Raw genomic sequence first — 144,179 nt, 5'->3', positions numbered from 1 at the left:
TCAATGTGCAGAATTTTACGGATACTGAACAGTTAGCAGTAGGGTAACAGCTGCATTGAGGGTGCTATTTTCAGATAGGTGGTAAGTCTCATTTTCACAAGCCAATTTGCAAAGAGTAACATTTAGAAGAATAATTTTTCCCCACTCAAAAACTACCTTGGCTACATGTACTGAAAAATAATTAAGAGTGAAATTGTCTTTATACAAACCTGTCACTGAAGGGGCCATATGGGCTTCAATTCCAGAACTTTCTACCTATTGGTGCCCATCTATACTGTTTGGAAGGGTCTTGCTTATTCCAAAACAATATCCTTGGTTAAGAGTGAGGAGTCTGGTCCCAGATGAGCCATGTGGCTGGAACACTGATGAGATGCACACCTTCATGAATTTAGACTAAGCTATAGGTGCACATCCAACAACTATATCATTTTCCTATGGAAGCATTAATCTGAGTCAGGTGGAAAAACTGATTATTTTCCTATCCCCCCACCCCCAGTTGAACTTTAAGAAGATTAGAAAGAACAAGATAAATCTGAGAGGAATGTAGTTTAGTCTTAGTTGTCTATTCACGAGTCTATTCTAATTGAGATGACTATTATAGTGGATTAAACCCAATGATTTTACAGTGGTTTCTTTTTTCAAAATGTAATTTCTCCAGAACTTGGTAGTTTGCATTCTTAAAGTACAAGTAAATATGACCAAAACATTAAAAATGTTCACATCAAGATGAACTTGGCCTACTCACATTCCATTACACGTACATTTATTTGACCTGTACCTCTGTGTATTTCTTCAAGAATGCATTTTCTCATGATTGGTTTCAAACAAATGTAAAGCTTTAAAAGAGTTAGGTTAGTCTGAAAATATGTGAGTCCTTTATCAGCATCTTAGGGAGCACACAGTATCTCTTTCAGATCCTGGATTCCAAGAAGTGATAAGAGTCCTTGTCTTGACAGGTTGATTTCTTTGCCTAGGCTCAACCGATAATGATAATAGTAGAGGCACTATGCATGTACTATGTTTCATTGGCAGAATTATTACGTTAACGTAAGACTTGAAGGTTTGTACACTAGTACAAGAACTTTCTTGCATGGGGTGTGTCTATGTTTTGCATACTAAATGCTAATGGTGTGTGAATTGCCAGGAAATCCTAACATGGTCCAGCCAACCAAATATCCAATAGGGTTTTTTGTTGGTTTTCCTGTTTGTTGTGACCCTCATTTTCATAATGGCAAAAGGTAAGGTTTTAAAATACTTAAACTTTGTGGTGTGTGAGTGGCTCAGTTGGTTGAGTATCTGACTCTTGATTTCAGCTCAGGTCATGATCCCAGGCTTGTGGGATTGAGCTGCACTTTGGGTTCCATGCTGAGTGTGGAGCCTGCTTAAGATTCTCTCTTTCCCTCTGCCCCTCTCCCCCACTTATACACACACTCTCTCTCTAAAAAAATAAAATTTTTAAAAATACTTAAATTTTATGTTGTTCAAGATTTTAATCAATTGATTTGTGTAAACTCCCCTTTATCTTCCATCTGCTCCTGCATTTTGGGTAGTAACAAGGACCAGACCAGAGTTATTGTTGTGTGTCAAATAATTTACTGATTTATTTTATAACAAGACCTATGACATGGGCCCCTCTGTTACAGGCAATGAAAACAGGCAATCCCCACTGGAAAGAAATCATTCAGAAGTTTCTCTGTAACTAAATGCAATCAGCTTTCCTCCAAAAATAGTCTTCACTTCATCTGGACATTTACACATTTATGCAAAACCCGTAGCCATTTTTATCTTTGTTCTCTCTTTTGACTCCATCCAGGTTTCCAATGAGATAGTCCCCAATTCAGTGTGGAAATTAGGTTTTTTATATGCACTCCATTCTATACACGTGACATTGTAATAAAAAAAAAAGTGGTTTGTTGTCCTTAATAATCTCATTTGGCTCTAGCACACTTCTTTGAGATAATTCTCTTGCTGGCTGGTTGTATTCTAAAAGTGTGCAAACCATATTATGCTTCTCTAATCTAAAGTATGCAGACCTTTACTTTCTACTCTATTTCATAGATTCTAGTTTTCATTAAATTGACATAAATATATCATCCTTAAACTTTTGATTTTGTTTTTAGTTTAAATTTCTTTCTTTTCAGATTTTATAGTCTGCTTCTTCCTAAAACATTATTTGAAATTGAATGTATTAATACATTCTATGGCAATTTTTCCCCATACTATTTTATTCTTTACTTTCTAATATCCTCTCATTATTTATTATACTTTATTTTTAAACTTCATTTTCACATAGTCAGTGGATTTAGCCATAGAGTTACATATTAAGGACTGGGAAGTTTTTAAATTTTTTTTTAATGTTTATTTATTTCTGAGACAGAGAAAGACAGAGCATGAGTGGGGGAGGGGCAGAGAGAGATGGGGGACACAGAATCCAAAGCAGGCTCCAGGCTCTGAGCTGTCAGCACAGAGCCCGATGCAGGGTTTGAACTCACAGACTGTGAGCTCATGACCTGAGCCAAAGCCAGACGCTCAACCGACTGAGCCACACAGGCGCCCCAACGGACTGGGAAGTTTTTAATCACTAAATGTTTTCTAACGGGTTTAATGACTATTCAGACCAATCTATATTTTAGTCATTCACAGCAGAATGTCAAACCAAAGAGTTGTGGGACATATCATTGATACAAGTTACACAACAGAATACTGGGAATCCATTAGATATTAGTAAATTAATTAGACCTTCTTAAATTAATTAGTTCAAAACTACCACCCTTTCAGAACCATGGACAGCTATATCAACCTCTTGTGCTGATCTCAAAAATTGGGATTGTATAATGAAAAATCTAAAGGCTCTTAATTATGTAGCCTTGCTTAATGCTTAGAAGTTTTAAACATCTTAGTTATCCTTAGGAAAATTATGCAGGGCATTGGGGTCTGAGCTAACCTTCAGAAAGCTTACCTAGGGACATAAAGTTGGAGTCCACTAACATCAGTAAACTGGCCAAGCACACTATTATAGCCCTCATAGCTGAGGAGACTCATCTGTGGAGGCTTTATATATTTGTGTCTCTCTCAAAGAGACTAATATCCTAGGAAAGTTTAGTGGCCCTTGGCTTTGACCTAATGGTAGTAAATTTTGAGGCTAGGTAACGTGGCCTAATAGAATGTTATAATTCTATACAATTATGTGTGAGTACATTAGAAAAAGTTAAAGAGAGGAGACGATAGAAGTGGGAAATGTAGAAAATGTGTAAATAATCTTGAAGAGGTATTTAGAGATTTGTGGTCGGTTTGATCTAGAATATCATGGGAACCAGTGGAAGCAAAGAAGAAAAAAGAAAAATGTAGTCATTGCAATATGCCAAGAAAGGTTATTTTACCTCTATCACTAGACATATGAGTATTTCACTGTTAGATAAAAATCATCCTATACAGTACTTATTAGGTTATTCCATGGGTTTCTGATAAACTTTTATCACCCAAGATAAAATGTGAGCATAAGGGACCTGGATTATATTCTTAGCATATTTCACTCAATTTTTATGGTGGATTTATATTATCTACCCTCTTTCTCCTCTGTCCAACTTCCCCACTGTCATTATATTCTTGTGTATTTTTTTTTATTGGGAATGTTCCCTTTCATGTGAAAATGTAGCTGGTGTCTCTTTGGAAAGGAAACAAGACTAATTGTCTACTTTGGCAATCACTTAGTCCTGAGTCTAGCAGGAAGGGCTGGGTTTTGGCAGGAAAGAGAATTAAATGTTCAAATTCCCAAGCTGTCAGCTAGCAGATGTATGTTTGAATAGGAGAACAAAGAACCTTCTGGAACAAAGTTGAGGGCCTTGAGTGTGTTGTCACTTGGAAGGGGAATCTGTTTCAGCTCAGAAACAAATGCTCAACTCCATGTGTTCTGACTTTCTGTACCAGTCCCCTCATCTCACCTCTGTAACCCTGTGCCTCCAGCCTGCTGAGAAAATATCCCCCTAGAGGGGACACATATGGCTACAAATTCAAATTTTCACCCTTGTCACATGCCTGTGCATCTTTATTATTGAGCTAATTACATTAGGCAGCATCAGGTGCTTTCCACCTGTCCTTTCTTTGTGGCTGTGTCACAATCCTATCTCCCTGCTTCCAACTTGGCCAAGTTTGGGAAGGCCACTGACTGTCTTCTGGCTTCAGTCAATAGCAAGAGACCAGTATTCCCTACACAAAGAGCCAACAACCTGTTTCCTGGCATTTGGCTTCTGCTAGAAGAACCCCTCTTTTCATTCTCTTTTGTCTTTGTGGTGTTAAGGGAAAACATAAAAAACTGGTATGGCTTGAAAGTTCTTTAGGTATTATTGATACCATGTTATTTTTAGCAAACCTATAAACTGTTTATAAACTTTTTCTACTTAGTAAACCTAGTATAGCTTCAAATCTTATCCACACTCAGACCACTTCTCACCGCCCCCGCCCCCATTTGTCTCTCCCTTAGTCTAAATCACCATCAGATCTTACCTGTAATATCTTTGTCTCCCAAGTAGCCTTTGGAATTTACCTTTGTTCCACGTCAGTCAAATCTCAACCCAGCAGCCAGGGGGATTTCGCCACATCACACTACATCTCTGTTAGAGCCCAACACTGGCTTCCCAGCACACGCAGATGAAAAGTGAAGTCCTTACAGTTATTCATAATGCTCTGCAGAGCCTGGTCCACCAACTCTCTGGCCTCATCTCCTAATTTTTTTTCCTTATGGCCACTCAACTACAGCCATGCTGTCCTCATTGATGTCTACTACACATGCTCCTACTGCAAGGTCTTTGCATTGTTCTTCCCTGAGAGAGTCCCAAAGCTCACTTCCTCCCTTTTTACCCTGCACATATTTTCTTCCCTGCTTTTTTTTCTCTTTAGCATTCATCATTATACAGTTTACTTATTTACATTGTTTATTGTCTTGCCTATTATAATGCAAGCTTAATTTCTCTCTAATTTCCCTATGTTAGCCTTGTGAATTTCCTCTCTTGCTAGCATTTGGCACTCTTCGGCGTATTTAACTTGATATGTTTTCATCAAAGCTAGCACTTTGGTTTTTGTCTTTCCCAACTTTGTTGAGATATAATTGACATATAATATTGTATAAGTTTAGGTTGTACAACAATATGTTTATTTGGAACACATATATTGCAAAGTGATTACCACCATAGCATCAGCTCATACATCCATCACCTCACATAGTCACCTTTTTTCTTTTTTCTGTGTGGCAAGAACACTTAAGATCTGCTCTCTTAGGAACTTTCAAATATACAATACAGTATTTTTAACTAGAGTCACCATGCTATACATCAGATTCCCAGAACTTACCCATCTTATAATTGAAAACTTGGGCCCTTGACCAATAACTCCCCATTTAAAGCTCTCGTTTTGAATCCCCTCTCCCCCCACACAGGTCCAACTTCAATCCATTTAATTTCAATCCGTACCAAATATATCAAAATAGCAAAAATCCTTTATATAATCAGGGAAGGGGGAAAAATTCTAAGGGAAAATGGGTATTCACTGGGTAAGTCTATGCAAAAGGTAAAGAAGTGTAAGATAATAGAAGGCTAAAATATTATTTAATGCAGAAAAATGATAGGAAAGACATCTACCCACAAGAGATGATCTCCAGACACCTACTGTGAAAGTAAGGAAAACAGCCAAGCTCCTCCCAATTCTGATGAAGTTCTCAACAGTGATATAACTCTTGGAAAATATCAGGCTTTCTGGTCTTTGGATATTTCCTGTCTGACGGGGTCTACTTTTCTGCATACTTCTACCTTCTTACAGTCCTTCTTAATAGAGTCATTTAAAATCAACATAGCAAGAACTGTCTTTACTTATGTCTCCAGGCCCTTAGCGATTAAATGGACCCTTATGAGACTGTTTATATAATCAACCATCCTTTTATCTATGACTTTGGGGGCCATGCCTTTTTCTGAGTTCTCTTCTAGGGAAGTGAATGAATAGGAGTGGCTCTTATTAGACTTTTTCCAATCTGGGGCATAATCTCATGCCCAATAATTCATAGAAGTATGCTTCCTCCAACTCCTGCTCACAAATAAAATTAATTTGTCAAATACTTTTATTTTAGTCAAAAGTTCAAACTAGTTAAGATGAAGAGTTTGCTCCAAACACCACTACCTTAGGTTATTTTTGCTCATGTACCCTTTCTAATAATTTTGAAAAATCATTTATTGCCTCAAAGATTTTTTATTTTCAAGGGAAAAAATCATCATAATATTAAATAGTTACACAGCACTTAATTTCTGGCACACTGTAAGAACTGACATTTAAAAATGAAACTATTACAACATTCTTCTAAATGTTTCATGAGAAATCGAATGTTGTAATTTGATAACTACCATAATCCTTTTAAAGTATATTAAACTGTTCCCTAACATCTAGAAACTTTCTTTCATTTTTATTTATTAAGTCATATTTCTATTCTACTATACCCTCCTAGATATTTATCCTTATATATGTTGTGCTTGAAAAACATTTTGTTGATCATATCATTCTAATCTGTAACAAAATATGCACATAGGTTTAAATTTAAATTTTTAATTTTCTCTAACCATGAGATTTTCAATGTTATGTTTTTTTTCTGGATTGGGTTACAATTATAATTTTTAGTAATATATCCTTGATGAAAACAGTGTAAGCATACTATAAATGTCAGTGAACTAAACATAAAAGGTATACTTTTAATTGAAAAATCTTAAATGAAATGAACAATGATCAAACTTTTCTTAGGCTTTTAGTGAAAGGCACTGCATTTACTTCTAAAAACTGGTTACACATTATAATCTGGAACATTTTATAATATGAAATTTTATGAGGACTGACTGTAATTGGAATACTTTATATAATATCATAAATGCAAGGTTCCAAGCTCTACCCCCAAGAGATTCTAATGCAGTAGTTCACCCCCACCCCTTACACTTTGGGAGGGAGTAGAACCTACTGAAGATGTGGGTCCTAATTCTAAGTGCAAAGGATAACCCTCTTGAAAGATCTAAGTTAAGGGTTGACATGCTCAGGACCATGGAAGGAGCTGTGAAGAGTGTATTACTGGGGACCAGAAGAGGGTAGGGACATACCAGCTGGATATATCTCAATAGTCTAGGCAGGAGATGATGGTGGCTTAGCACAGGGTGGTAGTCTTCATGATAGAAATAAACAGATAGGTGTAAAATACATTCTAAAGGTAGAGTTAAACACAGTATAGTGATTAAATGAATGTGGAAGGGGAGGTAGAAACAAGTGTCAAGGGTGACTCAGATTTCTGGCTTAAGAAACTGAGTGATGATAGTTACTGAAATATGGAATACTCTAAGTGGGATAGTTTGGGAAGTAGAGAAAGATCATGGGTCCATTTTGGACATGTCTGTTGCTTAGACATCCATGAAATTCTAGTTGGTCACCTACAGCAGCATGCATCTCACAAAGCCAGTACAAACTAAAGCAGTAACCCTCAAACTTTAGCATCAGAATCGGCTTTGGAGCTTGTTCAAATACAGATTACCAGACCTCACCCTCAGGGTTTCTGATTTTATACATCTGGGAGAGTAGGGGCAGGAACTTGAATTTCTAACAAGGATCCAGAAGATGTTGTTACTGCTGACTCAGGGATCACATTTTTAGAACAACAGAGGTAGAGCTTGATATTTGGAAGTCACTTGGAACAGTGATGGTATCTGAAGCCATAGAAATTGATGAGGTTACTAAGGGAAGAGGCCAGAAATGGAACTACATAAAACTTCAAAATTTAAAATACCACTGGAGGAATTGAGTATCCTGAAGATAGTCAGAAGATAAGACTGAGAGTATGAACAAAGTAGGTGGCCTTTCATTCATGTGACCTCTTACAGGTCTTTGTAGCCCTATATAATTTGCTATACCTAGTTCTAAGAAAACACAACAAAATAATAAATAAGTATACCTGGAAGCAGATACTACCATCTGGGACTGAAAACCCAACATGTGCTTTTTGCTTCCCTCAGCTGAAAATTATGAAGCCAAATTAGGACATAAAAGCCAAGGAATTTAGTTTTGTTAGAAGGATAGATACATCTCTTAGAATCATCACTATGGATCATCAATATGCAGACCATCTTTAGTGGATGAATCACTTGAAATCTTATCTGGCCCCATGAGTTCTATTTCTATTATGCCTGTATTTAGTGGTGGACTACCTCTGCGTCTTCAGAATATTAAGACCTTACCGAAGGGCCCAACAGTCTTCCTGACTTATGCTACCTTTTTCACTGTTTCCAGTTCAATCAATCCTTTTCTCACAAACTTGAAAATATTAGCCACATGGTTTATTTACTAATGTTTCATGGAGGGATAGCCAAGCAGGAGTTTTAAGAGAAATTGACTTCCAACCCTACCAGGGTCTTTTGTGACATCAAGGAAGGCCATTTGGCCTGTTGGGCCACATACTTGCCTCAACCTCCAGTGACATCTGTTGCATGACTCAAGTCCCCAGTAGAGATTGCAGAGTTATTACTGTTATCATCAACTCCCAGAGTCAAAGGGAACATTTTGTTAGTGATTCTCTTCTTCACATTAACAAGGCTAGTCTGGGGATAATTTTAGTATCTCTGATCATGGGTAGAATTCACTTGAGCTCCTGACTTTTTCTGGCTCTTTGTAACCCTATGGGCCAGGACTGCCCACACATAACAGGTGATTTGCCCACACAGAGAAAGCACAAAAAAGTTTCTGCCTTAACAATGAAGTCCTCCAGCCATATTTTCTGATGTTTCCCTTGTTGCCAATCTGTCATGTCATTCTCTGGATCCTGCCTAATAATCCGCCCCTGTACATGGATGGCACAGCCTGCCAGCCTGCCCACCCATCTCTCCATCAGGCCCAACTATCCACCCACCTGCCTGCTTGTCTGCCCACCTGCTTGCCTGAGCTATGGATCAGGCTTTGTCTGTTCATCTGACACATGATTTCCTTTGTTCTGTTTTGTTTCTGTTTTTGTAGAGAATAAACTTTGCAGAGTTTTTGTTTTGTTTTTGCAATTTGAGCATTGCAAATTTGACCCACAAAATCTCCCTCACCTTTTGCTTTAGTTTCAGTTATAAGTAGTAAGTGTGAAATCAATATTCTCCTGAAACTCACGCTATGCAATAAATATGAAATTATTTTTAGTAAATTGGACATTTAAAAAATTCAGCTGTAGTTGAATATATAAAGGATTTCTGGGATAAACATTTACATATTGAAAAGGATTCATTCGTGCTATGAATCCTTGCCCCCTAATGTACATTTTTCATACCATTTTTCATACTCGATCTTCTTAAAGTGAACCACTCCAGCAACTTGAGCATAACTTCCATCATTCATAATCCTTCTCGTGTATGGAAGAAGGATCATTTCAGTATTACTGGGCATTACCACAGCACTTGCCAGTATAGAACTAGATTGATGGAGAAAGCCCTCTCCACAGCATCCCAGCTGTGACAGCCTACAGGGTTCAATCCTGAACTGGTGTCTTCTGGATGACATAAATGTCAAGAGTCATAAACCTCTATGTTGAAGATGTTTTCTGCCCGAAGGCCCCAACAATCTAGGGTAATACCAGGACTCTATACATAAAACAACCAGAATGTGGTACAATGAAACCAATCATTTCTGTCAAGTTAATGAATATGCCAACTGAGAAATGAAAAGTCCATCTGCAGCAACTGGTTCTGTCTGAAATGAGTGCATCAGCTGTGCCCCAGTTTAATGCACAGGCTGAATATAGAAATGGCCTATATACCGCTAACATTTTCTTCCACATAAAGAAGACTATGATTTTGTTTACATGACAGTCAAAGGAGGGTATTCTTTCCTTCTTGGAGTCATCAAAGTGCTCCACATTTTCCTACATTTGCCAATGACCCTATAGGAACAAATCCTTTGAATCCATCATTTTAAAGACATGTTATTAAAATAAAACCAGCCAGTTATTTCTTCCTCCAATCTAGGTTTCTAGGAGACAAAATTGATGGACTCTGGAGCTTACTGATGATGTAACAGGCTCAGAACAAACATGGGGTTAGCCCACCATGGCAGTAGCATATGAGCAGAACTAATAGATTAATAAGTGTCAATTTTCATCATCTAGTAAATACCTTAGTATGTCTATATTCTAAACTTACTTTTAGAAGATACTGAATTATATAACTATCCTGGGGTCAGAGAGTACATCAAATGTACCTTTGTAATTCCCATAGTACGTCCTGTACAGAACTGCACATAACAGGTGCACAATTAATCCCTATGATAGTCATAGAATATCAGAGTTGAACCCCAGAGAACCCTTAAAAATATTCTGGTACAACATTTTTCTGAAGTATGAATTCTTTCTTTCTTTCTTTTTATTTATTTATTTATTTATTTATTTATTTATTTATTTATTGAGAGAGAGAGAGAGAGAGAGAGAGAGAGAGAGAGAGAGAGAGAATGAGCAGGGGAAGGGCAGAGAGAGAGAGAGAGAGAGAGAGAGAGAGAGAGAGAGAGAGAGAGAGTACCAAGCAGGCTCTGTGCTGTCAGAGCAGAGCCTGAACCAGGGCTCAATCTCACGAACTGTGAGATCGTGACCTGAGCCAAAATCAAGAGTCAGATGCTCAACTGATTGAACCACCCAAGTGTTCCTGAAGTATGAATTCTTTTAAATATCTGACACAAAACATCTGCTCAGTATTTTCATGGATGCTTCTAAAGTTAGAGAAATCCCTGTGTTCTGGGCAAGTCCATTCAAAGTTGGGAAGTTTTAACTTACTAAATGAAAGAAGGAATAAAACAAACATTGGGGAAACACACAAAAGTATAGCACTAGATGGAGAGCACTCTAGTGATCAAAATCAACATGTTAAATTCCATGGTCAATTATTATAATCAGCTCCTTGCATGTACCTACAATTCGCTTGCCTCTCTTTAGCTGTATCCTACTCCCTTGACTAAACCACACCCTGCTGAAATCCATCTATCCTACCATCCATGCTCACATGTTCTGCTACACATGCACGAGTAAAATACAGATCTACCATGATTGGTCACCGTTTAAATTCATGAACCTCAGAGGGCTCCTAAGGATATATGACATTCCGCCCCTGACCAATTCCTTCTCCCAGTCTTCTGGATGACTTTCAGGTCTCTCTTCTTTCCTCAAAACTTCAAGTATTCTCCCCACCTCTATTTACAGCAGATCACCTTGCTTCCTATTTCACTGAAAAAATGGATACAATCTGAAGAGAAATTCATTTCCCCAACTGTATCTACCCAACTATTGGCATCTGTGCTCATAATGCGTCCTTGCTTGAAGGCCAGTCCCTCCAGTTATACATTAGTTCCAACTTCTTTTCCCTGCTTAAGGTTTTATCAATTTCTCCCTCCCTACTTGGATCATTACCATGAATATGAACATGGTAATATTTCCCAAAATTTAAAATAACCCTTTCTTTATCCTCTCCCTGTTTCTGCTATCTCATTTTTCTCATTCCTTTTACAACAAAACTCCTTAAAAATATTTGCCTTTACTATGTAGCTCCAATTTTTTTTTCCTTCCATACCCCTTCAAACCATTTCAGTCACACTTTCACATATATCATTATTACAGGGACTATTTTCTTTTTTTCATGTTTTTTTTCTTTTTTTAAGTTTATTTTTTATTTTTTAAAATTTACATCCAAATTAGTTAGCATATAGTACAACAATGACTTCAGGAGTAGATTCCTTAGTGCCTCTTACCCATTTAGCCTATTCCCCCTCCCACAACCCCTCCAGTAACCCTCAGTTTGTTCTCCATATTTATGAATCTCTTCTGTTTTGTCCCCCTCCCTGTTTTTATATTATTTTTTCCCCTTCCCTTATGTACATCTGTTTTGTCTCTTAAAGTCCTCATATGAGTGAAGTCATATGATATTTGTCTTTCTCTGACTGACTAATTTGGCTTAGCATAATACCCTCCAGTTCCATCCATGTAGTTGCAAATGACAAGATTTAATTCTTTTTTTTTTTTTTTTTTTGGATTGCTGAGTAATACTCCATTGTATATATATACCACATCTTCTTTATCCATTCATCCATTGATGGACATTTGGGCTCTTTCCATACTTTGGCTATTGTTGATAGTGCTGCTATAAACATGGGGGTGCATGTGCAGGGACTATTTTCTTAACAAAATTATATTGTTAAGTACATCTTATCATCATTTTAATAACCTCTTAATAGCATTTGGCAGGGACACCTGGGTGGCTCAGTTGGTTAGCATCGGACGTCGGCTCAGGTCATGATCTCACAGTTCATGAGTTCAAGCCCCTCATTGGGCTCTGTGCTGACAATGCAAAATCTGCTTGGGGTTCTCTCTCTCTCTGTCCCTCTCCCACTTGCTCTCTCTCTCTCTCTCTCTCTCAAAATAAATAAATAAACAAAAAACCCTGCATTTGGCATAGTTGATTACTCTCTCCTTTCTCCAAATATTTTTTCACTTGGTGAGGTAGCCGTGATCAATTCTTTTCCTTCCTGTAAGTGCATGCCACTCCCCTGCTAAGAAATGGTGTCTATTCCTCCACTTCCTTGAATCTAGGTTAGCCTGTAATTGCTTTGACTAACAGAATATGCTTTGACTAATATAAATAACACTTTAAGTTCCAGATTTAGCCCTTAAGAGGACTGGCAGTTCCTATTTCTTGCCCCCTTGAACCCTGAGCTAAGAAGGCCAGGAGGCCACATGGAACAGTACTGAGGTGCCAGACATGTGAGCGACAAAATAACTTTGGTCTTTCACCCCAGTCAAGCCTTCAGTGACTACAGATCCAGCCAAGATCTGACTGCAGCCAGAGGAGAGACATCAAGCATGAACCGCCTAGTTGAGCTCAGTCAATTCATACAGCCTTGACATATAATAATAAGCTGTTTGTTTAAGGCACAAAGTTTTAGGTTGGTTTCTTATACAGCAATAAATAACTGTGTCACCCCATTTAGGAAACATGAAAATATGGCTTCAGACTAAAGGGAGTCTAACTGACCGAGGGCACCCAACTGCTATCTCTGGAATGCACTGTCATATTTGCATAGCATATGAATGGTTGCGTGTGGCAGGAATATCAAGGCAGGCCCATTCCTGGGAAACCAGCACTTCTCCAGATGGTTGACTTTGGCTTCAGGACTTCCCTGTGGACTTCCTAAGCCCTCTTTAAACTGCATCCATTCAACCTCCCCCACCCAAATTTTTTCACTTGTGATCAGACTCTCATTGCAGTCTGTCAGCTGTCCCAGTCTTGTGGGGCTCCCTCCTCTGCTTTTCCTCACAAGCATTTTCCCTAATAAAATACTTACATGTTTAGTTCTATCTTTAGTTCCATCCTCCTCACAGAGGATCTGGGTTAACCTACCACACTTGCCTGGCTCTTTAGTCAGTGCTTTTCAGTCTCTTTCATTGGTGTCTCTTCATCTCCCTGAAGTCAAAGTGTAGATGTGCCCTAAGACTCAGTCCTTGGACTTCTCTTTTTCATTGACGCTTTTTCGCTTGGAGATCTTGATGAATCTTGGGGCTTTAGATGCCACTTATATGTTGAAGACTCCAAAATATAGATCTCTCTCCAACCTGGACGTCTCCTCTGAACTCCAGACCTGATAGTTCACTTAGGAGTCTTATGGAAACTTCTAAAATTTAATGTGTCCAAAATTGTGCTACTAACATTCCCCCCGCCCCAAATTTTTTCTCTTGCATTCCTCATGATTTCAGTAAATGGCAATCCTATCTTTCTAGTGGCTGTGATCATTCTCAACTCTCATACATCAGTTCTGGTCATTAATAGATTCTGTCATCTTTAACTCCAAAATCTGACCACATCTCACCACCTCCCTTGATACTGTCTTGGTCCAATGCATCATCTTTCTCACTTGGATTACTGTGACAATCTTTAATCTGGTTCTCTGCTTTTCTTCTTATCCTACCTTCACCATAGTCTCAGAGCAGCTGCCAGAGAAATCTTTTTAAAATCTGTCAGATCATGTCATTCCTCTGCCTCAAACCTTCATTTACTCAAAAATCTCACTCTGAGCAAAAGACAAAGTCCTCATAATTATGTGTAAACCCTCCATGACGGGGGCCCCCAGTACCTCTCTGACTCATCCTGTCACCTCTCCTCTTAGCTCACTCTGCTCTGTCATGTTGGTTTCCTTGATGTGCCTCAAATCTGCCCAGCTTGCCCCAACTTCAGAGGGCCTTTGCCTCCGCCTTCTGCCTGGAACATTCTTCCTCTTAATATCAGCCAATACCCTCCTTTCAGTTTTTCTTTAAGTTTATTTATTTATTTTGAGAGAGAGAGAGAGAGAGAGAGAGAGTGAGAGAGAGAGAATCCCAAGGAGACTCCACACAGTCAGCACAGAGCCTGATGCAGGGCTCAAACTCACGAACCATGAGATCGTGGCCTGAGCTGAAATCAAGAGTCAGCTGCTCAGCTAACTGAGCCACCCAGGCACCACCCCTCTTCCAGTTTTTATGCAAATATCAACTCCTCTGCTAGACCTTTTCTTATCACCGTCTCTAAAATTACTGTTCCCACTTCTCAGGACACTTTATATTTCTTTTACCTATTTTATTTTTCTCCTTAGCACTTGTCACTAAAATAGTGTATATTTGCTTACTTTTTCTGTTTTTGTCTACACCACTATAATGCACACTCTAGGAAGGACCAGATTTTTGTCTGCTTCACTCTGTTGTTTCTCAGCACCTAACAAGCATTGTCTGTGATAGAAGATGCTCAGTAAATATTCATTGAATGAACAAATACATTATTTTTCTGAAATAAAATAAACACACATGAGCCAAATTTCACTGTCTGGTACATATAAAATGCCCAATAAATATCCATTGAATTAATGAATTCTTTTCCTAATATTTAAAGCACAAAATACATGAGCAAAAATTTCACTGCAGTGAATTAGAGACACTGTTTCACTGCAAAATGTACAGAGTATACCATTCTGTAAGTAGATCATAACTGGGGTTTGAGAATCTTTTTATCACACAGATATTTTAAAAATAATGGTATAGTCTTTGACCTTCATGTGTAATGTCTGTTTCTTATCACTAATCTATTGGATATCCTATCTTTGACTGCTAATCATGGTGGAATTTAATTAAAGTACATTAAAGGGAAAATTCCCTACCTTATTTCTTGGCAGAAGAAAACGACTCCAACTGAATTCATTTTGTGATGAAGTTCATTTGTTCAGGTAGTATATGCAGACTTAAATGAGAGAAAGAAAAAAAGGGAAAAAAAGGATAAGCTTAAGCATTTTAAACTCTTTCTTTCCTCAATCCCTATAGATGGAGAAGGTACATCTTTAGTCATTCGAGCCCTGTAGTTTCTGGTGCCAAAATTCCACTCCTCCTTCCTCCTACTCTTCTTGACATATATTTAAAACAGCCAAATGCAAAAGGAACTCACCATATCTTCACGAGGGGAGGAAGCTGTGCATTCCCTTTACTGTATCCTGGGATATTTTTAGCACATTTAAAGAACAGATTTTGACAATAGCAAAATAGGGCTGTTTGAGAACTAGTTATTTAAACCCCTGCTGAATGTATCCTGACAAAAATTAGAGAGTTTTATTAATTAGATAGCCTGAGGAGAGAATTAAAATCTTGAATCACCACCCCGTGTGCCAAAATAAGTTGAAATCTTCAAACTTAGCCTTGTAATTAGAAGGTCCCAGCGAGAGAGCCAGAGTATTCACTATTCATATTGGAGAACCTGACTGGCAGCAGGCGTTAGTGAGAGAAACTGCAGCAGCCAGTTCAGAAGGACAAAGAAAAAAAAAAATGGGTGTCATTGAAAATCTGTGTGCCTGACTTCAATCTCCAAGAAACCAGGACAGGGAGTTGGAATTTACGGCTTTGAAAAACAGGAGACTGTGACATTGTCTTCCCAATTTACACTGAAGCCTTGGTGCCGTTATCTACACGAAGGGTAAAAAAGGCAAAGTTTAATTGCCCACTGCTTTCTTAAGGATAAAAAGGTGGGGATGAGAAATCAATGAAATTCTTTCCCAAGCCCCAGCAGGCAAGATTTTTGTCTAATAATTTGTACTGGAGCTCTAGTGATTTTCATGCAACTTCAAATATTCTCAAGAATAATGTACCATGTTGTAGCTCCCATAAATGAGAATGCTTACTTTTCAAAAATATGACACTTTTCAAATCATTTGCATTTTAAAGGTCTAAGGAATTTTAATCACTGATCAGTTTTAACCCACGTTTCCTGAATGCGAACATGAGAATACACCCTCAGCTTTGCCATCCTCATAAAAATTCTCTCTTAAGCTCTTGCTTTCATGTGTTTTTAAAATGGCTCAGCTCCCCTGCAGTTCTCATTGGCCTGCTTTCCCAAGTGGTCCCTCTGCTTGGAAGATAAAAGACCCTGTTCACCTCAGCCAGGGCTCCAGCTTCCGGCTTCCACTTACACACTAGTGGAAAATAACTTAAAGACGGAACAGGAATGGCGTATACAGGCTGACCTTGAGCTGGTGCAATGCATTTCCTCACAGGGGCTTTTCAGTTCTCCTGTGGTCTTTATTCCTATTGGGAAAAGCCACCTGATACACAAATTTCTTTAATTAAAATAAATTCTATAGCTTCATATCTACCCAGTCGTTATAGAATATAAGAAGCCCACTTATTTCATGGCATAATAGTTTTGGATTCTGGAGTCAGGCTGCCTACATTCAAATCCCACCTCTCTCTCTTATTAGCTGTGCAATCTTGAGGAAGTTACTTAACCTTTCTGTGTCCTATTTCCTTATGAAAAATATGGCTTCTATAAAATGGGAATATTATCTATTTCAAAGGGTTGTCATAAATATTAAGTAAGTAAATATGCATAAAATATTCTATAAGCATAAGCTATGATTATTTTGTATATCCCTTTTACTAACAGTAAGATAAGTAAGATTAAGATATACAGTTAGGGCTGTTAATGACATTTAATGCCTCCAGGATTAAAACCACATAAAAGTTCTGTGATATATACTGGCTCATTTGTATTGACCATTGCTATGGTCTGAATATTTTTGTCCCTCCACTCCCAATTTATATATTGAAATCTTAATCCCCAAAGTTGATGGTATTAGGAAGGTAGTGCCTTTGGGAGGTGAGTAGTAGGTCATAGGGTTAGAGCCCTCATAAAGACAGTTAATGCATTATAAAAGAGACCCCACAAAGGTCCCTAGACTCTCCTGCCATGTGAAGACCCAGCAAAAGGTCAGCAGTCAGAAACCTGAAAGGGGGCTCTCATCTGACCATGCTGGCATTCTGATCTTGGATTTCCAGCCTCCAAAACTGTAAGAAATAAATTTCTGTGGTTTATAAGCCATCCAGTCTGTGGTATTTTATTATAGAAGCCTGAAAGAATTAAGGCAACCATTTTGACAGTTACTAAACACTTGTCATGTCCACAGCAAATGTTCAATAGACTCCATTTCTGGCCATCCATTAGCTGGTGTTCAGGGCTGCAAGGCTAGTTTCCTTATGAATGAAGATCTGATGTTCTTGCCAAATAAGAGCCAGACAATACATCTCTCAAGTAATATGCAGTCAATAATATTTAAGTGATTCTCAAGGAATTATGTGCCATTACCACTAATAAGCTTTTATTGGGTGATGATTGTGTGCTGGGCATGGAGCCAGATGCTGAGGACACAAAGAGCCACGACATGGTCCTTTACAATAGGTTTAAGATTTGGTTGGAAAGATAGGATATAGTCATCAAGAGATAAATAAAAACAAATGGCAGCAAAAGGTCAGTACAAAGTAAGTGGAGCAGATAATCATGCTCTAGCAATTCTAAAGCAGCAAGAGGTTATTATGGGTTTGGGGAGCTGAAAAAAAATCTCCCTACATAAAAAAATCAGAATTCAGGCAAAATCTTGAAGCTGAAGCAGAACTTTAAACAAGTAGGAAAAAGAGGGGAGAAGGTATTTCAGTGGTCAAAGAATTAGAAATGTTTATGGCACAACTGGGAAATGAACTGGCTAGTTTAGGTGAATCAGGGTGTCATAACCCTTCACCAATGGTGATTCCCCAATTTCATGGAATATATATTTTTAAATGCAATTTGAATTTAGATTCACTGAAAAATTCCATATTTCCTCATGCAGGGCACTGTCTCTCACATCTACATAGTTAACCAGTGTAAAGGAGCAGTTTCCTACATGTTATATTTAACCTCTGCAACTATTTTTTCATTTGTCAGTACATCCAATCAGATGAATGTTGGGGAAAGTTGGAAGAGAGAATTAATTCAGCCATAGGAATACCTTAAAAGTTTTCTTGAAAGGGGCTAAGAAAGTAAAAAAGATGAAAGGAAAATTAATAGAATATACATTTCTTTTGCCCATGCTACTCTGTACCTGATCAGAAAAGTAGAACATTTAGAAGTAAAGAAAGTATAGCAACTATTTGTATATCCCTCTTTACAATGAAGAGACAGTGATATATTCATGAGGGAATAAGTGTGCATAGTAATTATGGGCAAAATCAGGACTAGAACTCCAGACTGGAAGTCAGAAGCTGATCTCCTGGCTATCTGGCACACCAGGCTGGTGGAGAGAACCTGGCGGATGAAGATTGGCTATAGAAACCAGGAGGAAGTCAATGGGCAGGTGACTGTGAGATGGCCTCTGGTGTTAAAATAGAAGTTGAGAGAGTAGGAGATTCTGGAAGTGTGAACAAGCCATGATATTGGGGCCAGATAAAAAAAAAAAAAAAAAAGAGCACCAAGATCGGAATCTTTGAGAAGTGGTACTCTCTGAGTCTGAGGTCCCTTGATGTGACTTAGGGATCTGAGGCTAGAATGGAGGTGCATGGCACCCCCTATGAATTCTAATTCAACCTGTGAAATGAATTATACTTTTGGTGATCAGAAATGGACCTCAAGGAGCATTTCCTTGAATATCAAAGACACTAATAAATTTTTTGATACTTTATTTAAGGTTCTTGTTTTTCTTGTCAACTGATTCTACAATTATCACTATTAGGATCTCTAACCAATAGAATATAGGAAGATTCCAGCATGCAAAATGCAATAGTAGATTACACAAAAACATGATTGATATGATAGTCATTGAGATTCATCCTGATAATCAGGAAATCAATGTTTATTGTAATGGTTATTTTTAGTTGGTAGATGCCTTCTGCAAACTTTATTTTACTTTCTGGCTTAATTGTAGCATTTAAAAAACTTTTTTTCTTCAGGTCTATCTCTCCAAAGAATATTTCTCCCTTCAGAGAAAATCTGAATGCTCAACTCAGCAAAACTGACACACGAATAATATTGGTGTCGAGAGCTGTCTTATTAAATATTTTATAAATGGTAATGATGAGGGAATGGGAGCACAGTGCCATTTGTAAGCCTAAAGATTAAAGTCATATTGTAGATAATTGAATTCTATGCAGATGGAGATAAATTCCAATGAGATATATAAAGGTAAAGAAACAAAATAGTTTTGATATGGAAAAAATGTTAAGAATATTAATGAAGTAACAAATAAAACTTAAAGTTGTAAGGTTTATAAATTATGATTTGCAAGGTCAGTTTGATTGATTAATGTCTTATGAGAAAAATTATTCAAAGTGAATTGAAGGCTATTGATTGTAATCACACAAATTGACAACCAACAAGGCCAAGATATGGGTATAGTAAGGATAAATAGTGGACGTAAAATGTTATCAATCCCTTGTACACAAAATGTTATAGCCTCACCTGAATTGCTTCATGCACTTCTTGTCATTGTACTTCCAGAAGAAGAGAGTCAATTTGGAAAAGGCTTGCAATCTTACTCATCATTGTTCCCCCAAAGTTCTTGGCACATAATAGGTTTTAAAAAGTATTTTGTAAAATGAGCCATTAGGAGACCTGGTATGATAATTTAGAACAATGGGATGGTGTAAGCAAAGGTGTAGTTGCAGATTTTAAAAAGATCAGTCTAAAAATTAGAGGCTGAAGAGCATTTAGAATAAAACTAACAAAATGGATGGAATCCCCCCCAACTCGATAAAAAATTCAGTATATAATAAAATATGAGGCATCTTGTGACATTTAAGAGATAAATATAAGTCAAATAAAAAGGGATTTGCAAAGCACACAGTAAATGTACATATCTCATTACTTCACAAGGTACACATGCTGAAAATGTGTATGAGCTTTTTAAAAAGGGTTTAACATAAAAATATATATTCAAGGAAGCAGGAATGTTTAAGTGTCCTAAATTTCTGAGACTGATACAATGGGAAGAAACTATGTTCTAACCCCCTCAAGGCATAAATTGTGTATAGTGTGAAAAACACTAACTTTGAAATCAGAATAGCTGTACTCAATTTTATTCTGCTACCTACTAGCTCTATGACCTTGCACAAGTCACAATTCCTCTAAATCTCATTTTGTCATCTGTGAAATGGGGATAGTGAGATCTCCCCTGAATAATAAATACAATGATTTAGTTGAATGTACATTCAGCACAAATGGATATATCATATACAAGGTATGAAATAATTCCTTGGAGTCACTAAGATATAGACTATTAGGATGACCCAAGGTGACACTGATAGTTTGAGAATTCAATATCCAAAGTTTCCATTTATCAAATTTCCAATTGACATTCTGCTGGGAATATACTAATTTTATGACAGTAGTTACCTCTGCCATGGGTACTTAGTACAAACACCTACCATTTATTCTTAGAATGCAGGGCTAGATGGGAAGGTAGGTATGGAAAGGAGGGGATTCTAATGGCCTTTTATTCTTCTTTGAAAGTTTATTTATTTATTTTCAGAGAGAGAGAGAGAGAGAGAGAGAATCCCAATCAGGCTCTGTGCCAGGCCCAACGTGGGGTTCGAACCCACAAATCAAACTGTGAGATCATGACCTGAATCAGAATCCAGAGTCAGAGGCTTAACCAACTGAGACACCCAGGCGCCCCCTGATGGCCTTTTAAAAAATGCCTGAGGACAATGAGAAAAAATGAAATATGGCCTTTTGTAGCAACGTGGATGGAACTGGAGAGTGTGATGCTAAGTGAAATAAGCCATACAGAGAAAGACAGATACCATATGGTTTCACTCTTATGTGGATCCTGAGAAACTTAACAGGAACCCATGGGGGAGGGGAAGGAAAAAAAAAAAAAAAAAAAAGAGGTTAGAGTGGGAGAGAGCCAAAGCATAAGAGACTGTTGAGAACTGAGAACAAACTAAGGGTTGATGGGGGGTGGGAGGGAGGAGAGGGTGGGTGATGGGTATTGAGGAGGGCACCTTTTGGGATGAGCACTGGGTGTTGTATGGAAACCAATTTGACAATAAATTTCATATATAAATTAAAAAAAAATGCAAAAAAAAAAAATGCCTGAAGAGATGACAAGTTCTAAAACCTGGCAACCTTCACCATTTCCCTGGCATGAGCAGATACAAGGGATGGTATAAAGATTACTGAGTAAGGGACGCCTGGGTGGCTCAGTCGATTAAGCCTCTCTGACTCTTGATTTCCACCCAGGTCATGATCTTGCGTTTCATGTGTTCGACCCCCGCACTGGGTTCTGCACTAACAGCGCAGAGCCTGCTTCAGATCCTGTGTCTCCCTCTGCCCCTCCCCTGTGTGTGCGCTCTCTCTCAAAAATAAATAAACATTAAAAAAAAATAGGGGTGTCTGAGTGGCTCAGTTGGTTGGGCGTCCCTTCGGCTCAGGTCATGATCTCGCGGTCCATGAGTTCAAGCCCCATGTCAGGCTCTGCGCTGACAGCTCAGAGCCTGGAGCCTACTTCAGATTCTGTCTCCCCATCTCTCTACCCCTCCCCCACTCCCCCACTCACACGCTGTCTCTCTCTCTCTCTCAAAAATAAAATAAAAACATAAAAAAAAAAAAAAGATTACTGAATAAGAACTTCATTTTCAAAGCTAAGGCAGATGTACCAGGATCTCAGTGCCTGAGTGGCAGCTCCTCAGAAACCCTGGCTTCTGGAGAGAGATAACACAGCAGTAGGTTTTTTTCCCTTAAAGATTACATTAAAACTATAATATTAAATGATAAAAAGGAGTAGCCCAGATTTTAAGAAGTCAGAATTACTGGCCTCCATGGCACCCCAAATAGCCACAACGGTCTCCAGGACTCTGGCTCAGTAAAACACAAACAAACAAATAAAAACTGACCTGCTGTAAACTACTCACTGGTTCCCAGAGAGAGCATGCAAACTGATTTCTGATAATATCTCGTCTCTTCAAACGCCTTTAGTGTACTAGTTTACAACGTTGGCTAACAAAAGAATCACCTGGGAAGCTTTCAAAAGTCCTGAAGCTTAGGCTGTATTCTAGAACAACTAAATTAGAATCTTAGGGGGTGGGATCCAGGCATTGGTATTTTTAAGGCTCCCCAGATGATTCCAATGGTGGCTCAGGCTGAGAACCACAACTATAATAGCTTTGCATTGCCAGCTGAATCAAATCCATTCTCCTTAGCTTGGTGCTGAACTCCTGCCATACCTTGGGCCCCATTTATGTTTCAGGCTTATTTCTTGTACTCCCAATGCACTAGCTTTATCAGTCTGTTATGTTCTTGCATGGTTTACCTGCAGATAAAGATCCCTGTGTTTACTTCCACTTATATTACCTTTGCTTATTCAAATTACATTCATCTTTCAATACCCAGCTCCAATGGTAGTATTTCCACGAAGTGTTCCCTGATTCTCCAGTGTGGTGTTTTTAACATTTATTTATTTTTGAGAGTGCAAGCAGGTAAGGGACGGGGGGGGGGGGGGGCGGGCAGAAGAGCTCAAGTGGGCTCTGTGCTGACAGCAGCAAGCCCAATGCGGGGCTCAAACTCAAACTGTGAGATCGAAGTCGGACACTCAACCGACTGAGACACCTAGGTGCCCTTCCAGTGTGGTGTTTTTAGAACACGCCCACAAATTGTTGGACTCTTTTCCCACAAAAGGTAGAGTATAATTCCTTTCCCTTTAAATACAGGCTAGCCCTAGTGAATTGATTCCAACAAACAATGTGGTAGAAGTGACTTTTAAGTAAGACTGGGTTAGAAAAAGCCATACAGCCACCTGCTGCTCTCTTTCAACATGCAGCCCAAGATAGAGAGACCAGGTAGAGGGACCACAGAAAGACAGAGTGAGATGCCTGAGAAGCTCAACTATCCCAGCAGACCAGCTTTTTGAGTCTAGGCAGCATCAACTGCCAGACATGCAAACAAATGAACCTTCGGATGATTCCAACCCCTAAGCTTCAAGTCATCCAACTGAGGTCCCAGACATCATGAAGTAGAGACAATTTATCCCTGATATTCCCTGTCTTATTTCCCAAACCATAGAATAAATGGGTATTTAACAACACTAAGTCTCAGGATAACTTGTTACACAGCCATAATAATGGAAACTCACTTCTCTCATTTTATCTCTATATGGTCACATATGGTACTTAACATATTCTTTCACTATTTTTATTACTAAACTTGCTGTGTCTCCCACCCTAGATTGCTAGGTACTTGATGGCAGAACTCCTAGTTTATTGATTTTTGTATCTTCCGCAATGACTTGTCTTACAATGTATTCAAAATTGGTAACTTCCAGCACAGACAAGAAATAGCCTTCCTAAGGCATGTTTCTGCTTTTGCTTGGTTCCAAATTCCTGGCCCTAATTGTCATTTATCTTCACCTTGCTTAATGAAATTAAAGACCTTATATTCCATCGACAATACAAAGACAACAAAATGTTGAGAACTGAATGTACAAGAATGAATGTAGCAACATGTGGAATGTAACTAATAAAATACAATAATATATATGAATGTAATATAAATACAAACAATATGCATTATGGGTCTGGTGTTAACCTTTCTAATCTTCACTTTAGGGAACTGATGGATTCTTAGCTGTGTGGCTAAGGGGAATGTTTCTGGCCTTGTCTGGTCTGTATGCTCTCCTCTTCTTGAACTGGTTATGTATTCCATGCAAGGTGTTTTATGTCCCACGTCACATGTGCTGGATGTTGGTTCCTTTAAAGGATTGTCAAATGTAAAGAGTTGTCTATTTTAAAAGACAGCACAGAATGGTAGGAAAAGCCTGGACATACAGGGTTGAAATCCTGGGTGGAAGTTGCAGTTGGCTGATCTGCCTCCAGCAAACACTTTCACATTGATGATACTCAATCTCCTTAACTGAAAGAAGAGGAGGGAGACACTTACCTTACAGGGTTGTCAAAAACAAGTGACATTAAATACTAACAGTGAATAGGCAGTGATTGGTACATAGTTAGCATTCAAAACCATTAGGTATCTTATCAATTCCCTTAAATTTTCAAGGCAAATTTACTTAGGTTTAGAATTTTTGTGATCTTTATGTATAAAGAAGTTCACTTTTCTCCAACAGGCTCTACAACAGGCTGGAGCTGTGACTTGAAAAATTCTTCGGTCTTTCTGTCTCTGTCTCTCTGTTTCTCTCTTTTGAGCAAGCTCCTTTCCTTTCTCCCTTTCTGGTCTGCTAGACACATGCTAACCTAAACTAAGAGTGTTATTTCAGTCTCTGATATGTTGCCATAAAGAGAGAAGTTTTGAGGTATAATGTAATCAAAAAAGTGCTACCCTACTGAGCAGATATCTTTGATTCCATAATATTTTCTATGTTATAATTCTAAGTGTTCCCCTGGCTGTGGTTTTCAGAGCAGAGATTAGCTATATAACAATTTTATTACTTCTATGAATAGATTTCAAATCAATTTTTTTAAAGTACAGGCCCAAGAGATCAGTACCAGCTCTCTCTCCAACCCTTTTTCTTCACTTAGAGATACTACATCTGTTTACTATCCTTCCCTCTCATCCATTAGCTCACCAAATCTGGTTGATTGTTCCAGTGAAATACCTCTCAAATCTTCCCATTCTTCTTAACCCTGCTACCACTAACATAATTAAGTTTAGATAAGTGCATCTCAAACTTTAATATGTATTGGAATCACTGAGTGAACTTATTATAATGAAATGCAGTCTCTGACTCAATCTTGGTGTGCCCCAAGATTCTGCACTTATAACAAGCTCCTGGGTTATGTAGACGATGCTGTTGGTCCAGGACCACATTCTGGGTTACTAAGATCTATATTAGAGCAACAGCTTCATTCCTGGGCTCCCTGCCCTCACTCTTGCCTGTGTCAATCTTGATGATAAGACCAAAGTGAGAAATTTAAAATACAGGTCTGATCATATCTATTCTGTACCCCTACTCTCAGCCCCATCATCCTAACATTCTTTTCAATGGTCTCGCATAATTGTCAAGGTGAAGTCCAAACTCCTTCGCATAACTTAAAAGGCTTCTTAAGGGGCACGTGGGTGGCTCTGTAGGTTGAGCATCAAACTCTTAATTTCACAGTCATAAGATCAAGCCCCACATTGGGCTCTGTATTAAGTGTAGAGCCTGCTTGCGATTCTCTCTCTCCCTCTCTCAAAATAAATTTATAAATACACATTAAAAAAAACTTCATCCCTCCTTGCTTCTACAGCATTATTTCTCTCTACTCTTTCATTCAGCATATATTTGATAAATGCTACTATGACACAGTTCCTGGCCATAGCCAAGAGCTTGCAATGCCCTTGGCACATCTTTCTTCCTTCTAAAACTTTTTAGATGCTGCTCCCTCTGCTGTGAACATAATAATCCCTCCTTGTTTCTCTGCCTCCAACTTCCCTGGTTAGACCCTCTTCATCATTCGGGACCAAACTTGGGATCATCTCTTCTGGAAGACTTCCCCTTCCCCCATTAGGTATTCCTCCTATATGGCAATCTATTTGTAACATCTGCCTTGCACAGTGCTGGGACAGAGTAGGAACCCAGAGACTACCTGAATGAATAAATAGCATTTATGTTGTTGTATTTTAATGGATTGTTTGACTATTTCCCCATAGTAAAGTTTTTGAGGGCAGGAACCATTATTCATCTTTTATCTCTAGTTGCCAAGGCAACTCAGTAAATATTTGTTGAACACGTGAATGAACGAGTGCATAAAAGAATAAATTAAAAGGTGGCCCAAGATCTCCAAGTCAGAGATATAAGCAAAGTTATGAATGGATTAAAATGTTACAGCTGAAGAAAATAATAAATGCCAGACTCAGATATGGGCTGGAGACAAGGAGGAAAGATCAATGCTCAGGTTTCTAGGGTTCTGTGAGGAATAAGAGTACTACGGGTAAAATTCCCGAACAATCAGGTTTGACAGAAGTTGGATGCAAGTGTAATTGTATAGGAAAAAAAAAAAACAAAAAAAACAAAAAAACCAAACACTGGAAAAAAACAAAGAGAAGTTCAGCCAAAATCAGTTTTCACAGCTCCCAGATGTTCTGCTAAACTCTTAAAAATTCTCCAGTTTTTAAGTAGTAACTACCTAGTAGAGTGGCTAAGCAAATGTGTTACCAATTAGGGAGTATTTCAAAGGGAGGACCAAAGAGAGATAATTGGAGCACATCTTTTATTGAGCCACGATTATACCCATATGTTCACAAGAAGAAACGCCATATAAGACAGTGAACATATATTTTGTACTTTCCTCTCACTCTTGACCTAGTGTGTCTTGAGAATTCTCATGCTCAGGATTCTACATTGGAGAGAAGATTATTTTCCGGTGAACACATGCCATTCAAACAAAATAGAGTCGTCCCTGACCTCCTGGTGGTTTAAATTAACAACAGACGTGGCAAACCAGACAACAAGCAGAGCCATTGTGCTGGGATCAGGGTAAAGACAAGCAGTGGTGAAGCACAGTGGAGGACTTTGCATCAGATGGGGCCTTGGGAACGCTTCCTGAAGTCCTGGCAACAAAATAAAATAAAACAACTCTTAAAATTAAAAAAAAAAAAATCTAACAAAACAAACCAACAAACACACAAAAATCCAAACTAACAAACCAATCAGACAAAAAACCCAAAGGCTGTTAACAAAAAAAAGTCCTCAAAGTTATCAAACAAGAGGCAGGCTCATCTGAAATCTGAGGAAGATATCTGGAAGCAGCAGTGTGTTTCCAACTCCTCTCCTTTCTCCTCTGCTCTCCCTCCTTAGCTTTCTCATCCCCTTGCCCTTCTGTCTTCCCTCCTCCCGCCTCCTCCAGTCTAATTCGTATAGTATCTCCCATTGCTGGGGGTGTGGATGAAGGCAAGTTAGATCCTGCTTGGAGGGTGGGGTGGGTGAGAGGCAGATCCAAGAGCCAGAGCTGAAGTCCCAGCTCAGAGTCCCTGGGATCCTGATGGGAACAGGAATTCCAACCTGATCCCTGCAGCCGGCTAGGTGGCATTCTTGCCCTCCTCAGCTCACATTCAGGGCCCCCTGGTACTTGAAAGATAAACTGGTCCAGTTTTGACAGAAATCACACAGGGAATAGAAGGTGGGAAGATCTAGGAGAATCCCATCCCATGAATTACCAAAGACCCAGGCACCAAATGACTATCTTGGCCATCTGTGTAAACAGATTGGAAAAGTCTAGCCCCACCCACCTCTAGGTTATCCACTGAGCTTCTACTATTTTTATACATTTATATTTTTACATGTTCTGTAAAAGTTGTGTCAATTTTAGCACTTTAAGTGCGTTAAATCTTTAATTTCAATGATGAAAAAAATTAGATGAATTCTGAGTTTTAAAAATCACATTTTCACTTAAATTAAGGCCAAAATGTCAATGCCATGTTGTTGTGCTACAGTACATCTTTGAGAGTAACTTGTTTACTCAGGTTGGCAGTTCATCCATCATGATGGAGAGAGTTCTTTATTCTCTCTGAACTCAGTCACAGCAGAGTCAAACAAGGGTAAGTAAAATGATTTCTGGGAAAATATAAATAAGACTACTGTAGAATTTTCATATCATAGAATACCATAAAGAGGGCTATTTCATTTCCAGTTTCTCTTATAACCATGGGCTGTTAGTGTAAGGACTATTCTTTGGAAAACTTTTTTTCTTTTCTTTTCATATAGCATTCTTATAGAATATGGGTAATAGTTGAATCCATGAAGTAAACCAAACTCCGAAGACAGAGTATTTAGAGGGAGAAGGCAAAGAGGTGCCAAGACTAAAACCATGGGGAATGCATTGATGTGGGTTCTGACAAGGAAAAAGTAGACATAGCTAACAGGAGTGGTCAGGCAGGTAGGAAAGAACCAGAAACTAATTGTGTAGATCAGGGAGAAGAGACTTTTTTTTTTGTTTTTTGTCTTTTTAATATGAAATTTATTGTCAAATTGGTTTCCATACAACACCCAGTGCTCATCCCAACAGGTGCCCTCCTCAATGCCCATCATCCACTTTCCCCTCCCTCCCACCCCCCATCAACGCTCAGTTTATTCTCAGTTTTTAAGAGCCTCTTATGGTTTGGTTCCCTCCCTCTCTAACTTTTTTTTTAATTCCCTTCCCCTCCTCCATGGTCTTCTGTCAAGTTTCTCAGGATCCACATAAAAGTGAAAACATATGGTATCTCTCTTTCTCTACATGACTTATTTCACTCCACATAACACTCTCCAGTTCCATCCATGTTGCTACAAAAGGCCATATTTCATTCTTTCTCATTGCCAAGTAGTATTCCATTGTGTATATAAACCACAATTTCTTTATCCCAGGGAGAAGAGAGTTTTAAGAAAGGTGAACATAATGGCCTCTAATTCTGCATTTTCAAAATGTTAGTCCTTGAAATTTCCTTATAAAATTCACTGCTTGGAATTCAAGGATTATTTACACAAGAGTGACTCTCTAAAATTTAAAAATGTTTTAAGTCTAGGCTTTTATTTTTAAAGTTGTCATAGTTAAATAGAAATAAAGGAAACAGGGCAAATTGTTTAATTAATGGGAGTTTCCCTCTTATTAATACAACTCAGCTGTGGCATATAACCCAGTCCTTCTCCTAGTCAAGGTTTTATGTTAAATCACCAGCCACTTTCTCCTTAAAGTTTCTTTGAATCTCCTCCAAATAAAGGAGCTCCTCAGAGCCTCCTGAGCCCGGTGTCTAGAAAGCAGGCCAGAGGACCCCTCAACTGGCTGCACAGGCTAGAGGAGAGCGACAGCAGGCAAAAAGAACCAATGGTGCCACATGCCTTTTCCCTTTGGATCTGGTCCCTTTTCTTCACCCACAATTACTCTCCCTTGAGACTTTGATGCTGATGGGTTTTTACCATACTACCTTATATTAAGAAAGATTTTTTTTTAAGCTTTGCTTTTGGTCAATTTTATTTTTAAATCTCTCAGTATGTTTATTTTTGAGCAGCTAGTTTAATCAATTTCATAAACCTGACTCGGTCAATTCTGAGAAAAGTTCACTGAAACCACCTGGGTGACTGGTTAGAAAAAAAAAAAGAAAGAAAAGTGCCCACCTTTGTGACTAAACTGATTGTCATCTTTCTATTGATAATACAGGTAGAAGAGTTATAATCGATCACCTGTGGGCCAGAATGTGTCTGTACCCCACCCCCATCCACATCACCCAGCCATATTCAACAAATTGATCTTGTTTGATTCTTCTTATTTTTAATGTTGATTTATTTTTGAGAGAGAGAGAGAGAGAGAGCAGGGGAGGGGCAGAGAGAGAGGGAGACACAGCATCTAAAGCAGACTCCAGGCTCTGAGCTATCAGTACAGAGCCTGACACGGGCTTGAACCCACAAGCCATGAGATCATGACCTAAGCCAATGTCAGATGTTTGACTGAGCCACCAGGCACCCCGATCTTGTTTGATTCTTGATCCCAAAGTCCTTTTCGGGGATCATCCTACTGCTACTGCAACTGCAACTGAGATATTGCTTTATTTTTCTCTCAATGAAGCTCAGGTATTAGATTAGGGGGAAGTGAAGAATTTATCCTAATGGCTTATTATCTCTGCAGGCAACATTAACCTGAACACAATTCTGCTAGCTATGCAACACTCCTCAATCATTGAGTAACTCGCTTACATATATTGATGTAAGTAAGTCTCTGTACACATTTAGTTTCCATTATCACCATCAAGGGAATTAGCTAAGCTTTTATCACAGCATGTGCTGACCAGTGTTGAAGCTACTTGTGATATGGAATTATATTTTTTAAATTTTGGACACGTAAAACAATAACCTTTTATTTTTTTTATTTCAGGTTCACTCATACCATATATCATTACTCCAAATGAGCAAAGTCTGTATTTTGTCTCATGGAACCTTTGAACACCCTGCATTTATTTCCATGTGACAGCTCCTGCAATTATTAAAACCAGACACTGCCCAGGATCCTCATGGAGATAAGTCCTTATGGATAGCTAAATTTTCCAGTTAGAGGAAGCTTTATTATTTTAAGCAAAGAACTTTATTCTTAGTTGGAAGCTTTGGAAAATAAGATTCATATTCTGTTTTCCTAAACAAAAGGTCATATGATCATTTAGGAACAACATTATAACCAGTAAAATCCTGGTGACATACCTGGGTTCACTTGCCCCAGTACTAACTGGGCCTAGACTGACATGTTTTCATATTATTAAACGTGATTAGCACTGCTTTTCTGTATTTTACTTGTTATCATCAGCCCTTTTCTCCCTTTTCTATTTTGCTACCCCAAATCAATCATGAGTTTGGAAATGAGTTTACAAATCTTAATAGAATTGTGTATATTAAATGTAAATAGATATTGTATAAAAAAGCAGATTTTGAAAAAAATTTTAATGTTATTTATTTTTAAGACAGAGAGAGAGAGAGAGCACAAATAGGGGAGAGGCAGAAAGAGAGGGAGACACAGAATCCAAAGCAGGCTCCAGGCTCTGAGCTGTCAGCACAGAGCCCGATGTGGGGCTCAAACTCATGAACCACGAGATCATGACCTGAGCTGAAGTGGGATGCTTAGCTGACTGAGCCACCCAGGTGCCCCCAAAAGCTGATTTTTTAAATAAACATGGCATATCTTTCCTTTTATTTAGTTCTATTCCTTTTTTTCTTTTTCATTTTTATTTAAATTCCAGTTAGTTACCATACAGTATAATATTAGTTTCAGTGTACATTTTAGTGATTCAATACTTACATTCAACAGCTGGAAAAACTGATTTTTTTAAAAAAAATACACAAGCTTTGCTGCAGTGTAGAATTCATGCTGGTTACTCAGAGGTCTTTTTGTTTTCCTCCTGTGCCCTTTGCAGGTGTTTTCAGCTCGCTTCCCTGGTCGGGGTGGGGAGACAGAGGAGTGACTTTGAGGATAAATAGCATCTGAATAAATCAGTTATCACTGAAGCAAGAGCTCTAAGAATCTGATATGTGACATTCCTTGGAACGTTTCAGAGTCTCAAATGCCACTAAGAAGCATTGACGTAGAATAAGGTGGTCCAGATATGAGGGACAGGGCAGAATTATCAGGGTATTAAAGAAAAATCACTCCAGGAGAGGGAAGATGGCGGCGTAGGAGGATGCTGGGCTCACCGCGCGTCCTGCTGATCACTTAGATTCCACCTACACCTGCCTAAATAACCCAGAGAACCGCCAGAGGATTAGCAGAACGGAGTCGCTGGAGCCAAGCGCAGACGAGAGGCCCACGGAAGAGGGTAGGAAGGGCGGCGAGGCGGTGCGCGCTCCACGGACTGGCGGGAGGGAGCTGGGGCGGAGGGGCGGCTCGCCGGCCAAGCAGAGCCCCCGAGTCTGGCTTGCAAAAAGCAGAGGGGCCTGACGGACTGTGTTCCGACAGCAAGCGTGACTTAGCGTCTGGGAGGTCATAAGTTAACAGCTCTGCTCAGAAAGCGGGAAGGCTGGAGGACAAAGGGAAGGAGAGCTGCTGAGCCCCCTGACGACAGAGCTCAGTTTGGTGGGGAACAAAGGCGCTCGCCAGCGCCATCTCCCCCGCCCATCCCCCAGCCAAAATCCCAAAGAGAACCAGTTCCTGCCAGGGAACTTGCTCGCTCCGCACAAACACCCAACTCTGCGCTTCTGCGGAGCCAAACCTCCGGCAGCGGATCTGACTCCCTCCTGCTGCCACAGGGCCCCTCCTGAAGTGGATCACCTAAGGAGAAGCAAGCTAAGCCTGCCCCTCCTGCCCCTGTGCACCTTGCCTACCCACCCAGGTAAGACGCCAGATCCCCAGCATCACAAGCCTGGCAGTGTGCAAGTAGCCCAGACAGGCCACCCCACCCCACAGTGAGTCCCGCCCCTAGGAGAGGGGAAGAGAAGGCACGCACCAGTCTGACTGTGGCCCCAGGGGTGGGCTGGGGGCAGACATCAGGTTTGACTTTGGCTCCGCCCACCAACTCCAGTTATACACCACAGCACAGGGGAAGTGCCCTGCAGGTCCTCACCACGCCAGGGACTATCCAAAATGACCAAGCGGAAGAATTCCCCTCAGAAGAATCTCCAGGAAATAACAACAGCTAATGAGCTGATCAAAAAGGATTTAAATAATATAACAGAAAGTGAATTTAGAATAATAGTCATAAAATTAATCGCTGGGCTTGAAAACAGTATAGCGGACAGCAGAGAATCTCTTGCCACAGAGATCAAGGGACTAAGGAACAGTCACGAGGAGCTGAAAAACGCTTTAAACGAAATGCATAACAAAATGGAAACCACCACAGCTCGGATTGAAGAGGCAGAGGAGAGAATAGGTGAACTAGAAGATAAAGTTATGGAAAAAGAGGAAGCTGAGAAAAAGAGAGATAAAAAAATCCAGGAGTATGAGGGGAAAATTAGAGAACTAAGTGATACACTAAAAAGAAATAATCTATGCATAATTGGTATCCCAGAGGAGGAAGAGAGAGGGAAAGGTGCTGAAGGGGTACTTGAAGAAATAATAGCTGAGAACTTCCCTGAAGTGGGGAAGGAAAAAGGCATTGAAATCCAAGAGGCACAGAGAACTCCCTTCAGACGTAACTTGAATCGATCTTCTGCACGACATATCATAGTGAAACTGGCAAACTACAAGGATAAAGAGAAAATTCTGAAAGCAGCAAGGGGTAAACGTGCCCTCACATATAAAGGGAGACCTATAAGACTCGTGACTGATCTCTCTTTTGAAACTTGGCAGGCCAGAAAGAATTGGCACGAGATTTTCAGTGTGCTAGACAGAAAAAATATGCAGCCGAGAATCCTTTATCCAGCAAGTCTGTCATTTAGAATAGAAGGAGAGATAAAGGTCTTCCCAAACAAACAAAACTGAAGGAATTTGTCACCACTAAACCAGCCCTACAAGAGATCCTAAGGGGGACCCTGTGAGACAAAGTACCAGAGACATCGCTACAAGCATAAAACATACAGACATCACAATGACTCTAAACCCATATCTTTCTATAATAACACTGAATGTAAATGGATTAAATGCGCCAACCAAAAGACATAGGGTATCAGAATGGATAAAAAAACAAGACCCATCTATTTGCTGTCTACAAGAGACTCATTTTAGACCTGAGGACACCTTTAGATTGAGAGTGAGGGGATGGAGAACTATTTATCATGCTACTGGAAGCCAAAAGAAAGCTGGAGTAGCCATACTTATATCAGACAAACTAGACTTTAAATTAAAGGCTGTAACAAGAGATGAAGAAGGACATTATATAATAGTGACAGGGTCTATCCATCAGGAAGAGCTAACAATTATAATGTCTATGCGCCGAATACCGGAGCCCCCAAATATATAAAACAATTACTCATAAACATAAGCAACCTTATTGAGAAGAATGTGGTAATTGCAGGGGACTTTAACACCCCACTTACAGAAATGGATAGATCATCTAGACGCACGGTCAATAAAGAAACAAGGGCCCTGAATGAGACATTGGATCAGATGGACTTGACAGATATATTTAGAACTCTGCATCCCAAAGCAACAGAATATACTTTCTTCTTGAGTGCACATGGAACATTCTCCAAGATAGATCATATACTGGGTCACAAAACAGCCCTTCATAAGTTTACAAGAATTGAAATCATACCATGCATACTTTCAGACCACAATGCTATGAAGCTTGAAATCAACCACAGAAAAAAGTCTGGAAAACCTCCCAAAGCATGGAGGTTAAAGAACACCCTACTAACGAATGAGTGGGTCAACCGGGCAATTAGAGAAGAAATTTAAAAATATATGGAAACAAACGAAAATGAAAATACAACAATCCAAACGCTTTGGGACGCAGCGAAGGCAGTCCTGAGAGGAAAACACATTGCAATCCAGGCCTATCTCAAGAAACAAGAAAAATCCCAAATACAAAATCTAACAGCACACCTAAAGGAAATAGAAGCAGAACAGCAAAGGCAGCCTAAACCCAGCAGAAGAAGAGAAATAATAAAGATCAGAGCAGAAATAAACAATATGGAATCTAAAAAAACGGTAGAGCAGATCAACGAAACCAAGAGTTGGTTTTTTGAAAAAATAAACAAAATTGACAAACCTCTAGCCAGGCTTCTCAAAAAGAAAAGGGAGATGACCCAAATAGATAAAATCATGAATGAAAATGGAATTATGACAACCAATCCCTCAGAGATACAAACAATTATCAGGGAATACTATGAAAAATTATATGCCAACAAATTGGACAACCTGGAAGAAATGGACAAATTCCTGAACACCCACACTCTTCCAAAACTCAATCAGGAGGAAATAGATAGCTTGAACAGACCCATAACCAGCGAAGAAATTGAATCGGTTATCAAAAATCTCCCAACAAATAAGAGTCCAGGACCAGATGGCTTTCCAGGGGAGTTCTACCAGACGTTTAAAGCAGAGATAATACCTATCCTTCTCAAGCTATTCCAAGAAATAGAAAGGGAAGGAAAACTTCCAGACTCATTCTATGAAGCCAGTATTACTTTGATTCCTAAACCAGACAGAGACCCAATAAAAAAAAGAGAACTACAGGCCAATATCCCTGATGAATATGGATGCAAAAATTCTCAATAAGATACTAGCAAATCGAATTCAACAGCATATAAAAAGAATTATTCACCATGATCAAGTGGGATTCATTCCTGGGATGCAGGGCTGGTTCAACATTCGCAAATCAATCAACGTGATACATCACATTAACAAAAAAAAAGAGAAAAACCATATGATCCTGTCAATCGATGCAGAAAAGGCCTTTGACAAAATCCAGCAACGTTTCTTAATAAAAACCCTTGAGAAAGTCGGGATAGAAGGAACATACTTAAAGATCATAAAAGCCATTTATGAAAAGCCCACAGCTAACATCATCCTCAACGGGGAAAAACTGAGAGCTTTTTCCCTGAGATCAGGAACACGACAGGGATGCCCACTCTCACCGCTGTTGTTTAACATAGTGCTGGAAGTTCTAGCAACAGCAATCAGACAACAAAAGGAAATCAAAGGCGTCAAAATTGGCAAAGATGAAGTCAAGCTTTCGCTCTTTGCAGATGACATGATATTATACATGGAAAATCCGATAGACTCCACCAAAAGTCTGCTAGAACTGATACATGAATTCAGCAAAGTTGCAGGATACAAAATCAATGTACAGAAATCAATTGCATTCTTATACACTAACAATGAAGCAACAGAAAGACAAATAAAGAAACTGATCCCATTCACAATTGCACCAAGAAGCATAAAATACCTAGGAATAAATCTAACCAAAGATGTAAAGGATCTGTATGCTGAAAACTTTAGAAAGCTTATGAAGGTAATTGAAGAAGATTTAAAGAAATGGAAAGACATTCCCGGCTCATGGATTGGAAGAATAAATATTGTCAAAATGTCAATACTACCCAAAGCTATCTACACATTCAATGCAATCCCAATCAAAATTGCACCAGCATTCTTCTCGAAACTAGAACAAGCAATCCTAAAATTCATATGGAACCACAAAAGGCCCCGAATAGCCAAAGTAATTTTGAAGAAGACCAAAGCAGGAGGCATCACAATCCCAGACTTTAGCCTCTACTACAAAGCTGTCATCATCAAGACAGCATGGTATTGGCACAAAAACAGACACATAGACCAATGGAATAGAATAGAAACCCCAGAACTAGACCCACAAACGTATGGCCAACTCATCTTTGACAAAGCAGGAAAGAACATCCAATGGAAAAAAGACAGTCTCTTTAACAAATGGTGCTGGGAGAACTGGACAGCAACATGCAGAAGGTTGAAACTAGACCACTTTCTCACACCATTCACAAAAATAAACTCAAAATGGATAAAGGACCTGAATGTGAGACAGGAAACCATCAAAACCTTAGAGGAGAAAGCAGGAAAAGACCTCTCTGACCTCAGCCGTAGCAATCTCTTACTCGACACATCCCCAAAGGCAAGGGAATTAAAAGCAAAAGTGAATTACTGGGACCTTATGAAGATAAAAAGCTTCTGCACAGCAAAGGAAACAACCAACAAAACTAAAAGGCAACCAACGGAATGGGAAAAGATATTTGCAAATGACATATCGGACAAAGGGCTAGTATCCAAAATCTATAAAGAGCTCACCAAACTCCACACCCGAAAAGCAAATAACCCAGTGAAGAAATGGGCAGAAAACATGAATAGACACTTCTCTAAAGAAGACATCCGGATGGCCAACAGGCACATGAAAAGATGTTCAGCGTCGCTCCTCATCAGGGAAATACAAATCAAAACCACACTCAGGTATCACCTCACGCCAGTCAGAGTGGCCAAAATGAACAAATCAGGAGACTATAGATGCTGGAGAGGATGTGGAGAAACGGGAACCCTCTTGCACTGTTGGTGGGAATGCAAATTGGTGCAGCCGCTCTGGAAAGCAGTGTGGAGGTTCCTCAGAAAATTAAAAATAGACCTACCCTATGACCCAGCAATAGCACTGCTAGGAATTTATCCAAGGGACACAGGAGTACTGATGCATAGGGGCACTTGTACCCCAATGTTCATAGCAGCACTCTCAACAATAGCCAAATTATGGAAAGAGCCTAAATGTCCATCAACTGATGAATGGATAAAGAAATTGTGGTTTATATACACAATGGAATACTACGTGGCAATGAGAAAAAATGAAATATGGCCTTTTGTAGCAACGTGGATGGAACTGGAGAGTGTGATGCTAAGAGAAATAAGCCATACAGAGAAAGACAGATACCATATGGTTTCACTCTTATGTGGATCCTGAGAAACTTAACAGGAACCCATGGGGGAGGGGAAGGGAAAAAAAAAAAAAAAAAGAGGTTAGAGTGGGAGAGAGCCAAAGCATAAGAGACTGTTGAGAACTGAGAGCAAACTGAGGGTTGATGGGGGGTGGGAGGGAGGAGAGGGTGGGTGATGGGTATTGAGGAGGGCACCTTTTGGGATGAGCACTGGGTGTTGTATGGAAACCAATTTGACAATAAATTTCATATATAAATAAAAATAAATAAATAAATAAAAAATAAAGAAAAATCACTCCAGTTTTATGTAAGTTTAGTTACTACTATGCTACAGTGGCTCAAAGATTGTCACATCTGTGATATCCTATTGTATTTAGATGCTCCCTGGAAACTGTATGTCTGAAGGAAACAGAGACAGAGGAGACAAGACAGAGACAAAATCATGCCATCAGTGAAAATTATAAAACATACATTCTCAATAGAGGTGAAAACCGGCTTTCAGGAGGAGAAAATCTTATTTTTATATAAAAAGTGCAGATAAGCATATACAGTAGATAAACACATACACAGCATACCTGTGGTATTAAAGATTCATGGGGAGTGGTGTCAGAAAAAAATGTTTAAATAGACTACTTGGGTGGAGTGACAATATGAAAAAAAGGTTGAGAAACACTGCTCTAAGACATGAAATCTGAGACCAGCCCCTCTGAATGAAGGAGGAAGGATGGGGTGTTGGCAGATGCAGTGGGCCTACAGGCACCACTGTTAGTATGTCAACAGATGGCCCTGTCTTCCTCTAGCTCCTTTCTCTCATTCACCCATGCTGCACTTTTTACCCCAATGGAACCACCTGCATTTCTCCAAGGTGGCATTCTATTTCTTGATGCTGAGCCTTTGCATATACTGTTCCTTTGGCCTGGGATTCTCTTCTCCCTCTTTCTTACCTGCTATCTTATCCTTCAACATACAACTCAAGCATCACCTCGTCTAGGAAGGTTTCCAGATATGTGCAAAACAACAACAAAACTGACTATACAAACTATAGAAAGCAGCATAAACTGACAACAGGGATGTTGTGCCATTGAAGAATGCTGACTCTGGACAAAAACCTGAATGCAGTAAGAGAGAGTGCCATATGACTATTTGTAGGAAAAGTGTTCTGGGTAGAAACAAATACCCTGAAGTGAAAGCAGGTCGTCAGACTCACGGAAGGTCTCTGTATCTGAAACCAACAACAGAGAAGGGAAGTCACAGGAAATTAGGCGGGAGACGTGATGGGGAGTCATATCATATGGGGCATTGTAGTGTTAGGGCTTTGAATTTTCTACCAAATATTATGGAAAATTACTAGATCATTAATAGCAGGGTGTACCATGAGTTGACTGATGGATTTAAGGCCTCTCCGTAGGCTGTTGTGTGGATAATTAATGGTCGAGGTACAAAGAGCAAAGGCAAGGAGTCCAGGTAGAAGGCTAGCAGGAGAGTGTAGGGGAAATGGAAGTTGCTTGGACTAGTGTGTTAGCGACTAAGTAGGTGAGAAATGGCCCAGAGTCCTGTGCCCCTTCCATTTTCCTAGACACGTGGAAAACTCCTCCCCACACTGCAAACCTCACGCCAAGCACCCAAACATCTGGAAACCTTCCCCAGCCACCCCAGGTTCATGGGAGTCTCCCTTGTCAGGACTCTCACAGCTCTTTGTATATTCTTCTAATTCTACACTTCCTTTATTTCTTTGTAATACTTACTTATATATCCGTCTTTTGTACCTCACTGCAAACTCTAATGGTTAATTTTATGTGTCAACATGAGTGGGCCATAGAGTATCCAGATATTGGGTTAAACATGATTCCTGGGTATGTCCGTGAGGGTGTTTCTGGATGAGATCAACATTTGAATCTGTAGACAAAGTAAAGCAGATCACCCTCCCCAGGGAAGGTGGGCCTAATCCAATTCATTGAAGGCCTGAGTAGAATAAAGGGCTGAATAAGAAAGAATCCCTTCTCTCTACCTGACTGACTCCAAGCTGGGCCTTTGGTCTTCTTACCTTTTGCCTCAGCTTCAGATCAGAACTTACGCCATTGTATCTCCTGGGTCTCCAGCTTGCTGATGACTGTAGGTCTTAAATTTCTCGGCTTCCTTCTCAGATTTTTTTTTATAGTAAATCTCTCTATATCTAGAGTAAATCTCTTTCTATCTATACCAGTTTCTTACAGTAAATCTGAATCTATATTTATATCTAGGTACTCTAGTGAGTCACCACTTAGAGGAGTTTTACTCCTTAACAGATTTCATTGGCATAGTTTTGGTGCGAGTATCCAGTTTTTAAAAAAAATGTGCTCAGACAGGAAGGCCAAGTCTATGTGGCGGTGGCAAAGTTATACTGTGGTTTCATGTTAGTCACCTTATAATTACTGCCACTGTAATTAGTGCCACTTAATGTATGCTACCGAAACTAAAGATATTTATCCCAGACTGGAAAAAGTGTCTTAGCTTTTAAAAAATGTCTGATGGAAAAAAAAAAAAAAGAATCTTTACCTCCATATGCTATTGGTTCCGTTTCTCTGGAGAGCCCAAACTAATACAAGCTCCTTGAGGGCAGATTATTTAATCATCTTGTGCTATAGACTAAATATTTGTATCTCTCTCCCTCCCTCCAGTTCATATGTTAAATCCTAATCCCTAATGTGATAGTATTTGGAGGTAAGACCTCTGGGAGGTGATTAGGTCATTATCATGGAAGCCTCATAAATGGGATAAGTGACCTTTTATTTTATTTTTTTTAATTTTTTTAATGTTTATTTATTTCTGAGACAGAGAGAGACAGAGCACGAGTGGGGGAGAGGCAGAGAGAGAGGGAGACACAGAATCTGAAGCAGGCTCCAGGTTCTGAGCTGTCAGCACAGAGCCCGACGCGGAGCTCAAACTCACAAGCCATGAGATCATGACCTGAGCCGAAGTCAGTTACTCAATCGACTGAGCCCCCAGGCACCCCTATAAGTGACCTTTTAAAGGGACCTCATAGAATTCCTCACTCCTCTGCTGTGTGAGGACACAGTGCCTATGAATCAGGAAGCAGTTTCTCACCAGACATCGAATCTGCTGGCACTGTGATCTTAAGAGTTCTCAGCCTCCAGAACTGTGAGAAATAAATTTCTGTTGTTTATAATCCACTCAGTTGATGGTCTTTTGTTATAGCAGTCCAAATGGACTAAGATATCTTCACATCTGAAAGGCCTAAGTAGCCAACATCAACAAACTTTCACATTGTGCCTAAGCATTTTACAAGTGTTATTTCATTTGATACAACAAGATGATGAGGTAGGTGTTATTATTACCCCATTTTCAAATATGGAAACTAAGGCACTGACAGTTTAAGGGACTTGTCCAAACCCATAGCACTGGCTACAGAACTAGCTAGAAAGTGGTTGCAGTAGTCCTCAAACCCATCTCTCTAAACACAGAGATTTCACTTTTAGCCATTTTGCAACTCTGCCATAATAAATGTTTTGTTCTTGAACCTTGGAGAGAACCCAAATTGGTTTGAGATTAAAATGAGATGGAATGAAATGATCAGTAATTATGTAAACATCTTGTTCAGTCTCTAGTGACATCTCAGCACTTCTATGCTATAGTTTATCTGATAAAAGAAGTATTGGTTTGGGCCAAACTTCTCTGAGACTGAGGATCACAGGAATGCACTTCTGGGTCTACCAGGGGCATGGCAGTTGAGTTTGTCAGCCTCAATGGGCCTTCATGATCCTTTGGGGCATATATGCTGTTGATCATTTTTATCTAAAATTGTCCTACCATCATCTATCGCTGAAATGGCTGCAGACCTATTGTTAGTTTAATGATAAAAAAAAAAAAAACATTCTGGCATGTTTTCCTAGTTATGGTAATAAATCTGTACTCTTCTATTCATACAGGTACCCTTTGAAATGATCAGTTGTGCTTTTAATAACTGACTAAATATTATCAATGCACAAAGCACAATGAGCTATTGGACACTGTCACCTCAAAGCATTTTTAGAACAAAGCCAAGTATAAATGAATACACGAACAAGTAACTAACTAAACCCACAACTTTAGCTTAACAATCACAATGTGCTTAGTTTAGCAAACACCAATGTGAAAACATCTTCCTGAGAGACACACATGGGAAGAACCTGATGATTCGCTAAACAGGTAGCCTCATGTAGTTAAAATTATTTAGCAGAATTTCCACCTTCACTCTTTTCTCCTGCAAAAGACATGGTGTTTTTTGTCTTCATCCCTTTGTTCTTTTCCTTTGCTGACACTGGGTGTTGAGCTGCTATAGAAAACTAGAGGCTTCCGCTGTGTTACATGGACAGCCTTGCTCTCATCACCTCCTACCTCCCACCCGCTCCTCATCTGTGATTGCAGAAAGCCTACTGTCTTTATGTAAATCTAATGGCGCCTTAGTGAATTATTCCCAAGTACCATGACAAACATTAAGAATACAAAATATTAGCAGAGAGGCTGTGACTTTTAGACTGTGGTTTTTCTCAGAATCAGTGGGCTTGTTTTTCCAGTCTTTGTTGTCCTTTCAGCACACACCAAAGAAGTCTCTGGCCCTAAAGAGAATGCTGTGTTTACAGATCAGAGGTAGAGAGGTTCACAGAGTTCTTCTGAAAATGAAGGAAAGCTCCCTTTCCAAGGCTGTTGCACCATAGATGTTTATAGTGTTCCTTGACAAGTGGAATCTTGTGGGATCTCATAACCTGTAACTTTTTTCTAATGGTCAGGGTATTTTTTGGCCAGGGACACACAAAAGGCAGCATAGGGGGGACAGAAGAAGGTACAGAATCTGAGCTGGAGATGTACCTACTCATGGAGGGCTGGCCCTGGCCAATGTTGGGAAGTTAGCAAAAGAATGGGCCCTCAGCTCTATTAGCCTCTCCTAAAAGATGCCCTCCCTCATCCTCACCTTTTGAGACATGTCTCCTTCCCATTCCTCAGGTTTTCTCCAGCCTCCCTACAAAAGCCTCTTTATGGAGTCAATAGAAAATGTGACAATGTGAAATACTAGAAACAGTACCCAATATATCCTCAGCTAAGTCCTGGTCCCAACATCACCATATACTACTGGTTTGATTTAGGGCAAATGGTTCAACTCTGATCCCCTGTTTCTTCATCTATGAAATGGGGATCTCTTCCCATTTCACCTCACAAACCTATTTTTAGGATCAAGTAAGAAAAGACATGTAGGCATGCTCTATAAAATCTAAGTACTGTGCAAATATAAGACACAATCGATTTCTACTTGATTATCTTGCACACGGTGCTCGGTGGATACTCTGAGTGATTGCTAAATGAATACACTGTCTCATTTGACAAATGTTATCATTCTGAGAGATATTTGCAATTCCACAGGGGTAAATCTGGCATAATTGGGAAGGGAAACTTAACCACTAAAGTCATTCGTTTTCAATCAAATTGAATAATCAAGTTGAATAATTAAATTGCATTGTTAAAATCACTTATTAGGTACCATGGGGCTGGTACACTGTTAGTAACCTCAAACTGTAGACCAATCTGGTCATCCTAACCGGGATGATGCTGTAGCCACTTATGGTTCCATTATCAAATTGTTTCAACCCTATATAAGTTCCATTATATATCAGAGAAGCTGGGAAGTAAAACAAAACAACAAATGACATTTCTAACATTGCCTTGAAACCATGAGAAGCATGTAACTTATCTGCCAATCAGTTGAACCCACAGTGAGGTTTGGACACAGAGCTAAAGTAATGCACAGGGGTACCTGGGTGGCTCAGTCAGTTGAGCATCCGGCTCTTGATTTTGGCTGAGGTCATGATCTCATGATTATGGGATTGAACCCCACAGCTGGCTCCGTGCTGACAATGTAGAGCCTGCTTGGGATTCTCTCTCTCTCATTCTGCCTCTCTCTGCCTCTCCTGCTCTCTCTCTCAAAAATAAATAAATATTAAAAAAAACTAAAAAATAAAGTAATGCGCATGTGCCTTGTGGCAAGCACAGTAGTGAAGGCATCTGGTGTTGCAGGGTCAACACTATGGTAGAATTCCATCATCCAACATCTCGATTTGCTTGACTGAGAAATCACTGCCTTTGACAGAGTCTACTTAGAAATGACTAAATTATTTCTTCTTCTATCAGGGATGATGGGGAATAAGAGTCAGATATTACAGCCATTAAGGACAAGCAAATATGTATATTTATATATATTTATATATATATGTCCTACAAGTGTCCTACAAATATATATATATATATACACATACACACATATATATATGTATACATATATATGTATATATATGTATATGTATATACATACATATATGTATATATATGTGTATATATATGTATATATACATATATATATGTGTGTGTATGTGTATATATATATATAACCCCTGCATTATTCCAGGGGTTAGGGGCATATAACTTTTGACTTGCCCAAAACTTTACTTAATAGCCCACTGTTCACCAGAAGCCTTACAGATAACATACAGTCAATTAACACATATTTTTGTATATTATATGTATTATACACTGTATTTTGACAACAAAATAAGCTAAAGAAAAGAAAATGTTATTAAGAAAATCATAAGAAAGAAAATGCATTTACTGGACTGTGTTTTTGGAAAAAATGTGCATAAATGGACCCATGTGGGGGTCAAGGCTATGCTGTTCAAGGGTCAACTGTATTTTTGTAAAACAAAGCTTGTGACAATGAAAAATCCTACTTGCTATGTCATCTGTCTTGAAAATGGCTCCATATCAATACATGCAGATTGATCACAATTTTTTACCTTGCTTTTAAGATATACTGTTTTTTTTTTTTCCTACTTAGGTACCTCCATATATCATTGAAAACTTGGAAAGAAGTGTTTTTAGTAGCTGCATAAGATTTCATTGTATGTGTACACCACGATTTATAGATCCACGGATTCATTTTTACACATTTCTGTAACACATTTTTGCTATGCTAAAAACTCCATGCTAAAAATTCTTTTGACATTTTGAATTATTTCCTACAAAATATCCATAATCAAGTTTTATGTTAATACTCTTGGTCATTTCCATATTCTATAAACTTAAATTTAAAAAAAGAAAAGCATTCCAAAGAATATTCCTTACACTAACAGTCCTCATTTTTAAGAGACACTGGAAATGAAGTATTCCTCTTTTATAGCATCCTACAATATGGAAATTATATTATTGTTTTTATTTATATTTATTGAGAAAACATTTTGTTTGCCTTTTGTTGGACTCTGCTATAGATGAGTTGAGAGAAAAGAGAAAACCAATACATTTTCTCCACGCCTGCTGCCAGGAGTCAGGAGTCCTCTCCCTATGGGCCTCCTAGGTTCATGGAGTCTGAGCTTAAGCTCCTGCTTCTGAGGCTGCCTCTTTCCCACCCCACCCTCCCTCCATAACCCAACCTATCCTCACCCTCACACTCCTGCCCCTTGGGAGCCTGGCCCCACAGGAACATACCATACCTGGAAGGCCAATGATGTCACAGGCCAGGGTGCCAAGTCATTGTGTGAACTTCTGGAGAAACTCTATACCGACAAAGTCATCGAAATGGACAATCTGACCATCAAGCTGGTTATCAAGGTCCTTCTGGAAGTTTGGTCAGGTGGCAAAAACACTGGACTGGCTGTCATGAGGTAAGATCATCTCCTCAAGATTTAAAATCCCTGAGACATGGAGAATCCATTCTTGAAACTGAAACTGAAAATAAAGAAAATGAAAAGAGGAAACAAAAGAAAGCATCATGGTGAATAAAATCCTGCTTGTAGCAATTTTAGAATTCACATCATAGATGATTCTCAAAATGACTGCCAGCATTTCCATTCCATTTACCCATACTGTCCAAGTGTCCTACAATAAACTTCCATGTTTTTTAACTTAAAAAAAAAATTAGAATTAGAGACTGGAGGGTGGGAGCATTCTGCAGGGGAGAGAGGACAAAATAGGGAGAATGAGGAGACAGGAGAGAAAATAATGATAGGAGGGTAAATGGGGAGGAGAAAGGACAAAAGGGGAGGAGTTAAGCAACATTTAGTACCCAGGTGTCCTCCCCAGACTTCTTTAAATAACCGTTTTTGTTTGATAATTTCGAGGAGTTTTGAAAACAACAACAACAACAACAACAACAACAACAACAACAACTTTTGGAGTTTCTTGACTGTTTATTTGGTTGATTGGCTTCATTTTGTTGTTTGGGTTTGTTTGTTTTTTTAATTTTAAGGGTTATTCTCTTATTTCCTTTTGTTGCAAAGACTACAAGCTTTCTATGGAGAACAGACTATAGTTTTTCTTTCAGATAAAGCATGTCTACTCCTCTTCATCTTCTTTTGTTTCCCTGTGGCAGGTGCAGGGATCACAGCGCTGGTGGTATTGATGTCAAGGCAGAATCCACTCGTTAGGCAAGCGTCTGACTGGACAGAGAAGCATTCTGGCACACAGCTCCACCCCACCATAGTGCAGAGGCTACCTAGCTCCCAGGGAAGATTTCAAACGTAGAGTATTATTGGAAGGCCCTTCTGTCTTCTACCTTCCTACTTGGAGCCTTCCTCTGACTCTATCTTCTGTCAAAGTTTCCATATTGATGGCAAATAAATCTACAACTTCTGTCCTGACCTCTGTCCCTGGCTTCAGTCACTCTCCCCTGCTATCTAGATGTTATGCATCTATAAAGTCATGGGACTCTTCTAAGTCTTTGTGTACCTGAGACCAACGGACATAAAACTAGGCAAATTATATCTGTTCTTCATAAATCAAACGTCTTTCTTGACTCCATCTTCGCAGTAGCAGCTGTGGTGGTGGCAGTTTGGTCGCGGACATGCAGCTCTCTGTCCATGCCCAGGAGCTACACACCCTTCAAGTGACCAGCCAGGACATGGTCGCCCAGATCTAGGCCCATGTAGCCTTGCTGGAGGGCATCGCTCCAGAAGATCAAGTTGTACTCCCAGCAGGCACAGTGCTAGAGGATGAGGCTACCCTAAGTCAGTGTGGAGAGGAGGCTCTGAGCACCTTGGAAGTAGCTAGGTGTATGCTTGGAGGTAAAGTCCATGGTTCACTGGCCCCTCCTGGGAAAGTAAGAGGGCAGACTCCCAAGGTGGTGAAACAGGAGAAAAAGAAGACAGACAGGCGGAGCCAAGTGGCAGATGCAGTACAACTGCTGCTTTGTCAGTGTTGTGCCCACTTTTGTAAGAAGAAGGGCCTCAATGCCAACTCTTAAGTCCGTTGTAATCCTGGCTTTCCCCAATAAAGCCACTTAGTCGGGTCAAAACAAAAACAAAAACCCCTCAAATTTAGCCTATCAAATTTGACCATTTTCCCCCAAACCTGCACTTCTTTCCAAATTTTCCCATTTTTCATAAATGCCAGCAGAAGCCTGGAGCCACCTGAGAATCCAAGTCATCATTGTTCCTTTCTTTTCATTTTCTGTATTCAGTTTGGAAGCAAGTATTTTTGATTCTTCATTTTTTTTTTTTTTTTTTTTTGTCTCTTTTGCATCTCCCTTTATGCTCCCTACCACCATCCTGGTTTGGATTTTTTACTACTTTGCATCGGTACTATTATGATAGTCTCTTGGTTTACTTCCCCAGCCCACATTAAGCCTCCCTTAATCCATCTTGTATATTGTTGCCAGATTCCTTTTCTGAAGAGACTGTAAAACAGGAGTCTGAGAGTGAGAGCCTATCCAAATTCATATTTGTCTGAGTTTGCCTGGTAGTTGCATAAGGAACTCAAGATTTTAAAAGGGTATGGTCACCAGAAAAGTAGGGAAATTCTCCACAGTTGTGGTAGGCAGCTTCTAACATGGCCCCAATGATCTTTCCTCTGTGGTATTCATGCTCTTGTGTAATTCTCTCCCCTTGAATGTGGGCTAGACCAGCTGACTTGCTTCTAACAAATAGAATGTTACTAAAATGGTAAAACAATGAGATGACACTTCAGAGATTTATTTACAAAAAAACTGTGACTCATCTTGCTGGCTCTCACTCACTCTCTCCCTCAGGTGCTCTGAGAGAAGCCAGCTGTCATGCTGTGAAGTGCCCTATGACAGGCAAGTGTGACAAGGAACTAGTGTCTCGGCAAGAGATTGGAGTCCTGCCAATAACTACGTGAGTGAGCCTGGAAATGGATCCTCCCCCAGTTGAGTCTTGAGATGAGACCACAGCCCTTGCTGACACCTTTATTGCACCTTGATGAGGAACTCTGGACCAAAGGACCCAGCTAAGCCTCAATTTTTAACTGACAGAAACCATGAAATAATAAATGCATACTGTTTTAAGCTGTTAAGTTTTGGGATACTTTATTATGTAGCAATAGATAACTAATACAACAGTTTATGTGTATATAAATCCAGATTGTTTTTTAGCTTCCTCCTCTCCCTCTATAACTTATGGTCGGAACCAAGGGGGTAATAGGCTGTGATAATCATTTTTGGCAAAGCCCTGATAAGAAATAGCTTGCTGCTTCATGGAGCAAATAACAGAGTGTAATATATGATGGGAGTAGCAAAGGAAATGGGAGGAGTTAAGTGTAATGGATATCAGAGGCATAACAAAATCAGGAGACATGACTATGACTTTGGTACTAAGCCACATTATCTACATCAGAAATGACAGGCGATGTCATGGCAACAATGCAGAATACATGCAGCCATTGTTAGAGTCCATCACAGGGAATTGGAGAGAACACCAGCAGAAAAAAAAAAAAAAATTAGAATTCAGTAATTCTAATCTAAAGGGAGCTGGTACCTAAAGCCAGAAAGCATCTTGTTTCTTTTGTACTGTTAGGTCCCAATTTATCTTCCACGTAGGTGGAAAATGGAAAATATAGACCTAACCTGCTTCCATCATGTCACATCACTACTTCTGTTGCTTGCTTTTGAGCATTCCAACATTTGGCTTCTCCTTCTATTATGGATGTGTTCATGCTCTCATAATGCATTGTATTCACTCTCAGTAGCCTTACCACTGACTATAACCTCCTTTTCTCTCTAAATGTAATGCCCGTTCATTTGCAAAGTTCAAGGGAAATCCTAAATTCTATATATCATGCAAAATGATTTAAACAATTTCTCTGTATCTACCATGAAGTTATGGAACATCAATCAACTAATTGAGTATAATATACCAATTTATTTAGAACATACCCAATATTTGTTAGGCATTCTCAGGGATACACAATATGTGTATTGCATGGCCACTCCTCTTAAAGACTCTCTATCTTATTATAAAGGTACAATCTTCCCCTTGAAGAAATCAGAGAACATAGACAAGATACATATATTCTTAATCTTTTGAAAACAAGTGAAGTTGCTACTTACAAGTGCTTACCTTTTGAAAGTAAGGGAGAGACTAAAATAGGTTTTTCTGTTTCAAAGTAAATTTCGCTTTTCACCCTTGACATTGAAAATAAATGGGAACTTCCAGGTTCTAGTGATGGCATAGATGGTTGCCTGGAAGTTAGTCCTTACTTAAAGCTGATTAATCAGAGTTATTCCTAGTGAATAACTCAATCCTACTGCTCTCAGCTGTCTGTCACCAAATACAGATGTTTGCATCCCAGAGAAGGTCTTGAGAGAGTAGGGGTAATGTTAGTAAACTAACCTGGCCAACATATAAATTTAACATCATAACTTGTTATGTGATGCCTGCTATACATTAATCCAACCTATTTCCTAGTCCCTCTCTTCACCTAGGCCCATATGAATTAAAATGCAGAAAGTCTATGTTGTTCAAACTTGTTTCATAGCATGATTTCACTCTATCACTGAATACTAATTTCTTTTTAAAAATGTTTTCATGGGGCGCCTGGGTGGCGCAGTCGGTTAAGCGTCCGACTTCAGCCAGGTCACGATCTCACGGTCCGTGAGTTCGAGCCCCGCATCAGGCTCTGGGCTGATGGCTCAGAGCCTGGAGCCTGTTTCGGATTCTGTGTCTCCCTCTCTCTCTGCCCCTCCCCCATTCATGCTCTGTCTCTCTCTGTCCCAAAAAATAAATAAACGTTGAAAAAAAAAATGTTTTCATTATTTATTTTTGAGAGAAACAACATGTGCAAGGGAGAGGCAGAGAAAGTGGAGGACAGATGATCCGAAGTGGGCTCTGTGCTGACAGCAGAGTCCGATGCAGGAATCAAATTCACGAACCATGAGATCATGACCTGAGTCAAAGTCAGATGCTTAACTGACTGAGCCACCCAGGCACCCCTACTTCACTTCTTATAACTTGTCTATCATGCTTGTCCCTGAAGAAGAATATAATTATACTTGGGAATAATTGCAAGTTGTTAATAATTTCATAATAGGATATTTTGAAATATTATCTCACATAATCTTTACTTCTGATAACTGTTATTGTCTAACACTTTACCCAACAAGAATGAAGCCACGATTACTTCAGAGCATAAGCAGAACCAGCCAAGAGCAAAGAAGAAAGTATTCATCCTTGGGTCTCAAAATAAACTGTTAAAAGTTAGGTACAAAAATCATGGAAGCATAGGCTTCCTGTAACAATAGCCTTGCACTGGAGAAAGAAAAGGATTTTCTAAATTCCTAAAGCTTCCTCTTAAAGGTCTAGAATCATAAAGCATAGAGATTTACTATAAGCTATAGGGGAGAAAGGATGTACATTATGATCTTTTTAGAGACAATGTCTAGTTGCACCAGAGAATGAGGAAAGGAGACACAAATGAGGTGAGTGTGGTGCCTCTGATAGTGTTTCGGCACTTCCCCTCTTCCAAGGTGGAAATCCTGACTGGGAGCTGGGGTGGAGGTTGGAGGAAAGGAAAGGTGGAGAGATCTGAGAGCAAAGAGGACTTACACTTCTCTTCCCAACTGGCACCAAAGTGATCTGCATTGATTGACATGGGGTGAGACAGCAATTATCTGTGTTTATGTCAGTAGGGAATCTCAAGGGAGCATTTGCTCCTGGTTCTCTAGGATTTATGCAAGCCAAGGAAAGGTCCAGAACCCTCCCCTCCACCCCCATCACCACACCCACCAGGGGCTAAAACTGTTGAGAGAGTACATGGACTTGTGGGTTCTCCAGGTGGGGATGAGGCATGTAGATGTCACTTCCAGAGGCTATGACAGGGACCACAAACATCAATAGTAACAGCTGTTGACTTGACCCAAATACAGATGGAACCCATTGCTTTAGAATATCATAATGACCACAGGGAATGAAGCACCCAGAGCCATCAGGGACCATCGCAGGTCAGCATGTGGATCAGACAACTATCCCTCTGAGGTCACAAGGTTTCACAAGTATTCTGGTACCTACACACCATCTGGTTAGAAGCAAAGGAGGAAGGGGAGGGAATTATGTAAAACTGACCATCATCTCCAACAAGATGAGTTAATGTGGAAGAGACAAATTTTCAAGAATAAATTTATCTTTAATTAGAAAAATTAAGGTTTTCATACCCACCCCCAATATTGCTAGTCCTTTTCATCCCTTCTGCCCATCTATGAAAGGAAGCAAGGTCATCAGAGAAAGTTGAGTTCAGTCTCAGAACTCTCATTACCATTCTTCCTTCTGAATCATAATGTCTCTAAATCTGACACTGCCTATAATACTTTCTTCCTTTCCAAGTATACTTGAAGGAACATGAGGAATATGTAGGGTCCTAAGAGTTACTGATTGGTTTTGAAACGGTTTTCACCACAAAGTAAAAATCCATCATACACTAGATCAAACTCCAGATGCATTGTGGGGGTAACAATTTGCTAGGTAAATGAAATTCGAGGCTGGCCAATCACTGATCACACTGTGACCAAATTTATATCATCCCTAAATTCACAATGTTGCAGGGTGCTTCATCTGGAGGTGGTTAGAGTATTTGAAAAACATATTGTCGTCAATATTTAAAATGGCTAAGATAAATACTGCACCCTTTGTTATGAAACAGTTCTATTTCTTCCTTTTTTTAAATCAGAGTGGTAAAAAAACTGACAATCCTTTAGGTGGTGATCATCTATTTTTTTTTAAGTGTTTATGATACAATAGTATCCATTGCTTCTCATCTGAACAGATTAAGATCCTAAAATACTCCATACAAAGCACACAGTATCCGGGCACCTGGGTGGCTCAGTTGGTTGAGCATTGAACTCTTGATTTGGGCCCAGGTCATGATTTCAGGTTCCTGAGTCTGAGCCCCACATTGGGCTCTGCGCTGACACTGTGAAGCCTGCTTGGTATTCTCTTGTCTTCCTCTCTCTCTGCTCCTCCCCCCCGCTCCCCATTCCACACCACCCCCCCCCCCCCCGCCTTCACCCCTCCCACCCATGCTCATGCACTTTCCCCCATCATCCCACATCTCTCTCTCTCTTTCTCTCTCAAAAATAAATAAACATTAAATACACACACACACACACACACACACACACACACACACAGTATCTCCTAAAAGTTTTGTGAAAAGCTGAGCCATTCTTTCCATCTGTGCTAGTGAGGCTATATTTTATGGTGACGAATGTGAATGGCTAAGGATATACCTAGCACGAGTCCTTTTCTACTTGGCCAACACATGTAAAATTTGCTACAAAATCTTAGGTTTAAACCTTTCTCCTCAGATGCCCAAAATAACACCCTATTTTGAAATAAGCAGATTTTTCAAACTCTTGATCAAAATGCAACCTGTCCCATTTTATAGATGCTAGAGGTAGAAAATGGAGTATCTCCTCTTTTGTGAGCATTTGAACCCACCTCCACTGCAGTGGTTTGCCCAGTGTCCTTTGCTTTGAATGGCAGCAAGTCTGCTTTGCCTACAACTGTGTAACAATTTCAACAAAATCACCTTCATTTGAGTTGTCACAACTATACCCACTTCCCTCAAACAAATGAGACCATTTAATGGAGCTGACAGCCTTCACTCTTCTCTCATGCCTGATACAGGATGAATGAACATACTGGCTGATGGAAACTGACTTTTTTTTTTTCTTTCCAATTTCTCTTCCAAATCTCCTAAATCAGTATTCAAGCCATGTCTCAATATTTAATCCTTATGCAAACCCAACACTTCAGAGGAGCCCTCCAAGACATCCCATGGCGCTCTCCAGACCCATTAACTTGTATTACCTCTGGTTTTAAACAATCAGATGCTCTCTGATTATGGAAGAAGAAAAAGTGTGGCACTCACCAGCAGAAACTCTCAGTAGGAGTCATGACAATCTCTTGCTCAGCCAGACAACAGAAGCAGCTCAGAGACACCTAAGTGCGACTATGCTACTCTTAAAAGAAAAATCACATATGCCCAGGAGGCATTATGCATTTTATAGATTATTGCAAAGGGGATATTCGATTACTTAAAAAAAGCGAATGAGCAAGCAGAGCCACAGAAATAGCAAGTCTTCTCAGAAATGAATATTGATCAAAAAAATTGAAGTCCTAGTACTGAATTGTCTGATACCTCTCAACCATGAGGTCAGAGCCAAGGAGGAAAGATTATTGGCAAGGAAGTTCCCACAAGGTAACTAGGTGACAAGCAAGCATATTGTCAAATGGGTCATATAACTTCTGAGGCAGCTCTTTTACTGTGTTTGTGGTCATTATGTTCCAATGTGAGACAGGACACATTTAAGACATTCATGTTGTTTTCTGTAAATATAGTACCCCCCCCCCCAATCTATGGGGCCACTTCTAAGGCCTCCAGTGGATGCCTGAAGGCAAAGATAGTACTGAACCTATATATACTATGTTTCTTCCCATACATCCACGGTTATGATAAAGTTTAATTTATAAATTAGACACAGCAAGGGATGAACAACAACCAATAGTAAAATAGAACAATTAAAATAAACTGTAATAAAAGTTATATGAATGTGGTCCCCTCTCTCAGAATATATTGCTTTGCTGCACTCACTCTTCTTGTCATGATGGGATGTGACAAAATGCCCATGTGATAAGAGGAAATGAGGTAAATGACAGGCACTGTGCCATAGTGTTAGGCTACTGCTACTAATCTCAGAAGACTGAGGCTGACTTTGGGTAACTGAAACCTCAGAAAACAAAACCAAAACCATGGCTAAGTGAGGACCACTATAGTGTATGTATTACAAGCACTGATCAAGCTGATTAGTACTTTACCTTTTTGCTGGAGATGAATATATAGGAACAGTCCTTCCACTAGAACATTAGCCAAGAAGCTTGGGCCCATCTGAGAAGCAGAATCAGGGCCAGCTCTTGTGTGGGTACAGGTGGCACTTGGAGACCGGCTGCTCCTTTGTTCTCTTCTGTACTTTTACCAGCCTTTTAAAAATTGCATTTTAAGGAAAACAGAGTGCACATGTTTCTAACTCATTTACACTTAAATGTTGATAATATTCTGTAAGAGTTAGTTGATATCCAAAATGGTTTTTTTTTAAATTAATGTTTTAGAACAAGGGACTGGAATTTGGTCCATTATACATTATTCTGAGCACTCTCGCCCACTCTTCTCCCTGCAAAGTACAGGGCTTGAGTCACTTTAAAAACGTCTTCATAACCCTAATTTGACTTTTTAATATATTAATCTGGTGTCAAGTTTTAAAAATCTAGATTGCTGGGGGGAAGATGGTGGAGGAGGAGGAGGTTCCCAAACTCACCTCATCCTACAGATACACCTAGATAATACCCACATCAATGTAAATAACCCAGAGAACGACCTGGAAACTGGCAGAACAGACTTTCCACAGCTCAACATAGAGAAGAGGCCACATCAAAAACCACAGGAAGAATGGACAAGTGGTTGGAATCAAGCTGACCTCAAGATTGTTCAGGAGAGGGAGGGCCACCACAAGCACAGAGAAGGGAGAAGAGTAGATACATAGGCACCCCAGGCACAGGGGACCTGTATTGGGAAGACAAATACCCACAACATTTGGCTTTGAAAACCAGAGGGGCTTAACATCGTGAGATTTTATAATCAGTGGGGCTGAATTTCTAGAACTTTTAAAAATCATCTTGCCATTTGCAACAACACCTAGAAGGTATAATGGTAAGTGAAATGTCAGTCAGAGAAAGACAAACACCATCATTTCACTCATATGTGGAATTTAAGAAACAAAACAAACAAAGGTAAAAAGAGACAGACTCTCAGAGAACAAATTGGTGGTTGCTATAGGGGAAGTGGGTGGGGGGAATGGGTGTAACAGGTGATGGGGGTGTACACTTACTGTGATGAGCACAAAGTAATGTTTAGAAAAGTTGAATAAATATATTGTACACTCGAAACTAATATAACACTGTATCTTAATTATAATAGATTTTTTTTAAATCTAGATAACCATAATTCAATTTGTTTAGCCTTTCTTTTTTTTATATGCCCAACCAAAATGGACTGAATTTAGACCTTTATTTTATTTTATTTTATTTTGAGAGAGAGAGAGAGGCAGAGAGAGAAAAAACATGCAAGCAGGAAAGGGGCAGGGGCAGAGGGAGAGGGAGAGAGAATCCTAAGCAGGCTCCATGCTCAGCATGGACCACCATCCTGGGGCTCGATCCCAGGACAGTGAGATCATGACCTAAGCCAAAATCAAGGAGTCAGATGCTTAACCAAATGAGCCACCCAGGTGCCCCTAGACTATCATTTTAGAAGCCAAATAGCAACCATAATGTGGAAAAACAACATTTAATGAAAAGAGTATTTTTTTTTATTTCAAGTTTTAAATTGACACTTAAACTTTACACTAGTGCAACAGCCAGTTCTTTAATTATCTTTGCTTGCAATTGCTATGCAAGATGATGGCTGAGAATAATGCATAATGGTTTTAATTTATTGTTGTATCAATGAAAGCCATATTTTTTCATGAAAGACTGGACATGTTGCCACTTAAAGAAGCAGACGACTCAACAATCATTCATCAGTTAAAGACTTTCTATCCACTCAGCTACTAGAGTTCCTAGCTGTTTCACTTTTCCTGGAACTAACAGAAAATGCCATTAGTAGCTTTAATTTCATCACTCAAAACAATGTAGCAGTTTAGGACGAGTCTTTATTTATGCATTGATAACTTCAGTGTCATCAGTTATATTGATGATTTCCCAGGAATCCTATGTGGGAATTCAAATGACTAAATCCTTCCAGTGGCTTTACGCTGCTATTCTCTGAAGAAACGACAGGTGAAATATAGTAACATTTATAGTCATATAAAGATGATTATGCAACTCATAACTAGCATGGTAGCCCCATGCAAATTCTGAAAACAATAAATAAAACATATACAAAAGTGAAATTGAAAAGAACATTTGTTCAGACACTAGACAGAAATAAAATACATTCTTTTCCAGCAAGGATTTTCACCTGGCACTTTACATTCAAATGCCCAATTTCAAACATTCCAGTGTTGGGAGAGTTAAATATGAACTTCTGGAGGTGGGTCCCAGCCTTCATTATTTTTCAAAGCATTTCAGATGATTTTCATGTGAAGGCAGATTTGAAAAAACTCTAGTTTACAGGAGTGGAAATTAAAAACTAAACACAGGCTGGAGTTAGTTTATAGAAAATATGAGCTATAGCATGATTCAGGGCAAGGCTCTGACCACAGTCTCAGAGACCTGGGTGGAAGCAAATCAAAATTAGTTTTAACACCTACAGTGCTAAATGCTAAGACTTTTCTTCGAAGCAGATAACTTGAATAATAGTTTCTCCATGTATTTATAGGCCTGATTATATCTAGGGTTGACAAAGCTACTATTTATTTCACAAATATTGGTTGAGTTCCATGCATTCTGTTAGGCACAAAATGACCTGGAGCAGAGAAAGCCTAGTCAGAGGCCCATAAACCAGATGTACCAACTATCATACTTTACAGAACATACTGACAATAATAACCACATGGAACTTTTTTCCTGTCGAATTAACCTTTGCTGCAGTAACACTGCTACCACTCACTATTCTTACAATGCCAACTTCTGTGATTTACATATATATTAGCATTGATGTAATTTTTAACAGACAGCCAGGAATCCATTCCCAGAAGGAAAAGCCTCTGTTTGTAAGTGTAGTAACAACATCATAAGAAACCTCACTCAATCAGTCACACAAGTAAACACCTTGGAGTAGTCAGAGACGAAGCTAACTATGGCAGGACCGAACAGGGAGAATAAACTAAAAGAGCCCTTTTTGCTCTTTAGGGTGGCGCATTGAGTTCTGTCTTCTGGACTGTTAGTTTGGTTCAGGAATGGCTTAGTTTACCAGAAAGTGTTCTCTGGCTGTTAGGATTGGTGCAAAGGTTTTTCCTTTTCAGAGTTCATAGTAAAAAGAACAAAATCTCATTGTTGGAGGTGGGGGATGAGGGTAGGAAAGTCTTGTCAGAAGAGGTGCTACTTGAGCTGAGTCTTAATGGAAGAATAGCAATCCGTTGAGTAAAAAAGAATGCGTGGGAAAAAAAATTTAAAAAAAGGGGGGTGCCCGCGTGGCTCAGTTGGTTAAGCGTCCGACTTTGGCTCAGGTCATGATCTCACGGTTCATGAGTCTGAACCCCGCATTGGGCTCTGTGCTGACAGCTCAGAGTCTGGAGCCTGCTTCAGATTCTGTCTCCCTCGCTCTCTGCCCCTCCCCAGCTTTCACTCTCTGTCTTTCTCTCTCTCTCTCTCTCTCTCTCAGAAAATAAATAAACATTAAAAAAAAAATTTAAAAAAAAGAATGTGTAGTTGGGGAGGGAGGAACATATTTAAGGCTAAGGGAGTGATATATGTGAAGGCTCTAAGGCATAAACCAGCACAGTTGTTTGGGAGTTTCCAAGTAGTTCAATATGACTGCAGCTTGGGAGGTACAGAGGGAGAGCTGGGCATTAAAGACAGAGAGGCAGGCTCTGGTGCACTAAAAAGGCATTTGTAATTTCTCCCACAAACTCTGTGTAATCCTTTAAGTATCTTTACTAATAGGGAAACACTGAAAAATTTATGTTTCTTTAAAATTTTATTTATTTATTTGGAGAAAGCGAAGAGTGAGAGAGAGAGAGAGAGCGAGCAGGGAAGGGGCGAGAGAGAGAGAGAGAGAGAGAGAGAGAGAGAGAGAGAATCTCAAACAGGCTCCCTGCTGTCAGTGCAGAGCCTGACTCAGCAGTCTAACTTACCAACTGTGAGATCATGACCTGAGCCGAAATCAAGAGTTGGATGCTCAACCACTGATTCCTGGTTTAGATGTAAAGAATTGCTTTGGGAGTGTTAGGGAGGAAGGACTAATCATGGGGAGGGGAAGATGTGGAAAGGTGGACACAGTAGAGACCAGCTGGAGGCTACTGGAAGTGAGAAGACAGGAGGGCTGGAACTCAGGGGTAGTGGTGAGGGGAGAAGAGAGCAGAACTACAAAAATCTCTTTATAGCACTTCTGTCAGGGAAGCTGAATGAGAAGGAGGAGGGCAATGCTTAGGTTTCTGGATTAAAAAGCTGGTAAAATGATGACCCCTTTTTACAGATATAGGATATAGAGGAGAATTAGGTCTGTGGAGGGGAAATGAATGCAATATTAGATGCAGTTTTAAGTTAGTCTGAGAAACAGGAAGGATGTTTCCCCTAAAATCTTAAAACAAAAAATTTGAGAACCTAAGTTTAAGATCATTGAACAAAAACAGCTGAGCTATACTTATGAAAAATGTCCAGGTCATGACAGGTAAGGACAGACAAAAAGGCTTCCAGATTAAAGCAGACTGTGAGGAGACCTGACCACTAAACGCATTCAGGTATCATACTTGAGTCCTTTCCCTACAAAGGACATTATTGAGACAGATGGAGAAAACTTGAATACAGTCTATTGATTAGCAACTAGTGTTGTATCAATACAATGCTAATATATCAATTTCCTGATATTGAAAATTGTATTGTTAGGTAAGAAATGTCCTTGAAGTATTTAAGGGTAAAAGGATATCATATGTGCAAGTTACTCTCAAATGGTTCAGGAAAAAAACAAACAGCATGTACACGTAGAAAGACCGAATTGTAAAGGGAGTGTGATAAAATGTTAATTTTTGAGAATATGAACAAAGGGTATGTAGGAATTCTTTGTACTATTCTTGCATTATTTTGGTAAATTGGAAATTACATCAAAATAAAAAGGATTTCTGTAAAAATTCTTTTGAAATACTTGAAATTTTTAGAAAAGCATAAAGAATAACATAACAACGTCCCCTGTGACTAGAATAAACAATAGCTAATACTGTCTTATGTACTTTCAGTCACTTTTTAAGCAAAATACTACCTTGTAACATTTAGAAACAAAATTATTGTGGGGGGGATTATAGAAAAGGAGGAGAATGGCAAAGGTTGTAGACTATAAAGCAGGTTTAATCATTCCTTAAATTAAGAAATAATCAACCCCAGAATAAAGATTATATTCTATGTATCCTTAGAGACAATGAAACCTGTGGTAAAGCTTAGAACATAATTTAGTTATTCTGCAAAAGGCTTAAGGGGTTAAATTTCTATTTTACTTTCTATGGAAAAGCAAAAATATCTTTTTTTCCCCCATCTATCAAAAAATGAAAAGGAAGTACTTTATTTGTTGTCTTAATTTTGTTGGAATCCACATAGAAAAACCACTTCAAAGGTGCCATTTAACTGAAACTATAGTATAAAGAAGGACTGACTACTCAAAAAAACCTTTCAACAGTCTCTTTTAAACAGCAGTAAGAAAAATACAGATGGGTAAATATTGACAGAACATGTGATACCAAATGCTAAAACTAGTGACAGAAGTTATATTCTAGGTTTGCAACCAAGATTGCTACCTTGTTTTCTAGGAGGGGTCAGAGTCACTGCCTGGGGCTCATTTGGCTTGAGGTAGATGTCGGGAGACTTGTTCTGAAAGGAAAAGAGATGGACACATGATGCTCCCCTGGCCATTCAGGATGTCTCCTCTCCTTCAGGTGTCTTTTATCCAGATACTCACTGGTAAGAGCTTTAATCTTGCTTTCCTAGGTAGGCAGAAGAAAGGCCAAAAGAAACATAGGAATCCAAGACTGGTCAGCAAATCCAAACAGCATAAGCACAAGAACAAATGGAATAAATCATGCGGGCCCAGGTGAAGGAGCAACTGTCTGCAAGGGCAGAAACCAGAGCTCGGTGCTTGGCCGGTCTGGGTGGAGAAAGGAACAGGGTTCGTGGGCATTGGAGGTACTGGCTCACCCACATCCACCACCTGCTTCGATTTTCTCTTTCTGACTCTATTTATTTCTCCCTGTGCTCTCTGTTATTTTCCTTTCCCCCTTTAAACTCTCCCACCAAAACAGGTTAGCTCTCTTTGAAACACTGCAGCAAACAGGATGCTTTGAGCTCTCTCTAGGAATTTATGAGCACTGTCCCACCTTTGTCATATGCCTTCTTTGGATTCCTCCTTTTGTCGGAGAATAAATTGTAGTTGACATGGTCATGACCTTTTCTCCTACATTCTCTTCTTATGAAAAAAAAAAGAAAAAAGATTCCCTTTCTTGACATGAAAAAAAGATTCATTCTTTTTTTTTTTTAATATGAAATTTATTGTCAAATTGGTTTCCATACAACACCCAGTGCTCATCCCAACAGGTGCCCTCCTCAAAGCCCATCACCCACTTCCCCCTCCCACTCCCCCATCAACCTTCAGTTTATTCTCAGTTTTTTTTTTTTTAATTTTTTTTTTTCCAAACGTTTATTTATTTTTGGGACAGAGAGAGACAGAGCATGAACGGGGGAGGGGCAGAGAGAGAGGGAGACACAGAATCGGAAACAGGCTCCAGGCTCTGAGCCATCAGCCCAGAGCCTGACGCGGGGCTCGAACTCACGGAGTGCGAGATCGTGACCTGGCTGAAGTCGGACGCTTAACCGACTGCGCCACCCAGGCGCCCCTATTCTCAGTTTTTAAGAGTCTCTCAAGGTTTGCCTCCTTCCCTCTCTGTAACTTTTTTTTTCCCCTTCCCCTCCCCCAAGGTCTTCTGTTAAGTTTCATTCTGAGTTAAGTCTCCTCACAGCATGTCTTCAAGTTGTTACTAAGACTTCTCAGCCTAATGGAATAAAATATTCTCTTAGTAATTTGTAAGTCCACGCATGGAAAAAAAAAATACCATCATCAAGTACTGTGCTTTTGCCTCATTTTATGGAGGAAAACCACAGCTAGTAGGAAAAGAAAGGCATCATAAAGATTTGTATGAAAAGAACAGTGAAAAATCACTTATAGACACAAAAGAACTTCTGAACTGGTCTCCTAATTGAAAACTGCCTACTAAAGTGAACAAACAAAATATCTTGGGGTGCCTGGGTGGCTCAGTTGGTTAAGTGTCCGACTTCGGCTCAGGTCATGATCTCAGGGTTTCTGAGTTTGAGCCCCGCATTGGACTCTGTGCTGACAACTCAAAGCCAGGAGCCTGCTTTGGGTTCTGTGTCTCCTTTTCTCTCTGCCCCTCCCCACTCATGCTCTGTCTCTCAAAAATAAATAAAATGTTGAAAAAAATTTAAAAAAAAATCTTTACAGGCCAAATGTATGTTTATCCTTGTTGCAGTAAAGGCCAAAACACAAAAGATGTTTAGAAGCCAGAGTCTCCAAGCCCTGGAAATTAAATTCTGAAATGTTTTATGACATCAATCAAAAAGTAAAGAATTATTTAGTAAAATTGACAAGAGTATGTGTATTGGTGCTTTTATAGGGCTATATCTGAGGAGATATTTTCCTAAATATGAACAATATTTATCCCTAGGTGGTGGTATTTTATATGATTTTTTAAAACTTTCTTCTTTTTGTGTTCATATATTTTAATATTTTAGAGTATGCATTATTTTTATAATAAAGAAAATAAAATTATTTCCTTCTCAAATTAAAAAGTAGTTCATGAAATATTTCAAACACCAATTATTTTTCAGAGTTGAAAGTTATATTATAAAAAGTACATTTTTTTGTTCTACTTTTTTAAAATTTTTATTTTAACTCCAGTATAGTTAACATATAGTGTTAAATTAGTTTCAGGTATACAAAGCAATTCAGCAATTCCAGACATCATCCAGGGCTCATCACAACAACTGCCCTCCTTAATCTCCATCACCTATTTTACCCATCTCCCCACAGAAGTGAAATTTAAGAAACAAAACGAAGAAAAAAAAAAAAAAAAAAAGACCAACCAAGAAAGTAGACTCAACCACAGAAAAACTACACATTTTTAATGCAAATCCATTTTTTAATAAAGTAACATTGAAATTAATTTTTTATTACTCTCTAATATGTATTTTAGAAATATTGAGCATTTATGACATTCCCATTAAATACAGCTTCCATTGTGCAAGCAGTGTTGCTAGGGTGTCATCACTTTGTATTGGCATCTATATTATAGATGAAAGCTTCTATATTATAGGTTTTATAACTTCATATTTTTTTATTCCAGTTAAACTTTTAAAATGCTTTTGATTATCTGCTATGAGGTCTAAAGGATTCTTGCTTCACTCTTATCTCAGATCAACCACCAATCCAAAACAGTGAACATAAATCCTCAGTGCACGCACCAGCAGAATCCAGACTGATCTTAGTGCCCATTCCCTCCCACCTACCATCTGGACCTCCCTGCAGCGAGGGGAGCGTCAGCAGAAAGCAGAAAGGAGAACTTCTCTCCCTCCATTAACCGCTCCAACCACTAGAAGCAGGATCCAGAAAAAGAGGCCGCAAAGTCATGATTTTCCTCCATTTTCATCAACTTTACTGACCCGATAGGAATTTTAGGGGATCTTCTAATTCCCTTTCAGATAAAAAAAAAAAAAAAAAAAAAATCTATGACTCTGTGAATAGTTAATAAGAAAAGTTATTCTTTCAAACGGAGGGTTTTACCCCTTCCTAACAGGATTAGGGATTCAATTAGATTAATTTCTTTGTGGCAGATGTATGAATAAATTACCAGCTCAAACCCTACGCCTCTTCCATTTTAAATATTTTTTAAGCTCTAAGGTTCTTCTCATAAAAACATCTTTCAGCCAATACAGTGGTATCCTACTGCTTGGGGACTTCTTCAGAATTTCATCTATCAGTATCCTCCCTGCCTCTCCCTTTCTTCTTCAATTCTTTACTGTCTGTAGTTTATAAACAAGTTCAGCTCCACCTGTACTAAAAAAAAAGCTTAGCACTATCTTCCACTTCAGCTACAATCCCATCCTTTTCCTTCCTCCATGATTACCCTCACCATGTATTCCTATCCTCTTCACCATAGGTTGGTTCCTCCTTGCTGTCACTCTGAAGCTGCTGTCATGATGGCCAGCAATGGCCTTCAAAGGAAAACCAACATTCATCTTGCACACCATTTTATTTTGCTCATTTTTTCTATCCTTCTTCAAATTTGCTTCCACCAGGATCATGGACACTACACTCTCCATGCTTTTTCCCATTCCACTAGACATTTGCTCGTTTCTTGTCTTTTACCTACCCCTAAATATTGGTGTTTTCTGGAGCCCTACCCTATGTTTTCTTCCTTTTTCTGGGCACCTCACCCAAATGATACTCCAGGCCACCTGTATATACCTTCATCTCACTTCTCAGTTCCACATCGACAGTTTAAATTTACGAGTGGAAATTTATTCTTTCCTTAAACATTCACTGAGTCTGTACATTGCATCAAATAAGAAACAAAAATAAGTAGCCTGATTATTGGTCCCTTTTCATCCATTTTCTCTTCTTTGCAGTCTACTTTTGTTCAAAGGAATAAATTTAATCATGTTAATCCTCAGTGTTAAAAAATTCAGGTTCTCCCTAGGGCCCAAATGAGAAATCCAAACACCATTCCTAGCTCGCTGAGTCCTCTTCTACAGACTACCCCTCCAACTTCATCTTCTTCCCCTCTCTCTCTCCTTGTGTCCCCAAACTTACCAACCATTCATACATACGGTGTGCTCCCAACCACATCATCTGTGTATATCACTTGGTTTTACCACTGGGCTGGAATACTCTCCTCTCTTTCTTCTTCACCAGCTCAAATGTTTCTTCCTAAGTTAAACCTTTCTGCTTACCTCTTTTTTCCACTTCCTACACATTTGTGGAGCTTAACATTTTTACTTCATTGCAAATCTTAGGGCAACTGGGTCTCACCACTGCCTGTGTCTACCGCAATTCTGATATACATCAAGACTCTTCAAATGTATGAATGAGTTAACTATAAATACACCCACGTGGGTGTGGACATAAAAATGAGGAAATCTGTAGCTCAAGTGAATAAACAGAACTTTCCTAGACTTACTGTGGTGACCATTTTGTAACATATATAAATATTGAATAACTGTGTTGTACATCTGAAATACAATATTGTATGCAATTATTATTCAATAAAATTTTAAAAAATAAAAGTGAAAATAAAAACAAATAAACAAGGCCTTATTTACATCTGGGTACCTCATATTGCCATATTCATAACAACTATGGTTATTATTTGCCATTACGTGACTCCCTATTCTCTCCCAACTCAAAAATATTTAGCGGGTGAAGCGTGCCTTTGGCACCTACTCAGTCCCCAAACTTGAGGAGACAAGAACCTATGAGCTATTGAAAGTCAGGGAGTTCTTAATTTTTGCACTGATAGTCCAGTAGTAAAATGGCAGCCCATTTACTGCTTTTTAATTGTCAAAATCATATAATTTCAGTGGAATGTGGCTATCAGTGGACTCTATTTTAAGAGCAATTATTTCTCATCAGATTAGGGAAACTGATACCCCAGTGGTCATGAACTGATTAGGTAATTGCTAAATGCCAATAAATACAGTTTAGAAAATTAATTATAAACTGAGCGTCACCTGAGGGGGAAAAAAAAGTAGTTCAAACCTCCATAAATGAATAAAGCCAAGTGTTTCACATCTTTAATGTAATTTTAAAAGAACAGTTACAAAATACTGGAATCACTTCTAATAATTTGCCCATGTTTCCAATAAATGGGTCCAAAACAGATAGTTTTGGTTTTGCTTAATTCAACTACATTCTTAAGGACAATATATAGGAGATGTTAATGAGCAGCTATGCTATGTATCCATGAATGCTTTTCTTGCCTCAGCAGTCAAAAAAGAAAAAAGTGGATATTGTAAGTTTGGACCAATTTGATTAATATGAAATTTGGGCAGCATTCAGAACAGATAATTGAGCTGATAACTTGTGAGTACTTAGAATAGAATGTGGTGTCCAACAGAAGCCATAAAATACAAGCTGAGGGAGAGCCCTAGCAACCTAGGAAAACATGGCATCATGCTGTATGTCCATGTCAGAAAACTGAGCTAAATACCCTCCATGCTGTAAACCTGTAAGAGTAACATTCTGAAGCTATGCCTCAGGGGTGCTAATATAGGACATGCTAAATACTCAACACTACCATTCACCTTTGCATATGGAGAAAACAGGTTTAAAGTGCAGGTATGAAGAAAACTTCCTTACGGAAGGATGACAGAAAAATCTCATCCCTCAGTGATAGTGGATGGCTATCAAAGATTGCTTAAATGCATATGAAATTTGGGTCTTTTTGACTCCAGCTGGTGGAATCACCTCTCTCTCTCTCCTATCTATTACCTACTGAACCACTGCTCACTCATCAGCAGAAAGAATAGAAAAATGACCTCATTTCATAGAGGGAGGGATACCTCTCTACTCAAATAGCTAGGGTCTTGCTGGTAGAATGGCACTTAGATATTATCCATTAGCTTTTCATTGCTGTTGAGAAAAATGTGCCTATTTAACCTACGTATGACATAAAAAGCTCAACATTCATTTCTCCTCTTATACATTTTTTTCCATACCATTAGGAGAAGGTAAATGGGACAAATAATGCACAATTGTAGCAGTTCAAAATATCATATTTTCTAAATACAACAAGATTTTCCTCCTAAATGGCAGCTGCTTTAAATATGGGATAGCTACTGTGTACTTGTTTTTATTATCCTTACTGAAAAATCTCTGAGAAATAAATAATTCACATAGTTGAATTTATAAGGGCAACTTTGTTACAGTTGCTTTGGAAACTAGTTCTGTGTATGTCTATGGACTCACGTGATGCCAAGCCATCATTTTTCAAATATCAAAAATAATTCTGAGTTTTCCAGAGATTTTGTTCCTTGTATTGATTGAATTAGAGCTATCTGAATTGCATAGAAAAAGGATCTGATCAATAGTAACACCTAACCTGAACTTTCTAGCTCTAAGAACTAGAGAAAGGATACAGAACTAAGACTTTGGGGGCGCCTGGGTGGCGCAGTCGGTTAAGCGTCCGGCTTCAGCCAGGTCACGATCTCGCGGTCCGTGAGTTCGAGCCCCGCGTCAGGCTCTGGGCTGATGGCTCAGAGCCTGGAGCCTGTTTCCGATTCTATGTCTCCCTCTCTCTCTACCCCTCCCCCATTCATGCTCTGTCTCTCTCTGTCCCAAAAATAAATAAACGTTGAAAAAAAAAAAATTTAAAAAAAAAAAAAAAAAAAAAAAAGAACTAAGACTTTGTGTTTAGTCAAGGAAGGTTGGGGTTAAATCTTGAGTTCCTTTCTGGCATTATGCATCTGACTCTTATCTCAATTAATGTAGTAGCAGCTGCTTTGTGATTCTCTGAGGAATTCATTTAGGAAAATTCAATTAAATATTTACATGAGTAGCTGCTATTAATAGATATTCATGCTCTGTTTAAAATATTTAACAAGCTAAGATGCAATTACCTCTTCTCTGTTCCACCATAATTATACAATTAAAAATCACTATTCTTATTTGAGAAAAAATTACAAATAGATAAATGTCAACATTATGCATTCAGGACATCCTACTCGACATATAGAGTATCTACAATTAATTGGTTTTGTGCAATTAATTGCACAAAACAAAAATGATAGAATCTTGATGTTGGAACAAACTTTGGATGTCTTCTAAACAAACTTTGGATGTGTAGGGACCACAGTTTGATGAGGATAAAATTAATGAAAATGTCATGGTTCTATAGTTGTGGGCTGTTCAGTCAGGTAAAAGGTGTGGCAGTGCTGCCAAAGGCAAATCACAAGGCTTTCCCAGAAACAAAAGATACACATAATGGGAAATCTAAATTGTCCAGACATTTTCTAAAGCTATATTCTGCTAAAAATCAGTGCATCCACAAATATTTACCTTATCTTCTAGACAGTATCATTTTTTCAGACTTTAGAGAAAGTGATAAAGAAAACCGCTAGTCTAAACTTGGTTGTGAAAACTGCAGGGGGTTGATGAAGAGACACTGATTGTGGCTACCAAGCCATTTTAGAATTTATAATAGCCAAGGAATTAGGTACCAGGCATTGGCAATAAGGTCATCAATCTTTGAAAGAGTAAATAGTCCCACTACTCACGTATTCCTGAATACTGACAATATGAAATGCTGGTGAGGATGTGAAACAACATTAAGTCTCATTCATTGCTGGTGGAAATGCAAAATGGGACAGCCACTTTGGAAGACTGTTTGGTGCTTTCTTACAAAACTAAGCATGTCCTTACCATACAATCCAGAAATCATGTTCCTTGGTATGTACCCAAATGAACTGAAAACATGTATACACAATAACCTGCCCACAAAGTTTATAGCAGATTTATTTACAATTACCAAAAGTTGGAAGCAACCAAGATGTCCTTCAGTAGATGAATGGATAAACTGCAGTACATCCAGACAATGAATATCATTTCAGCACACAAAAAAATGAGCCATCAAGCCAAAAAGATACAGAGGAACTTTAAATGCATATTACTAGGTAAAAGAAGCCAATCTGAAAAGGCTACATACTGTATGATTCCAACTATCTGACATTCTGGAAAAGGTGAAATATGGAAACAGTAAAAAGATCAGTTGTTGCAAAGAATTTAGGGTTGGGAGGTGAACAGACAGGATTTTTCAGGAGGTAAACGTACATTCTATATGGTACCATAATGATGGATGGATACATGTCATTTATACCTTTGTACAAACCCACCGATTATATGACACAAAGACTGAAGTCCATTGTAAACTATGGACTTTGGGTGATTATGATATGTTAGTGTAGGTTCATCAACTGTTACAAATGTACATGCATTCTGGTGCAGGATGTTGATTACGAGAGAAGCTATGCATTTGTGGGGACAGAAGACATATGGGAAATATCTGTACCGCCTACTCAATTTTGCTGTGAATCCAAAACTGCTTTAACAAATTTAGTATTTTTAAAAAAGTAAATAATCAAAAACTAGCCTAACCCTATTGTCTCCCATGATGGACTGAGGAGAGTAGGAAAAAGTAGGAATAAGATTACAAAAGCATTCCTGGAAAGAGAAAGGAGGGAGAGGTAACTAAAGTGATCTGTGTGTCTCACAGAAAGTTCTGTGGTGAATCTATCCTTTGTTTCTAATTTTACAGGTCTGTAAATATAGTGTAGACATAGCAGAAATCCTTCAGAATGAGTTGAGGATGGGGCAAATACTGAAAAAAAGAACTTCCTAGTTATACGTAAATACAAAGAATCTGAAATAAAAGCAAGACAGGCTCTATGGTCAGAAGATCAAGCTTGGGATCCTGATTTTAATCCTCACTGAGCTGGGGGCCTTGTTACCCAACTAATTTGAACCTTTGTTTCCTCATCTATAAAACGACTGTCTCATTCTAAAATTTTTGGTGAGGATTAAATATAATTGGTAAAATTTAGCACCATGGCTGATACATAACAGCTCTCTTTTCAAAGCATTAACTTCCATCAATATCATTACTATCAATGATGTAGACACAAATCCTGGGGCTTATGACATGAAAATGGGAGCAGAATTAAATTCTAGTTTTTATCATCTGTGATACCACCACCAATTCTGTCTTAACTGCACATCTGCACATTTGATAAGCATTACTTCTTTCAATAGTAAAGACCATTATGAATATATTGACTACGAATAGGCCCGAAAATAGAAATTTTAGCATCCTTTTAGGTTGATACCAAATCAGTAATCCACATTCTTTAGGTATGATTTGATAGATTGGGAATTGATCTGGCATATCATATTATCCCTAAATTTATATTTCACCCTCTTCTCCACATGGATATCTGGATAGTCAAATGAACTATTAAAAATTCAAATATTCTATATGAAATACAAAGAAGATGTTCAACAAATGTTTGGTGAATAAATGAATTAAAGAACTGGAGGGATTTTGGAAGAATAAAGAGAGACGATCATTAGATGACCAGATGGGGTTAATGTTTGTTTCTCTTACTGCTATTAGAGTATAATTTCTATATTACATAAAGAACACTATTCAATAACTAAAAAAAGAAAACAAGATATCCTTGGTACATAATGCTTCCTGATTTTCCATTACGATAAACCTGTCAAAAGAAGGTAGGAAATCTAATTTGTTGTAATTTGTATTTTATGGCTTCTGATGGACACCACATTCTATTATAAATACTCATACATTACCAGTTCAATTATCTGTTCTGAGTGCTGCCCAAATTTAAGGTTAATCAAATTGCTCCAAATTTATGGTACCCACTTTTTGCTGTTTTAAAAACTGTTGAGAAAATATTTGCCTATAAGTTTAAACTATCATCCTGAAGGAATGGTATGATTAATAAAGATACACCACCACTTAGGAGAACAAAATATGTGGGGTTCGTAATGTGTTTTTGTTGCTATTGTTTTTCTTTCAAAAAAAATGTTACACTGATTCTGAGTTAGCTTATGAATTGTTCATTTGGTCCCAAGGAGTAATGTCATTCACTTACTATTAACTGGTACTAGATTTAAACTAGATGTAAAATATTAGAGCCCAAGTTTGCTTCATCTCATGAGGTTATTTCCAAGGAGCCCTGACTCATGAAGTCAAAACATTATGTTATTCATTCATTCAATAAACACTTATTGTATATACCTTATCTTCAAAGTCTTATGGGGTGAATTAAAATTAAATAAAATTAATTTGGGGGCACCTGGGTGGCTCACTCAGTTAAGTCTCTGACTCTTGATTTCAGCTCAGGCCATGATTTCATGGTTTCTGAGTTCAAGCCATACATCGGGCTCTGTGCTGACAGTGTGAAGCCTGCTTGTGATTCTTTCTCTCCCTCTCTCTCTGCCCCTCCCCTGCTCTATCTCTTTCTCAAAAAATAAATAAACTAAAAAAGAGTAAAATTAAATAAAATTTATTTAATAAAATAAGAGATAAGAGATGCATAAATTCCTTAAAACTTGACCTGTAGTAAAGTTAAAAAAAATATATCAGTGCCAGGGCTTCATGGAGAGGTGGCATTTCATACGTCCTTGAAGAATGATAAAATATATAGAAGAAGAAGAGATGTAGGGGAGAAAAGGGGCAGGGGAGGTATGGGGAGGTACTTAATTCAAAACTTCAGAAGCAAAGTTAGAGAGGAGCAAAAGTGTCAGGCATTTATGGGGATATAGGGAGTATTTCCACTAAGGATGAATGTTACAAAGGATATAATGAAAGACAAACCTAAAGATTATGGTTTGTATAATATTGGGGGAAGTGGTAAATTCTAGGCTAAAAACTTTGGATTTATTCTATAGGAAATGGGGATTTATTAAGGTGTTTACATGGGGAAGTGACATTATCATAGCTATACTCCAGGGAAATTATTTCAGCAGTGAAATTTTCAATAGATTTAGGAGGAAGAGTTTGTGGGGTGCCTGGGTGGCTCAGTCGGTTAAGCGCCCGACTTCAGCTCAGGTCATGATCTTGCAGTTCATGGGTTTGAGCCCTGTGTCCGGCTCTGTCAGCTCAGAGCCTGGAGCCTGCTTTGGATTCTGTCTCCCTCTCTCTCCGCCCCTCCCCCGCTTGTGCTCTGTCTCTTTCTCTCTCTCAAAAATAAATAAACATTAAAAAAATAATTTAAAAAAAAAGAGGAAGAGTTTGAGGCTGATTATTATTAAGAGTCCAAATGAGTAACAAGGAGGGACTGGTCTAACTGGTGGCATAATATACTTTATTTTATTGATCAATATATCTGAGTATTCAATACCATGATTTGTATGATAAGCAAGTCAAAGAAAATGTTTATGCAGGACCTTCTTAATTAAAACCCAAGCAAGATGTCACGTTAAAGATTAATTACGGCACAGATAAAATTTAAAAATAATTTTACCATTAGTGACATTTATGGTACGCAGTTCACAGGTACAAAATAAGAGACCTAAAAATCTCACAGCATTCCAGAAATAAGTAGATACAAATAAAAAGATAATCTAAAGAAAACAGACCTCTGCCAATAAAATGCAAAGCTGTGGTAGGCATTGCTAGCTATCACCTCAATATCCTCTCTCCTTTTCTTCCTCAGTAATAGAACCTACAAATTTATCAAAGCTTGTGACCACATATAATAAAGCTTATACTTTCTAGCCTCCCTTGAAACTAACTAGGGTCACGTCATTAAATTCTGGCCAATGGAATTTAGCAAAAGTGTCCTGTATGATGTCTAGGAAATCAAGTTCCATGACTGGAACTTGAGTAGTCATCTTGAAAAGCCAGGTATTGAGGATAGCAAAGAAATTATCCAATTCTGTCTTGTTTAAACCACTATTTTTTGTTTTGTTTTGCTTTCCTATCACTTGCAACCAAACCTAATCTTTAGAATTAATATTGTTCTAATTCTTAAAAGTTCTCATCACAAGAAAAAAAATGTTTTGTAACTATGTTTGGTGAAGAATACTAACCAGACTGATGGTAGTTATTGATATACACAAATATGGAATTGTCATATTGTATACTTGAAACATATATAGTATGTCAATTATACCTCAATTAAAAGAATAGAATAGAAGTCATAAGGATAAGGGCTGGCATAATGGAAAGAATGCTGGGCTGGGAGTTGGGAGAACAGGGGCTTACCCAATTTACCAACTAAGTTTGGTCAAATTTCTTAACTTTTGGTGTCCCTCATACCCTTATAAAATGGCACTATTTGGTCCCTGTGCCCACTTCAAATTTGAGTGTAAACTGTAAGAATTAAATGAAATTATAGCAATTAAAAAAGGATAAAATATTAAAAAAATTAATATTGTTCTAGCACTTTTTATTAAAAAGACATCATAGCGACGGGTGTGGGATATGATGCAAGGGTAGACTTCACCATGCAACTGCCACAAAGGTGGTACTGAATGGGAATCTGGGTGGATCAGAAAGAGGGGACAAGGAAAGAAAGGGAGTTTGCTTTATATAAATGCATAAATCCAAGCCTACATTCTTGACAACATCCTCAGCGTTACAGCTGTATTGCTTTTCCTGCTGATCAAGCTGGTGTAGGTTATAAATCATGAATACGGGTTTCCACAAATGAAAGTACACAATAAAACCTAGATATCTTGATATACCTGTTCTACAAGGTGGCATTGCTGCCTGATGTGCTCATGGCTTTGGAAGAGGCTTACTATCCTGGTGGCCTGGTAAATTGACTTGGGATTACAAAAGGCATCTTCCCTGCTAGAACTGTCATTCAGGAGGGTTGGGTGAGAAAGGAATACAAAAGTGTAAGAGCAATTAATAAAGAAGTGGATTTTTAAAAATACATTAAACTTTCTTTTCATCAGTTTAAGCATTGTATAAATGGGTCTTCCTCACATGAGGGTACTCAGGGATATGTTTCTTTGTTACTCTGAAACACCCAGACTAGACAATTAAATAAACATTTTTAAATTGAGGAATATGCTCTCCATGGTCTTAACCAAAGTCCAGAAGACTGAAAGGGCTTAGGCCTGATCTGTAAGGAGTTCTTGGGACAGGAAATGAGGTAGGCCCATTGGCATGGGACAGTAACTGAGGTTTTTCTCAGTAGTAAGGAAAGAGTATCAGGAGGCTCAACATAGGCAAAAGGAGTCTGTTTTAGCAGTGACATGAAACAAAGAGCCAGAGGCAGGGAAAAGTCTGGGTAGGAATTCTGCTTCGGGGAGCTCTGTGAATGAGTGAGTAGGATAGCCCAGTAGGTAAACTTTGCACAGCCTAAGTGTCTGGAAACGAGGAGGGCTGGCTGGCAGGTGGACTGTCAATGTGTGGTGGTACTCCAAACAGGGGACTGGAGCTCAGGCCACAGGAGGAACAGCTGGAGGATGTCAGGTGCAAATCAAAAACTGAACTCAGAGTTGGAAGAGAAGATGGAAGCTTGGTCCCAAGGAAGGATACAAAATTATGGCTATTAAAACAAGGCTCAAAGTATAAGGTTAGAGGGGTGAGCAATGAGGTAAATGGATCCTGAACTACTGAGGTATGTTGGGATGAAGGGTCCCTTTTATTTTGGGGCTATGATGAAGTTAACAATGGGAGCCAAATGGCCTCAGTCTGGAACCTAGAAGGCTTTGGGGAGAGGTAAACAACTAATCACATTGTTCAGTAACAAGAACAAATCAAATGCGCAACCAGGAAATAGCTGTCCATCCAAACCCATTCTGCAGGTTTGGTTCTTCCCTCGCTTTAAAAGATGAACTTTAGGGCAGGCACCGTTGCCTTTTTTGGTCACCTTCAGAGTAACCTCTGGTAACATTAGCCCCCTAAATCACAGTTCTAATAATAAAATGACCAGTCCTGTGGACTTGTAAAAACTTCCAGCTATACTATACCAAATCTTCTGCTCCCTAGATCAAACCTGCTCAAAGGAATATCAGCCTTATTTCTGTTTGTTTTATGCTTCTACCTCTCTTCCTCCAGCTTGCAAATCCATGGCTTCTGACCTCTCCCAAGGCGGAGCTGGTGGGTTTGGGAAGATGAGGTAGCAGGAAAGATTTTATTCATCATACACTGTCATAAAGAACTGGAGATGACATTCTCCAGGCTTGGCAGGTGTTTAAAGCTCTAGTTCTGTTTTTGGAATGCTTTTCAAGGTTCTTTGGAGAGAAGCCTATTGCTGGGGAATGCTTCTCCAAAGTTCCTGTGGTGTAGAGCAAAGTACCGCTTCTGGTTGACAGCATACCTCAGTCCCTGGACATCCAGGGTTCACCTCCAGCTTCTCTCCTCTGAAAGAATATTGTTGGAGAAAAAATCGAGCTACCCCACCTGCTCTGCTCTCTCTCTTTTCCCTCATGTAGTCTGTGAGAAACCATCACACATTCTTTGCCACTAAGAAATTCGGGAAGAAAAGAACAGACTGCCCCAATGTGTTGGTTTCTCTCAGTTCCACCATCAAGGCAGCCAGCCAACCACAGCCAGCTTCCTACCCCTTAATTTGTTTGGCCTGGGACACTGTCCACTATGCCTTCCAAGTAGCAAGGGACATGTGCCAAGCTTTCCGAGTGGTTATTTTGATGCCTATTTTCCTGAGCATAACAAAGAGGCAGGCAGAGGGTAGCGCACTCCGTTTTCTGACAGCTCTTCCCATAATAAACACTCTTCTGATCTCCATGCCTGCCCTTGTATGCCTTCAACGTGGGTGAAGACCTACACAAACCTAGCTTTTGACCATCTCCTTTGCAAGTCCCATACGTATAGTACTCTCATACCTCATTTTAAAACACGGGAGTAATTTGCACACACTTGTAAGGCCTCAAGTAAAGCTAAGGCTTTCATTAAATATTTTCATTTTAGTATCCAATTATAATCACAAACATCTATGTTCTTGTTAAAATTTAGATTTCATCAAGTTTAGGTATATTTTGTTGAGTTTCTTATTATTGCTTCTGGAATAATCATTTGTTTATCTAAAAAATTCAGTATCAGAATCGATGCTGCCCACTGAACACGATAGCACAGCACACTGAGGTGTTTACCAAAAGACACATCCCCACCCGCATATACTAACATACTAACCCTTATAGTCACAGATGATATTAAACATCCAGGAGCCATCTTTTGTATGGAATACTTAAATATTCCCATAGTATGTTTTTCCCCACTACTTTGTCATAACAGGACTTTTTTTTTCTTTAATTCAAATTCTTCTTGATCATGTATTTCAGTTCAAGATCACTTTAACAGTATCCAATATAGTACATTTTACCTCAGACTTAGACAACTAGACAGTGTTCCAAATTTCCATTGGATAACTTTCAGGAAATTTGCTTAAACTATTCAGGGTGTGTATGCTATTATCCCACCTTTTTTTTTTAATGTCACGGTTAACCATTGTTGTTGTTTTTTTGTTTTTCCTATTTAAGTTGGTACATCTGCAAAGGTTCTTACACAGCATTCCAAGCTAACAATAATGCCATTAAAGATACTCTGCATGGCTGGAGACAATTTAAGGGATATAACAAGTAGGAAACATTTACTCTCCCCCCCCCCCCCCATTTTTGGTTTAATGGAAGTATGGCAATGGTTCAGCTCTATTCTAAAACCAGCTTTAAGGAAACCATAGATATTAAAAGTTTCCAGGGGCGCCTGGGTGGCTCAGTCGGTTAAGCGTCCGACTTCAGCTCGGGTCACGATCTCGCGGTCCGTGAGTTCCAGCCCCGCGTCGGGCTCTGGGCTGACGGCTCAGAGCCTGGAGGCTGCTTCGGATTCTGTGTCTCCCTCTCTCTCTGCCCCTCCCCCGTTCATGCTCTGTCTCTCTCTGTCTCAAAAATAAATAAACGTTAAAAAAAATTAAAAAAAAAAAAGTTTCCAAATAAATTATTCTCTTGCATTTGGATAAAATATTGGGAAGATTTTAGAACTTGTATCTAATTAACAGGTCCCCGATTGAGAGCTTGGATGTCTCCTAATTTTGATCTTTGGGCATCACTTCATTTCAGAGACGAAATGAAAAAGAGACATGCTGATACACTGTTGGAGAGGGAGAGAGAGAGAGAGAGAGAGAGAGAGAGAGAGAGAGAGAGAGGTTTGCAGCACTACCAAATACAATTGATTGTTGATACTAGCAATTAATCGCTTTATTCACCAAAATTTGTATACTGAGTTAATAAAGTGATTCCAGTATTTTGTGTGTGTTTGGAGGTATTGTGTGTGTGGTAGTAGGAGAGTATAAAAAAGAGAAAATGATAAAGCCTGTGTTTTCAAGATATTATATACATGAAAGCAGAATTTTAAAGATGCAAAAAGAAACTGAATAAAATCCATTTAGTAACTGCCACAGATAAATTGAAGTATGTTCATAGGAGAACTATCAAAAAATAATAAAAATTGAACTATGCTATGTGAGAAAAGAAAGTGGACATATTAGTTTGCAGAAGACAATCTCAAGGGAAATATGTTAGCTATTTCATGTGTTGGAAGGATTGTCATTTGTGGAGAGAATATTCTTATGGTTCCTTAAAGAACAAAACCCATGTATCTCAGTTGGCATACCAAATCCTGCACAATCGGATTCCAAACTACCTTTCCTACTTTATGTCTTTCTAATTGCAATCACACCAGCTCCAGGCAGCTTCTTTCTTACTTCCACATTTTCTATGAATAATTTTCTTATTTAGAATGTCTTACTCCTCTTTTCTGCCTAAACAGACATTTACTCATCCTTTAAAGATCATGATGGATTTCTAGAAAACCTCTAACTTCCTATTCTATGCCCACATCCTCACTGAAATGGCCCAAAAATACAAAAACAGAAATACCTTATACAAGCTAGAAGATCTTGATGTCTATTAGATATAGGGCAGGTAGGTCTGGGTAGAGAAGACACCAAAAACAACTTGCCACTTTCCTCCTTTAAGGTAGCTGGTATCACAAGTAGTAAGTAGAGGAGATACAAGATGTTTCTCATGGGAACAGACCTCCAAGGATCTCCTTTGTTGAGGTCCTAACAATACTCAAAAATAGGTTTGATTGTATCCTCAGAGTTCTTAAGCTACTATTCCAACTAGAAAGACAGTACTGAGCAAAAACATCAGTAATGAAGACAAGGCTTAACTGTATATGGAGAATACACAAAGCAGAAACCTTTATTTATTTATTTATTTATTTAATTTATTTATTCATTCATTCATTTATATTGTTATTTTTTAAAATATAATTTATTGTCAAATTGTCTAACATACAATGTGTACAGTGTGCTCTTGGTTTTGGGGGTAGATACCTATGATTCATCGCTTACATACAACACTCAGTGCTCATCCCAAAAAGTGCCTTCCTCAATGCCCGTGACCCCCTTTGCCCTCTCCCCCATGCCCCCATCAACCCTGTTTGTTCTCTGTATTTAAGAGTCTCTTATGGTTTGCCTCCCTCCCTCTCTGTTTGTAACTATTTTTTTCCTCTTCCCTTCCCGCATGGTCTTCTGTTAAGTTTCTCAAGTTCCAAATATGAGTAAAAACATATGATATCTGTCCTTCTCTGACTGACTTATTTCACTTAGCATAATACCCTGCAGTTCCATCTATGTTGCTGCAAATGGCAGGATTTCATTCTTTCTCATTGCCAAGTAGTATTCCATTGTATACATAAACTACATCTTCTTTACCCATTCATCAGTTGATGGACATTTAGGCTGTTTCCACAATTTGGCTATTGTTAAAAGTGCTTCTCTAAGCATTGGGGTACATGTGCCCCTATGAATCAGCACACCTGTATCCTTTGGATAAATTATTAGTAGTGCTATTGCTGGGTCATAGGGTAGTTCTATTTTTAATTTTTTGAGGAACTTCCACACTGTTTTCCAGAGCAGCTGCACCAGTTTGCATTCCCACTACCAGTGCAAGAGGGTTCCCATTTCTCCACATCCATGCCAGCATCTGTTGTTTCCTGAGTTGTTAATCTTAGCCACTCTGACTAGTGTGAGGTGGTATCTGAGTGTGGTTTTGATTTGTATTTCCCTGATTATGAGTGAAGTTCAGCATCTTTTCATGTGTCTGTTGAACATCTGGATGTCTTCTTTGGAAAAGTGTCTATTCATGTCTTCTGCCCATTTCTTTGCTGGATTATTTGTTTTTAGGGTGTTGAGTTTGGTAAGTTCTTTACAGATTTTGGATACTAACCCTTTATCTGATATGTCATTTGCAAATATCTTTTCATGTTCCGTTGGTTGCCTTTTAGTTTTGTTGATTGTTTCCTTTGCAGTGCAGAAGCTTTTTATCTTGGTGAGGTCCCAGTAGTTCATTTTTGCGTTTTAATTCCCTTGCCTTTGGAGACGTATCAAGCAAGAAATTGCTGCGGCTGAGATCAAAGAGGTTGTTACCTGTTTTCTCCTCTAGGGTTTTGATGGTTTCCTGTCTTACATTTAGGTCTTTCATCCATTTTGAGTTTATTTTTGTGTATGGTGTAAGAAAATGGTCTAGTTTCGGGGCGCCTGGGTGGCTCAGTCGGTTAAGCATCTGATCAGGTCATGATCTTGAGGTTCATGAGTTCGAGCCCTGCATTGGGCTCTGCGCTGACAGCTCAGAGCCTGGAGTCTGCTTCAGATTCTGTGTCCCTGTCTCTCTCCATCCCACCCCTGCTTGTGCTCTTTCTCTGTTGTTCAGAAATGAATAAACATTAAAAAAAAAAATTTAAGAAAGTGGTCTAGTTTCATTCTTCTGTATGTTTTCTGTCCAGTTCTCCCAGCACCATTTGCTAAAGAGTCTGTCTTTTTTCCATTGGATACTCTTTCCTGCTTTGTCAAAGATTAGTTGGCCATACATTTGTGGGTCCAATGCTGGGTTCTCTATTCTATTCCATTTGTCTATGTCTACTTCTGTGCAAATACCATACTATCGTGATGATTACAACTTTGTAACTTTGTAATAGAGGCAAAAGTCTGGAATTGTGATGCCTCCTGCTTTGGTTTTCTTAGAAACCTCTATTTAGAAGGCTGGTCCATTATTCTACCTGATATGCAGATGATAAAGCTAAAATAATAAAAGCAGTATGTTTTGATGTAACAATAATCAGAAAGCACTGTTTCAGAAACAAACTCAAATATAAGTTTTACTAACTTCTCTTAGCCTCAATTTCCTCAGCTGTAAAGCAGAGATGGTAATAGGATAATAGAGTTGACTTTTTAAGATAACACATATCAAATACTTAACAGTAATTCTTGGCTCTAGAATTACTATAGTTGTTATAATTTTCCATCATCTTTTTAAAAAATGTTTATTTTTGAGAGAGAGAGCATGTGTGTGTGCTGAGTGAATGGGGCAGGGCAGAGAGAGACGAGAGAGGGGAGGGAGGGAGGGAGGGAGAGAGAGAGAGAGAGAGAGGATCCACGTAGGCTCTGGGCTGATAGTATACAGCCCGATACAGGGCTTGAACCCACAAACTGTGAAACCATGACCTGAGTCGAAATCAAGAGCTGATGTTTAACCCACTCAGCCACCCAGGAGCTCCTCCATTATCGTTTTAATATAATAAAAATTGGGATTTCAAAAACACTTTGAAAATAATTCCACAACAATGTTGCAATAACAATGATTAAAAGTTTCAGAGAAAATAGAGCTTGACCATTACTTGCTGAATTGCTTCTTATAACTACTGATGAATAGTTAGTTACATAATATTCGCATGCAAAAAGCCTTATTTAGCAAGCACCAAAGACACAATGCATGAGGAAAATGTTACTTGATTTGCTACACAAAAATGGAAACAATTTTAATTAAAAAAAATTAAGTGGCAAACAATGTGGGGAAAATAGTCCTGATATAAGTGGGAAGTTAAATATATTTAAAATATACAAAGCACTAACTACTCAGTAAGCAAAATATAAATACAATGATAAAAACATGGGGAAAAATTAAGTAATGCATGAATGCAGTCAATAAATATTTAATGTATTCACTACTGCACTGGGAACTAGAATCTAGTAATAAAATGAGAGATACAGCATTTACCTGCATGTAGCTTATCTTTAGGAAAATTCACAAAAGCAAAACAGAAAAAAAAAAAAAAAATATATATATATATATATATATATATATATATATATATATATATAAATTTTCCTCACTAAAAACCAAAGACATGAAAATTAAATCAACATATACATTTTCACCCATCAAGTGGCCAAGTTTTAAAATATACAGGGGCGCCTGGGTGGCTCAGTCAGTTAAGTGTCCGACTTCGGCTCAGGTCATGATCTCACAATCCGTGAGTTCGAACCCCGCGTCAGGCTCTGTGCTGACAGCTCAGAGCCTGGAGCCTGTTTCAGATTCTGTGTCTCCCTCTCTCTCTGCCCCTCCCCTGTTCATGCTCTGTTTCTCTCTGTCTCAAAAATAAATAAACGTTAAAAAAAAATAAAATATACAATGCTGGTGACAAGATGTAGAAGTAGGTTCTCGCTGGTGAGAATGTAAATTAAAGATACTTTTCTGGAGGGCATGGGAAATTTTTCTTATGTGTTTAGAAAACCACATCATTAGTTTAAGAAATTTAAAAATATATTTATGGTTCTGTAAACACAGTTTAAATAAGTTGTAATAGTTGAAAATCAACTATTATAGAACTAAAAAAATACTCTAGGGTATCTTGTGAAGTGAAAAAATATTTGAAATCGCATTAAACAGAATAAATTGTTTATAGAACATTATAGCAAGTATTGTAGCAATTTCATTTTCCTATGAAAGTTTTTGTACATGCATAAATACTGAAAAATGTTCACTAAAGTAGTAACTATTGTTATCCTTGAGTGAACATTTAATGTAACATTTTTATTTGTTCTATGCTTTCCATATTTTCCAATGATCTATACTGAATATGAATTTTATAATCAAGCAGAAAATCAGTGGGAAGAAAACATGAAGTGACCTCCTCCGTGAAGCCTTGTTCTACCTGCCTAATCAGAGTGGGCTGCTGCTTCCATTCTCAGCATTTTTGTTCTCGCTCACTTTAAACATGTACAATTTTTTTTTATTTTTTAAGTTTATTTATTATTTCAGTAATCTCCACACCCAACATGGGGTTCCAACACATGACCCTGAGATCAAGAATCTATGCCCCTCCGACTGAGCCAGCCAGATACCCCTAAGCATGTACTAATTCTTTATGGGCCTTTTTCTGATGAGGCTGAGCTCCTTCAGAGTGTAGTTATTTCATCTTTTTACTTTATCTTTTTCTTCCCCTTTATGTTCTTCAGTTACTAATTCAAACCCTGAGACAGAGTAGATGCTCTGTGTTATGAGTTGAATTATGCCCCCTAAAAGATATGGTGAAGTCCTAACCCACAGTTATCACTGAAATAGTGATATTATGTAGAAACAGGGTCTTTGTAGATGTTAACTGTTAGGGTGGTATCAGGATGAGCCCTAGTCCAATAGGAGTGATGTCCTTATAAGAAAAGGAGACGCAGGCACAGATTCACAGAGAAATACTCTACAATGACGGAGGCAAATAAGGAAGTGATGCATCTATAAGCTAAGAAATGCCAAAAGTTGCTGGCAACACCAGAAGCTAAGAGAAGCACATAGAACAGATTTTCTCCTAGAGTGTTCAGAGAGGGTAGCCCTTCCAACACTTTGATTTGGGACCTCTAGCCTCCAGAGGTAGAAGAAAACAAATATCTGTTGTTATAACCAATCCAGTTTGTGGTGCTTTGTTACAGCAACCCTACCTAGGAAACTAATATGCTCAGTAAATAATTACTGGATTGCTTCTGCATAACCCCAGGGAGTTAATTCAGAACTGGTGGATGGATTTTACAAGGAGAAGATTCCTGCTCTATATTAGAAGGAATTTTCTTAGAGCCATAGTAGTTCATTGGCGGGATGACTACCTCAGGAGGTATTGAGTTAGCCCTTGTGCCAAGGAATATAAACCTCTGCCCAATAATACTTAATAAAACTGTACAAAGAAAATTCAAGCCATGGATAGTTATTTCAATACTGCTCTAAAATCCACGATTCTCAAATATGACATTAACAAAATAGCTAGCATCTAATTGGAAGTCTAGTCTTTGCAATCCAAGATCCACTGAAATGAATAAGATAAAGCAAGTTCTTGTGGTTTTAGTAGGAGCTGGTAATAGTAGCACCAACTACTGGAATGTGAACAATGCTACGACTCTATAATCAAGTTCCATGGACAGCACATAATAGGTGTTCAATAAAAAATGATTTTCTTTACTTCAGCTTTTCCAGAAAGAAAAAAAAAAAACAAAAAACTATGAATGCCCTGAAATTTCCAAACTCAATACATTTAAAATAAATCTCTATATAAGATAAATTCATGCAATGCACAAAGTTCATTCTAAACACTTAGACTTAGTGGATCTGAGTAGAAAGGAATGCAATTTGTGCACAATTGTGACAAAATACAAGATTGTAACTCAAAAAAACAAATATATACTGTCTATAATGAGTCAAAAATACTGCAAGGTGGAAAAGTGACATGAATTTTTTAAAATAAAAAAATTTATTGAAGTGTAAGTAACATACAATGTTATATTAATTTCAGGAGTATAAAATAATGTTTCAATGAGTCTATACATCACTCGGTGCTCACCAAGATAAATGTGCTCTTTTTAAAAAAAAATGTTTATTTATTTATTTTGAGAGAGAGAGAGAATCCCAAGCAGTCTCTGCACTGTCAATTCACAGCCCAATGCAGGGCTCAAACTCACAAATTGTGAGATGACCTGAGCCAAGATCAAGAGTTGGACGCTTCACCCACTGAGCCATGCATGCACCCCCAAGATAAATGTACTGTTGATCTCTTTATCTATTTCACCCATCCTCCACCCACCTCCCTTCTGATAATCACCAGTTTGTTCTCTATATTGAAGAGTCTGTTTTTTGGTTGGTCTCTTTTTTTCTTTGTTCATTTGTTCTTACATTCCAAATATGAGTGAAATCATATGGTATTTGTCATTCTCTGACTTATTTCACTTAGCAGTATGCCCTCTAGGTCTATGTTGTTGCAAATGTCAAGATTTCATTTTTTTTTATGGCTGTGTAATATTCCATATTGTATACATGTATATGTATTATGACATATACATTTATATACTTTATATAATATATATATACATATATATATATATATATACACATATATATATATATATATATATCACCTGTTTATCCATTCATTTGGCTTGCTTCCATATATTGGCTACTGTAAATAATGATGCAATAGACACTGGGAGCATATATCTTTTCAAATTTGTGTTTTCATTTTCTTTAGGTAAATACTCAGTAGTGGAATTACTGGATCCTATGGTAATTCTATTTTTAACTTTTTGAGGAACCTCCATACTCTTTTCCACAGTGGCTGTACCAATCTGCATTGCCACCAACAGTACACAAATGCTCCCTTTTCACCACATTCCCACCAACACTGGTTATTTCTTTTCTTTTTGATTTTAGCCATTCTGACATGCATAAGGTAATACCTCATTGTGGTTGTGATTTGCATTTCCCTGATGATCAGTGACATTGAGGATCTTTTCATGCATCTGTTGACCATCTGTATGTCTTCTTTGGAAAAATGTCTGTTCAGATCCTCTGCCCATTTTTTAATCAGATTATTTGTTTTTTTGGTGTTGAGTTGAATAGGTTCTTTCTATTTTTGGATATTAACTCCTTATCAGATATATCATTTGAACTATCTTCTGCCATTCAATAGGTTGCCTTTTGTTTTGTTGAGTTTCCTTAATTGTGTGAAAGCTTTTTATTTTGATGTAGTACCAAGTTTACTTTTGCTTTTGTTTCCTTTGTTTGAGGAGACGTATCTAGAAAAATGTTTCTATAGCCAATGTCATATAATACAGAAATTATAAACGATGTCACATAATAAATTATAAACAAATATATGCTGAATATGAGTCAAAAGTACTGCAAGATGGGAATACTGCAAGATGAATTTTTTTTTAATGTTTTTATTTTTGAGACAGAGAGAGACAGAGCATGAGTGGAGGAGGGGCAGAGAGAGAGGGAGATACAGAACCTGAAACAGGCTCCAGGTTCTGAGCAGTCAGCACAGAGCCCGACGTAGGGCTTGAACTCACAAACTGTGAGATCATGACCTGAGCCGAAGCCAGATGCTTAACTGACTGAGCCACCCAGGCACCCCAAGATGAGTTATTTTTAACAACACATTTAAATTATTGGAATAAAGAATATTCTTTCTTTATTGTGCTTGTGGAGAAGAAAACATTGAATCAAATTATATTTAACTGTAAATGTCTGGTGACATAGAGGTTAAAACATCCTTCGAATGGGTAAGACGGCTGTGGCTCACTTTCAGTGCTTTTTGTGGACTATTATTTTCCGAAAACAAACCAAATAAAAACTCATCAATTTTATATGTATATGTGAATAAATACATATATCTGTATATGTATGTATATATCTAGATTTGTAAAGATTTATTAACTGTTGCAGTTTAGGGTATAGATTAAACACACATCCACACATGTATTTTTTCTCATTTATGATCCATCTCTGTTAGAACTGATTTTTAATAAAATGTTCATATCTACCGAAATGTTACCGGTTTTCTCCTTACTGCCCCCTCCAGGTAAAATTTAGAAGCAAATGTCATATTACAAAACATTTTTTGTGTTTTTTTTTACCCTGAATTGATAGTAATAGTGAAATTATATCTAATCCCCAGCCCAAATAACTCCTTATATATATATAATCTTTCCCGATTAAATATATGTCCTGTGCAAAGATTAGTTTGTTGTTTCAACATTTTAAGAAACTACAGTCATAGTTAGAAAAGAGTAGCGTATGATAAATGTTTATTTAAAATATGCCTCCAAACTGGGCTGGAACCCTGAAACGTTAGGTCTCCTTCTAAAATGTATACCTGTTTCACAAATCTTTCAGACTATGCCTGTACAGAGTTGATGACTCACGCAATTTGTTCAAATAGGCTTCTGTGGTACCTTTCCATGCTGCTCCAACAAAAATATTTTTAAGTGCAAGGGACCTTTTACTTGAGAACCTTTCTACACACTGAAAAGTTTATTTCAATAAGTCTGCCTTTTAGAACTAAATAAGCTGTGAAACCAAAAATGCAAAATAGATATTAAACACCTGTACAGTTTTTAGTTACATATTATTAATTACTTTTTTGAGAAGTTTCCTTAATGGAGTCTCTGTACTATCTGCTCTCAAAAAAAAAAAAAAAAAAAAAAAAAATCTGACAGCAGCACAGTACATGAAAATCCAGGTGAGGGAAAAAAAGATGGTTAAAGCAATCTGAGATCTCTATTAGAGTGTGTGAATTCCAGCATGCACTTACTGCACTGAGATGTTGGGGATACAGCAGGCAGATTTCAATATTCATTAGCTACCTGCCCTTGGGCAGTTTGCTTCATTTCCAGTAGTCTGTGCAAATTAGACAAGTAGTACCTACATGCTAGCCCTGTTGCAAAGTTAAAATTAGATACTACCCATAAGATGTCTGTCACCTGGGAACACTTAACAAATATTGACATTTTTTCCTTTTTTGCTGAATAATTGGGATAGGAGATACAGGAGGAATCAAAACAGCCTTAGAAATACTCATCATAGCATTTTGGCTTTTTCTTTCTTCAACATAATATGGGACAATTTATAGAGATGGTTTCAGGGAAGGCAGGGTACTGTCAGTGCCTTTCACTTATTTCATTTTTGGTAGAAATTATGTGACTACAAAATAGCATTTTCAGAGACAGGGATCTGAACTGAAGGATGAGTGAATGTGGTTGCGCTGAAATATTTCTTATTTCACAAATTTCAAGAGCACGTTCACACACAATCCCACTCACATCATTATGTATCTGCAGTAACACATGGCTGTTTGAGGTGGAGCCAGGTGTATGGCCAGGCTTGGCCTAAGTACACATGGCAAACACAGCTTGGGTGATTTAAACCTCCATGTTTCCCAGTCATCTGATAGGCTCCCCGACAGAATGCTGTGGGTGGATGGTGTTGATGCCAGAAGAGGTAAGAGAAATAAAGACAAACTTCAGGGTATTATCATGGTTGGTTTCTCTCCAGTGCACGGAGGTCTCCACAAGTTTGATATTCATTCATTTATTCTTTCAACAAATATTAACTACCAAACTTATGCCCGACTTTGTATGGTTACTGACCAAAATATAGCAGTGAACAAAATGGATACTGCTCTTGCCATTAACAACATGGAGGCCACTCAGTCTAGCATTGGAAAGAAGATGAATCCTATAAGTACTTGTGAAGATGATTAGAATATTGCTAAAAAGGAAGAATGGATAGCCCCATGAGCACAACATGAAAGATTTACAGACATCACTAGAAGATAGCTAAAATATCTGAGACAATTGTGTTTTTGCAATAAGATGATACATAAGTGTGTAGCCACAGCTATCACTTAGAATAAATAGGTAAAATAAACTGAAAGAACCATTGAAAGATTTTCTGACTATAAAGCATTTTACATAATGAGTCTCATTTGGGTAATTCACAAAAGCCTGATGATTACCATTTATTTAGATGGAAATATAACTTCAAGAATTCCTTCCAGAGGATTCTAAGCACACGAGTATCTTTAAGTTGGCCTTTTAGTGATAAAATATCCATATAATTTATCAAGGTATGATATATCTGATGTCTCTGTTTTCTGGTTTTAGTAATTAAATTGTCAAGCCTGTTAACTGACCTTAAAAGACATGACCTCAGACTCAAAATAATGAAATGCAGCCGGTAAAATTAAGAAAGATAACATAGGGGCACCTGGGTGGCTCAGTTGGTTAAGTGTCTGACTTCACCTCAGGTCATGATCTCACAGTTTGTGAGTTCAAGCCCCTCATCGGGTTCTGTGCTGACAGCTCAGAGTCTGGAGCCTCCTTTGGATTCCGTGTCTCCCTCTCTCTCTGCCCCTCCCCCGCTCACACTCTGTCTCTATCTCAAAAATAAATACACATTTAAAAAACAAGATAACATACAGAATGTTTAGGTATATTAACAACTAGTAGAGTGTCTTTCTGGGCAGAATAGGGATCAAGACATATTGAGTCTTTCTGTGGCTGTAATTCACAGGCTTGCTCTGCTGCTTTCTGCTAATCGCTGAAAGGGCCTTAATTGGCTTTTGAGAAATTCCAGTCATTTCTTAGAGTTATAAAATGTTTCTTTTTCCTTCCATGTTGCCCAAGAAGAAAAAATATATTTGCATAAATTCATTCCTGTGTTGTCAGCATAAAGTCTCTACACAGAGTTTTTCCAATCAGAATGAAGCAATTTTCTGTATTATTTCCAAAATCAAGGACTCTTTTCTTCCTAAGATTTTTATTTCCAAAGTACTGCGGGGGTGGGGGAGCTAATACAGTTATCTAGAAACTTAATTTCATTTATTTCTCTCTTTCTACCTCCAGCCCCTCACACACCCATTTTGGATCATGTATTTTTCATATGTAACTTCTGAGAAAAACTATAACATAGTTTCTAAGTCCTGTTTCCAGACTCAGCATGTAAATCCTCTTACTTTCATCATTGCCTTCACCAAGCTTTCCAGATAATGAATATTTTATATTAAAAGTACAGATCATTGGACCTTAGTATATATTCAACTTCAGTTTTTTAAAGTTTCTTTTTTGTCAACTCAGGGCTCCTTTTTTTTTTTTTCCTAACTTTTTAGTGAACTTTCTAATTTTGACATCTATGTAGAAAATGTATCTATTTTTGCCTTCTGTCTGTCTCACATTGTATTATTAGGAAAGAACTTTTCAGTATGAATTTTATGAGATCAAGTGGATGACTAATTCCTGTCACACTGTTGCAGGTTCTTAACTCTTCCTCTTCTGACTTCTGAAGATATCCCCTACTCTGTGGTCTGCTGCTCAGCATCATCTGCTATGCAGAAAAGGCCTAACCAAGTCAAATACAGAGTTATTTTTAAAAATAATTACTTCAGGGGCGCCTGGGTGGCGCAGTCGGTTAAGCGTCCGACTTCAACCAGGTCAAGATCTCATGGTCCGTGAGTTCGAGCCCCGTGTCGGGCTCTGGGCTGATGGCTCAGAGCCTGGAGCCTGTTTCCGATTCTGTGTCTCCCTCTCTCTCTGCCCCTCCCCCGTTCATGCTCTGTCTCTCTCTGTCCCAAAAATAAATAAACGTTGAAAAAAAATTTTTTTTAAAAAAATAATTACTTCAGGCAGGGGGTTTCCTTGAGTGCAGGTAATAATTCTCTTTCTTGATCTAGGTTCTGGTTACATGGATGTGTTTTGTTCACTTTGTGAAAATGCATCTAGCTATACACTTCTGATTTGTGCACTTATCTTTGATAAAAAGGTTTGCTAAACAAAATATACTGCTTTAAAAATCACTTTTTGTTTAAGTTCAATTACACTGTGGCCTATTTTTCCATTGAGGTGTTCATCATTATTTAATCGGTCAACACGGGTTCTTCCAGTAACTCAGGCCAAAATCCTCAGGGTCATTCTTGACTCCTTTCTTTCCCATGCCCATGTCCAATCTGTAGGCAAATGCTGCCAACTGTATCATCAAAATAATCTGTAGTCCTACCACCTCTTCCCACTCCACTGCTACCCCACTAGCCAAGCCAACATCTTTTGCACAGCTTACTATAAATGGTCTCCCTGCTCCCACACTGCCCCTCGCCCCACATATAGGAGCCACAGATCCTATCCAATGTAAAATAAATTTTATCATTCTTCTGTTTCCAACCCTTCATTAGCTTCATGTTTTGCCCCCAAGTAACAGCCAAATCATTACTGTGGCTCACAGTGTCCTATACCATTGTCCTGAGGTGACTGCTCTGATGTCATCTTCTACCATTCACTCCTTCACTCACTCTTCACTCTGCCTCACCCCAGTGGCCTCCTTGCTGCTTCTCCAACACACTAGACAAGCTCCAGCATCAGGTTCCTTGCCATTTCAGTTCCCTTGGTCTGAAGAGTTTTTTCTTAATTAATGTGTCTTGCTCTCCAAACCTTTGATCTTAACACAAATGTCACCTTCTCACTGAGACCCTCCCTGATGATCTTATTTAAAATCGCAATTGTCTCAGGGTGCCTGGGTGGCTCAGTTGGTTAAGCGTCCAACTTCGGCTCAGGTCATGATCTCGTGGTTTGTGAGTTTGAGCTCCGCATCAGGCTCTGTGCTGACAGCTTGCTCAGAGCCTGGAGCCTGCTCCAAATTCTGTCTCCCTTTCTCTCTGCCCCTGCCTCGCTCATACTCTGTCTCTGTTTCTCTCAAAAATAAATAAACATTAAAAAAAATTTTTTTAATTGCAACTGTCTCCATCCAGCATTTCTAGTCCCCTTCCCGTTTTCCTTTTAGATTTACAATCACTTAATATGCCAGATAGATAGATGTAGATAGATTAGATAGATAGGGATATGTATAGACAGGGTTGGCAAAAGATTGCTTTATATCTCTTGATAACCATGAGATTTACATTCCTGGAAAAAAATGTGATTATTTAAAAACACTGTTAGCAAAAACAAGGCATCAAAAAAAGATAAATGATACGTTTTAAAAAGAATCAAAATAATGTTTCATGTGTAGATTTGAAACCTGGTAAATAGAAGTTATAGAAGGCATTTACTTCTGAAACAACCTAGATTAATCAGCAATAAAATTCCACCCTCAGGCACTCCTTCTGATTTCCCTCAATTGTTCCCAAAATATTGCTGAGGCTTTGTCTTCCACTAGGTTTTCATTCCTAGGACAATTGTACTTGTTTATATTTTTTACTCAGCCCTTATTGAAATAAAGATTTTACATGCTTACATATGAATTATTTCCTGTTTCCCAATTAAAGGCAGGACTCTCTTGGTGTATCATGAAGCCAATTTAGTGGGCTGTGGCAATGCTTTGATAATATAGATTAAAAAATAAAAACATTAGTGTGAATTCTAAATATCAAAGATAAATGATACTTTACAAAACTTCTGTTTCAGGAGTGTGTGTGTGTGTGTGTGTGTGTGTGTGATGATGATGATGCTCAATAAATTTCCAAGTGAGGTTTGCAGTGAAAAAAGTTTGGAATACACTGTTGTACGCATATCTGCTGCCTCAAGCCACCCAGAAACTTGCACGACTTGTATCCGATGTTTGCTTTAACCTAGAAAATATCCCTACGTTTGTTTATTTGGGGATGAGAGATGATGAGGATTGAACATTTCTAGGAATCAAAAGGTTGCCAGCCACAAAATATATTATTCCCAGAAAGAAGATTTCAGTGGAACAAAGAGGTTACCCAGCAGCACCAAAGTGGTCACTGGCCAAAATGGTTATCAATGATTCAGTGCTTCCTTTTCTTGGATGACATCTCTTATTATAAATAGGGTTAAATTGGGGTGTCTGGGTGGCTCAGTCGGTTGAGAGTCCGACTTTGGCTCGGGTCATGATCTCGCGGTTGGTGAGTTCGAGCCCTGCGTCGGGCTCTGTGCTGACAGCTCAGAGCCTGGAGCCTGCTTCAAATTCTGTGTGTGTGTGTGTGTGTGGGTCTCTCTCTCTCTTTCTGCCCCTCCCCCACTCACACTCTGTCTCTCCCTCTCTGAAAACTAAAAAAACATTAAAAAAAATAAATAGGGTTAAATAATATATTTTAAAATCCCAAGCACAATATGAAATATTGTGCATCCATTTGCTTCAGTTTTTGGAGAGGACTATATAATTCTGCAGCATTCTGTATTTGTTTCTGACCTCTGATCCAAATTCACACTCTCTTCCCTTCAGTCCATGATTAACAGGAGTGGTTCAGAAACAAAATATAACAAAACACCTCGTTGGTCTCTAACATATCATAGTACCTTATCTCCACCCCAAATCCAACCCCTTTACAGCAATACAGAAGCACAATGAGGTTGTCTCATTTGAGGGATCAGCTGCCCGTTTTCTTTGCCCTATCTTACCTGTATTAGATTATATATAACAAAAAAATAACATTGACCTAGTTCTATTTAGGATAAATCACATGGAATAGCCATTATTTGACAATTCTACAAAAAAAAAAAAAGGAGTTTTAGGGAGTTCAAATGAATAGACTAGACATATGGTGGAAGTCTATTGAGAAATTTTGTTCAGGAATTTCAAAGTCTGAATAGTGACGTTCAAATGATCTAGTAAGAAGATAACTCCGTAAGGATGTTTTATGACTTCATGAAATTAGCACTTAATAAATTTCTGTTATTATTCATCTCATTAATACTGTAAACACTTAATGAGCACCTCTGGTGTGCTCAGACTCTTTTTTAGTTATTCAGGATAGAAAGGTGAATAAGACATAACTCCTGAATTTAAGGAACTTTCAGTCTGATGGCTTGTATTCCATTTGAATTTGAGCGGAAGCATTCAAATTCTAAGGCTGCCAAATAATTATTATATTGAAAAAATCTATTTTCCATTTTTCTAATTAAGTGTAATTTTTTGTTTGAAAAAAGTAGCATCTGCTCATTACTAAAGAAATATTACACACATGTGTTAAGTTAGAAAGTAGACATCCTGTATTGGTGTCGCCTACTATTCAGAATTATGAGGCATTTCAATGTGACCATATTCTAGACAGTGCTAAGGAATCATTAAGTGGCTATTTTGTAATAAGAATTTGGAGGTCTTGTCTGGATAAAATGCAAATAAGAAAGGAAACAACTTAGACAACTTAGAAAGAAAGACAACTTAGAGGCCCCATGCCGTCAAAATGCAAATATGGCCAAGGAGTCCTGCGATATATATCCCACACATGTAAATATATATTGTATAAATATACATAACAAAGAAAGTCCAAAGACTCTTGTCAGACAAACCTGAAAGAAAGGAAGATTTCCTGAATAAACATGAAGAACAAAGAAATCCCAAATGAAAAAAACAAATTGTTCAGAGGATTTCTAATAAAAGAAGTGAAAATTTAACTAATGGCATATGTCAGTCTGACGATTTTAAGCCTGACTCTTGCCATCCTGACATCAAGTAGCAAAGGATTAAAAAGCCAAAAGCCCCTCAGCAAATTCAGCCAGCAGGGCCTTCGACAGAATGTCTCCGCTCTCTCAGAGCCATCTGGGTCCAGAAGCCACCTACTTCTTCCAGCCTTCTCTGGGACAGACAGCGCAGTGGGGACCAGCAGTGGTGAGGTACCAAGGGAACACTTAAAAGAGTTTATTCCAGGGGCGCCTGGGTGGCTCAATCAGTTGGGCATCCAACTCTTGATTTTGGCCCAGGTCATGATCTCATGGTTCGTGGGTTCAAGCCCCATGTCCAGCTCTGTGTGATAGAGTACAGCCTGCTTAGGATTCTCTCTCTCCCTCTCCTCTGCCCCTCCCCTACTCACACATGCGTGATCTTGCTCTCTCTCAAAAGTAAATAAATTAATGAAAAAAAAGAGCTTGTTCCAGAGCATGCACTGTATAAACCCATCAGCATTCCTTGACAGCAATAAATAAATTGTCTCTAGGACTAGGGTAAAAGAATAGAGGGACTATAATAGTGAGAAGTCAAACTATCTGCAATAGTAGTTTTCAAGCTTTTGGTCTCAGGACATCTCCATAGTCTTAAAAAAATTATTAAGGATGCCAAAGAGCACATTTTAAAAGGGTTATAACTATTGATATTTACTAATTACAAATTAAAATGGAGACAAGTTTATATACTATTTAACTTGTTAAAAAATAGCAATATATGTTGACAAATATTTTTATGAAAAATAACTGTTGAGTGACATGCCTCCACAGATGTCTCATGCTCCAAGACAACTTGTTATGTATATCAAGAAGCCAATGCTCTGACAGCTCATTATTTAGGTTTTCTCATGGTTTAATGGGCAGCAAGTAGCCTTGTGGGGTAAACTAGGGTCTCCCTCCAGGACAAAAAGCAGGCTTGCTGACTGCCAGCTATGAACGGCAGGTTCCCCAAACTCAGCCTCTCTCTCCTGTCTGCAACCCACTGTGTGTACAGGCATCCATCCAGGCCTGTCTGTGCTGACCCTGAGGAACTGGTACTCACTCAGGGAAACTGATGTAAACATACTGACACTCTGGCTACTGGTTTTGCTGAGAATAATAAAATCTTTTGATTCTGACACAGGAGTCTCTTGTCTCCTGTCAGCCTCCATTAAACTGTGGTAAGCTAATTTGTTAGCTTTTAAGTAGAGTAAAACCTTAGACCCTTTATAGTTCTTGATAATCACAACCAAAAAAGGCAATGAAAACAGCAGTATTAACATTTTTGTAAATCTCTAATGTCTGATTTAATAGAAGAAAGATTTCTCATCTGATTCAATCCTTGCAATATATCATCTTGGCTAAAATTTATCCAGAAAATCTGGCCTCACACAGACATGCAGCTGGAAAAGAGACAACTCTGTTGACCTCCTAAAAGGATCTCAGGATCCCAGTGGTCCTTGGACCACACTTAGAGAACCAATGAGCCATGACTATGCAGCTGACTACACTACAATAATTTTACCACAGAATAGTCTGTGTTTACATGACTCAGCCATTCCACAAAATTCTTGCTTTAGAAGATGAAGCTGTAAATACGTTAGAATTATTTGTTTCGCTACTGTTATTGTTGCTTTTACTATTTGTTGTTTATTATTTGCTACAAGAACTTTCTGAAAATCCATTTAGCCAAGTAATCAGCCATTAAACTTGCCCTCATCTGAGTAATAGATCATTCATCAGTCTCATCAAAGATTGTTTATTCTTCAAGGCTAACTTCAAAATCTGTGTTGCTGGGTCCATCAATCCTAAACTATTATTTCATAAACCTTGCCCAATCCCAACAGCCTCCTGCCACATTGAAAGACCTGTCTTAAACAAGACTCTTCAACTCCAACAAATACCTGCCTTTGACTTCCCCTTCCTGAGACGCTTCTGAAGCACACTGTCAATACGATGATGTTCCTTAATGCAATAAGCGATAACTTGCTCTTCCTTCATAAATAGGTTAGTTTGGTAGGTTTTATAAGTTATTGTTAATTGACAATCTATTTCTTATATAGATCATTGCTTCTCCAATAAATGAATCTCTGTTCTGAAAAAGTAAGCATCAGATGTGCTTAACACAATCTTTTCTGCACACATTAGGAAAATAAAGTTCTGGGGTCTTTCATCACATGGAGAAATATTGGTATTCAATCTACCATTAAATAATATAAAATTAGCGTTGTCAGATCTAGCAAATAAAATATAGGAAACTCAGTTAAATTCTAATTTCAGTAAAACAATGAATAGTTTTTTAGTACAGGCATGTCCCAAATATTGTGCTGGGCATCCTGTGTTTTATCTGGCAACTCTACCTAACACGTGTGGCAGGACTTGTGGTTCTACTTTAACAATACACATCCTCCAATTGCTTATTATTCGTGATCCTGAAAGATCTTAATGACTTTACAAAACTGAATTCAATAATTATTTCAGGTTATTTACTTTAGGTTGGTAGACAAATTACAGATGAAGTACGGAGAGAACAAAATTCTAATGTAGTCAAAAAAACCCTCTCACTTTGTCAAAGAATCTTGAAACCTTTGTTTTACTTAAATCATGGAGCACCAAATTTTAAGGTTTCAGCTACAACTGCAGGCTAAAAAGCTATTTGTCACCCTACTATAAAAGCTGAATTCAGTCATGGGCTTGCAGACACTATACATAGTACATAAGAAAGTAAGCGGAGAAACAGGCAAGCACAGGTGATGCCAAAGATGACATTATTATAATAACAAGTGTCAAAGTTTTTAGTTTTTAATAGACCCCATATATTTGAAATGGTACAATCCTTAGTCTTTGGATTTCAGAACATAAATGTTTTACATTTAATGCTCAACCCCACACAGATATCCAAAATTTGTTGTTTGTTTTTATTTTTTATTTTAAGGAGAGTGAGGGAGGGGGAGAGGAGGCAGAGGGGGAGAGAGAAAGAATTTGTAAGCAGACTCCACACTCAACATGAAGACCAACACAGGGCTTGATCCCACAACCCTGGGATCATGACCTGAGCCAAAACCAAGAGTCAGACGCATAACCCACTGAGCCACACAGGTGTCCCCAGCCAACATTTGTTAAGAGCATCTAATGTTCAAGGTGAATGAAGAACAAGAACAATCTTCAAACTACTCTGCTATGGTCCTATAATTTTGCATAACTAAAGCTTTTTAAGAATTAATTTTTTGTGTATTAATAGCATCATGCCATAAAGGAAAATATACCAAACTGAGAGGCAGAAGTCTTGGATACTTTAGTCTCAGGCATACAGCTATTGTTCTTCAATTTTGGGCAATTTAGTTCCTGTGTTAGTTTGCTAGGGTTGCCATAACAAAGTGGCTTAAGCAACAGCAATTTATTTTCTCACAGTTCTGGGAGATACAAGTCCCACATCGAGGTGTCTGCAGAGGTAGTCACCTCTGAGTCCGTTCTCCTTCACTTGCAGATGGCTGTGTTCTCCCTGTGTCTTCACATCATCTTCCCTCCATATATGCCTGTTATAGACTGAATGTGCATCCCCAAAATTCGTATGTTGAAATCCTAATCCTCAATGTGATGATTTAGAAGAAGGGGCCCTGGGGAGGTGATTAGGTGATGATGGTGTTGCCTTCATGAATGGGGTTAGTGCCCTTATAAAAGAGACCCCAGAGAGCCTTTGCCCCTTCCACCATTGAGGGCAGGGCCAAAAGACAGGCTGTTTATGAACCAGAAAGCTGGTCCTCACCAGACACCAAATCTGTTGGCACCCTGATCTTGGAGTTCCCAGCCCAGAACTGTGAGAAATAAATCCTGTTGTTTATAAGCACCCAGTCTATGATACTTTCTTCTAGCAGCCCAAATGCACAGGACAATGCCTATGTCCAAACTGCCTCCTAGAAGGACACATTTCATATGGAATTACCCTGTTAACCTTATTTTCTTAATGTTTATTTTTTGAGGGAGAGAACATAAACAGGGGAGGGGCAGGGAGAGAGGGTAGAGAGGATCTGAGGCAGGCTCTGCACTGACACTCTAACAGCAGTGAGCTCAATGCCAGACTTGAACTCACGAACCGAAAGAACATGACCTGAGCCAAAGTCAGCTGCTCAACCAAAAGAGTCACTCAGGCCCTCCACTAATGACCTCATTTTAAATTAATTACTTCTTTAAAGATCGTGTCTGAGTTAGGACTTCAATATATTAATTTGCAGGGACACAATTCAGCCCATAACTGTTCCCATTTCTGATAAGGGTATTGGAATTGATCATTTCTAAAGTCTGTGATTCATACCATATATTCTACATCAGATTACCTGTTACATTTTATGGACTACAAAATTAAAACTAGTGGGTATAAAGCTCGAGAAAACTAATATTCATCAATGGAAATGTCTGAAATCATGCCATTATAATGTTAATGAATACCACAGATGGTAAATGTTCATTTGAATTTCAAATAGTTGTAGCTTTTCAAGTGTACTGAAATGATTCAGCAAAATCTGCATGGTAGAAAAAAATGTAAATAATTGTCTTTCTCTTATTCCAGTAGAACCTAGGAGGACATTCTGCAAATATCTATTGAAATTTCCATGGATTGATACTATTAACAAAAGGCTTTTTACTGAGGCTATGAAAATTAGTTAAGTGTATACCATGGTCTATGGTTTGAGGATATAGGCAGAGACTTGTAGTTGCACCTCTTGTTGTTTTCTTTTTCTTTTCTTTTCTTTTTTTCCTGTAGTGATTTTACAGCTAAATTGATAGCATAATATGTTTTCTAAGGATCTTTATTCCCATATTCACCTGGAGAAACTCAAAGGGAAAGGCATCTATAACATCTCTATGGTAGATTCAAAGGCTCCCAAAATTCTTAAGATGCATTTTGGTCATGGCCACAGAACCATGAATGCCTTCAATGAGAAGTAATCTATACCAGTGCATAATAAAATCGGTCACATAGAATGATCTGAGGAGTACCTTTAAATAAGATTATTCAGGCTTCATTGTAATACATGTAGATTCAGTATGTCTAGGATAGAGCCCATGAGTAAAATTTTTGACAAAGACATTGCACCCTGATACACACACTCCCCCACCAAGAAGATTTTTATGTAGCTGATCCACCTACGTTTGGCAATTGTGGACAAACAGAACCCTGGATCTCACAGACCTTGGAATCTACTATACGACCCCTTCAATCCCTGAAGCATTGAAATGGTTTGGTTTTACTCTCTATGTTTATACTCTCTAATGTGTTTATGAAATCCTATTCCTTAACAATCAAGGAACATTAAGTCCCCAGTTAAGTGTTATAACTGCTTACATGAATTTGAAGAGAAAAGAGCTAAGATTATCCTCTTGCCTGGCCTTTCTTTGGGGTGCATTTTCTCTGTCTTGTACCACTGGTTTGTACGAAACAATTCTGGCAGATTTTGAAACTTAGTGAACACACCATCTAGTTCACTAATACAGGTTTTTTTCTGCCTTTGCCTTTGACTATATTATTTTACAACACAGTAAAGATACAAGTTAATTGTAGAAAACTACTAGTAACGAGAATAATTTCTGTCCGTAGGAACACAAATTTTGTCCAGTGGAATGCCATTGATTATTGTCCTGTGAATACGGACCAGTTTTGCCAGTTTGCACCCCTTTGTAAAAATCGTCTCAGCATTCCTTATCTGATAATAAATATATGAGCTCTCATTTCTCATTAATTAATGAGTTAAACAAAAATTTGACAGATACTAACTTGTACAAGAATTATGACCACAACTACTTTTAAAATTTATCCTTTAACCTGTTCATTAAACAAATATTTATTGACTATATATGAGTACACATTTGCTAGGATAGTAAACAAAAGAGACACAGCCCTTGTTTTTATAGAATATACACGTTAAAGAAAGGAACAAAGAAGGAAACAGGTTTTAAATGAGCAGGCAATTATAGTAAGGTGTCTTTGTGGTGGGCGCCCTCTGTTATAGCTTCCAAGGATCCCAGTATACTGCTAATCTGCTCTTATGTCGTCCCCTCCCTTTGAGTATGGGTTGGATTTATTGACCTGTCTTCAAGAAATAGAACCAAACAGAATAGAATAGAGGGGATGGCATGTAATTTAATTTCCAAGACTGAATTCTAAAATATTATAAACTCTGTGTTGAGGACCCCTTCTGGTTCTCCTGCTTGCTTGTTCTTAGGGGATTGGCTGCCATGCTGTGAGCTACACTATGAAGTGTCTCATGTGGCTGAGAACTGAGGTCTCCAACCAACAGCCACATGAATGAGTGTGGAAGCACATCTTCCCACAGAAACACCTGGAGAGGACTGCAGCCCCAGCCAGCCCCTTAACTGCAAACCTGTGAAAGACCCTGAACCAGAGGCCCCTGGATTCCTTTACTCACAGTAACTGTACCATAATGAGTGTTATTGTTTTAAACCATCACATTTAGGATAAATAGTTATACAACAAGAGATAACTATTATAGTCTTTTTCTTGGCAAACCATTAGAATAGTCTATCACAAATGCCCCAAAAGGAACCACAAAGCTTAGGGTCAGCTTGGGGATCTTACATCTAACATTGTTACCCTTAAGCCTAATTGTCCAGGAATTAGTTTCAGAGTATCCAGGTCCAGGTGAACCAACACTGGTAACTGTAGACACAACAGCACACATATCCAGAAAGAAAGAAAAAAAAAAAAGGGTGATCCTATGGCAACTTCCAATGTATTTTATTAAAAATCCCTTTGACAAGCTGTATGTAATAGCAAAAGACATTCCAGATTCTACCCATATGTCTATCCCAAGATCTAGAAAATTCTATTTCAGAGGAAACATTGGTCCTTCTGTGCTAATGCAGAGGAAAGGTTGTTTGTTGGCATTTGCCAAGTATAGGCTAATGCCCAGGAAATTTGTCATAAGGCTATCCATAATGTAGCCCCTTTCCCAATATAAAATTAAATATAAAATAATCGATCAACAACTCAAAACATTTAAATATCATTGAACTAGGGGCACCTGGCTGGCTCAGTTGGAAGAGCATGCAACCCTTGGTCTTGGGGTGGTGAGTTTGAGCCTCATGTTGGGTGTAGAGATTACACACATACACAGATACATACATACATACATTTAAAAAAAGTATTTAAAAAGTATTTTAAAAAATCGTAAAAAAAAATCTTTGAACAAAATTTAGTAATATATATTTGGTTGCCTCCTGAGTGGAAAAACCCAGAGGACCAGAGAATAGGAGCGAGAGGAAAAATTCATCTCAACAGTGTATTTGTTGGTAGTTTTAAATTCTTTATACTCTATATAGATATTATCTAATCAAAGGGTTATTCATTAACTAAAATGTATACACTCTGAATCATATTAATATTGCACAATTTATCTTTCCCTTTCAGTTTTATGATTCTCAACATTTCTTTTTTCTACCTTAGAAGGGAATACTAATTCTAAACATTTTTTTTTCAAAAGTAGTACAAGTACCAGTTTTACACTCCAAAGATATGGCTGCCCCCAACTGCAGTTTTACCTCTAATTTGACTGAGTGTTTCACCCAGCTTCAATCATCTGTGCTCAGGAAAGACTTCACCTCTCTTTGGTCTCCTAGAGAGGAGAGCAAACAATGAAACTTCCCACCAGCTTTCAAGCAACTACTTCTTATTAGCTATAGCTTTAGGCAGGTCATCTTAGGTCTGCACCCAGGACACATCTGGATGCCTCCTCATTCAGTCTCTTCAAGACTGGTGGATTGCTGGGATGTGAGCTGCCCTGATATTCTGTCCTTGTTCTTGGAACTTCATAATAGCTCCTCTTCATTGAAGAATCAGAGTAAGAAAGGAGAAGGGGGAAAAACACGTAACAAAACTTAAAATACAAAAAGCCATTTAGGAATGCCTGGGTGGCTCAGACGACTTCTGCTCAGGTCATGATCTCCCGGTTCGTGGGTTCGAGCCCTGTGGCGGGCTCTGTGCTGCCAGCTCAGAGCCTAGAGCCTGCTTCGGATTCTGTGTCCCCCTCTCTCTCTGCCTCTCCCCCACTCTGTCTCTCAAAAATAATAATAAAAAAAAAACATTTAAATTGTCCTTAAACCCAGATAATAGTAGCAGTTATTTCAATGAGCTTAGGGTTCTTACCTCTGCTGAATGATTAATGGAAATTCTGTGTCTTCAGAAATACTGAAGCCATCATATCCTAGATTCAGACAAAACAAAATTTTCAACTAATATACAGCAAATTAACTCCCAATTAACCAGGACATACCAAAGGTTTTCTACTTTTACTAAAAAAGACCAAATGAGGTCCTGGCTCTGTAACAGATATGGTATTTGTACTGTAGGGATATCTGTTGGTCTGAGAAGATCTGCTTCTAGCTTCGGTGGAGAGGGGAGAGGTCCTGAGAGGGGGTAAAATGAAAGGGAAGCGATGAAGGTGGGCCAGGCTCTCCACCCGCTTCTTCACAGAAGAGCCCTCTGCCTTGATGCCCTGATGCTGGGAAAGCACTCACCTCCACACTCCATCAAAGACCTTGTTTGTCTTTGCTTCTTCTCTGTTTCCCACCTTCTCCTACTTCTTGACCTTTCATTTTAAACTCATAGGCTTTATTTTTATTTCTAATCTAGGCTCTCTTAATAGGTATGTTCTTCATTGCTCTCCTAGCTGGATTTCTGCTCTTCACTTTACCTACCAAGCTGTGTGACTCTGGGCAAAGTACCTACTCTTTCTGTGCCTTCCTTTCCTTGCTATAAAATGGAAATAGTAATGGTCCTGTCTCATGACATTATTGAGAGAATTAAATGAGTTAGAAGAGTAACCTTTCTTAGAATAGTGTCTGATATGATATGAAGGATATATAGGGCAGATGTTATTTTTATAGGAAGTTTTACTTATTTCCCCCTTATTCTATTTTTTACCTTCAGTTTATTTTATTGCATTTTAATTTTAGCATTATCTTAGTTCTTTTTCTTAATTTTAGGTTTCTCTATAAATTTAAATCATTATGCTTAATTTTGTCAACGGTCAGCATTCTATAATTGTACACTTCAAGGACTAGTTTAAGCCGGTCTTTCACTTGGGTTTGGATGACCCTCTTTGTTCTCCCATTTCTTCTTTTTGGTTGAATTGAATGGTGGTAATGATTTTTAATGACCCGTCTTCATTACAGGAAACAAGAATTGAGTCTAGAGAAGTGGCTACCAAACCTCAGTGTGTCTTAGAATCACCTAGAGGGCTTATAAAACACAGATTGATGGCACCAGCCCCTAAGGTTTTGATTCATTGGGTCTGGGGTGGGGCCTGGGTGATGCTGAGGTTGTGAGTTGGGGACCACATTCTGAGAACCGCCGGTCTGGAAAAGTGTGAATAGGGATAGAGTCCTTATTATAACTAGTAAAAAACCCTTCCCATGCAACCTAACCCACTTTCACTATGCGCCCACATGCTTTATTGGATTTTCCCTAACACATTCTACTCCCTGCTCAATATAAACTTTTCCCAAGGCCATTATCATCCTCCCTCCCCTGTATATGGGTCATTAATTGACCAACAAGGTGACTTATTAAAATATTACACTAAATATATATATATATATATATATATATATATATATATATATATACACATACACATACATACCACACCATTCTCCTTAAGAGAAAATATATAAGTCAGAATCCATGGTTTCTAAAATATACAATAATTGGGTTTTAGGCACATCTTGGCAATTCCAGGAGGGAAGAGCAAGGTGAGCCAACCTTACACCCAAGATCCTTCTGAGAAGCCAAGAGTAATGGAGCTCTCAGAGGCCCCACCGGGGTCCTGGGACCTGGAAGTCAGAGTCTTGTCACTGCTTTCAAAATATTCACTTCCAATATAATTTGGGGAGAATAAGGGCAAAGTCCTGCCATAGCTCATCTCTGTCCTCTCCCCTTTCCCCCAGGATAATGGTTTTCCTGTAGTGCATGTACACAATCCCATACATGTTTGTATAATTTTATTTTCTGTGCGTCTAACAATATATAATATTAATATTCATTATATATTTACATACTTTGTATCTTTTTTCAGACTTTCTGATCATGATCTTTGTCTCCCATCTATGATTATTACCTTGTCCCCAACCACTTCAGTCCTCCAAATTCTTAAAGTAAAGCGTTATGGCTGGGCTGGGCTTTTCCAGGCTTTTTTCTTTGTTCATAGAGGGTACAGGATGCTATCCTATGAAAACTAGAGTCCCTCAAAGGGTATTTTATCAAATTTGGATCTAAGCCACTGATAACTCTGATAATGACAATTGCCCTCTTTGCCCCAAATTGCCTGACTGCTTTATGTCTTGCACTGAAAGATTTTCCCATTGAAAGGATTCTTCCCCAATACTAAATAATCTGTCTTCTTCCTGACTCTCATATCCTGCCATCTTTAACACACTGCAAAGTTTCAGAAAATGGGAGGGGACTTAGCTGTCTCCAGATAGATCTAACCCACTGCCTGACTCCAGCCATTTTACCACCAACCCCTAATCCAGTGGGGATTAATGGTCAGTCAGAAATTCCGCAGACTCATCCACCATTCTTGACTCAGATGGGCTCAGCTGGCTGGAGGTAGAGTGTACTGCTCTACAGGAAATGGCTCTCTAGCAACCCATGAGCCATGAGCTCCACAGCACGACCAATGAGTGGTGGGAGTCCTGGAGCACAGTCTGCATCCTCCAAGAATCCTCTCCTGCATTTTGGCTGGTTGGGACCCCAATAGTAAGGTCTACAAAATGTTGGGGGCTTTTAATGTTAATTGCCTGTTAGAATTCTGGATTGTTCATTAATTTTTCTATATTTGGCCCTTTGGGTCTTTTAATTGTCTAACCATTACTTTTTTTTTTTTAAGTTTATTTATTTATTTTCAGAGAGCTAGGCAGGGAAGGGACAGAAGGAGATAGAGAGGATCCCAAGTAGGCTCCCTGCTGCCAGGGAGGGGTCAGATGCGGGGCTTGAACTCATGAACCGTGAGATCATGACCTGAGCAGAAACCAAGAGTTGGACACTTAACCAACTAAGCCACTAATTCTCTATTCATTTCTTATGAAGCTACAGATAGATCCATCATCTTGATCTGTATCAGTTTTATGGCTTCCATTGCAAAATTGTCTAAAGCATTAGGAAAGAAATCTTTTTATGTGATTTTAGAACTTGTTTCTTGGCAAGCTTGATGTGTCTTCATGTTGAAGTAAGCATATAATTTATCACCTAAACTGGAACAGTTTTGAGAGTGACAAATGCTACATCACTTGGGATGCTAGTACAACAGAACACCGGACAGTCTAGACAAACCAGACACACGATCACGGACACCCTACTGAGTGTGCACATTCCCTCCCCCAAAATAAGGTTCCAGAGGAAGCGTTCAGCAAACAGGCTATGGTGTCACCCCTGCCAGGACCATCTGCTTGTGTTTGACGAACCGGGAGGCCTTGGGACCGGCTAAGTCACACAAAATATATTTGGACACATGTGGGATCTGTAGTCCAACTGCCTGTGTTCTTCCAATGGAGAAATCTACATGAAGCCATGCTATAAATAGAAACTTCATTATCTGCACTGTGTGTTTCTGCCTTGGCTCAAAATGTAGGAACTTCCATCAACATTTCCTTTCTCTAAGCAAAGTGTTGGAGGCTTAGACAAACATTTCTGCCTTCTCAGAAATGCCAAGGGAAAAAAATCTTCCATTCTTAGCAAATCTCAATTACTAGCAACTTCTTCTGCAAAGAGGCATGACTGAATGACTTGATAGACCTGGGAGAAACCAGTACCTGGTAGGCTGCGTTTCTCTACTGAGCAGGTGATATTCATTGAATGTTTGCTATATGCTGGGAACTTTACATGGTTTTGTATGGTGCATCAGCTCCAGGCCGGCAGCTCAGCACAGCCAGAGGATGCCACAGAGGATATCAAAGATGTATGAACAACAATAACAAAAAACCCAGCAGAGTGAAAATTCTCAACACATGGTTTTTTTGCTCTGTATGTATGTGTTTTAACTAATTCCATGAATCCCTAGTGGAGCTGATCATCTGTGTGTGCCCACACCTGCCCGTGGTTGGCAGGCCTGCAGGATCCCACTCGAGGTCCCAAAGGCCTGCTTCCACTTGCCCTGCACCAGCCAGAGTAACTGACATTCAGATGGAACCTTAAAATGAAAAAGCAAACATGAGTCACAACTTCATAGGACAGTTCTGCCACATATATTTCAGCAGTGTGATTTAGCTCACACACAGTAAATAGGGAAGTAGTATCAGGGTAACACGGAAGTCAAATCAGTTCACACCCAATTTTTCCCTAGCCAAAGGAGAGAACTATAGTTGTTGGCAGGTTAGAAAAAGCCCAGCTTCTATGGTGGCAACAGGCTTTAATTTTTAAAATGTGAAGCAAACATCTACACTCTCAGGTGCCCAGACCTTGCACCGTTCTTGGCTTGTGGCAGGCCATGCTGTCTCGAATGCCCCAACCCCTGCTACAGACAGTCCCAGAGGCTTGGAGGTCTGCTTCTATCCACACTGTCCCTACGCCACCCAGCACTATGGTCTTCTTCTTTTTTTTTAATGTTTATTTATTTTTGAGAGAGCACAAACAGGGGAGGGGCAGAGAGAGAGGCGGAAACGGAATCTGAAGCAGGCTCTAGGCTCCCTGCTTTTGGCACAGAGCCTGACACAGGACTCGAACTCACAAACTGCAAGGTCATGACCTGAAGTCAGATGCTTAACCAACTGACCTTCAGCACTACTGTCTTATGTCTGTTCTTAACTGGGTCAGAATCTTGAAGAAGGCAGAAATGAGGGATTAGATCCCCCTCACCTTTAACTGGGTGGGCACAGCCTCTGGTTCGAGTACAGCTCAGCTCAAACCTTCAATTACGAATGCTCCAACAGAATCGAGTCAGCGAGCACCACAGTAACAGCAACATGCATTCAGAGAGTGCTATTTGTCAGGAATGTTCTAAGAGCATTACATGGTCTTACATATTGAAGGGGATCAGAATATGCCATCCCCAAATATGCCACTTTGACAGGATTATTTTGAGAGGAAAGCATTTGAGTTCTTGAAAATCCCTTATCTGCCTAAAAGCAGGGCCTCCCAAAAGAACTCAAGTGCCACAAATCCTCTCCCGGGATCCACTCTAATAGCTTCTGGGAGACAAGAAGTCAGCACCACACCCAGACACACACTGTCACAAACCATCATATCTTCCATATAGCCCTCCAAGGATCCATTTACCCTTCCAAAAAGCCATTTGCTCTTCCCTAAGTGCCCTTTGCCATCCCCTCCCCTTCTAAGTTAGGTATATAGACCCCAAATTCTAACCACTCCTTTGAGTACCTCATTGCCCAGTGCTCTCAGATATGCAATGTACATGCAAATGTACATGCGAATGTTCTCAACTTGATCTGTCTTTTTGTCAGCCAATTTACAGGGCCCCAGCCAGAGAACCTACGGGGGTTAGAAGAAAAAAATAATATTTTCATCCCCTACAGTTTGTATGTATTAACTCATTTAATCACAACCCATGAGGTAAGTGTTTTCAGCTGAGGAATCTGAGACATGGGAAGGTTAAGTGATTTAGCTAAAGACTGTTAATACAATAGCATAGCCTGGAGAAAAAGCAAAGTTCTAAAGTTGGAATGATTGTTTTGGGGAGTTAGCAGCAGCGCTGAGAAGACAAAAGGAAAAAACAAAAAAAGAACCAATATCAACATTCTTGGGTTGGCATCAAAGGGCAATTGTGGGGTCAACCTAGATAAACTGAGATTTTGGAAAGTCCTATTGGTTTGTGAATGTCATCCTGGGTCGCCCAGATAATTAATAATAAATAATTAATAATATTAATAATTAATATTTAATAATTAAATCATGTAACAATAAAATGAATTAAAGTTATTCAACTAGAAGAGCAGCCTACAATAATCATTAAATTTATCAAAAATAGATATCTGATACAAGAGCCGAAATTTTCCACAAGGGTAAAGCAAAGTTATTACCCCCCACCGCTCTTTATAACTTGATTCTTAATGATCAGATGCTGCTTTCAGATGAGTTGGACACAGTCCCGTAGAGAACACAAAGATGAACAATGTTTTATAAGCTAATGATGCAGTTATATTATCTCAAATCGTGAGTAGCCTGCACAAACAACAGGTTCTGCAAACTCATTATTGTCAGAAAAGAGTTACAGACTAACTTTTTAAATGTGAAAATAGTTGCTTTTGGAGGGTGTCCCAGAACTTTTAACTAATTTATAAACAACAAGCCAATACAAGGAGTGATCTCAGTTATTTTGGTGAACATTGAACAAACAGAACATCTTGGAGGATGTGGGAGGAAATAGCTCTCCTCAAAGTCAGGTATTCTATAGGTGCTGGTGGGGGGCAGTGGTGGTGGTGGTTGTGGTGGTGGTTAAGAATTCTGTTTTTGTGGTTTTTCACCTGAAGCAAGTATCTGATTATAGCTGTTTTAAAGTATTTTCAAGCTAAATTAATAGTTGCCATGCTACACTTTTGGATTCCATTTTATGTTCAACTGTATGCTAGAACAGATCCAAGTTATATTTTGGAGAGAAAGTCAGCCTTCCACAGGTATTCTTCTATATTCATCTCAAGCGGAGCAGACATGACAAAGGCTGGCACAGAAGCACATATATTTGAAGGCGTATCTGCTTTGTGCCCCACCTTGTTACTCTTTCTTCTGTTTTAATTCTAATACTTCCTACCTGGTCATATTTATGTATCATTGAAAGCCAGTTGTAAATCATTTTTCTGAAGATGAGAAATAAATTGTGAAAGAAGTGTAATTTAAGTACATTACTTCAAATACACATCTTCAAATATAAATTCAACTAGTAAATACATACATATACAACATATACTTATTAAGACTCTTCCAAAGTTTGCATAAAAGCTTCTTTCATTTCAACTGAATTATTTACTGAATGAAGGTGCCAGATCTTAGCTTATAAACCACATTTAAAGGCTTTGTACTGAATATTTTCTTTTCCTAAAACAGGAAAATTTTGCAATTGCCACCTTTCCTAAGGAGACAGAATTATCCTTCCAATAAGGCTTAATCTATATTAAAAAAAGGAAAGTTGCATGCACATTTACATGCATTATTTCTAAATCTGGAGACATCCAACTTCTTTGCAGGAAGAGCCAAGACAGAATGAGTCATCCTCTCCAATTGGTCCTCCATTTGACAAAGGACTAAACCTCTTCCCTATCACCTCAATTAGCTTTACACACTGAAACACATCTCCAGCCCTCAGACTATAAACCCTTTTACAGAAATGGAAAGACTGGAATTTATAGTCACAAGTTCAACCATTTTCAGAAGTCCTAATTTTGTTCTTTAAATGAAAGATGCAAGGATTTTTCTCATTATTACCTAAAATACCCAAGTGTGTTTTCCCAAAAAAGAGTCAGGTAGTTTATTTGGGTGGTGATCCTAGGACATAGGACAAAGGACCCAGGGAAAGTGAGTTCAAAAAATAGAAAAATCCAGGCATCTGGGTGGCTCAGTTGGTTGAGCATCCAACTTTGGCTCACATCATGATCTTGCAGTTTGAGTTCAAGCCCCACATCAGGTTCTATGCGGACAGCGCAGAGCCTGCTTGGATCCTCTGTCTCCTCCTCTCTTTGTGCCTCCCACCCCCAATCCCACTCTGTCTCTCTCAAAAGTAAATAAACATTAAACAAAAAAACTGAAAAATCCAATATAAGTGTCCATAACCAAATTCCCACTGTGGACAAAAGGGGCTCAATTCACCTGAGTGTCCTGATGCATACATTATGCTTCCCAAGGGACAAGAAGCTGGAGCTTCCATCTCCTGTTGATAGAAGGTTGTCCTAGAAGTTAACTCACCTATATTTTTAGGCTCCCTGGTATAACAGAAAGATTTGGGGCAGAAAGCTGAAAAATCTGCCTCTCACTTGAAGTGAGAAGTGCAAAGGCAGCCTGAGCTTGCACAGAAGTACACACTTTAGCTTCAGCTAAAATCAAAGGTGGGCACAAGGAATGAGATTCAGTGTTTCAGAGGTGTCTAGTGAAAGTACCCAAATGTGGTAGATAGTTAATGAATCTTGTGCAGTCCCCCTTCCACAGTCTCTGGGCTGGGCTTATGATGGCTCTAATAGGATGAAACAGAACTTATTCTGTGCCTATTCTGTGTCTAGCCTTCAACTGACCCCACAGCTTCTGCTTCTTACTTCTTGGAATGCTTGCTCTTGGAATATGGTCACAGTAACTTAAAGCTCAATGTAGAGGACCATGTGAAAAGAACTGAGATCTGAGGAATCTACTCCTGAAATCACTGTTTCACTATATGTTAACTAATTTGGATATAAATTTAAAAAAATAAAAAATTAAATTAAAAAAAAAAAAAAAAAAGAACTGAGATCTGACTGACAGGTCTGGCTGAGCTCCCGGTCAAGCCTTCAGACGACTGATGCTGTCCCAATGCCATTGGACAATACCATGCTGGGAAGAATTGCCATCAGTTATGGCTCTGAAGGATTCTGAGTAATTTTAGTGATTCTGAGAGGAAATGTTTTTGATATTTTTTTTGCCAAATTACATTGTTGAATATTATTGTGTGAAAATTTTTCATGCCTACTCTAACCTTCCTCCCCAGTGTGGATGTTATAGGGTTATCAGAGTCATATGATGTTCACTCAACAGTCATTTGAAATTCACTGAACAAATATTTATTGAGTACTTACCAGGTGGCAGACCCTATTCTAGGCACTATTATAGTAATGAACAAAATAGATAAGAAACCCTGTCCCCTTGGAGAGGGGAGAGTGAAAATGAGCAGAATAAATTCATAGAATGTAAATATATAGTATCTAGAGAGTGTTAAGAGTTGAGAAAAACTAAAGCAGAAAAGGAGAATAGAGAAAAAGTTTACAAACAGGTGTCAAATTTTAGATTAAGTAACCAAAGATGACCTCATTGAGAAGACAGCATTTGAGTAAAGTCCCTTAGGAAAAGAGGGAACCACAAGGGAATCTAAAAGAAAAGCAGAAAGAACAGCAAGTATACAAAACTTGAGGCAAGGCTGTTACTGAAGCATTCAAGAAACAGTGATGAGGCCATTGTGGCTACAGCTGGGTGAGCAAGGGAATAATAGTAAAGGTGTAAGTTAATAGGGGACTAGATCACACAGAATCTTTTGGAAGTGAGTGGAGAATTTTAGCAGAGGGGTGATATGATCTGACTACATCTTAAGAGTATGATTCCGGCTTCTGTATTAAAAACAGATTGGGAAAAGAGGACCAAAGAATACTCAGGAAAAGCAACCGATCACTGTACTGCAATACCAGGTGAGAGAAGAAGGACTTGTACCAGAACGGTAACAGTATGGGGGGCAGGGAGGGTGAGGGTGCAGGGAGAAATGGACCGATTGGACAGATTTGAGGTATAAGTGAAAACAGAGTCAGACAATGGAATCTGCTGACACTTCAGATGTGAGATGTTTTTAATAAAAGAGAAAGGTGTTAGGCATTACTCCAAAGTTTGGGCCTCAGCAAATGAAGAATTACATTTCTATTAACTGAGATGAGGATGTTTGGGAGTTTGTATATAGAGTTCAGTGTTAGACACATTAACTTTGAGATGGATATTAAACCTACAACTCAAGACGCTGAGGAAGAAGTCTGAGCAATAAGCCTGAATTCAGGATAGAGGTTCAAGCCAGAGATATAAATATGGGAGTCATCAGCATATGGTATTTAAAGCTATAACACTGAATAAAATTATGAAGAGACTGAACATAGATAGACAAGGGAGAGGTCTCAAGACTAACTACAGGGCATTCCAAGATATAGAAGTTGGGAAAGAGAGCATGTAGAAGGAAAACAAGAGACTGAGAAGCAACAAGCAAAGCAGAAAGAAAGCCAGCAAGGTGTGGTAGCTAGAAAACCAAGAAAATGTTTTAAGGAGGAAAATATAACTGACCATATCAAATGCTAATAGTTCAGGGGAGATGAGGTGTGAGAGCTCATTATCAAATTTAGCAACACAAATTGTCCTGGTGAAAAACAGTTTTTTTGAAGCAGTGATAAAAGCCTAATGGATTGAGTTCAAGAGTAAATGGAAGCAGAGAAAGTCAGCAGTCAATATAGAGAATTCCAAAGTTTTTTTTATATATAAGCAAAATGAAGTTGGCATAGCAAAACAAAAAAAAAAAAAAAAAAAAAAAAAAAATTAATGGGAGATATAACAGCAGTTAGTATGGTGATGTAACAACCCAAAAGAGAGGGAATAATTATGATCCAAAAGAATGGGTCAGAATTGCTGGAATCATGCCTTTAGTGGTGAAAAGGGATGGAATATAGTACAACAGTGAGAAACTGACCTTATTTAAGAATACAGACAATTTAAGTGCATGCTTAGTAACAGAAAAGGAAGGCAGAGTGAATGCACACAGATGCAGGAGGTAAGTAGATGAGGTGTGAGAGTTCATGAAAGTTCTCCTATGAAGGTTTCTATTTTGCCAGTGAAATAGGAACCAGGGTCATCAGCTAAGAGTGATTTCGGTGGAGAAGGCCTTGGAGATTTGAGGAGAGGTGCAGAAAGTATGAAGTAATCAACAAGGAAGAGTATGGATTGGGGATATATGGTATCGGCATCGCTGCAGGGCAATGTCACCTACTTTAGGAACAGTGGTAGTGACAGCAAGTGACAGTAGTCAACACTGTTGTGGGCTTCATTCCACTCAGATGTGTAGGTGCAGGAACAGCACAGTTGGATTTAGCCAGGCTGTGTTTGGCTAATCACAGCCTCATCTCCCTCCACCCCCCATCCCTGAACCCCCTCTCCTCCTCATGGAAATATTAGCTATTTCTTTCCTAACAGATAACAATACTGTTCAGAGAGCTTGGTGATTCTGACTCAGCTTTCAGTACTTCTCCCAATGATGTCTTGCAAAAGTTTCGTGTTTTGTCATTTACTTTTCTTCTTCCCATCCCACAATTCATATGTTTTTCTATTTTCGAAGTTATGAAATATAGTTGTATCCTGAGTAATTTTCCAGAAGGGGCGAAGACAACTGTGGAATGAGAGAGAACTGGTATGATATCTCAATAATGTTAAATACCATTTATGCGGCACCTTTATGCCGTAGGTACTTAACATACATTTCTAATCCTTTCAATAAGTTTCCCCCTTTTAAAGGAATGGAACCTTAGAAGTTAGATGAGTCACCCAGCTAATAAATGCCAAAGCCTAGATCTGAACCCTGTTGTGCATGTTCCACAGAGCTGACTCTGGCCACTCCACCCCCTGGCCCTTATTTGCCAGGGCAAAATCAAGCCTGTGTTGTCCTAGCTCCAACTGTGGTTGAGAAGTCTTGCCCAAATATCTTTAATCCAAGGTGCTATTTCCAGCCTCTCCCCTGCCAAACACCAGATCTCATCTGCTCTTGTTCTTGAAATAAAAATTCTAGGGGCGCCTGGGTGGCGCAGTCGGTTGAGCGTCCGACTTCAGTCAGGTCACAATCTCACGGTCTGTGAGTTCGAGCCCCGCGTCGGGCTCTGGGCTGATGGCTCAGAGCCTGGAGCCTGTTTCCGATTCTGTGTCTCCCTCTCTCTCTGCCCCTCCCCCGTTCATGCTCTGTCTCTCTCTGTCCCAAAAATAAATAAATGTTGAAAAAAAAAATTAAAAAAAAAAAAGAAAAAAAAAAAGAAATAAAAATTCTAGTTTTCATGTTCCAAACTGAACTTGTTCCTAAATACTGAATTTCACCTGTGTTCTACTGTCCAATTTTAAACCTCTGGATTTATTTACCTATATTTACAATACCTTGGCACTGTTAATGTTTTGGGCCAGGTAGTATTTTTCTTGTGGAGCCTGTCCTGTGCAGAGTAGGCTGCTCAGCAGCATCCCTGACCTTTATACACTTGATTCCAGTAGCACCCCCTCCCCAGTTGTGACAATCAACAATATCTACAAACACTGCTAAATGTGCTATGGGAGGCAAATTGTCCCTGGTTGTGATCACTGGATCAGAAGTAAAGATTACATAGGAATTAGTTTTTTGGGTTTTTTCATCTTATTTTAAATTTTATTTTGCCACTTTATCCATAAAAGATAAGTTATTTTTATACTTTTTGTTTTAGATTATGTTTTTTTGTTTTGTTTTTTAGAAGACATGCTCCTCTCTGACTTTTACATTCTCTATACTTTTCCAAGAACTCCTTGTCTCAACATCACCATTACAAGTAGAATTAATTCTAACAGTCCCCATTTTCCCATTATACTCTGACATAAAAAAATCTGTAATGGTATTTATCACATTCTATTACAGTGCTTTAAAAAACATAAAAACCTCACACCTATCTTGAACTATCAACTCTTTGATGACCTAGATCATATAATACTCATTAACAAAAATCCTACCAGTATTTGCTTAACTTGTGCATTTAAACTGTATTTCAAGGAATTCCATGTGCTGGCTCTTTAAATTATCTAGGCCTACAGAATTCCCCTTTATTTTATTTTTTATTTTATTTTCAGAATGCCCCTTTATGTCTTCTGACCTACTTGCACATCACAGTTCTGCCATCTAGTGGCCAATTACCCAAACTGTAGGTGCAATACCTAGTATGAAATAAGCAAATAGGCCCTATTTCTCAAATACAAACATTTATTTTTTTTTTTAATTTTTTTTTCAACGTTTATTTATTTTTGGGACAGAGAGAGACAGAGCATGAACGGGGGAGGGGCAGAGAGAGAGGGAGACACAGAATTGGAAACAGGCTCCAGGCTCTGAGCCATCAGCCCAGAGCCTGAGGCGGGGCTCGAACTCACGGACTTCGAGATCGTGACCTGGCTGAAGTCGGACGCTTAACCGACTGCGCCACCCAGGCGTCCCTCAAATACAAACATTTAAATTACATTCAATATTATAAGACACTTCTATACCAATTTTATACATATACACTTTTAAACTAGTGAAATATTCCAGTTCTTAACATTTTGCCTCTATTTGAAATTAATTCACATTATAAGATTTATAGCTCAAATATATATCATTTTTATTTGCAAATAAGGAATATGTAATGTCCATATTACCCGCCTTTGATTTTATGCAATGTCCTTTCCCAACCAAGCTCAAACTTTGCTGGTTTTTCTCTTAGAGACCTCTCTCTTTGAAGAGTCTAAGCCATTCAACAAAACACATACCAGACACCAAACTCAGCTAAATATCAAGACAGCAGGACAAAGTCCTCACCTGATAAGATCCGTCATCTAATTGGATCCAAAGCTGTTCTCCAATATGGACTGAAATACAGTGTTTAACCAGTAGGCTTATCAGCATGGTTTACAGGGTTGACTGAATTGATCCAACAATTCCACTAAGTAGGTTAGTAGGAAATTAGTCTAAAAATTAAAAACTTGTGAAGAAGCATTTTCATTCTTGATTGAATAAACCTCCTCACTAACTCATTGCCTTCACCAATTATGATTCAACTGTCTCATTCATGCATCATGCTATTATAACAATAATATGATCAACTAATAACACAAATTGAATAAGGAGGGGAATAAAAATGGGAAGAGGATGAGATAAGGGCTGGCGATTCAGTTCCAACTTTAATTACTACCTAGCATTTGAGATATCATAAATCTATCACTATTTCATATTTATGAGTTAACAAAGTGTATTTGCTTTAGCAGGAAGGCATTACCAAATAGCTCTAAAAAAATACATTCTGAACTGTTCTGTCACTTATCTCTAGTTTGTTGAAATCATTAACTTACTGTGAAGCCAAATGTAGCAGATGTATAAACTCTCCGGTATTTCTTTCTTCCTAATATTCACTCTTGATACATCACTGATTTGCAGAATAAATATTTATTTCTAATACTGCAAACTCATAAGTGCCATGACCCTATTTCTTTGCTTTCAGATATTTAAAATGCCTTAAGTTTGGGACACCTGGGTATCTCAGTCAGTCAAGCATTCGACTCTTGATTTTGGCTCAGGATATGATCTCAGGGTCCTGAGATTTAACCTGGTGTCTAAACACAGAGCATGGTTGGGGCACCTGAGTGGCTCAGTCGGTTAAGCGTCTGACTTCGGCTCAGGTCATGACCTCACGGTTCATGGGTTCGAGCCCCAGGTCCAGCTCTGTGCTGACAGCTCAGAGCCTGCAGCCTGCTTCTGATTCTGTGTCTCCCTCTCTCTCTGCCCCTCCCTCCCCTGCTCACACTGTCTCTCTCTGTTTCTCAAAAATAAATAAATGCAAAAAAAAAAAAAAAACCACACAAATAGAGCATGGAGCCTGCTTGCTTGGGATTTTCTCTCTCTCTCTCTCTCTCTCTCTCTCCCTCCCTCCCTCCCTTGCTTGTTCCCTCTCCCATCTCCCCCAACCCAAATAAATTAATTAAATACCTGAAGTTCAAGAGATTATTTAGACCAACTCCTCACTGCATAGAGGGAAAATTGCGGTTTTGAATGGTTTAGAGCCTTGCCCAAGCTAAGTGAGCTAATTGTAGCAGATGAATCTAGAACTTTCAGTTACTGAGAATAACCACTAGTCCTGAGCCAACACACTATCAAGAGTATTACAAGGTGAACCTCTCAGGACTAATGCCATCATGCTTCACTAATTAGCAGGAGTCTCAGCCTAAGTTATTCTTTCTCAAAAATTCTTAACCCACAAGCTGTATATCCTCTCCACTTCCCTCTCTTACCAAATTCTTCCAGTGTCTCCTTCAATCCCAATCTGAAGCAGCCGTTCCTTTTCTTCAAATATGTGTTCGCTTCACCTCCTTGCCTTACTTGAAACCTACCTGGGTCCTGAGCAAACATCAGGGCCAGAAGCTGATTATATGGAGTTGATTGAGGTAGGTGTATTTCTTGCTCCCCCTTGCTACTTCCAAATGATGTCACCCTTTTCCTCCTGCAAGAATCACTGTTCTTTTAATGCTGTCATCTGGATGTATCACTGTTTCCTACACCTTCTTACACTCTTCTCAACCTCCTGGTCACACCTCATCTTTCACCAGCCTTTGGTTCCTGGCAATGTTCCAATTTTGGTTTCCTTTCCTTGTATTTGGTGATTTCAATACGTAAGTGGGGGGACCCATCAAAAAGCTCCAACTTCTCAGTTTCCTGATTTCTATATTCCACTGACATTTTTCTTTTCCACTTCAGTCACTCACTTTATGCAGTCATACCCTGGATCTTTACATCTCTTAAAAATACAAACCTTTTCAAAACATTCCTATCCAAACACTGAACTTTCCTAGGGCAGCTTCCTATGTATTCAGTGGGCACAAGTACTTCCATACAATTACACAGTTCTTCAATGATGTGGGGACATCAGATCCTCTCATCCCCCCTTTCTTATTATCCATCAGCCCCCTCCTGTCATCACTTCCCATCTGGTTTAACACAGATTCCATTATCAACATAATGACCCTTTGTAAATACTTCCAACTCTTAGTTCCTTCTTTCCGTCAACTGAGCTCACCCTACAAAACCCTAATCCATGTATAAACTCTTGTGGCTTCAGACTTTCTCCTTGTTTGCACAGAAATGTTAGTGACCACAGATTACATAATCATGTAACTAGTTTCACTTTAAATTCGTAATCTCAGGCCACAGTTTGAATCTTGACTATGACCCAGAAATCTTGCTAGATTTCTCTAATAATTTTATTTTTCTGTTCCCCAGGATGATCATATTGATCTGGATTCTCTTTCATTTATCTTCTACTCTCCCTCTTCCACCTTTATCTCTTAGCAGGTATGCTTGCCCATAATTTATTGAGAATACAGAACTGTCAGACAGAAGCATTCTCATCCTCCCACAACCAAATCCCCAGGCCTACTGCCTCCGTACCATTTTTCCCATTGCCATGAGATCAGGATACCAAGGAACGTATCAGAATATAGCTGGAAACTTCAGAGTTTGAGGCAACTGATCATAAGTGGTTAAGTTAGTAATGCCAGATTCAGAAGGATAGTGAATATTATGCTCCGTAGGAAATGGAAAGGCTTTGGTGGGGAGATGCTTGATCCAAGTTATGCTGAAGGACAGAGGTCAGCAGACTACAGCCCTGGGCCAAATCTAGCTTATTGACTGCTTCTGTAAGTTTTATTGGAGTAGTCATTTATGTATTCCTATCTGTGACTAGTATGCTACAATGGTAGGATTACATTGGTAGGACAATGGTAGGTCCTACAATGGTAGGACACAGAGACCATATAACCCACAATGACTAAAATATTTACTATCCCTTTCCAGAAAAATATGCCAGCTTCTTTTTAGAAAGATAACTCTGGCAGCATGATGAAGAATAAATAAGAATGGGGGAAATTAGACGCATGGGAAATATTTGCAAGGAAATTGTGTTAGTGCAGTAAGAGTAATAAAGGTTTGGTCTAAGCCAATGGAGGTAGACACAAAAAAGAAAAAAAATAAAAAGAGACATATTGTGTAAAGAGTCAGGATTAGATAAACAATGAGAAAAAACATGACAGAAATAGGTTAAAAAAATGACTGCACGTTTTCTATTTTTGGTGACTGGGAGAGTACTGGTTTTCTCAACTGTGGTAGGAGAAAAAGGATGAGAGAAGTAAAAGCTTTCAGGAATAGTAACAATGGTCATTTTTGGACAAGTTGAATACCTACAAGAAATATACACATGGAGCTTGCTGAAATTATCCCCAAAATGATCTCTGAGGCTAATGGAGTTATGGAAATCATTGGTCTATAACTGGTAGCTGGTACAATGGGAATAGATGAAATCACTTAAAAATATGTAAAATAATACCAAGTCTCTTAGAAGTTTGAATTCAGGAGTTGAAAACTTATGTCCACACAAAAATTTGCACACAGATATTTACAGCAGCTTTATTTTTTTTTTATTATTTTTTTTAACATTTATTTATTTTTGAGACACAGAAAGACAGAGCATGAGCAGGGGAGGGTCAGAGAGAGAGGGAGACACAGAATCCGAAACAGGCTCTAGGCTCTGAGCTGTCAGCCCAGAGCCCGATGCGGGGCTCGAACTCACGGACCGCGAGATCATGACCTGAGCCGAAGTCGGACGCCCAACTGACTGAGCCACCCAGGCGCCCCAGCAGCAGCTTTATTTTTAACTGTCAAAAGTTGGAAGCTAGATGTCCTTCAGTAGGTGAATGGATAAACAAACTCTAGCACACTCCGGAAATGGGAGTATTATTCAGCACTAAATCAGAATGAGATATTAAACCAACAAAGACATGGAGGAAACTTAGATGTATATTACTAAGTGAAAGAAGCCAATCTGAAAAGGCTACATTCTGTATGATTCCAACTATATAACATTCTGGCAAAGACAAAACTATGGAGACAATGAAAAGGTCAGTACTGGGTTGACAGGGGTTGGTCGGGGAGGAAGGGATGAATAGACAGAACACAGAGTATTTTTAGGGCAGTGAAACTATTCTACGTGATACTGTATGGTAGATACATGTCAATATACAACTGTCTAAACTCACAGAACATACAACACCAAAAGTGAACAGTAATGTAAACTATGGAATTTGGTTGATTACGATGTGTCAATGTTGGTTCATCAATTGTAACAAATGTACACTCTTGTGGGGATGTTGATAGGAGGGAGGTTATGGAAGTGTAGGAATAAAGGGTATATGGGAAATCTCTGCACATTCCCCTCAATTTTGCTGTGAACCTAAAACTGCCCTGAACAATAAAGTCTTAATTTTAAAAGTCTGTGTTTAAAGGGTCGTTAAAACTGTCATTAATTCATACACAAAAGATCACAGAGAAATTAAAGTGAATTAACTGATCTAGATATATCAAAGCAGGTAAATCTCAAATAATGTTCAGTGAAAGCAAGCTACAAAGGATGCTATGATTCTGTGTATGTGAAAGTTTAAAACATAAAGTTAACACATACTGTTTGTGGACACACAAATGTAGGAAAGCATATTAATGATAATACAACTTCAGAATAGGAGAATAGAGTGGAGGAGAAGAATAGGAAAAAGATGAGCTTCATTTGCCAGGTATTATTTCTTTTTCAAAAAAAGCTTACAGTGAAACACACCGAAAGAAGGAAAGGAGTATACGCTGTGAGGGGGAAAATTAAGAGGAGACAGTAGGTCTTGGACATCAGAAAGGAAAGGAGGTATGTTTCAAAGCATAAAATAAAACAGACCATCCAACTCTGCAGAGAAGTCAAGTGGCATGAGGATTAAGCAGCTCTATCAGTCAGAAATCTTGCAGAGTTTCAGCAGAATAATGGAGGTGGGAACCAGATGGTGGGGGGTGGAGAGAGGAAACTTGGCACTAAACAAGTGGAGGCAGTGAGAGCAAATGGCTCATTCAAAAGAGTTGGCAATGAAGAAAGAGAAAGATATACAGCAGTTTGAATGAGAAATATTTAATGTGTCTGATGCTTCAATTTCAGGCAGGTGGATACTCAAATAACTCAACATTTTTTGCAAAACATTGAGTCCTTACATTTTCAAAAATGAGAAACAGAAATAAATCTTTTTTCCTTAACAGAATATCTGCAAATTATCTCATATGTTAATATGGTATAAAATAACATTAAGAACTTGGTTCGAATGACAACATGAACAGCGGAAGTGAAAAAGTTAAAAACAGGTAAGCCTTGAGACGTAGGGATTTTCCAGATGTGGAGCTCACCCAGATCCTCACAAAGTGAGCGCACATGTTCATGCAGTCACCCAGTCCAGTTCAAGGTTGGCCTTGAACCTTTCAGATTTAGAAACTTAATCTCATCAATGGGAATATAATTAGCTTCTCAAGAAGCTGATCCATACTAACAAAGCTCATCATAGAACGCTGTTTGAGCCACTTCCCTTATTTATAAGCAGTGTAACTGCTAAGCAGTCTAGATAGATGAGCCTGAACAAGGACTTAGATTACTGGAATGCGTCATGAAATCTAGCTTCCACGTGACAATAGCAATATCCTTGTCAAGTGGCTTCTTACATCAGCCTCATAGAACATTCTTTCTCTAGGTGAAGTCGGCTCTGGCAAATTTCCTTTTCCTGCACCTTTACTTCTAAACATCCTGCTTCTAAGGTGCTTATCCATTCCTTACAATGTTGATACCTTTCTGCCGAGGAGCAGATACATCTCTATAAACTGATTCTGCTTTTCTTTGCACTGAATGCACTACACTTGTTATTGTTTAAACTTTCAGAGTTCTCTGAGGAGTCTAGGATCACCTCCATATAGAAGATAACCTTTCATTTGCATTTACAAGTCCATTAGCATATGCTGAAGGGCAAAGTCCACATTCCTTAAATTTCAGTCATATTTATACCACCTTCAATGATTGTTATTACAGGTGAGAACATACCTATATATATATTTATATAGGTATAATTATATATATAATTACCTATATATATAACCTATATATATATATATATAATATATATGATAACATCTAAAGACATATTAATAACTTCATTATTTTATTTTTTTTCAAATAAACTCATGTTGTTACCTGAATTTATTTGTAAAAGATATTTTATATTACTACCACTAATTAGCAACCCAAGCTATACTCAACATAAGTAAAAGTAACCAGTAATAAAAGAATAAAAAATAATATTCTTCAATAATTTGCTTCACTAGTACATCTATATATACCCCCACTTACTGTCACAGCTGTTAAAATATGACATAGTTTTGTACCTTATGTAAGGTCTAATATAGCCCACGCATAACATCAGCACTACTCTCATTCAGCAGACCCTGATATGAATGCTAGCTCAACATTAAAAAAAAAAAAATTTTTTTTCAAAAAATTGTAGTAAATATGAATTGTTTACATTGTTAAAAAGAAACAACAAGCCCAAAGTGGAGTCACTTGCTACGCCCCACAACTTAATATGTAACCTACCTACAGTTACAGCCTCTTCCAGGAGTGGAATTTTAATAGTCTGGAATTTCCTGGTCAGCACTAGTGAAGTAATCTGCCTGATGAGACCCACTGACCTGCACCTAAGGGAAGGTAACCACTTGAAATAATCCATTCTTTTGCCTTGCTGGTCCTACCCTCCTGCCTGTAAAAACTTAACCATTTGATGGGATGCTGCCTGATTCAGGAATCATCGAATAATGCCAATCAGATCTTCAAACTTACTCATTTGATTTTTTTTTTTTTTAAACAACATGGAATGCTCCTTAGGATAATATCTCTAAAATTAGACCAACTGCCATGGAAATAACCTGGCAAGTCTTTCATTAAACTCTAGACAAGTTCTAATGGTACACTTAAAGGGTTATCATTAAATGATTTATTGCTGTGTAGGTGGTAAGTTTTGAAATATTTTCTCAGACATAAAAAAGTCTAGTTCTTTTGGACCTGCAACAAAATGTTTATTTTGCACAGCTCATTCTCAACGTGTGTATCACCGTAAGCATGTAAATGTTTGAAAGTAATTATTAAGGAAAACAAAAGAATAAGGAATTATAGTAAAGATACAACCTGTATATCTTCAGAGACTATTTGAAAATGTATAGGGGAGCTGATTATGTGCAGACAACACAGAAAGAAAAGCCTCAGAAAAACGTCTCTGTCCTGAGTTAGCAGAAGCCCTATGTTATACTTTCTGTTCAGAAATTTTGTGGCCAGGGGTCCCTAGAAAAAACAAATGTATTCTGAGCCATCAGATTTTTAGGACTTCTCACTAAAGGGACAGCAATTGCAAATGCTTATGTTTAAATCTTTATTTCCAAACTTAGGTTCATGGTTATATTAAAAACTTCAAGCAAATGCAAAAGGAAAAAAAATGTTTAGTAACATTTTAGATACTATAGGTATTATATATAGGGAATATGATTCAACTTGATATAACTGAATTTATGAGCTGCTTAGAGCTTTGGAGCTTTGTTGCATTAGCTTCAAATAGCTCTTAGGGAAAAGTGGATATTTGTTGGCTGCTTCCTCAGGATTCATTTCTCCTTTTGTCCAAACATTTTCTATCACAGAACTCACCCATCCCAGTACAAAGCAGCCATGTGGTTTGAGCATAGATCCCATCCCCAGGTTGGTTAAGTTCAGCAGAGTATCCTGCACCTAACCACACTGATTGGTTCAGGGAGGCACATGTATCACATTTTGACCAATGAAATGTGACTTAATAAGGAGTCCTATGACTTAATAAGGTCATAGGACTCCTTATTAAGGAGTCCTTGCTCCTTATTAAGAGCCCTTGCTCTTCTGTGGGAGCTTTAGGGACTTGACCTGGATTGCTTTTATACTTACTTGGGCACCTCTTTCCTGGCTTCAAAACCATTTATTCCAGAGGTCAGGACCTGTACTCTTTTCCAGAATACTGCCTACCCTTAGGCTAGTTGGGTTTTGCCTTCACTTACAGTGAGCTAGAAGTCTGCTGCCCCCACTCAAGGCAGCCCTTCCTAAGGACCAGACAGGGAGTTGGAGAAGCCCAGGTCCCTTACCTCGGATGAGGATAAAACTGCACAGTGCCAACTCACACATCAACATTTTCCAGTGGGCCAGACTCAAACCATCTTTGGTGAGAACTAGCCTGCAAATGTACCTGTGCTTGGGTCCACTTCTTTTCCTGCTTTCCTTGCTTCCTTACGGATTCCTCTTAGGAACACTTCCTTAGTAAACCATTGACATATAAATAAATCCTTCCTTCAAGTTGTGCTTGTGGAGACTCTGTCCTAAGATATTCTTCTAAACGGAAAGGTCTGTAAAGAGATCCCAGGACTCAGAGAGGGAATATAACAAGGCCAGTCTCATCACTGTCACCGTCCCAACAAAAACCTGAGAAGCCTTTTGCAAACTCAACATCTCACACCCAGTTATTTCAGGAAAGAGGCACAGGTGGCTCAAACCTTCATCTCTACCACCTAAATCACCAAACTGCAAGTTTGGCTCAGGCTTCTCAATGTCATAACTAGTTCACTGTGGTGTTGAAGAGGAAGGTGAGCTTAGATTTGTCAAATGTTTACCTGAACAGCCCAATGTTTGGGAGATACCCAGGCTTACTGGTAGCACTCTACCTATGGTCAGACTGCACGCTGGCCAGAGTTTGGGGATGGGTCAGAATGGCCACTCAGATTCACTTAATGGTGCTTTCACTGTTTTTGTTTTTTTACTATCTTATTTTTATTTTATTTTTTTATTTATGAGAGAGAGAGAGAGAGAGAGAGAGAGAGAAAGGGGCAGAGAGAAGAGAATCTTAAGCAGGCTCCTTGCTCAGCATGGAGCCTGACAAGGGACTCAATCTTCTGACCCTGTGACCATGACCTGAGCCAAAATCAAGAGTTGGATGCTCAACTGACTGGCCATCTGGGCTCTCTTCAATGGTACTTTCACTTTGGTTTGCCTTTGAACCAGTAAGCAAGAGAAGTAAAAGGTATACATGAGATTAGGACAGAGACTAGTCACTGGCAATCAGGAGGCATATCCAGGCTTTGGGAATATCACTCTCCCCAAGGAAGGAATGAGCAAGAGAGCAGCTCTGAACTGTGGACTCACTCTCTGCTTTTTTTTTTTTTTTCTTTTTCCATTTCAGGCTTGATGAGGGATATCCCTTCATCAAGAGTCAAGAGTCTAATACCATAAATTTTTCCTAAGCCATTGTCAGATAATTGAGTAATTACTGCACTTATTTCTTTTTTAATGTTTTTATGTTTTTTAATGTTTTTAACGTTTTGAGAGAGAGAGAGAGAGAGAGAGAGAGACAGCACGAGTGGGGGAGGGTCAGAGAGAGAGGGAGACACAGAATATGAAGCAGGCTCCAGGCTCCAAGCTGTCAGCACAGAGCCCGACATGGGACTTGAACTTGGGAACCGCAAGAGCATGACCTGAACTGAAGTTGGACGCTTAACCGAATGAGCCACCCAGGCACCCCATCTGCACTCATTTCTTAATACAGCACTGAGCCTGAGGTTTCAATGCAGCTACCCAGTTAAGGCACCATACACAGATATTTCATTTTTGAGTAAACTTCCCACTTCAGACCAACTTTGGCGACAGTAGTGATTGTTTACCTAGGGATATTTAAAGATGCCTGCATAGAAGACCATCCTGTCCTTTGCATCATCTAAAAGACGATCAGGTGGGATCAGGTGGAATCAGATGATGACAAGCACTATGGTTAGGCTACAGCTATTCTCAAGCTCAAGGAAGATATAGACCCCTTTGAAAGGAAGAAGTATTCATGATTTCAGTTTGGGTTCTCCCAAATGCAGACCCTGAGGCATGAATTCAAGTGCAAGTAGTTTATTTAGGGAATAAACTACTTCTATCCCCAATAAGGGGATAGAAAAGCATTACAAGGAAAGGAAGGCAGCCAATGAAAGGTGCGCTATTAATCCGGCTACTGTATTGAATGACAGGAGATATACCAACTGAATTATCCCAACTTGATGAAGGGGCTGAGGTATTAGAAACCCACTTTGTCAGTCATGGACTGAAGACTGGTTCCTGGGGTTGCTAAGTTCTTAGCATTTCCAACCTACCACCATACAGACAGGGTTCCAGAAAAAGCCCTCAAACACAGAAATGCACATATCAACAACTGAAAGTGACTGGAGCACACTGAAATAGTTTTGAGAGAACTGGAAAATGGTTATTATATACCTATGTATCCAGAAATTGAGCTAGAAGGACATAAAATTGGCCCAGGTGGAGTGACCAGGACTTTAGATCCACAACATATCCATACTGCAGGGATGTTCAGTTCTCACAGAATTCATGGTAACATATTTATTTAAATTGAAAAGAAAGTCAGCTGATGGGTCTGGTAATGGGCTTTGCTGTAAACTTACAAGTCAAATCTGCAGCACCAAGGTTTTAATGAAAATATATTTAGGGGCACTGGGTGGCTCAGTTGGTTGAGCAACTGATTCTTGGTTTTGGCTCAGGTCATGATCTCACGTTTCGTGGGTTCAAGCCCCACATCAGGCTCTGTGCTGACAGTATGGAGCCTGCTTAGGATTCTCTCTCTGCCCCTCCCCCACCCTCTCTGTCTCTCTCAAAATAAACTTAAAAAGTTTATAAGAAAATATATTTAAAGCATAAACACAAAATACCATGTGGCAGAAATAACATTGTTTGTAATTAATAAACTTATGATACAAAAATTTAGAGTTTTAAAGTAAGCTCCTATAAACAGGTTTTAAGTTTTTTTAGTTTAAAAAAATGTAGAAAAGGGGCACCTAGCTGGCTCAGTTGGAGTATGTGACTCTTAATCTTGGGGTCATGGGTTTGAGCCCCATGTTGGGTGTAAAGATTAGTAAAATAAATAAATAAATAAATAACCTTAAAAGAAAGGTAGAAATAAGCAAAAGAATGTTTGAAGGTCTCGGTAGCTCACTGCTAACACTACACTTCCAGAACATTTCAACAGTCAGAATTCTTGTCAGCTTGAAACCAGAAATCAACATAAGCTGGCTTAAGCAGCAAAGGGTTATTAAAGGATATTCAGTAGCAACATAATTGTGAGACAGGCTGGAGAAAGAGTTGGAAATTCCATAGCCTTGCAGCACGTCCTAAGGACACAGCAAAGCTGGGTCAGTTAGAATCCTGATACCACTCCCAAACATTACAGATGGAAGCTGATGCTACCAGTAGCATCAATGGTATAGCTCCTTTATGAACTTGCTCCTGCTGCAACTGATGTGATCTCAAGAGTGCATTCTCTGTAGATCCCAATTCAAAGTGTGAGGTGGTTATAAGCAGGGACTCAGGCTCTCTTGCTGAATCAAAGACCAGGAAAAAAAAAAAAAAGTACCTGATATACTGAGCTCTATCTAACACCTGATGTTGAATAGCGAAAAAACAAAACAAAACAAAACAAAATCACAAAGATTAATATCCCTAATGCAGAGTTGTGTTTAACTTGAATTACCACTTTTTGTTTCCAAAAAAAAAAAAACAAAACCTCTCTGCTGACAATTTCCTTTAATCCACTGTATTATGATGTGTGTGTGGTTTTTAATTCAGTTTCTAATACATATGTTAAAATAAAAATAAAGGTCATTCTTTATTTTCTATTTCTTATGCATGAAAAATCCCATTACATGCTTTGTCATCACACGGGGTAATGACTTGGAAAATGTTTTACAATTCTGGCCTGAAACTCCAACAATAGGAAGGAAGGGAGAAATGGAAGAAAAAACGCACACATACCTCTGAAGTCTAACCTGAGTTTTGTTTGTTTCTTGTTATTCATGGTACAAATTATTAAATTCAGAAAAATGGAGGAACCATATCTTAAAGTTGGTCAAAATGGGCATCATGGTGATACCTAAGACTGGGTAGGATGATGAATCATCTCATATTCCTGCTGGGAAGTGTGCGAATTTTGTAAAAGGACAATTTGCTCATATTGACATAAAAACTTTAAAAATCTCATTTGTTGACATTAGAGAACAGAGATCTGCAAACTTTCTGCAAAAGAGACAGACAGCAAATATTTTAGGGCTCTGTGGGCCATATGGTCTCTTTCACAACCACTCAACTTTGCCATTGTCTCCGAAGAACAGGTATAGACATATAAATCAGTAGGTGTGGCTGTTCCATAAAACTTCATTAACAAAAATATTTGGTCTGAGAGCTATAGTTTGCCAGCCACTGTTAGAAAAGTTTAATAGTAATAATACAGATGAACTGAATAGAAACAGATGAATATAGAAAAATATATATAATTAATGCAGCAGAGGAACTTACTGTTGAATAATTTTTTTAAAGTGTCCTAACCAGAAATTTGAAGGAAGAGTCACAAGTGCCCACATCTGGGCCATTAACCTTAAATGACCTTTTGTTTTTATCATGTTTCTTCATTCTATTGGGCATTTCCTTTAGACAACATTAAAACTGCAGTGTAGTACAGTGGAGCTTGACTGCCTAGGTTCCAAAACTGGCTCTGTGATTTACTAACAAAATGACTTTGGGCAAGACAAAACCCAAAGAAACTAAAACCATGGAACAGGAGAGATGGAAAGCTGAGAAGACTGTGACTGCCTGATCGAGAAGTAAAGGTTGAGTATGTACCACTCCTCGCCCTCCACCTTATGATAATGACAGTATGATGAGTCAGAAATACGCACATGAGTAAATAGTAATTTGGGTTGAAGAAACCCATGTTTTACTTAATTCCACTATGGAGGAAATTCTGGAGAGAAGTTTAGAATTTAAAAGGACTTCGTACGACAGAGAAAGATGGCCATGAACAACAGTACCTAAGTTGTTTATAAGTGCTCCAAAATCAAATATGCTCTAAATCTCTAAGGTGTAGTACAGCTGATTTTTCCTAATAACTTTGTTTAGTCAAAATCCAGGAAGATAATAAATTAAGACACTGCATATCTCCCTTAGTATCTATTGCTGATATAACAATTATCACAAACTTGGTGACTTAAACAACAGAACTATCGTCTCACAGACCTATAGGTCAGAAGTCTGGTATGGAGATATCTGACTGGACTGAATCAAGGTGTTGGCAGAATGTGTTCCCTGCTGGAGGCTCTGAGGGAGAATCCATTTCCTTCCCACCAGGCCTGTTGGCAGATTTCAGTTTCTTGCCTTTGTGGGACCAAGGTCCCTGTTTTCCTGTTGGTTGTAAACTAAGGGCTGTGCCCAGCTAAAGATGACCATATTCCTTGGTTCATGGCCCCCTTTCTCCAACTTCAAAACCATGAGCAGTGGAACCAGTCCTTGCATACATCTCTCAGATCCACTCCCTTCCCTCCATCTTCCACTTTTAAGGACTCAAGTGATTAGAGTGGGCCCACCTGGATAATCCAGGATATTCTCCTCATCTCAAGGTCCTTAACCTTACTCACATCTGAAAAGACTCTTTTGTCATACAAGGTAACATTACCACATGTTTCAGAAATTAGGAGGTGGACATCTTTGGGGTAGAGTGGGGTTTTTTTCTGCCTAACACAACATCCTATTTGTTTTTCCTAGCCTTCCCAGTGGTATTGATATCTCAAAAATGTCAGACTGCCTTTGAGTACTCTTGGATATCTGTTCCTTCTGATCTTTAAAAAAGTCTACATACAAAGGCAGACAATGACATATTTATGGATATATGCTGATCATTTATACGTACAGACTCAAATCTTGTCTTGCGAGTAAAACAACTTATTACTAATTATTGTCAAGTTACTGGTCTAGAATCTAGAAAGCGCTCTGTAAGCCTTGCTATGTAACCCGAGAGAGTCACTGAGCTTCTTTGGGACAATTTCCTTATCCATAAGATGAGAACCATGGACTTGGAAATTACTAAATTTCTTTCCAGCTCTAAAAATCTAGATCCATGCTCTGAAAAAAAGGTGGGGGGTGGGGGGGGTGGTGGGAGAGTAATATAGCTTAGATATAAAAAATAATGAGAACTTTTCAAAAACAGTAAGAAAGCATTGATTTCTTTTTTCATTTTTTTACACAATACGTATTTTTTGTATTAAATTTTTTTACTGTTTATTTATTTTTGAGAGAGAGAGACAAAGCCTGAGTGGGAGAGGGGCAGAGAGAGAGGGAGATAGAGAATCCAAAGCAGGTTCCAGGCCTGCACTGTCAGCACAGAGCCTGACACGGGGTTTGAACTCACAAATCAATCATGACCTGAACTGAAGTCGGATGCTTAACCAATGGAACTACCAAGGTGCCCCGGCAATACATATTTTTTAAAACAAATTTTTAATGTTTATTTATTTTTGAAAGAGAGAGAGAGAGAGAGAGAGAGAGACAGAATGCAAATGGGGGAGGGCAGAGAGAGAGAGGGAGACACAGAATCTGAAGTAGGCTCCAGGCTCTGAGCTGTCTGCACAGAGCCTGACACAGCGCTTGAACCAACAAACCACAAGATCATGCCCTGAGCCAAAGATGGACGCTTAATCAACTGAACAACCCAGGCACCCCTCTACCCAATACAGATTTTTAAAAAATATTTATTTATTTTTGAGAAAGAGAGCAAGTGAGAGAGAGAGAACACGAGCATGGGAAGTGCAGAGAGAGAGGGAGAGAGAGCATCCCAGGCAGGCCCCACACTGTCAGTGCAGAGCTCAAACTCCCAAAACATGAGATCATGACCTGAGCTGAAACCAAAGTTGGACACTTAACTGAGCCACCCAATACATATTTTAACGTAATTTCAGCATTTGCTTCCCAAAAGTAACTGAAGGTTACTCATGCTTAGTTTTTGTCAATATAATTCAAATACTTCCCTCTACCACTCCATTTATCTTCTGTACTTTCTCGTATTATTCTTCCCTCATAGCCTAACTTCAGTATTTTTCCCCAAGGATACCAATACATCAAATTTGATTGCTCTTTTTTTTTTTTAAGATTTTTTTAAGTAATCTGTTCACCCAACATGTAGCTCAAATTCACAACCCCAAGATCAAGAGTGGCATATAGACTATAGACTGAGCCAGCCAGGAGCCTCTAAATTTGCTCTTTCTTGCAATATAATGTCACAACAAATCTACATCAATCTATTCCTTCAGTGTGGATTATGCCATTCAGGAATGAGTTCAGGTGAAAGATTATAGACACCTAAGTCAAAGTAATGTCTGCCTTCAATATGATTTTTCAATTTTGTCATGCCAAATCCCAGTGAAAAGGAAAATATAATTTTACCTATACTGCAATCCAAGCCACTAAAGACACTAAGCTTTAAATATTAGCAAAAGTAAAAATGCAAGTGGATGCATTCAACTTAAAATAATGTTTCTTAACTTGCTTTGTGATGGTGATAACACATAGATGGCAATTTATACAAAAAAAAAAAAAAGATATTAAATGGCTCAGGCATGCATGTTCCATTTAGATTAGTCCTACTCTTTACTTGCTATTTAAATAAAGTCACCCCACGCTGTACAAATTCAAACATCCTCTTAGGACAGAGTCAGAGGCTGTAGACCTTCCTACCCAAAAAGCTACCTGCTACCTAAAGGGAGGATGAACCACAGGAGGGGAGAATAGGGGCAGATTAACCACATTTAAAGCCCATATTCTCAGCGGAATAGTAACAGTCTGTTGTGCTATAGCGCTGTTTTGTATAATGCAAATCAGCTCATGTGATTATTAAATAGGGGGGAAATGTTAGAATGACACAGAAGGCGGGTTGGTTCATACTTAATTTTTCCTAGCACTTTATGTCTTGTGCTACCAAGAAACAACAGCTGAATGCAAAGTACGCAGCTGACTCCACCATGATCACGCCAGGCCTGGAGGAAGACCGTACCCAAATGACATCTTTCATTGTGTGGCATCCCATTCTTCCTTTGGCTTAGCTCAACCCTGTTTTCCATTTTGATAGTGCTTAGTTTGCAGTTCTCTTAGATCTTTGTGCAAAAGCCACAGAGGACATGAATCAGAGCTATCCATCTCTGGCATTGCTACATTTTGTGCAAAGTTTGCAACTGCTTCTCTACCTGCAACCTCTGATGATAACTACTGCCTGCTCATGTTTCAATCACTCAGCAGTATCAACTCTTCCACAAACTCATTTTTCAAGCTAACTTCAACTCTTTTAAAAGGTAAATAAGTAACGATGGCTTTTATTTGTTAGGAATTGTCCCTGTTAATGCTGCAGTTCAGTAGTTCCCAAACTTTGCTTCATGTTGCAGTCACCTGGGGAGCTTTTGGGAGAGGCTGGATGCCCAGACTCTCCCTTTATTCCATTTAATTCGGAATGTCTGGGGGTGGTTCCCGGGCATCAGTTTTCAAAGATCCCCAGGTGATTTCAGTGAGAGCAGTCAGGGAACTATTACTCATCAGGTCAAGTTTTGAGTGGTCCTTCCCAGATCTATATTTTCCTTAAGCTCTGTTACATTGAGAACTATTTTTTTTTTCATGTTTATTTACTTTTGTAAGAGACAGCATGCGACTGGGAGAGGGGCAGGAGTGGGGGGAGAGACACAGAATCCCAAGCAGGCTCCAGGCTCTGAGCTGTCAGCACAGCACAGTGCAGGGCTGGAATTCACAAATCATGAGATCATGACCTGAGCAGAAGCTGGACGCTTAACTGACTGAGCCACCCAGGCGCCCCCAGTGAGCTATTTTTTAAAAGGTAGTATTTACAGGAATAGAATTATAATATATATATATATATATATATATATATATATATATATATATATATATATATATATATATATATTTATATTTATATTTATATAATTTAAAATGTAGTGTTTATAGGAATATAATTATAGCACACTGTAACTAAAATGTTTCTATTACTATTTGGGTTTCCAAAATAAAAATAATGTAAAGAATGCATAAAAGCATACATAAGTATTTTATTAACATATATTATCCTTCATGAAGGCAAATAGTGAACCTCCTGAGATACACTGATTGGCCACTGGACCTTTAAGGTGAAGTGACTGCCATTTTCAGAGTGACCAGTATGTTCTGTAGCCTCACCACTAGCTGGTAAGCAACAAGTGTTACATGTACACAGTTTTACAGACTGGACCATCCACTTTATTACCTAGCAGTCCTGTGTTTTCCTGGGTCTCCTTACACTTGCCATCCTTTCACTTCACCAACCACTGTCACAGTGCAGCCCACGATATGCTGTCTGCCCCACCGTCTTTCTTAACCATTATTTCTGAATGATCTTTATTCTGCTTTCCTATTCCTTCTGCTATAAATCAGATATTCACACCTGGATTCTTGTTAGCCTTCTTATCCTTAGTTCCTACCACCACTAAATAAATAATGTCAGATTAATTTTCCTAAAGTGTATTTGTACTTTTTTTCAAGCCCCAGTTTAAGTCTTATGCTGTTCATAAAACCTTCCAAGATTCCGGGGTGCCTGGAAGTTGAGCATCCAACTTCGCTCAGGGTCATGAACTTGCAGATCTTGAGTTCAAGCCCTGCATTGGGCTCTGTGCTGACAGCTCCTTCTCTCTCTGTTGCTCCCCCACTTTCTCTCTCTCTCTCAAAAATAAATAAGATTAAAATTAAAAAGAAAAAAACAACCTTCCAAGATTCCAATACATATCCCTCTTCCTCAAGCACTTAAAATGTGTAGCCCTTCAGTTTGGCCAATCAGAAAAAAGGGCAGTGAACAAACTATGGTAGGAGAACAAGCTTCGGGACTGAAAGGTTATGTGATGTATATCCTTGAGTAATAATAACTAATATTTATTAAGTGCTTTATTTTATGCCAAGTTTTATAAGAATTACTTTTAGTCCCCCAACAATGTGATGAGGTAAGTAACATCTTCTCAATTTTACAGTTGGGGAAACTGAGGTAAAGTTATGAAATCCACTTGGTTACACAGTATCAAAATCTAGACAGGCTAGTTCCTGGGTCAGTCCTCTTAATCATGATCCTGTACTGCTTCTCAATTAACAAGTCAATTGTATATGATTTTTCCCCCATCCCTTAACAAATGGGAGTTTAAAATGTCTGTCTTAATAACTTAGAAGACAAAAAAAGAAATATGGGTAACCCTTTGTAATCTATAGTGTTAAATGAGCTAATACTTCAACATCAATTATCTTTCCTTAAATTTGGAATATTTATTGTTTTTCCATGTACTAATTGTTTCAGGTTTATAATGAAAGCTCTGTACCTATTCAGTAGTTTACTTGTAAGGAGAGACCATGATTTATGTCCTTTTCTGTCTTAGAAAATCCTAGAATGATCTATTCAACATATATTACTAATTAGTTGACACTTTTGGAACTCAGGAATGTAAATCAACAAAAAATAAAAGTAAATAAAAGTTCATATCGCATTAGGTTAAAAGTAGTATTTTCCATGGGCCATTCACAGGAAAGTGCAAATTTAGTATCCTCAGATCCTAGTATGAGTCTGATTCTTCAGGTTAACAAAAGAATACAGAATACAAAGGGAGATGAGTTATGTCCTGATTCTGCTTCCAGAGAGACCCATTTTATACACATTGGTTTCTACTAACAAAAAGTAACTCCCAGGATGTCAGATGTCTAGGGATACTCCTTTCTCTTTTTGGTCCTGTTCTTGATTAACCTTATCTGTTGTTCTGGATACAGGCGACTGGATTACTAACAAGAGGGAGGCTCATGATTGGGCTGGGAGATATAAAAAATCTTAGGTTAGCCTTTTTTTTTTTTTAATGTTTATTTATTTATTTTTGAGAGAGAGAGAGAGAGAGAGAGAGAGAGAGAGAGAGAGAGAGAATGAGTGGGAGGGGAGAGGAGCAGAGAGAGAAGGAGAGAGAAAATCCCAAGCAGGTTCTGCACCATCAGCGGAGAGCCTGATGTAGGGCTCGGGCTCATGAACCATGAGATCATGACCTGAGCCAAAATCAAGAGTCAGTCGATTAACTGACTAAGCCACCCAGGCGTGCCTATAAGCTAGTCTTAAATGAACTACATATGAAAGCAAAACGTAGTTTTCTCCTTAAGGTTTAGATTCAGGACTAATGGAATAAAACGAGTATCTATTCTAGCCTACTTTGGTTGACTCTTGTTAACAGTAATAGAGTATCATTTAAATGAGTAGCACTTTGAGAGGTTTTGATCGAAATTAAAGGTCTCATTGTACACCTTGGTTTTTCAGTCGTCAGATGTTTATATTTATCCTTTTCCCCTGATGGGACTTAATTTTCCTTCATGAGGTGTTGAACTCTCTCCATATAATCCCAAGGTCATCCGGATATAATTCCTTTTTTTTTTTTTTTTTTGTCTTACTAACTGGACTTTTTATCCATAGGCTTTCTCTCAGCATTTGTGACCCTTATGGACTACAGAAAATACAGCATTTTTAAGACCCGTGTAAAAAAAGTTTCAAACCCAAGTGATGCTACATAAACACTACACATCTGCTATTTATCTGGCATATTAATTTACTGGAAACCACACAGGGTCATAAAGTTGTAATGTATTTATGATAAAATTAATTGTTACTATATAATATTAATAAACATTTTCAAACATAAGCACTCTAAGAGGTGAAAAACTTAGTTTATTCATTTTAAAAATATAGCAAAATTATTTTTTAATTCTTTACTAATGATACCTCATTTATCACTAATCAGCATTCTGTTTTTCATTATTTCAATGTCTAACGTTTGCAAATCACACAATACCTTCATGTTTTCATGTATGGAAGATACTTTCATTTTCCCCCCTAAAAATAATGGGACACTCATCACCTAATTCCTGACTATCTGGAGTTTCAAACAGGCCAGAATACCTTTCAGTATATAAAATATTAACCATTTGGGAGTGATCTGTAGGTAATTGTGTGGGTATGCCGTAATGAAAACAGATACTTCACTTTTCAGAAGAAAAAGGCTGAAACTGCAAGTGATTTCAAATCCACAATACTTCAGTTAAGAAATCACAAGCCTAACTAAAACCATTTAGAAATTTTGTAAAAATAGCTTTCGTCGGTATTTTGTATATAGATTCTTTTCTAACCTCAAGTTATAAGTTACAGTAAAATAGTAGTGACGTTTTCTAGTAATATATGGCGATACCCAAAATACCTGTGACAGGATATACGCAAACTGAGATCCAGGTAAGTTGCTGTTACTTGGGCAAGGACGACCGCATAATTCGTTAGCATAGACAAGTCTAAAACCCAATCCGGTGCTTACGTGGAAGCCTCTTCCTGAATCCGTCTTTTCGCAAGCAGTGGCAGATCTGCCTTATATTTACTAATTTCACCCTGAGGACACAGAGACCTTGTGGCACGGTAATAGGGAGGCGGTTTTCGGAGGCTCACACATCTTTGTATTCGGTTTCTTAAATAAATTAGTAACAATGCCTTCACGTTGGAGCACTTTTAGAGGTAAATGTAGAATGCGCGAACATGCTTTTTACTGTAGTGTTCTCCAGAGATGTATACTATATGGTCACAACGTGCACAATTTTGTCCTGGGCCACTGAACGTCTAAAAGATTAATTTTCGGCCCGTGTGGCAGAAAACTAGGGATCGTTCCAGTTCCCTGCACCTACATTTCATACAAGAACACATTCATCTCTCTACTTGTGATGAAAACACCTTATTTCGTTTTCTCCCGCCTTCCCTGTCTTCTCTCAACATTCTCCCTCAGTGACTTCTACTACTTGCCTTTCACTCCACTAGAAAACTCGCTCTCCCACCTTCAAGAAACTTCTTCCTTTCTTCCGCCTGCTGCTCGTTTTTGCCACTCTTGGTTCCTGAGATCGCCGACCGGAAAAACTGCGGAACACACCACGCAGGCGCACTAACTCGCTACCGCTTTGACTCTCAAGTGTGGTTGGCCGGTTTCTTTAAATTTCCGATCCTCTTAACCTGCGGGGCTGTAACTCTCGCGATATTTGCTTCCGCCACTCGGCGGGAGCCGCTGCCGGTCCCTGGCGGGCCTTTTTAGCTCCTCTTGTCCCCTTTGCTGCTGTGTTGCTCAGAGCGGCCGGGCCGAGCATCATGACGTCCGCCTTGGAGAACTACATCAACCGTATCCTCGGGCCGGCTGCCACAGCTACCAGCCGGGGCACGGCGAAGCCCGCGTTCGCACTTGGGAGGGCTGGTGCTGGAGAGAGCGGGGGTCGGGACCGGCGGGCGGTTGGGATGTCCGGCCCCTGCGCGGCCTGGGCTGCGGGTGAGGGGCTTAAGGACCTGGGACCCGCTAATCCCGCCCCTGGGGCTAGAGCCTGCCGGTCCTGGGGGCCCAGGGCGCCTTTTAATTTTCACCTAAAACCGAAATATTCCTAACTGTCTGTATAGAAACGCCTGTCTCTATAGTAATCAGCCATCTGTTCCTCCACGCTACTTCCCTAGAGGCCTATATGTTCACATTTGGGGAGAAGGGTCTTGTAAATCCTTGAATTTACTTTATTCATTGGCTTTGCTCATTGTTCGAAGATACCAGAAACTTTAAAGATGGTGTGCAGATTGAGTTTCTGCCCCTTTACCACTTAAAGTCTCAACTTCTTTGTTGATAGAATGACAATAACGCTCGTTGTTGTAATTGCTCTCCACGAAGGGCAAAGAACTTCTAAAACCCCATGTGAAGTCTTAATTTACCCTGTATAGGTGTTACTATTTTAAAATCTCAGGACAGAAACACTACATTGCTCTCCTGTACAAATTTGGGACAAAAGTGAAATACTAAAGCCTTAATAATGCAAGCGTACTGGCACCTTGTGACACTGATTATAGCTTCTTTTTTGAGTTCCAGAGGCCAGGTCCTAGAGTAAAGTGTCTTAACACGTTTGAAAAGAGTCAACGTTGATTAATTTAGCACTGATTGAATTTTCCTTTTAGAGATCAAGGAACAGGTTGAGGAATGGGGGAAATGTCTTGCTCAAAGTCCAACTGGCAACATTCCCCAGTGAAAAAGAGTACCAAACATCTCAACTGTTTTGAGATGGGAAACAACTGATCACAAACAGAAAGGGATTCTCTTTTTCCTGTTTTAATTGTGTAATTTAATTTAGGAAGTTATACTTAAAGTTATCTTGTGAATGTAGTGGCTGTGTTGAATAATATCTTAATTCCGTCCACCTTTTTCCTACTAATTAAAACCATTTCTTTACCAGATTCTAACATTTTTATTTTCATTCCCTGAGAATGCTTTCCTTGATTCAGTTATCAGGAACTGTTGCAGTTATTACTTCTGATGGGAGAATGATTGTGGTAAGTGTTTAGCATATTCATCCTTTCCTTGTAAGCTTCTTGCTTGTAAAGTTTTAAGTCAAACTTCTGATCTCTAATGCCTAAGCATCACAGTACACCTGCATTGCAGTTTTGTTATGATTCACCTCTTTATCATAAATAGCTGCTGATCCATATTTTCTTCATTAATAAACGTTGGGTGTAATTTATATACAAAGCCTCTAGGATCCAAGATGAATAACAGATTCTGTCCTCGGAGAGCTTCGAGAATAGTCTTCAGACATCTGCCTGTATTTTATATTTATCTTCCTCTAACATTTTTAATTTCCTTCCCCCATTCAATGCTCTGACATCGCCGACATGAATCATAGGCTTTCTTTTGAAATTTTGTGTATGCCTCTTAGAAACTTCTTTATGATGTAGATACTACATATATAGAATAATGAACATTTTAAGGCTTGTATGGTTGTTAATATATTTTTAATATTTGTAGGTTGCATGACCTCTGTTTTCTGTAGGATAAATTATAATTGACTCTTTTATATCATTTTATTTGACCTTTTATCACAGTATCCCCTTTATAATTCCAGAAAATTCTTGGATTCTCTCCTTGATCTGTTTCTTGATCTGAGGAATTTATCTCATGATTTTTGGCTACTTAATTATTTCTTCACTTACAATTCATACATTGTTTAAAAAAAAAGTTTTAAAGCTGCTAACTTTCTCTGTTTTCTTTACAAAAAATTTTTTTAACGTTTATTTATTTTTGAGACAGAGAGAGACAGAGCATGAATGGGGGAGGATCAGAGAGAGAGGGAGACACAGAATCTGAAACAGGCCCCGGGCTCTGAGCTGTCAGCACAGAGCCCGACGTGGGGCTCAAACTCACAGACTGAGATCATGACCCGAGCTGAAGTCGGACGCTCAACCGACTGAGCCACCCAGGCGCCCCCTCTGTTTTCTAATTGTATCTAATTCATGTAATTTAATCTCTTATTTTTCCATTTTGCAATTGGGTCTTTGTTTTCTTTTTAATCCTTGTGATTTTTCCAAGTGAGTCCCTAAGTGATTTATCAAAGTGTTAAACTTAGCCATTTATTTAAATGTATATCATGTGCCAGGCACTTTACATCTAAATCTTCAATACAGCTCTGTAGAAGTATCCCTGAATTCTTGGTTAGGAACCAGGTTCAGAAAAAGTGAGTCACTTTCCTAGAGTCACTTTGATAATAGGTGGCAGAACCAAACTGAGATTTAAATTCAGTTTGACTCTTAAAAAAAAAAAAAAGGCCATTTGCCTTGTTTCCTTCTTTAAAAAAATTTTTTTAAGTTTATTTATTTATTTTGAGAGAGGCAGAGTCAGCGTGAGTAGGGAGGAGCAGAAATGGAGAGAGAGAGAATCTCACGTGTGCCACCGTCAGCACACAGCCTGATGCCCGCCTAGAACTCACCAAACTGTGAGATCATGACCCGAGCCTAAATCCAGAGTCAAGATGCTTAACCCACTGAGCCACCCAGGCGCCCCTGCCTTGCTTCCTTCTTAACTGACTGAGCCACCCAGGCAGCCCTGCCTTGCTTCCTTCTTAAGAAAACAATCTTTTTGTTTTTTAGGCACCTCATTGTATGTTGTCAATAAGGACAGTTTGAAACATTTTTATCTCATCTTGACACTTCAAGAAATCTTTTGCTATTAAATATTTGCAAATAGTTTTTTTTTATTTTTTTAAAAAAACAATAATACCTCAAGTTTAATTTTTCCTGTTTCTGTTAATGGGATAGCTAAGTTTGAGAAATATTTTAATTTTATAGAAGAAGGAATGTTAGGGGCACCTGGGTGGCTCAGTTGGTTAAGCTTCCAACTTCGGCGCAGATCATGATCTTACAGCTGGTGGGTTTGAGCCCTGCATTGGGCTCTTTGCTGACAGCTCAGAGCCTAGAGCCTGCTTCAGATTTTGTCTCCCTCTCCCTCTGCCTCTATCCCGCTTGCTCTGACTCTCTCTTTCTCAAAAAAAATAAACACTAAAAAAATTTTAAAAAGGAGGAAAGTTATTTTAAAACAGCATTTTGAAAATTTAGTAATTTTGAAAATTTAGTAATTTTGTATTTTTTTAACCCTGGCTCACTTGATAGAATGCTTACATGTAAAATGAAGTCAAGAGGCTATGTCTTGGTGTGGTAACAACTATATACTAATTAGTAAATACTCCAGATTTTCTTTCTCATCCAAATTCTAGGTTATCATTTTCTCTTGTTATATTCTGATTTTACATATTTTGATTTTCAAAACATGAAACAGTTTAATAGCTTGAGAGAATTAACCAACCAAAACAACTGTAAGTTGACATTTCTTCAGAAACTTGAAAAGCATCTGAGTGACTGTGTTATGCTAGATCCGTATCTTCCTTTATTCAAAACCAGGATTCTTCCATAAAATTTTCTCTGAATATTTCCTTCAAGTTCTGCTTCTACTAATTACAATCCTATTTGTATTTACCTTACCGGGTTTGGGGAAGATTAAATAAATACATGTGAGGCCCATAGAACACTGGCAGATAGGAAGTACTCCTTAAGTGTTAGCTGTCCCCACCAGTCGAAGTTTGTATATATTTATGGGACTGATTTGAATCTCTGAAGAATGGTAAATTCTATTTGCTTGTTCATAGTAGTATAATAAAGTAGTTCAGTGGCATGGCCCTGAAGGTAGCTTTTTGTGGTTCAACTCCTAACTCTGCTGCTTTCTACCCATGAAACCTTGAGAGATGACTTAACCTCTCTGTGCCTCAATGTTTCTTCTCTAAAGTGGGAATAACTATGGTATCTACCTCAAAGGATTAAAATTATTTGAGATACTGTGTACAGTGTGTTTAGCACAGGCCTCCTACTAGTATGTAGAAAACGAAGTGATACTGTTCTGTTACCAGCTATGGTTGCTATGTATATGCTTCTTCTTCTTGTATATTTATATAGTTTTCCCTTGTATTTTATTTGTAATAGTCTATGTCTAATGTTAGCTCCTACACTACATGGGCTTTTAGGCTACTTCCTTATTGGTACATGGGTGTTCTTTGTAACTCTGGACAACTCTGCACACTAGTCTCATGTGTGGTGTGGTTTTTCCTGTCTTAAAAGACCCAGAGGTAAGTTTTGTGCCCCAGGGTACTGTTGGTAATAAAGAAGTGTTCTATTTTCAGTGGACTTCTATTTAAAATGAATACTTCTGTTAGTGTCCCTGGAACTAAAATTTTTGTGTCATTTAATGTCTATATTCAGGTAAACTAGAATATTTATCTTTTTCTTTTGAATGTTTTCTTTACAGGGAACACTGAAAGGTTTTGACCAGACCATTAATTTGATTTTGGATGAAAGCCATGAACGAGTATTCAGCTCTTCACAGGGAGTAGAACAGGTGGTGCTAGGGCTATACATCGTAAGAGGTGACAATGTGTAAGTAACGTAGGTCTTCCTTTTAAGGGCAGGTCAAATCTGCTATAGGTGTACTACCTTGCTGTATGGAGAAGAGGTTTTTATCTACTGAGATTGGTCATATTTATGATAGTTAAGTGGCCTAGATAGGATCCAGAAAGGGCCCTGCCTTACACTGAATACTTCATTAGAGAGCCTTCTTAAAGTGTTCTTCCAAAATAATCCTAATTTTAGAGAAATATAAATATACTTCTAGGGTCCAAGGCTAGGGTTTGAAAATGCCTTTGAAACCTCTTGTGTGAACAGTTTTAAATAATTCATGCTCTATAACTGATGAATTTATGAGTAAGTACTTATCCATTATTTTTTTCTTTAAATATTTTAGTACAATAAGATGCCCCATGTTTATGCTGTAGCGTCAGTTAACTGAAAATACACTTTAGTGGTAGCAATTTAAGAAAATCTGCAACAGTATAAAGCAATACTGTGCAGTAGAACTTGTGGCAGTGATGGAAATGTAGGTCTGCATTGTCCACTGTCCTAAGGTACTAGTCAGGTGTGGCCATTGAGTACTTGAAAACTGGTGTGATGGGAATTGAATTTTAAATTTTACTTCATTTAATTACTTTTAATAGTCACATGTGGCTAGTAGCTATTGTATTAGTGTAGTTATAGAGGCTATAAGATTGTTGAATCCATTTTCTAGTGAGTATAGAATTAAAACATGGGTGGAAGGCAGCAAAAGATATATTACACATTATTTTGGAAGACAAATAGGATATCGAATATAGACAATAGGATATAGTTGAGGGAATACTTTATTCATTTAAATTATCTTAAGAAAATCACCTTTGGATGGATAAATTATTTGATCTTTTTTTTTTTTTTTCAACGTTTATTTATTTTTGGGACAGAGAGAGACAGAGCATGAACGGGAAAGGGGCATAGAGAGAGGGACACACAGAATCGGAAACAGGCTCCAGGCTCTGAGCCATCAGCCCAGAGCCTGACGCAGGGCTCGAACTCACGGACCGCGAGATCGTGACCTGAGCTGAAGTCGGACGCTTAACCGACTGCGCCACCCAGGCGCCCCTGTGTTGATCTTTATTCAAAATTGGGGAGTTTACAAAATATTCTCAAGAGGTGACTTTTAGGTGTGAAGTTATAAAATGAGCTATAAAATACGAGAGAAAGGCAGAGTATTTGGTGGGGACCAGGTTCCCTGATGAGAATAATAATGCTTATTTTATATTGGATCTCTGCCTAATAATTGATTTTAAGAAGCTTTCTCCTACTTTGATTTAAAAAAAAAATTAAAAATAAAACTTTTGGACTTCATTTTTAAAAAAATTTAAACTTTGGCGTAGACTCAGTGGTGTGCTAGAGCCAGCTTGATTGGCTCATGGATGCAGATTGTTATATTTTCAGGAATTTTGCAAGCTGGTTGATGTCTTGGTGGTAGCTTGAAATTGACCATAGTGGGAGTATTTGCACTAAGGATGTGAGTAAACACTGCAGGTCTGCCTCCCTCTTTTCCTTTGGAGAGCCAATTTTAAAACCTGTACCAGTACTCCACTGTCTTCCTTAAGGATTTCAAATGATACTAAAATTTTTAAGGTGGAATTGAGATCTTTGATTTGTTTTATATTGAGAAAACAATATTTATTTTAACCAGAGTTTCGTACTTCTCATTTATCAGAGAGCTGAAGGCTATATAGAGTTTAAAGCAAAATTGGGCAAATTCTCTATTACTTGTATTCACTAATAGATGCTACTCTTATTAAAGCCAAACTAATTTAAACAACCAATTTTTTTGTGGAATAATGTTTCATATATGTCCTGTGGTCTGGATATAACAACAACTGTATCTAGCTGGAGAGCCGTGGCTTGGTGCTTAGCATGGTATTAACGTTTTCATTATAGATGTTATGGTAGTGATTCCTTGAATCAAGGAAAGTTTTGCTGGCTTTAACCCTAGCCAATCACATCAAAAAATCATGTGTTAAGTTACCTGAGTACCCGTTGCTACTATTGTCTTTGTGTCTTTTTTTTTTTTTTAATGTTTGTTTATTTTTTAGAGAGAGAGACAGAGCATGAGTGGGGAAAGGGCAGAGAGAGGGAGACACACAACCTGAAGCAGGCTCCAAGCTCTGAGCTGTCAGCACATAGCCTGACGTGAGGCTTAAACTCACAGACTGTGAGATTATGACCTGAGCTGAAGTTGGACACTTAACTGGCTGAGCCACTGAGGCTTCCCAAGAACTGTACATTTTGGTCTTGGATTTAAATTGAGTAAACTGAGATTTGAAACAGAATTTAATGGGTATTATGTATACTCTGATGGATTTAGTTCATTAAAGTTACTCAAAGAATAGACACTTACTTGCTTATTTAGTAGTGATTTTGTGATCAACCCTAACACAGTCCCTGGGTTGAGTTGAAATCATAGGATTGGAAGTTTTGGGATTTTGATTTTTTTTTTTAATGTTTATTTTTGAGAGAGAGCAAGAGAGATAAAGCATGAGTGGGGGAGGGAGAGAGAGAGGGAGACAATGAATCCAAAGCAGGCTCCAGGCTCTGAGCTGTCAGCACAGAGCCTGATGTGGGGTTTGAATTCACGAGGTGTGAAATCATGACCTGAGCCTAAGTCGGATGCTTAACCGACTGAGCTACCCAGTTGCCCCAGTTTTAGGGTTTTGTACCATATCTATCTGATATGTGCCTTTTTTCTTTGAAGACTCATGATCCAATCACACTGTATACAATCTGTCTTAATAATTGGTTCCTACAATAATGTTGCCTTCAAATTACTTCTTGAGTTTTGTGACTTAAATTGCAATTCGCTACTTCATGAAAACGGTATTTGCTTGTCACCTTAAGTAGTTTGTACTGTGTCCTTTCAGTTTTATTTACAAGTGAGATTATTTTAACTGATTTTTTTTCTCCTTAAATAACTACAGTGCAGTCATTGGAGAAATTGATGAAGAGACAGATTCTGCGCTTGATTTGGGGAATATTCGAGCAGAACCTCTAAACTCTGTAGCACACTGAGGAAAAACTACATACATTGGACATCTGTAAATCTTTGTATAGAAACTGATTATTCTGAGGATGATGTATGGAATTTTTATGAATGTGTAATTGTGGACTTTTGACTCCATATATTGATTCATTGTAGTATGATATGTAAATTAAAATATTTCTACATTTCCTTGAAAATTTTTTATTTTATTTATTTATTTATTTTTTTGCCTAAATCAGGTTTGGTAGCTTAGTTTTATTTTTCTCTTAAATAGTATGAAAATCTAATGTGTACTGTGAGAACTTTTGGAAAAAATATTTTGATATTTTAATATTTATAGAAAACTAGTTAAAAAGAGAAATTTGTGTGTTGTGTTAAATCAAGCATCTGAATACCATCAATGGTGCAAGATACATGCGTTTCCAATTTTTAAGAAAGTCACAGAAAGGTAAGTCGTGTCATGTTGTCTGAACCATCCCCATTTATCACACTGCCCTGGTGGTTCATTGTTCTCTAGCATTTTAGAAGCCTGGGTAAAAAATGTGTTTGGTTAAGAAAAGGAAAAATGCTAACAAAGTTGATATTATCTGAAAAAAGAATGATTCCGTATAGTCTTAAAAGCCATCTTAGTTTTTAATCTTAAAAATTGGAGAATTTTTAGTATTAGCAGTTTTTTGTTGTTTATAAATGTGAGTAAATAAACCTTATGTTTGTATTGAGGCAGTGCTTGCTATTATTGTCAAGAACTTCCATGACTCCTTGGTTCCATAAACCTATTTTCAAAAGAAGTAAACCTGGTTTCTCAGAGCAATAATCAACAGAATAGGTTGATTGTTTGAGTGAATCAATTAAGTAGATAATGTCCCTCATCTACAAATAGGCTGTTTTCTAAAACCCCTTGTACAGTTGACTGGACTTTTTTAAAAAAATATATTTATTTTTTAGAGTGCACAAGCAGGAGGGACAGAGAAAGAATGGGACAGAGGATCCAAAACAGGCTCCATGCTGACAGCAGCGAGCCCAGTGTTGGGCTCAAACTCAAGAACTGTGAGTTCGTGACCTGAGCTGAAGTTGGGCACTCAACCAGCTAAGCCATCCAGACACCCCAGTTGACTGTGGACTTTTTAAAGAATTCATAGAAACAATGTTAAAATACTGTTGAGATCTCTGACTGGTCCACAGAAATTCTCATCAGTTCCCTGAGGGCCAGAGTCTGTAACTTTGTGGTGAGTAGAAAATAGAAAAATATTTACATTCTTGTAATTCAAACAAAAAATTAAAATAGTTTTTCTTTTTTAAAAAATGAAAGTGTTTAAGGGTTGGCAAGTGTTACGGTTGGCATTTTTGTAAAAATGCAGATAGCAAATATTTTAAGCTTTGAGGGCCATATGGTCTCCGTCACAACTCCTCAATTCTGTTCTGTCATGAAAACAACCATAGGTAATACATAAATGAAGAGTTGTGGCTGTATTCCAGTAAACTTCATTTATAATAACAGGTGGCAGGCTGGATTTGGCCTGTAGGCCATAGTTTGCTGACCCTTGGCTGAAAATAATACAAGCTCAATAAGAAAAGATGAGGGCTAATTTGTTTAAAATCTGAAAAGAACTTCTAGAATAGATCCTTTTAGAGTTTAGAGGTAGATTTCATTTGTACTTTTAATATTTAACTCTCTACTTGCCAGATATGATAGTTTTTTGGTGCAAAAAGAAAACATTTTTCAGAGGAAAGTATCTTCACTCTTTCACAGAAGACTTATAAGGAGATCTGTTGAGATAGTTTTCCTTACTGGTCGTCAAGGCACCATCACCCAGCATATCTTGGTTGATGTTCTGATCTGCCTCAGGATTAGAGGAAGTTTAGCTAGTATTGGCTATCATAAGTATTTTGCTTTTAGTGGTGCCTGAGTGGCTCAGTCAGTTAAGCGTCTGATTTTTGATTTCGGCTCCAATCGTGATCTCACAGTTCATGTGTTCAAGCCCCACCTCAGGCACTGTGCTGACAGCGCAGAACCTGCTTGGGATTGTCTCTCTCCCTCTCTCTCTGTGCCCATTCCCCTGAGTGTGCCCACAAGCTCGCTCTCTCTTGAATAAATAAAACTTAAAAAAACATTTTGCTTTTGTAGTATAAAGTTTTATAATTAATAAAATGAAAATAATGCAAAGTGAGTAAAACAGGTAATTTAATTAGGGACTATAAACCAAATGTGCTATTTAAGTAAATGATGGTATTTTAAATGGGTAAACTATTTCCAAAAATCAAATAAGGAATACAGATATTCATTTGCTAAGTGAAATGTATTCTAACACTACAAATGAAGTTCAAGTCAGATACTTTGTCAACATACTTGATATAATACAAACCACACACAAAGTAGTAAACAAATCCTAGTCCCCCCCACCCTCCCTCACAGTAATGAGGGATTGATGTCAAAAAAATCATTCCCCAAATATGACTTGGATATTTTTGTGAATAGTAGGGATAGCAAACCAAATGAAATGCACACCAAATGATACAAGCAATTCTTGGGGTGCCTGGGTGGCTCAGTCCAACTTCGGCTCAGGTCATGATCTCATGGCTCGTGATTTTGAACCCTGCGTTGGGCTCTGTGCTGACAGCTCAGAGCCTGGAACCTGCCTCAGATTCTCTGTCTCCTCTCTAAGCCCCTCCCCTGCTCACGCTGTCTCTCCTTCAAAATAAATAAACCTTAAAAAAAATTTTTTTTTAAGAACAAAACAAAAAAACAAATGGTATAAGCAATTCTTTATTTCTGGGTGCACATGGTAGGGTTTTTTGGTGCTCTTAACCAGTTCAATTTGGATTTTTTGGATTTTTTTTTTTTTTTTTTTTTTTTTTTTTTTGCATGAGCACTGTAAAGGAACCACAACCATGAGTGGCAACTTGATTCTTACGCAGTGTCAAGTGTTTATGTTTTTTAATGAGACTTTTATTCTGCAATCACTTTTCTTATTTATAAAGAGCCTCAAATAAATTTTAACCTATAATTAGCTCTGTGCTCTGTGATTCTGGCACTATCTAAGTCCAGCTTAATGAATCAAATAAATTTGTCTTGGCAAGATATTTCACTAAACTTTTTTGTAAAGGGCAATTAACTGCAAAAGGACTTAATTTGTTTCTTTTTAACTGAAAAACCAGCTAAAGCAATAGTTTAGAACACCGCTTTTAGGCTAATGTACTTTGCTAAATCAAATGGCCTTACATGCTGACAGTTTTAGCTTCAACATTACAAACCTTGATACCAGAAGAATAAGAGATAAAGATAAGCTTTATTAATATATGCTTTACTTAAATATATTGTTTAACACCTTTATAAAATCATTCAGAATTTTTAACCTGATGTGAGATATGATAAAAACTT

The 144,179-nt window shown here is 38.5% G+C and overlaps 1 protein-coding gene, 2 long non-coding RNA genes and 1 pseudogene across 11 annotated transcripts; 3 read left to right on the top strand and 1 right to left on the bottom strand.

The window, feature by feature from the left end:
* Nucleotides 1–26,519: 26,519 nt before the first annotated feature.
* Nucleotides 26,520–133,043, bottom strand: LOC112866997 (uncharacterized). Of its 9 annotated transcripts, XR_015245322.1 has the most exons (8): nucleotides 132,861–133,043; nucleotides 120,322–120,478; nucleotides 98,854–98,911; nucleotides 98,250–98,530; nucleotides 44,610–44,844; nucleotides 38,276–38,320; nucleotides 31,082–31,215; nucleotides 26,520–26,876 (listed from the first exon to the last, which is right to left on the bottom strand). It is a non-coding gene; the product is annotated as an uncharacterized LOC112866997 (long non-coding RNA). The 9 variants fall into 9 exon arrangements; XR_015245323.1 differs by lacking the exon at nucleotides 120,322–120,478; XR_015245326.1 differs by lacking the exon at nucleotides 120,322–120,478 and having other exon boundaries at nucleotides 98,250–98,323.
* Nucleotides 45,959–46,455, top strand: LOC112866753 (ubiquitin-like protein FUBI pseudogene; annotated as a pseudogene).
* LOC147583094 (uncharacterized) lies at nucleotides 105,042–110,153 on the top strand. The gene is made up of 3 exons (XR_015245319.1): nucleotides 105,042–105,104; nucleotides 108,015–108,106; nucleotides 109,754–110,153. It is a non-coding gene; the product is annotated as an uncharacterized LOC147583094 (long non-coding RNA).
* On the top strand, nucleotides 133,041–140,997 carry LSM8 (LSM8 homolog, U6 small nuclear RNA associated). Its single transcript, XM_025929313.2, has 4 exons — nucleotides 133,041–133,195; nucleotides 134,336–134,376; nucleotides 137,672–137,799; nucleotides 140,739–140,997. The coding sequence occupies exons 1-4, from the start codon at nucleotides 133,165–133,167 to the stop codon at nucleotides 140,827–140,829; spliced, it is 291 nt and encodes a 96-aa protein (XP_025785098.2). The 5' UTR covers nucleotides 133,041–133,164; the 3' UTR covers nucleotides 140,830–140,997.
* The last annotated feature ends 3,182 nt before the right edge of the window (nucleotides 140,998–144,179 follow it).

Source organism: Puma concolor, chromosome A2 (genome assembly GCF_028749965.1).
Source record: "Puma concolor isolate L17-30 chromosome A2, mPumCon1.1.hap2, whole genome shotgun sequence".
In the NCBI taxonomy this organism is placed as follows: domain Eukaryota; kingdom Metazoa; phylum Chordata; class Mammalia; order Carnivora; family Felidae; genus Puma; species Puma concolor.
The sequence above is the reverse complement of the archived record's forward strand: the minus strand, read 5'-3'. Positions and strand labels throughout refer to the sequence as shown.

Bases quoted from the DNA above. Each gene is read 5' to 3' on its own strand.
- LSM8 (XM_025929313.2), top strand. From the start codon at position 133,165: ATGACGTCCGCCTTGGAGAACTACATCAACC. The intron at 134,377-137,671 runs GTAAGTGTTTAG...TTTTCTTTACAG, and splicing joins CTGATGGGAGAATGATTGTG to GGAACACTGAAAGGTTTTGA. The intron at 137,800-140,738 runs GTAAGTAACGTA...AAATAACTACAG, and splicing joins ATCGTAAGAGGTGACAATGT to TGCAGTCATTGGAGAAATTG.